The 144,179-nt window shown below is 43.3% G+C and overlaps 1 protein-coding gene, 1 non-coding gene and 1 pseudogene across 6 annotated transcripts; all 3 read left to right on the top strand.

The window, feature by feature from the left end:
• The first annotated feature begins 40,875 nt into the window (after positions 1-40,875).
• BEND7 (BEN domain containing 7) lies at positions 40,876-130,534 on the top strand. 5 transcript variants are annotated; one of them, XM_055543855.1, is made up of 9 exons: positions 40,876-41,071; positions 43,482-43,565; positions 72,620-72,919; positions 75,964-76,086; positions 79,637-79,902; positions 91,590-91,815; positions 114,248-114,367; positions 123,070-123,120; positions 127,853-130,534. In XM_055543855.1, exons 1-9 carry the CDS (start codon positions 41,011-41,013, stop codon positions 127,948-127,950), a joined length of 1,329 nt encoding a protein of 442 aa, XP_055399830.1. In that variant the 5' UTR covers positions 40,876-41,010; the 3' UTR covers positions 127,951-130,534. The 5 variants fall into 5 exon arrangements, with proteins under 5 accessions (XP_055399830.1, XP_055399832.1, XP_055399829.1 ...); XM_055543857.1 differs by having other exon boundaries at positions 124,853-130,534; XM_055543854.1 differs by having other exon boundaries at positions 123,067-123,120.
• On the top strand, positions 60,040-60,146 carry LOC129626307 (U6 spliceosomal RNA). Its single transcript, XR_008701914.1, has one exon. It is a non-coding gene; the product is annotated as a U6 spliceosomal RNA (small nuclear RNA).
• A 2,648-nt stretch (positions 130,535-133,182) lies between the features above and the next one.
• On the top strand, positions 133,183-135,496 carry LOC129626168 (mitotic checkpoint serine/threonine-protein kinase BUB1-like; annotated as a pseudogene).
• Positions 135,497-144,179: the final 8,683 nt, after the last annotated feature.

Below are 144,179 nucleotides of genomic sequence, written 5' to 3'. Positions count from 1 at the left end.
GAACCATTCAACTTCAGCTTCTTCAGCATTACTGTTCAGCGTATAGACTTGGATTACTGTGATATTGAATGGTTTGCCTTGGAAATGAACAGATCATTCGGTCGTTTTTGAGATTGCATCCAAGTACTGCATTTCAGACTCTTTTGTTGACTATGATGGCTACTCCATTGCTTCTAAGGGATTCTTGCCCACAGCAGTAGATATAATGGTCATCTGAGTTAAATTCACTCATTCCAGTCCATTTTAGTTCACTGATTCCTAAAATGTCAATGTTTACTCTTGCCATCTCCTGTTTGACCACCTCCAATTTGCCTTGATTCATGGACCTAACATTCCAGGTTCCTATGCAACATTGCTCTTTACAGCATCAGACTTTACTTCCATCACCAATCACATCCACAGCTGGGTGTTGTTCTTGCTTTGGCTCCATCTTTTCATTCTTCCTGGAGTTATTTGTCCACTGATCTCCAGTAGCATATTGGGCACCTACCAACCTGGGGAGTTCATCTTTCAGTGTCCTATCTTTCTGCCTTTCTGTACTGTTCATGGGGTTCTCAAGGCAAGAATGCTGAAGTGGTTTGCCATTCCCTTCTCCAGTGGACCACATTTTGTCAGAACTCTTCACCATGACCTGTCCATCTTGGGTGGCCCTAGATAGCATGGCTCATAGTTTCATTGATTTAGACAAGGCTGTGATCCTGGTGGTCCGATTTTAAAAGACACCAGGTTCAGATGTTTTCACTGCAGAGATCCACATAATATTTAAAGAATAGTAATTCAAACTTTCTGGGCTCAGAAACTCTTTCTATTTGTGATAATTCTTAGAGATTTCAGGAAGGCTTTGTTGAGGTGAATCATATCTATCAATATTTATCATACCAAAAATCAAAATAAAAATCTTAAATTATTAATTCATTTAAAAATAACAACAAACACACTATATCTAAAAACAGATACATTTTTTGTGGGAAAATAATGGTTTTTAGGGAAAAAAATTTAGGGAGAAGAGTGATATTTACTGGCTGTGTGTGCTCAGTCACTCAGTTGTGCCTGACTCTTTGTGACCCAATGGACTGTAACCCACCAGGCTTCTCTGTTCATGGAATTTTCCAGGCAAGAATACTGGAGTGGGTTGCCATTTCCTGGTCCAGGGGATCTTCCTGATCTGGGGATCCGACTCGCATCTCCTGCTTTACAGGTAGATTCTTTACCACTGAGCCACCTGGGAAGCCCAGTATTCATTTACATTATTTCACATCTATTTAGTATCTAGCATAAACAAAAAGAAATCCAGGTTCTCACATTCACTCCTAACATTCAGTCTGTTGTAATACGTTATTTTGTTTAAAGTATGTGAAAAAGGGACTTCCCTGGTGGTCCAGTGATTAGGGCCCCCCCCCCCCTCGCTTCACTGCGGGGGGCATGAGTTCAGTCATGGAACTAGAAAGAAAATCTCGCTTCACACAGCTATGCAGTTGGGAAAGGGCAGTATCTTAATCAGACTAGTGTAGATTCTTTGATACTGTACCCAACATGACAAATGGTAGTTTTCTAAAAATTAGTTGCAGTGTGGAATCTAAAACCATATGAATAAACTTTTCCTACTCTGTTTCATTAATGTCCATCAGTCTTTCTTAAACTTTATTTGTTATTATTTTTTAATTTTTATTGGAGTAGAGTAGATTTACAATGTTGAGTTAGTTTCAGGTGTATCTTGAACTTTAAATGTATCATTTACTTATGCATGATTTTCTAACATCATGCACTGGTCATTTGGAAAATATTAGTTCGCTGATTTATGCAGGTCTTCCAAAGGCTAACACACTATATTGTTGTTGTTGTTTAGTTACTAAGTCGTGTCCAGCTCTTTTGTGACTCCATGGACTGTAGCCTGCTAGGCTCCTTCTGTCCATGGGATTTCCCAGGCAAGAGTATTGAAATGGATTGCCATATCCTTCTCTAGGATCTTTCCAACCTAGGGACCAAACCCATGTCTCTTACACTGGCAGATGGGTTCTTTATCATTGAGCCACCTGGGAAGCCCAACACACTATATTACATATTTTAAAAGTCACATTTATTAATATCGCCCCCTCTATCTCCTCAGAAAAACCTTTTGTTGGTGGTGGGAATGTAAATTTGTACAGCACTAGAGAACCATATGCTGCTGCTGCTGCTGCTGCTAAGTCACTTCAGTCGCGTCCGATTCTGTGCGATCCCATAGACGGAAGCCCACCAGGCTCTCCCGTCCCTGGGATTCTCCAGGCAAGAACACTAGAGTGGGTTGCCATTTCCTTCTCCAATGCATGAAAGTGAAAAGTGAAAGTGAAGTCGCTCAGTCATGTCCAACTCTTAGCGACCCCATGGACTGCAGCCTACCAGGCTCCTCCATCCATGGGATTTTCCAGGCAAGAGTACTGGAGTGGGATGCCATCGCCTTCTCCGAGGGAACAGTATGAGGTTCCTCCAAAAACTAAAAATAGAGTTGATATATGATTCAGCAATTCCACTCCTGGGCACATACCCAGACAAAATTATAATTTGAAAAGATACATGCACCCATATGTACATAGCAGCACTATTCACAATAGCCAAGACATGTAAACAATCTAAATGTCCACTGACAGATAAATGCATAAAGTAGATGTGAGATACATAGATATAGATATATAATGGAATACTACTCAGCTATTAAAAAGATTGAAATAATGCCATTTGCAGCCCCACGGATAGACCTAGAGATTACCATACTAAGTGAAGTAAGTCAGAAAGGGAATGACAAATACAATATGATATCACTTACATGTGGAATCCAAAATACAGCACAAATGAACACCTTCATAAAACAGAAACAGACTCACAGACACAGAGAGCAGACTTGTGGTTGGCCAAGGTGGAGGGCAGGTGGAGGAGGGAAGGATTGGAAGCTTGGGATTAGCAGATGCAAACTATTATAAATGGGATGCATTAAAAAAAAAAAAGGTCCTACTATATAGCATAGGGAGCCATATTCAGTATCCTATGATAAACCACAATGGAAAAGAATATGAAAAAGAATATATATATATATACACATATATGTATAACTGAGTCATTTTGCTGTACAGCAGAAACTAACACAACACTGTAAATCAACTAGACTTTAATAAAAATTTTTTAAGCCTTTTAATTACAGGGGAGAGATTAAGCTCATGGTGGCAGATACAATTTACTAATTGTAAAATGCTAGTTTTTACTGAAATATCGTGTTTTATCACTAGCAACAGATAGTGTCAGTTGTTTAAGTGACAAGCTCACTTTGTGCGTTTACAAGAAGATGTCTCCCAATAACCAAGTCTGAATACCATATTTTGTCTCTTGCTTATTCTTTTAAGTAAAAGTAGTAGCCCACACACAGAAAGAAAGAAGAGCTGGCTCAGCTTGCAATTCAGACAACACACACGCTTTTCCTAAAGCCAACCATTGGAATTCAGTATGCAACAGAAGTGCCTCATGTGTACTTCCGGTTTCATCACACGGAATATTAAAAAGATGCCTAGCCATGTGGCAAGAGTTGATAAAATTAATCATTTTTACTGCTTTATTAAGAACTTTTTAAGTGAAGCCGGCTTTCGTGTGTGTGAGGGCATGAATATGAAGAATCTGACTAGTGGTACAGTTAGAGCCACAGTTTTGATTCATGCTAATGCATCAGTGAAATCACTATTGCTTTTGTACCTTCAATGTAAATGTCAGCTTTCTAAAACGTAATATATAAATTCTTGTTCCACTTATTTCTTTTTATGGAGTGGGGTTTTGTCAGAGGAGAAAATTATCTTAAAGATCACATGGAAGTAAATATTTCCAATAATAGCCACAAAAAATAGTGAAAAGATGAATGAATTGTTACTTCTTTTTTTTTTTTTTTTTTACCAGAGGATAATTGCTTCATAATATTGTGCTGGCTTCTGAATTGTTACTTCTAACCTAAAGGACTAACTGCTAAGGAACTGCTGTCCCATGCTATTATTGTTTAGTCACTCAGTCGTGTCTGACTCTGCGAACCTATGAGCTGTAGCCCACCAAGCTCCTCTGTTCATGGGATTTCCCAGGCAAGAGTACTGGAATGGGTAGCCATTTCCTTCTTCAGGGCATCTTTCCAACTCAGAGATTGAACTCATGTCTCTTCCATCGGCAGGTGGATTTTTACCACTGAACAACCAGGGAAGCCCACTGTCCCATCATAAACAATTATAAAAATAGGAGAAATATATGAAACCAACTATTTTTTCAGATATTGGACAACAGGCAGCACAGGCCTGTGACGCTATGACCAGGGAAACCAATGAGGCGAGCGCTTGCTCTGGACTGCTACCTGGATACAAGTTTCCAGGATACAAGACACAGGCAGAACCCAGTTGTCTCACTTAGTTGAGGAAAGGAGTTCTGGGACACTAATAAAGCTACATTTGTGGGACAGAATCCTGGGGAGGAGAGAGGCACTGAAGGAGAAATCTCAAGAGATCTGCAGAGGAGTCCCTTCAGATTAATGACTGAATCCTGATCTTCGTGTTTAGATGAAACTCCCAAGACCAAGTAAAGAATCACCCTGAAGCAGAGACCACACAATACACAGAACTCAAACAGGGATAGGCCTACACCAGGCATAGAATAGAGTCTTCAGAAGGAAATCACCCACACAGCGGTGATCTAATTGATTTTAGACTGAAGGCTGCTCTGACGTACCTTAAAAAAGCAGAAAAGCAATCCTCAAAAGGGTCAATCTGATTCCAACTAACTTAACTGTGTGTCAGGTCAAAGGTCAATATTTTTGAAGGGATACAACAATATCTAGCACCCAACAATATAAAAATCCAGTGTCCTGAAATCCAAACAAAACTACCGGCATACAGAAAATATAATTCATAACCAAGAGGACAGTCCATCAACAGAAATATACTTAGAAATGACAGAGATGATGAAATAGGAAAGCTTCTAAATCAGCTACTATAAATATGCCCCAGAGGCTCAAAAATGCAGGGGAAAACAGGCATGCTGGAGAGAGAAATGGAAGAAAAAGGAACAAAGAAAAGATTGACTATAGACTTCCTATCAGAAATTATATAAGCCAGGAGACAAAGGAGTGACATTTTTAAATACTAAAAGAAAAATCTATCTAGAATTCTACACTCAACAAATTGATCTATTAAAAATGAAGGCGAACCAAAGATTTCTTTCATACAAAAGAAATTGAGAGGATAATTCAGCAAACTACAATGCAAAAAATATTAAAGTTCTTGAATCCAACAATGTATAAAAAGAATAAAGTAGAATGCAAGGGTACATCAACATCCAAAAATCAGTCAAGGTAATCCAGTGTATTAATAGGAGAAAGAAGAAAAAGCATGTGTCTACATTATTGACAGAGAGAAAGGAAGTTGACAAAATCCAGCACTTGCAGCAAGATGGAGAACTAGGAAAGAGTATTTACAGAAAACCTACAGCTAGTATCATTCTGAATGGTGAAATAATGAATGGTTCCCCATTGGTTTGAGGAAAAAACCCAAACGTATGTCAACTAATAAATGGATAGAAACAAATGGTAGTATGATCTTTTCAAAGAATAATTATTCCGCAATAAAAAAGAATGAACAGCTGAGACATTCAACAACATGAAAAAGTCTCAAAACATTATGCTAAGTGAAATATTGCAGACACAAAATACCTTATACTTCGTGATTCCGTGTATATGATTTCTTTAAAAATGAAAACTACAATGATCAATAGCACATTAGTGATTACTAGGAGCAGGAAAGTGAAAGTGAAGTCACTCAGTTGTGTCCAATTCTTTGTGACTCCATGGACTGTAGCCTACCATGCTCCTCCATCCATAGGATTTTCCAGGCAAGAGTACTGGAGTGGGTTGCCATTTCCTTCTCCAACTAGGAGCAGGACTTGCTGGCAATTGACTACAAAGGGGCAGGAAGGAGCTTTTTTGTGGGGGCATGGAACTATTTCTATATCATAAAGTTAAAAAAAAAACACAAAACACTTCTAGGCACACCCTAACGGAGAAGGCGTTGGTGCTCCGGTACTTTTGCCTGGAAAATCCCATGGACGGAGGAGCCTGATAGGCTGCAGTCCATGGGGTCGCTAAGAGTCGGACACGACTGAGCAACTTCACTTTCACTTTTCACTTTCCTGCATTGGAGAAGGAAATGGCAACCCACTCCAGTGTTCTTGCCTGGAGAATCCCAGGGACAGGGGAGCCTGGTGGGCTGCCGTCTATGGGGTCGATCAGAGTCAGACACGACTGAAGTGACTTAGCAGCAGCAGCAGCAGCAGCAGCAGGCACACCCTAAACTTCCTATCACCTGGATTTTCTGTAGTCCTCCAACTGCATCCATACCTTAGTACCCGCTACCATTCTCTTGTCCTGTTTTAACCCAAAATATACACACTTCCCTGTTTGGCTGTTGGGGAGGACATTATTTGTGACCACAGTCACTACACTTCATAAGGAGAGACAAAGCATTGCAAGTTGGCAAAAGCAATGGTGATGAGAAAAGCCAGCTATGAACAGGCCCTGAGTGTTAGAAAAATCTTTCAAGCACAATTATATGCTGCTGCTGCTGCTAAGCTGCTTCAGTCGTGTCTGCCTCTGTGCGACCCCATAGAGGGCCTCCTACCAGGCTCCCCTGTCCTTGGGATTCTCCAGGCAAGAACACTGGAGTGGGTTGCCATTTCCTTCTCCAATGCATGAAAGTGAAAAGTGAAAGTGAAGTCGCTCAGTCATGTCCGACTCTTAGCTACTCCATGGACTGCAGCCTACCAGGCTCCTCCGTCCATGGGATTTTCCAGGCAACATTACAGTGCCATTGCCTTCTTCGAATTATATGCTATATTTCATCAACTCTAAGATGCTTTTTTTTTTCATATTTTAACTTCTCTGAAACAGGGATGCATCTTCAGTTGATGACATCATGCAATTATAACTGGCTGTGTTTCTTTTTCTTAGCAATACCTTTTTTCAAACAGTGCACCTTAGAACTAATGGTAAACCCCAGAGTCAATACACTGCAAGATGGCTGGTCAGAGGATGCGCAGGATGTGGCTGTGGCTGTGGCTTCTGGGGTAAGAAAGCAGAGATGAGAGCAAAGTTTGAATCCAGAGGACTGGAACCATGCCCTGGGCTGGAGTCTTCATGTTACATTTGAAATGAACAGCCCTGTCCCCACTTATTCCTGTCCCTTGTTAAAGCTGAGGAGGTACCCTGGCAAATGGTTGCCAACAGACTCAGGAACAAGCTGGAAGAAATAATGCTAGGGAAAGGTAACAAGTGCATGTCCCATCTCCAGCAGGTGGCACCACAGAGAAGACAAATAGATGGATTTGGGCCTAGCTTGGAGAAGGCAATGACAACCCACTCCAGTATTCTTGCCTGGAAAATCCCATGGACAGAGGGGCCTGGTGGGCTGCAGTCCATGGGGTCGCTAGGAGTCGGACACGACTGAGCGACTTCACTTTATTTTTTCACTTTCATGCATTGGAGAAGGAAATGGCAACCCACTCCAGTGTTCTTGCCTGGAGAATCCCAGGGACAGGGGAGCCTGGTAGGCTGCCGTCTCTGGGGTCACACAGAGTCGGACCCAACTGAAGCGACTTAGCAGCAGCAGCAGGTGAGGGAGCACTCCAGTACTCTTGCCTGGAAAATCCCATGGACGGAGGAGCCTGGTAGGCTGCAGTCCATGGGGTTGCTAAGAGTTGGACACGACTGAATGACTTCACTTTCACTTTTCACTTTCATACATTGGAGAAGGAAATGGCAACCCACTCCAGTGTTCTTGCCTGGAGAATCCCAGGGACCGGGGAGCCTGGTGGGCTGCCGTCTATGGGGTTGCACAGAGTTGGACACGACTGAAGCGACTTAGCAGCAGCAGCAGCAGCAGCAGGTAAGGAAGAGTATGGTTGGCCAACCGCATTATGAAATTAGGTAACTAAGCAGCTTGCCACAGTGCTACTAGGGGATGAGAGGACAGGGCTTCTTCACCGTAATTACTTATCTTTCTGAACTTCAGTTTCTTCATTTGTAAAATAAGGGATAATGATCATACCAACCTAACAGAATGAGTACATGGACTAAAACATAAACATGTGAGGGCTAAAAACAAACCTGACATATGGTAATACTCAATAATTTTATGTATCATTATAGTCATTTCTGTAAATACTCAGAACTACATTCATTCATCCACTCATTCTTTCAACAAGCATGTTTAGCAGTTATGATGCTAGGAGCTGGATAGTTTATTGTATTTTGTCACGTTCTTTATGTCTGTTTAATATGCTTAGAAATAGCCAGTAACAAATACCAGTTCCTCATACTCTCCTCAACTACTTGCCATCCTCAATGTATTTTATTTGTTCCAGTATCTTGCTAATTAAGCAATTAGTTGAAAATAGAGCCAAGGTTTTATTCTTTATATTAAAACCAATACCATTAATTCATCATGGAATATCCCAGCTGTTTGCATGCCAATAATGATCTAGAAAAATACACAAGGCTGAAAAAAGAGAAATAGAAAGTGGCTTTGTTACTGAAGGAGGTGTTATTGTAAGGCAGTCATTTGCAAAATAAAGATAATACTACACTGGCACAGATTTTGAGAGAAATAAATGAAATTGTGTGTCAAGATGCATAAATTTATTATTATAAGTAGACTCATTATTATAGATTTTGTAATAAAGAATAACATGGTACCCCAAAACTAATATATGTCAATTACACTTTAATTTTTTTAATTTAAAAATTATTTCCTTTTGATTGATGAATATTTTTAGTAAAATTCCTAAGAGAGCTAGAGACAAATATTACTCTGAATTTAGATATGATTTTTTATTGTATTGAAGAAAGGAAATTATCTAAAATTTATTAATGCACACTAGTGCTACATCTGTCATCTATACTTCCTATTTCTCAAATTTGTATTTCTTCCTTTGATTCCAAGCCCCTTAGCCTTTCAAAAGGAAAAACATGCTTTTAGACCAGAGGTTGCTCAACCCTGGCTGCTCAGTAGAATCATCTAGGGGCTTTTGAAAAACACTGATGCCCAGGCCTTATCCCAGAATAACTAAGGCAGAATCTGGACATTAGTCATTCTAAAAGCTTTCCAGGTGATCCAATACTGAGAATCACTAGTAGCAAATTAAACACCACCTATGCTAATTAAAAATCACATGCTTGCAACAATACACTTTCTGATGTCAACTTCTCTCCTGACGTCATTTTGTTGAGCATGACCTGCACTCAGGACACAGCACTGAATGTCAACTGTCATGGCATCCCTTTTTTGTATCCCCATCACCCTTTAATTATACTTTTCTTGTTGTGGCTAATAGTCCACCTTATTGTGTAATTATTTTTGTATTTAAATTATCTTTTAGAATATACCTTTCCTGAAGATAAGAACAATGACAGTGCTTTTTAATGGCAGATCTTTGCTGTTTCAGTTGTCCGCCTTACGATTTCACTGTGAAATGACCCTGCATCCCATCTCCCCCACCTTCACTCCTGCCTTACACGTCCCTTCTGACTAATATAACTTTTTTTTTTAATTTACTTATCTTATTTTGGCTGTGTCAGGTCTTAGTTGCAACATGAGGAATTCCTGTTGCCTCATGCAGGGTCTTTCGCAGCACTGCACGGACTCTCTAGTTGTGGCACAGCTTCCAGAGCACATGGACCAAGTAGTTGTCCTGCGCGGGCTTAGTTTCTCCACCACATGTGGAATCTTAGTTCCCCAACCAGGGATTGAACCCGTGTCCCCTGCATTTCAAGGTGGATTCTTAAGCACAGGACCACCAGGGAAGTCCCTAATACACCTATTTTCTTTCCTAATTCAGGTGTCACCTCCACACACTTAATTTTGCTCTCATGGAATTCCATTCACCATTCATACTTCTTCCAAGTGTTTTCCCCCTCAAATTATCACTAGAACAGCTTTATAATTCTTCCTCTCCCTTGGTTCTTCCCTACGGCTTCACTCTTTTCCACTTCCTAATAACTCTTTGCCTCATTCCCTCCCCTATCACTCAACCACCTTTGCTCTAAGTCCCCCACAGGGGATATTAGCCTCATTCAAAGGAATAAGTTGCCCAAAGGACAGAGCTGGGGTGTTCGGGGGCATCAATTCTCGCCAGTGTTGGTGAGGTGCTCCATGAGAGCTAGACCTTGAGACAAAAGACAGGTTAGTGGGGAAGACCAGATGGTCCATACTGGTTAGGTGGGGTGGGGGACAAGCCGTGGGGGAGGATATGGGCCATTGTCACAATGTCAAGAGGAAGAGATAAGACAAGAAGAATAACCAGCAAGTTCATGATCTGCCAAGAGGAAATAGGTTAGACTCAGGAACAGATGGAGAGGAAAAATAGGTAACAAAGTGCAGAGATCAGAGTTCACAAGGCATACAGTTAATGAATGAAAGATTTACAGGTTCTGGTTTGATCAGCACTCCACACCTCTTTATGCTATCCTGTCAGTCTTAAAGTGCTCATACTTAGATACCTTCTTGCTCTGCTCCTTATTAAAGACCTTTCTCCTGATAGCTCTCCTAGAGCTATGAAATGAGGACTTTGTGGTGTAAGAGGTGAAAATTGCTTATAGTCCTTAGCATAGATGGTAGACAGACATGTTAGCTTCTTAGATGTAGTTCCTGTTAGCAGAGCTGAGGGAATGAGGAGATCATGTCAGGCGTTACGGGGGCTGGACTGGACCAGACAGAAGTACTGACTCAGAGAGGTGGACGCACAGGCAATCTTAGGGGTAAATGCAAGTTACTGCTGTGAAGAGAAATCGGAAGTTCATGCTAAAAGAACAGCATCAAGCATGGGATCAGAGAGACATGTATAAGGCCATAAATAGGAGGAGGGGCAAGTGATCAAAGCCAGAATATTTCTAATATTTTCATGAAGCAGAGTGCAATCATGAAATAAACACTAGGCATGCACAGCATGTCAGAGCAGGCATTCCCGAGACCTGGCCTCGTGTGCTAGGATAGCTAACCAATTTAAGGACACAGAAGCTGATGAATCTCGTCCAAGAGATCCCGCCTATCAGACAGGATAGACCCAGAGTTGCCCATCTGAGTTTTCCTGATGGAGGACGGAGCTGCTCTCTTGGGTGTGTATGAGTATCCAAGGGCACACTTCAGGGGGACCCTCCCACTGGACCAGAGTGGGAAGAGGTCTTGGAGGTTGTGGCTACATCAACCTCACTAAGCATTTACCTGGGGCCTCATGTAAGACTGCTGGAGTCAGTCTTCAGGGTGTATAATAGAAGCCAGGTGCTGAAATGTGTAGAACAGCACATACCAGGGGAAGTGCATGGGGAAGGCAATCAGAGCTGTGAACACTGTAATTCTGAACTTTGTAATAGACCCTCTGGTAAAGACAGATGGGGTGGGTGGTGGAAGGAGAGTCAGCAGCTCTCCCATCTGAATCCCTCCCCTTGCTATCTGGTACTTACTGATCAGAGCCTTAGATTGTAATGTCCCTTGTCATGCTAATGGAGGCCTGTAGGTGTTTCTGAGCAACCTGAGTGCCTACAGGGATCTGACCAGGAGCTGGGCTAACAGAGGTTTAGGATGATACCAGGAAGTTCAGTTCAGTTCAGTTCAGTCGCTCAGTCGTATCCGACTCTTTGCGACCCCATGAATCGCAGCACGCCATGGCCTCCCTGTCCATCACCAGCCCCCGGAGTTCACTCAGACTCACGTCCATTGAGTCAGTGATGCCATCCAGCCATCTCATCCTCTGTCGTCCCCTTCTCCTCTTGCCCCCAATCCCTCCCAGCATCAGTCTTTTCCAATGAGTCAACTCTTCGCATGAGGTGGCCGAAGTACTGGAGTTTCAGCTTTAGCATCACTCCTTCCAAAGAAATCCCAGGGCTGATCTCCTTCAGAATGGACTGGTTGGATCTCGTTGCAGTCCAAGGGACTCTCAAGAGTCTTCTCCAATACCACAGTTCAAAAGCATCAATTCTTCAGCACTCAGCTTTCTTCACAGTCCAACTCTCACATCCATACATGACCACTGGAAAAACCACAGCCTTGACTAGACGGACCTTTGTTGGCAAAGTAATGTCTCTGCTTTTGAATATGCTATCTAGATTGGTCATAACTTTCCTTCCAAGGAGTAAGTGTCTTTTTATTTCATGGCTGCAATCACCATCTGCAGTGATGTTGGAGCCAAAAAAAATAAAGTCTGACACTGTTTCCACTGTTTCCCCCTCTATTTGCCATGAAGTGATGGGATCAGATGCCATCATCTACGTTTTCTGAATGTTGACCTTTAAGCCAACGTTTTCACTCTCCACTACCAGGAGAGGAACTGAAGAGCCTCTTGATGAAAGTGAAAGAGGAGGTAAACTGTAAATACCATAAAAGGGAGTACCCAGGGGAGATGAGTTCCAGGAGCTGTTATTTCTGGATAACTCACTTACCTGTTCATCTTTGCTGGCATTAAATACAAAGAGTGCCACCGTCTCAACCTCCTCTGAAAAGTGTCATCCTCAATAAATTGCATAGCTGCATAAGAATATCTGGGCACTGATGATGGTGACTTCCAAACTGTCCCAGGAGAGTCATTAATGCAGACAACATTTCAGAGCCCGCTAAGTCACAAGCCTTAGGGTCCTTGAGCACAGCCCTGCCCTGACCTCCCCAGAATGGGGGACAGAGGATCCACCTGGGGGTCACCCCTTCCCCCTCAGCACAGTGACAGCTCTATCAATACTCTTCCTTGACCTTGTTGCAATCACCCTCCAATCCCATGAAACAAATAATAACACCCCCTGGGCAAAGATACACGGTGTGATCAAGTGACTTGCCCAGTCACATAGCACTGAGCAGATGACCTTGAACCCAGGTTGGCATTGTTTCAAAGTCCATGATCTTACCAACTAAATTAGTACTGCCTCAAGGTAGAGAACAGTCTTGGGAGACAAAAAGCACAGCTGAAGGACACATCAGTCAGACACTGGTCAGGGCTTGCTGATTTCAACATTAATTCCAATCACAGCCAAAAGGGAAGAGAAAGTGAGGATAAATGATGGGCACCTGGTGGCCTAGAAGGACCTAGCTATTCTAGAATCCATCTAAATCCAGTATGGGGATTTTCCATAAACCTTTGTTGAGGGGCCTGGAAAAAGAAGTTTTTTTTGTTGTTGCTGCTTGTTTTTACTTTTTAAATCAAGAGCCAACCTTGATTTTGGTGGTTAAATGAGTTTCTCAAAATGACTAGGTGGAAAAGATCTAATGCTGGGAAAGACTGAAGGCAAGAGAAGAAGGGGATGACAGAGGATGAGATGGTTGGATGGCATCACCAACTCAATGGACATGAGTTTGAGTAAACTCCAGGAGATAGCAAAGGACAGGGAAACCTGGGGTGCTGTGGTCCATGGGGTCACAAAGAGTTGGACATGACCTAGCAACTGAACAACAACAACAGTACTCACGGAAGGCACATTCCAGGACCCAAGAAACACCAGGACAGCAATAAGTTTATGAAAAGAATTACTTAGGGACTTCCCTGATGGTCCAGTGGTCAAGAAATCTGCCTGCCAATGCAGGGCACACAGATTCAATCCCTGTTCTGGGAGGATCCCACATGCCGTGGAGAAATAAGCCCAGGCCCCACAGCTATTGAACCTGTGTTCTAGAGCCCAGGATCCACAACTACTGAGCCCACAAGCTGCAACTACCGAAACCCTCGCGTTTTAGAGCCCATGCTCTGCAACAAGAGAAGCCACTGCAATGAGAAGCCCAAGAACCACAACTAGAGAAAGCCCACACACAGCAACAAAGAGCCAGTACACTGCAGAGAAGACCCAGTGGAGCAAAAAAAAAAAATTATTTAAATCAAAGAAAGCATTTGTCTAAACAGGAAGTAAGGATTATAGAATCTTTCAAATGAATACAACTATATCATAGAAATTTGGAAATAGAACAAAATAAAATCAGGTACAATTTGAATTCTATCAGATAATCAGTTATTTGATAACATTTATATACATATTTTATGAGCATATTTATAGACTTTGCAATAATTCTATGCATATTATTTCATATCCTGCCTTCTTAACAATATTATATCATATGCAGTTTTCCATTTTGAGTAATAGTCTTCATAAGTTTATTTAGTTATATAATATTTCATTAAGTGAGCTATAACCAAAATTAATTTAAATCATTCTGCTCCTCTTGAATATTTAGATCACTGCAAGTTTTTGCTATTATAAATTATTCTGCAGTGAACATCTTTATGCAAATGGAATTTTATTTGCATAAAGTATTTTAGATTCATTACTTCTTATATTTACTACCACTCTAGGCCAGATCTTAAGCATCACATAGCTCCATGAATGAAGTCACATGCTAGTCAGTCTCCCTAGCTTCTGATCTATCCTGCATAACACTAAGAGATTAATTATCCAAAAATGCCAGTTTCGTCATGTCAATTTCTTTACCTAAGATATCCTTCTCTGTCTGCCTTCCATCACCTGGTATAATTTGACTAATCTATTATAACCTTTATAGACCAAGTGGAAGTGTGTTGGGGTCCCAAAGGCTAATCAGCAAGACCCAGGAAAACAGATGGTAGAGGTAACTTACTTAGTAGGCTGCTGCTAAGATCTGGCCTAGAGTGGTAGTGCTGCTACTGCTACTAAGTCGCTTCAGTCATGTCCAACTCTGTGCGACCCCACAGACAGCAGCCCACCAGGCTCCCCCGTCCCTGGGATTCTCCAGGCAAGAACACTGGAGTGGGTTACTTAGTAGGCAGGAGAAACTAAAAATCAGCCAGACTTATTGGTAATAGGATATCAATAAGAAACAAGCTATTCACCTCAAAGAAACGTGGGAAGCCCTGGAAATTAGAGGCACTAAATAAGACAGAGGGAGGCATGAACTGAAACTAGAAATAGATGGACCAAGACTTCCCAGGAGGTCCAGTGGATAAGACTCTGCACTCCCAATGCAGGGGGCCCAGGTTCAATCCCTGGTCAGGGAACTAGATTCCACATGCCACAACTAAGAATTTGAATGCTACAACTTAAAAAAAGACCTTACATTGCACAACCAAATAAATTTAAAAAATTTTAATAGATGGATTAGTTGAAAGTGGCTGTAAAAAGTCTCTTCCATATTCCATGAAGTTGGTGCTCCTCACCAACTCAGAGAAAGAGTGGGAGGTTTACTTTTGGAGAAATTTAACCCTACAATCTGCACATGGACACCAGACACAGTACAGGAAGGGAGTGAAGAAATGTCCCTAAGATTTCTTTGCATGAAAGTTTGTATAGTGAATGGTATAGTCCAAGGTCCCCTACCCCATTGTCATCTCCCAAGCTTAGACCACCTACCACCAACCTGTCTCACCACTGTTCCCCATCCCTGCCTCTAACTTCCTGGAGATTAAGTGCACATACATTTGCATTTGAAGGTCAACCAATAAAACAGCTATATGCCTGCCTATTACCCTACAGTGAAGCAAGCACTGGAGAAGGCACTGGCAACCCACTCCAGTACTTTTGCCTGGAAAATCCCATGGATCGAGGAGCCTGGTAGGCTGCAGTCCAGGGGGTTTCTAAGGGTTGAACACGACTGAGTGACTTCACTTCCACTTTTCACTTTCATGTATTGGAGAAGGAAATGGCAACCCACTCAAGTGTTCTTGCCTGGAGAATCCCAGGGACGGGGGAGCCTGGTGGGCTGCCTGGTGGGCTGCCACCTGGTGGGTCCCTCAGAGTTGGACACGACTTACGCGACTTAGCAGCAGCAGCAGAAGCAAGCACACCAGACAACAAGCCTTGTTCATACTCATTGGGTTGCCAAGTAGGACTTCTAAAATATCTGACTTTTAACTGTAAAAGGACAGCCCATGATCACTGAGCAATTGAGGAACACCATCAATGTTGTTCTTTTCTAAGACTGTTTTGGATATTTTAGGTCCTTTACCCTTCCGCATAATTGTTCTGATTTTTTTCCACCATAGATTAACTTTGTCTTTTCTAAAACCTAATATGTGTGCATGCTAAGTTGCTTCAGTCATGTCCGACTCTTTGTGACTCTATGGACTGTAGCCCACCTGGGTCCTCTGTCCATGGGATTCTCCAGGCAAGATACTGAATAGAATCAAATAGTATGTATTCCAGCTTTGTTCACTCAGCATGCCTGTGACATTCAGGCATGTATAAGTAGTACATTCCTTTTGATTACTAACTAGTATTACACTGTATGATTATATCAAAATTTTTAACCTACTTTCCTGCTGATAGATATTTTATCTCCAGATCTGGGCTAGTATGAAGAGAGCTGCTGCAAATGTTCATGTTCATATGTTTGAATGGATATACAACTTTGTTTCTTTTGGGTAAATAACTAGAAGTGGAATTGCTGGGTCAAAGAAAGGGATAACATCACAAGAAATTACCAAACCTTTTCCAAGGTGATATTATAATTTAACATCCCACCAGTTGCTTCACATCCTCCTCTCAACATTTTCCACCCTATTTTTTAAAATATATTTTAGCCATTAGAATGGTATCTCATGGGTTTTATTTTGTTTTGTTGTTGGAAATGGGTATTTATTTTAGAAACAATTTCAAACCTAAGAAAAGTTGCAGAAAAAGTAAAGAACAGTCCCCCTTGAACCAGTTGAGAGTAGTTACCAAAATCATGTTCTTCACTCTCAAATAGTATTTCCTACAGAAAAGGATTTTATCCTGCATGATCACAACACTGTCATCAAAATTGGTATATTCTCATGATTACATTACTAGTATTTAAGAACTATTTGCCAGAATGGCCATCATAAAAAAATCTACAAACAATAAATGCTGGAGAGGGTGTGGAGAAAAGGAAGTCCTCTTACACTGTTGGTGGGAATGTAAATTGGTACAGCCACTGTGGAGAACAGTATGGAGGTTCCTTAAGAAACTAAATATAGAACTACCATATGATACAGCAATCCCACTACTGGGAGTATACCCTAAGAAAACCATAATTAAAAAAGATACAGAGACTCTAATCTTTATTGCAGCACTATTTACAATAGCCAGGATGTGGAAGCAACCTAGACGTCCATCGATAGATGAATGGATAAAGAAGATGTGGTACATATATACAATGGGATATAACTCAGTCATAAAAAGGAACAAAATTGAGTCAGTTGAAGTGATGTAGATGAATCTAGAGGCTGTCATACAGAGTAAGTCAGAAAGAGAAAAACAAATATATATCAATGTATACATATGAAATCTAGAAAAGTGGTATTGATGAATCTATTTGGAGGGCAAGAATAGAGGTGCAGACAAAGAGAACAAAGTGTGGACACAGGAGGGGAAGGAGAGGGTGGGACTAATTGAGAGAGCAGCATTAACATATATACACTACCCTGTGTAAAATAGATAAATACCTAGTAGGAAGCAGCTGTATAATACAGGTTGCTCAACTTGGTGCTCTGTGATGACCTAAACGGGTGGGATGGGAGGGAGGGAGGGAGGCCCTAGAGGGAGGGAATGTATGTATACATGAATTTTATTAAAATGTCCATTCTCAGGACTTTCCGGTGGCTGACTCTGCACTCCCAATGCAGGGGGCCTGGGTTCGATCCCTGGTCAGGGAACTAGATCCTGCATGCCACAACTAAGAGTTTGCCTGCTGCAACTAAAGATCCCACAGGCCGCAACAAAGACCAAAGATCTTGAATGCCACAGCTAAGAACAAATGTAGCCAAATGTATAAATATTTTTTAAATGTCCTTTCTCCTCCCACATATCTCTGGGGGTAAACCGTGACTCATTTAGATCAGTGTTGTAATTCATCTCCCCTGCTTCAGTGATATGTTTAGGAAGGGTCATCTATCAGTCAGGAAACTAGAAGCTATGTTTTGCAGGCTAGGTATAAAGGGTTCTAATATAGGAAACTGGTGGATTACTCAGAAGAGAAAAAAGGCCTAACAGAGCAATGGTCAGATAAATCACTGCTCATCTTCTCAACCTGAAGCATTCAAGCAGATGGCTCTCAAAATTCACCTTGAAGTTTCTCTGAGTATCACATCCACTCACAATTCTGGCTGAAACAGACTGGAGAATAAGGATCTTTCCATCACTCTGGCTCAAGGGTTCCTCCTGTACACATGCTCTAATATGGAACCATATGATAAAGGGGATTCTGGCAAATGTAGCTCCTGGCTTCTCCTCTTCAAAGCAAAGGAGAACTTAGCAGGGGTGATGATGATGCCAAATCAAGAAGGGATAATCCAACCCAGAGCATTGACCCAAGTCAGCCAAAGGCACAGGAGGGGAAGAAAGCTGGAGAGCTTCTGAAAAATATTTGCTGATAAACTAAATAAAACAAATACTTGCAGTAAGGATAGTCCTCCTTTGCTTTCCACTGGAGTTTTTTTTTTTTTTTTTCTATGTGACTCTTGGAACCAAAGGATTGATTTTATGATCATGAGAGGAGCTAGTTGAGATGGAGGCAGACACAGGGTCTGAAACTTGTCCAATCTGAATTTCTTGTTATGTGAGAATATATGTTCTTATTTAAGTTATTTTCAATTGTTTTTTTTCCTGCCATTTATAACAGATGGAGCACATTACTTAGGTCATGCAGGTAAATCCCAGAAGAAACCATTTACAGGAGTGAAAATGGGCGACTTAATGAAACAAGACTGGGATAATGAGATGTGGTACAGAGCACATTGGTTTTTATTCTGTGCTTTGTGCTATTTCACGTTGTAAAGATGATATATGCACTACTTGGATAAAAAATTGAATTAGAAAAGGAACAGTCTGGGGACTTCCCTTGTGGTCCAGTGGCTTAAAACTCTGTACTCCCAATGCAGGGGGCCCGGGTTCAATCCATGGTCACAGAAATAGATCCCACATGCCACAGCTGAAAGTTCACTTGTGGAAACCAGCATAAATAAATAAACAAATAAAATTGGATTAAAAAAAAAAAGGGACAGTCTGACAACTCATGTCCATCTCCACAGTGAGCTTTTCTTGATTGACTCTGATCTATAGAATAAAAAGAAATGGCAGCTAAATGCCACAGCTTGTCCTTTTATCTTGGCATTCTCAAAGCCAACATCTAAGATTGTGTAGGTCCTCAAGATATATCTATTGAAAAATGGGTAAATAAACAAAGGAATAAACACAATTCCAAACACATGGCTTTTAAAAAATAATTTTGTAGGAGACTATACTTTCATTCAAGTTGGACTGTGAAGAAAGCTGAGCACCAAAGAACTGATGCTTTTGAACTGTGGTGTTGGAGAAGACTCTTTTTTTTTAAATATAAATTTATTTATTTTAATTGGAGGCTAATTACTTTACAATATTGTATTGGTTTTGCCATACATCAACATGAATCCGCCACGGGTGTACACATGTTCTCCACCCTGAACCCCTCTCCCACCTCCCTCCCCATCCCATCCCTCTGGGTCATCCCAGTGCATCAGCCCCGAGCATCCTGTATCCTGCATTGAACCTGGACTGGCAATTCGTTATACATGTTTCAATGCCATTCTCCCAAATCATCCCACCCTCTCCCTCTCCCAGAGTCCAAAAGACTGTTCTATATATCTGTGTCTCTTTTGCTGTCTCGCATACAGGGTTATCATTACCATCTTTCTAAATTCCATATATATGCATTAGTATACTATATTGGTGTTTTTCTTTCTGGCTTACTTCACTCTGTATAATCAGCTCCAGTTTCATCCACCTCATTAGAACTGATTCAAATGTATTCTTTTTAATGGCTGAGTAATACTCCACTGTGTATATGTACCACAGCTTTCTTATCCATTCATCTGTTGATGGACATCTAGGTTGCTTCTACGTCCTGGCTATTATAAACAGTGCTGCGATGAACATTGGGGTACATGTGTCTCTTTCAATTCTGGTTTCCTTGGTGTGTATGCCCAGTAGTGGGACTCCTAGGTCATAAGGCAGTTCTACTTCCAGTTTTTTAAGGAATCTCCACACTGTTCTCCATAGTGGTTGTACTAGTTTGCATTCCCACCAACAGTGTAAGAGGGTTCCCTTTTCTCCACACCCTCTCCAGCTGCTTATAGACTTCTGGATAGCAGCCATTCTGACTGGCATGAAATGGTACTTCATTGTGGTTTTGATTTGCATTTCTCTGATAATGAGTGATGTTGAGCATCTTTTCATGCGTTTGTTAGCCATCTGTATGTCTTCTTTGGAGAAATATCTGTTTGGTTCTTTGGCCCATTTTTTGATTGGGTCGTTTATTTTTCTGGAATTGAGCTACAGGAGTTGCTTGTATATTTTTGAGATTAGTTCTTTGTCAGTTGCTTCATTTGCTATTATTTTCTCCCATTCTGAAGGCTGTCTTTTCACCTTGCTTATAGTTTCCTTTGTTGTGCAGAAGCTTTTAAGTTTAATTAGGTCCCATTTGTTTATTTTTGCTTTTATTTCCAATATTCTGGGAGGTGGGTCATAGAGGATCCTGCTGTGATTTATGTCGGAGAGTGTTTTGCCTATGTTCTCCTCAAGGAGTTTTATAATTTCTGGTCTTATGTTTAGATCTTTAATCCATTTTGAGTTTATTTTTGTGTATGGTGTTATAAAGTGTTCTAGTTTCATTCTTTTACGAGTGGTTGACCAGTTTTCCCAGCACCACTTGTTAAAGAGATTGTCTTTTCTCCATTGTATATTCTTGCCTCCTTTGTCAAAGATAAGGTGTCCATAGGTGCATGGATTTATCTCTGGGCTTTCTATTTTGCTCCATTGATCTATATTTCTGTCTTTGTGCCAGTACCATACTGTCTTGATGACTGTGGCTTTGTAGTAGAGCCTGAAGTCAGGCAGGTTGATTCCTCCAGTTCCATTCTTCTTTCTCAAGATTGCTTTGGCTATTCGAGGTTTTTTGTATTTCCATACAAATTGTGAAATTATTTGTTCTAGCTCTGTGAAAAATACCATTGGTAGCTTGATAGGGATTGCATTGAATCTATAGATTGCTTTGGGTAGTATACTCATTTTCACTATATTGATTCTTCCGATCCATGAATATGGTATATTTCTCCATCTATTGAAGTGTCCTCTTTGATTTCTTTCACCAGTGTTTTATAGTTTTCTATATATAGATCTTTAGTTTCTTTAGATATATTTCTAAGTATTTTATTCTTTTTTTTGCAATGGTGAATGGAACTGTTTCCTTAATTTCTCTATTTTCTCATTATTAGTGTATAACAATGCAAGGGATTTCTGTGTGTTGACTTTATATCCTGCAACTTTACTACATTCATTGATTAGCTCTAGTAATTTTCTGGTGGAGTCTTTAGGGTTTTCTATGTAGAGGATCATGTCATCTGCAAACAGTGAGAGTTTTACTTCTTCTTTTCCAATTTGGATTCCTTTTATTTCTTTTTCTGCTCTGATTGCTGTGGCCAAAACTTCCAAAACTATGTTGAATAGTAGTGGTGAAAATGGGCACCTTTGTCTTGTTCTTGACTTTAGGGGAAATGCTTTCAATTTTTCACCATTGAGGATAATGTTTGCTGTTGGAGAAGACTCTTGAGAGTCCCTTGGACTGCAAGGAGATCCAACCAATCCATTCTAAAGGAGATCAGTCCCGGGTGTTCTTTGGAAGGACTGATACTAAAGCTGAAACTCCAATACTTCGGCCACCTCATGCGAAGTGTTGACTCATTGGAAAAGACTCTGATGCTGGGGAGGGATTGGGGGCAGGAGGAGAAGGGGACAACAGAGAATGAGATTGCTGGATGGCATCACCGACTCGATGGACATGAGTCTGAGTGAACTCCGGGAGTCGGTGATGGACAGGGAGGCCTGGTGTGCTGCAATTCATGGGGTCGCAAAGAGTCGGACATGACTGAGCAACTGAACTGATACTTTCATTCAACTCAATCCATTGCTCAAAAAATAATTTAGAATGACATTTTTATTTCAGCTTTATTTCAGTTGAGGAGCGATACAGAAAGTTTAATTAATTTTGCTATCTTGTCTTTATCCAAAAGTGTAACCTATTATGATTATATACTTCAACCACCAAAGTATGTTCCAAATTGTCCTTGACTGTTTCCAAAAGTCCAATGCATCTTTAAGGATGAAAATTTTTCGTTGCTGAAAACTGAAATAATTTGACATAAATTCTGAAGGTAATTCCAAACAGAGACCTGCATGTTTTTGAACAATGCAATGTTCAAATGCAATACAAAGCAATGACGTATGGATACATGTTGACAACATTGAAAACTCCATTTGGAGTATTAGTGCTACTTGGCATGACAAAAATGTGTTTATATCATGGTTACACATCATGTAACATATATATTTATCTATATGAGGATAATGGGAAGACAGTAAAGAGGAAATCCATAATGTCATGAAGATGTGAATAGATAATGTCAATTTAATTTCTAATATTCCTGTTGAGAATCATTGTTTTAGTGCTCCCAGGGAATCTTATAAAGATGGAATAAATGAGGCACTAGTGCTACAGTTTTGCTGCCCAATGTTTGTTTGATCAGAATTTAATGGACCCTTATGACCCTGCTTTCTTCCTTTCTCTTCACTTTGTCTAAACAGCATATGCTAGGTTGTAGGTAGGGATACCTGAGGACACTTTACATTCAGAGGAAGCATTGTTGTGATGGCAAAAAGTCACTGGATAAATATAAATAGTAACCACAGTGTTTCAAAAATTGCCAAAAGGGGGATAGATCTTACAACCCACAGCAAAACTTCTTAAAAGTCTTCGCTTGCTTTCTCCCCTCTGGTATGTAACTGGGCCTGGCAGGAACACTGTTCTGGTCTTTCTCTACATTTCCTTGCACCTCCCCCTCCCCTCCCCCCACTGCCATCTTCCTTCTCCACTTCTATCTCATATCCCCCTTCCATACATACATCGACTTCTTCCTTTGCTGCACTACCGCTCTCATCTTCTGAATCTGCTCCATTCTTGTTTTGTCACTTCCTGAGATAAATGTAATTGTTTTGGACTGTTTTTAATTCCCCATCTCTCCCATTAACCTGGTCCAGTACAATCCTGGGACCAGGGACACAGCGTTGGTGAAGACAGAATTTGCCTTGCCAAAGTGAGAAGCAAGGAGATCCAACCAGTCCATCCTAAAGGAAATCAGTCTGGAATATTCATTGGAAGGACTGATGCTGAAGCTGAAACTCCAATACTTTGGCCACCTGATGTGAAGAACTGACTCATTTGAAAAGACCCTGATGCTGGGAAAGATTGAGGGCAGGAGGAGAAGGATGAGATGGTTGGATGGCATCACTGTCTCAATGGACATGAGTTTGAGTAAACTCCGGGAATCGGTGATAGGACAGGGATACCTGGGGTGCTGCAGTCCATGGAGTTGCAAAGAATCTGACACAACTAAGCGACTGAACTGACTTAAGGTAACAAGGGGGTGAGACTCTGAATCCTCAAATATTATTATTGTTTCTTGTCATACCAACATCTGACAGGCAGAATTACATTTCACTACAAACTATGATGGATAACCTTAACCAGATATACTCTTAGGACATCATCAGGTACAAGGCCTGGCTACAGAGTCGAGGTGAACAATTCAGGGACCACTTATTCACTGAGAAATATGGCTGCAGCCCTGCTGGGAGCTGATTAGATTGGCATTGATTTACATGGATGGGTTTACATGCATTTACATAAAATATGGCTCAGTGGTAAAGAGTCTGCCTACTAATGCAGGAGATGTGGGTTCAATCACTGGGTTGGGAAGATCCCCTGGAGGAGGAAATGACAACCCACTCCAGTATTCTTGCCTAGAGAACTCCATGGGCAGAGGAGACTTGTGCTACAGTCCATGGAGTTGCAAAGAGTGAGACACGACTGAGCGGCTAACACTACTACCACTACATACAAGGAGCTATCTCATGCCTGGGACTACCTCATTCCTCAGGACCCCTTCTTTTTATTTGATACCTCAGCAACACTTTTCTAGGCCTGAAAGGGTGTCTAAAGCTCCAGAAAGTGCCAAGAACCCTCCTACATCCCCACACCCTTCTGCTCTCTCTGGACTCTGAACCTTGGGTGAAGTTCTGAGGACTGAAGTGTAGGGAAGCTGCAGGAGCAGAAATTCCTATTTATTACAGGGTTGCCAAATAATATACAGGGCAGTCAGTTAAACCTAAATTTCACATAAAGAATGAACAATTTCTTAGTATGTCCCCAATATTGATGAGATAAGCTTATTTTTAAAAGCACTCATTCTTTATGTGAAATTCAAATTTAACTGGATGCTCCTGTTTGATTATCTGTTCTTACCTAGGTCTAGTAACCCTAATCTATGAGAATCAACCAAGAGTGAAAAAACCTTAACTGCCTCTTGAGTTGCCCACAAGAAAATGTATCTGAAACATCAAAATATCAAGAAAGCAGTCTCTGAAAGACAAATACTATATCACTCTCAGGTGGGATGTAAACTAGGGCACAGATGAACCTTTCTACAAAACAGAAACAGACTTGTGGTCGCCAAGGGGGAGGGAAGGACTGGGAGTTTGGGATTAGCAGATGAAATCTACTATGCATAGGATGGATAACAACAAGGTCCTACTGCACAGCCCAGAGCACTACATTCACCATCCTGGGGTAAACCATAAGGGGAAAGAATGCTTTTTAAAATGTCTGTATGCATATAACTGAGTCACTTTGCTATACAGCTGACTGGCACAACATTGTGAATCAACTATACATCAATTGAAAAAAAAAAAGAAAAGCAGTCCCTGAAAATACCAAGATCAGACAGAGGGAGTCTGCAGCACTAAGATGTTTAAGTAGCTAGACATATTTTATTGGTCTCCTACAGATAGAGACCAAGTCAGCTTATCCTACAAGACTATACGGTGTTGTAGGTACATGAAAATTTACTTGTCAATAAGTATAGATGAGCTAGATCTGATGGACTAGATCTGAGAGATAGAGTGCCTGATGAACTATGGACTGAGGTTTGTGACATTGTACAGGAGACAGGGATCAAGACCATCCCCATGGAAAAGAAAGGCGAAAAAGCAAAATGGCTGCCTAGGTAGGCCTTACAAATAGCTGTGAAAAGAAGAGAAGTGAAAAGCAAAGGAGAAAAGGAAAGATATAAGCATCTGAATGCAGAGTTCCAAAGAATAGCAAGAAGAGATAAGGAAGCCTTCCTCAGCGATCAATGCAAAGAAATAGAGGAAAACAACAGAATGGCAAAGACTAGAGATCTCTTCAAGAAAATTAGAGATACCAAGGGAACATTTCATGCAAAGATGGGCTCGATAAAGGACAGAAATGGTATGGACCTAACAGAAGCAGAAGATGTTAAGAAGAGGTGGCAAGAATACACAGAAGAACTGTACAAAAAAGATCTTCACGACCCAGATAATCACGATGGTGTGATCATTGGCCTAGAGCCAGATATACTGGAATGTGAAGTCAAGTGGGCCTTAGAAAGCATCACTACTAACAAAGATAGTGGAGGTGATAGAATTCCAGTTGAGCTATTTCAAATCCTGAAAGTTGATGCTGTGAAAGTACTGCACTCAATATGCCAGCAAATTTGGAAAACTCAGCAGTAGCCACAGGACTGGAAAAGGTCAGTTTTCATTCCAATCCCAAAGAAAGGCAATGTCAAAGAATGCTCAAAGTACCACACAATTGCACTCATCTCACACGCTAGTAAAGTAATGCTTAAAATTCTCCAAGCCAGGCTTCAGCAATATGTGAACCGTGAACTTCCAGATGTTCAAGCTGGTTTTAGAAAAGGCAGACGAACCAGAGACCAAATTGCCAACATCCGCTGGATCATCAAAAAAGCAAGGGAGTTTCAGAAAAACATCTATTTCTGCTTTGTTGACTATGCCAAAGCCTTTGACTGTGTGGATCACAATAAACAGTGGAAAATTCTGAAAGAAATGGGAATACCAGACCACCTGACCTGCCTCTTGAGAAATTTGTATGCAGGTCAGGAAGCAACAGTTAGAACTGGACATGGAACAAGAGACTGGTTCCAAATAGGAAAAGGAGTACGTCAAGGCTGTATATTGTCACCCTGCTTATTTAACTTCTATGCAGAGTAGTCATGTATGTATGTGAGAGTTGGACTATAAAGAAAGCTGAGCACTGAAGAATTGATGCTTTTAAACTGTGGTGTTGGAGAAGACTCTTGAGAGTCCCTTGGACTGCAAGGAGATCCAACCAGTCCATCCTAAAGGATATCAGTCCTGGGTGTTCATTGGAAGGACTGATGCTAAAGCTGAAGCTCCAATACTTTGGCCACCTGATGCAAAGAGTTGACTCATTTGAAAAGACCCTGATGCTGGGAGGGATTGGGGGCAGGATGAGATGGCATCAATTCTTCGGTGCTCAGCTTTCTTTATAGTCCAACTCTCACATCCATACATGACCACAGGAAAAACCATAGCCTTGACTAAATGTACCTTTGTTGGCACAGTAATATCTCTGCTTTTCAATATGCTATCTAGGTTGGTCATAACTTTCCTTCCAAGGAGTAAGCGTCTTTTAATTTTATGGCTGCAGTCACCATCTGCAGTGATGTTGGAGCCCCCAAAAATAGTCTGACACTGTTTCCACTGTTTCCCCATCTATTTCCCATGAAGTGATGGGACCAGATGCCATGATCTTCGTTTTCTGAATGTTGAGCTTTAAGCCAACTTATTCACTCTTCTCTTTCATCAAGAGGCTCTTTAGTTCTTCTTCAATTTCTGCAATAAGGGTGGTGTCATCTGCATATCTGAGGTTATTGATATTTCTCCTGGCAATCTTGATTCCAGCTTGTGCTTCTTCCAGCCCAGTGTTTCTCATGATGTACTCTGCATAGAAGTTAAATAAGCAGGATGACAATATACGGCCTTGATGTACTCCTTTTCCTATTTGGAACCAGTCTCTTGTTCCATGTCCAGTTCTAACTGTTGCTTCCTGACCTGCATATAGGTTTCTCAAGAGGCAGGTCAGGTGGTCTGGTATTCCCATCTCTTTCAGAATTTTCCACAGTTGATTGTGATCCACACAGTCAAAGGCTTTGGCATAGTCAATAAAGCAGAAATAGATGCTTTTCTGGAACTCTCTTGCTTTTTCCACGATCCAGCGGATGTTGGCAATTTGATCTCTGGTTCCTCTGCCTTTTCTAAAACCAGCTTGAACATCTGGAAGTTCACAGTTCACGTATTGCTGAAGCCTGGCTTGGAGAATTTTAAGCATTACTTTACTAGCGTGTGAGATGAGTGCAATTGTGTAGTAGTTTGAGCATTCTTTGGCATTGCCTTTCTTTGGGATTGGAATGAAAACTGACCTTTTCCAGTCCTGTGGCTACTGCTGAGTTTTCCAAATTTGCTGGCATATTGAGTGCAGTACTTTCACAGCATCAACTTTCAGGATTTGAAATAGCTCAACTGGAATTCTATCACCTCCACTATCTTTGTTAGTAGTGATGCTTTCTAAGGCCCACTTGACTTCACATTCCAGTATATCTGGCTCTAGGCCAATGATCACACCATCGTGATTATCTGGGTCGTGAAGATCTTTTTTGTACAGTTCTTCTGTGTATTCTTGCCACCTCTTCTTAATATCTTCTGCTTCTGTTAGGTCCATACCATTTCTGTCCTTTATCGAGCCCATCTTTGCATGAAATGTTCCCTTGGTATCTCTAATTTTCTTGAAGAGATCTCTAGTCTTTGCCATTCTGTTGTTTTCTTTGCACTGATTGCTGAGGAAGGCTTTCTTATCTCTCCTTGCTATTCTTTGGAACTCTGCATTCAGATGCTTTTATCTTTCCTTTTCTCCTTTGCTTTTCACAGCTATTTTGTAAGGCCTCCTCAGACAGCCATTTTGCTTTTTTGCATTTCTTTTTCTTGGGAATGGTCTTGATCCCTGTCTTCTGTACAATGTCACAAACCTCCGTCCATAGTTCATCAGGCACTCTGTCTATTAGATCTAGTCCGTTAAATCTATTTCTCACTTCCACTGTATAATCATTGGTTGGGTTGTAACAATCTGATTGGCTGAGCTGTTGCCAGGCAGAGAGAAAATTTTTTTGCTTTTGCTGTGAGTATTAAAGTAGTGTCGCTTCCTGCTGGGGATGCAAAAAAGGTCTCTTATTGTTGGTATCTGCACTGACCTCAAGTGGCATGTGTGTGAGTACTCTTCTGCCTCCCAACTCCATTTCAGTGAAGTTTCCCTTCATTCATTTGCATAGTATCTATATATCTATAGCAATATCTCTCCTAAAAGGTCCATATAGTTAAAGCTATGGTTTTTCCAGTAGTTGTGTATGGAAGTGAGAGTTGGACTATAAAGAAAGCTGAGCACCAAAGACTTGATGCTTTTGAACTGTGGAGTTGGAGAAGACTCTTGAGAGTCCCTTGGACTGCAAGGAGATCCAACAAGTCCATCCTAAAGGAGATCAGTCCTGGGTGTTCATTGGAAGGACTGATGCTGAAGCTGAAACTCCAATACTTTGGCCACCTGATGAGAAGAACTGACTCCTTGGAAAAGACTCTGATGCTGGGAAAGATTGAAGGCAGAAGGAGAAGGGGATGACAGAGAATGAGACAGCTGGATGGCATCACCAACTCGATGGACATTAGTTTGAGCAAGCTCCGGGAGTTGGTGATGGACAAGGAAGCCTGGTATGCTGCAGTCCATGGGGCCACAAAGAGTTGGACATGACGAGTGACCAAACTGAGCTGAACTGATTGGTTCTATTTCTCTGGGAAAACCCTAATAGGAGAGCAAAAAGAAGTCCAAGAAGCACCACAGAGGGAAATGAACCCATATTTGCCAACCTGGAGGCCTCCTCTGGCACATCCTTTTTTGCCCAGCCCCAACTGCTCACCATCTAAATTCCATTTCCTATTTTTCATTCAGTTTTAGAAGTGACAGTCCATGTGAAAAACAGCAGCTTTTTCTCACTTTGGCAGCTAACCAAAGTGTATACTCATTGATGCAGGAGAAGTCTCTCAGATGTGTATTTCCTAGGCTTCTAAAACCTAGAAGTACTTTGCACATAGATAGGAGTTTCAGTGAATTAATGAATGCACTCTCCAAATGGTTAACATTTACAAACACTAACTAGCAGTATATTATTAATCTCCAAAAACAAACCAGACTGAATCACAGAGACCACCCTGCTGGGGATGCAAAATAGGTCTTTATATTCTTGGGATCTGTCCTGACCTCTGTATTCACAATTCTCACCCAGACTCCTTCAGAATGAGACTGAAGTATGAGGTCAGGGGAGAGGAAAACACACTGCAGACACCGAAGGTACGGCTACGGCTTTACCAAACTTTGACCAGCATGAAATCAGCGGACACAAAATGAATAAAGTTCCTGTTAGCATGTCACACACACTGGGGAAAGAACAAATGAAATCACATTGATAAAATTCATCTCTTTGTATAAAATTTGTTCATTGGATCTTTCTCCCAAACCTTCTTTGACATGATTAACCAAAGTTTGAAAACCGATAGGAAACAAACAAAAGCCCATTGGATTATCTAGTCCACATTTTTTGGCCCTGTGTGCAAATTGTATATTCCCTAGAGAAATATTTTCTACTTTTTTTTAAAGAATTTTTTTAATGTGGACCATTTTTTTAAACCCTTTATTGGATTTTGTTGAAATATTGATTCTGTTTTAAAATTTTGCTTTTGGCCAGGAGGTGTGTGGGATCTTAGTTCCCTGACCACGGGTTGAACCCACACTCCCTGTAATGGAAGGCAAAGTCTTAACCACTGGACTGCCACAGAAGTCCCTAGAAATATTTTCTAGAACTTTGTCTAATCCATTTCTGGTAGATTTGCTCTTGTTTCAGTCTTTTTCTGAAGAATTTATTCCAGTTGTTGTTGTTTAATCACTCAGTAGTGTCCAGCTCTTTGCGTCCCCATGGACTGTAGCCCACCAGGCTCCTCCATCCATGAGATTTCCCAGGCAAGAATACTGGAGTGGGTTGCCATTTCCTATTCCAGGGCACATTCCTGAACCAGGAATCAAACCTGCATCTCCTGCTTTGGCAGGCAGATTCTTTACCACTGAACCATCAGGGAAAGATCCCTTATTCCAGTTAGGCACAACTTTGACACCTGAGAGTTATTCTGAGATTTCCCTTTCAGTTTGCCTTATTTCAATTTTGCCCCATTACTCCTACTTAGACCCGTCCCCTGTCACCATACTGTGGATCATTTTCACATTCCTTTTTAGGCATAATTTAACCATGCTTCACACATTAACTTGAGTAGACAGTATACGGTATAAATTACAGAAAACAGCGATGTGTGAAGACATTCTGTAGTGAATAAATTAAAGCATTAATTTCAGACATATCAAACTAACACTTTTTAAATTTGTGGTTCATATAATTTTCAGGCCTGTTTTCTAAGGTCTTTGGAATGGAGGAATTAAATGGAAGATTAGTCTAAAATTTCTACTTTTATTTCATGGGATAGAGATCAGCCATTCCCATGAATATTTAAAAGAGGAAGAATTTTAAAAAGAGAATTTAACACAGAGGACCTACTCAGATTTACGGAGATGTTGACATTCAGACATACATGTGAGAAAAACTGGGTTTAGCGACTCACCAGACATCATCACCACCAATCTGGCAGTAAAGAGAATTAAGACTATTGACAAGCAGGAGAGGACTTTTTCCCCCACTGAGTATTTGTGCAACTTGGTACAATGAGTCTGAGTTCACTGAGAAGCAAATGTGTTTATATTGGAAAGGAAAGATTTTAAAAAGGAGAATCTAACTCAAATTTACCAAAATTGCTAGGTGGAAAGGAAACTATTCTCAGCATAGGCTCACCAGGGATCCTGGAGTTTCTGGTTTTCACAGCTGATACAGAACCACAGCATGTACATGGAACCGGCACCAAAATGCATGTGTGTGTGCACACACACATCTTTTTAGGTAGTGACACTTAAGGAAAATGATCAAGTTCATTTTTGCTCCTACTTTTATTATACTTCATAGTATTTACCACTTACTTACTCTACATCTTTATTTTTATTGACTCTTTCCCCCAACCCCTTCTAGAATTCAAACTCCATGTGGACAGAAATTTTGTTCTGTCTTGCTCACTTCTATAACCAGGGGACCTAGATATGGCCTGACACAGAATAGACAGCTAATGAATACAGCTTGAAGATACAGCTTGGCAGTGATTCTCTAGTTAAGGAACAAAACAGAAAGATACCATGCATACTTTTCTGTTAAAAAAAAGCTAACTCTCCCCCCAAAACCAATACAGGATGGGGAAAAGCTCTTTAATTTCCTAAAGGTAGGCTTTAAGATAGTGTTAGTCCTTAAAGATAACTGGGAAGCATCTAAGATCTGTCCATCTAATAACGGTCTTGAAGATAAGGCTCATGAAGGCAGAGACAGTGTCTCATTTTTCTCTTGATACCAGCTCATGATGTGGACCTGGGATAAGGTAATAAATAAGAACCAGTTGAAATAGCTGGCCTGGACTGTGTTAGTCCCTGATCTGGGCATTTCTATGTGTTAATTCAATTACTGTTTTTTACAATAATTCTATGTGGGGGGTTACAAGTCTTACCCCCCAGTTTCCAGCTCATAACATTTAAGGCTTTAAGAGTATTATTGAAAAATTGGCAGTTACCAATGTATTGTGTCTCCCAGCTCCAAACTCGCCCTTCTCTGAGCTGGAGGCTGGTGGAATGCGAGGCTGTCAACAGAGGGCGCCAGAGGGACACACCTCTGCCCCAGAAAGACATCCTGCTCACCTTCTGGCCCTGCATAGCTGGTATTTGATGTTGGAGGCTGGTGGCCAGCTTGGAGGAGTCAGCTGCACTTCCGGCCACTCTGTCCTCACTGGGAACAGTTTCTGCAGTCCAGCTCTGGCTCCACCTTCTGGAATGTCTTCCCCCACATGAGGTTGTTGTTGTCATTGTTTGGTCGCTAAGTCGTGTCTGACTCTGCGACCCCATGGACTGCAGCACAGAGGTAGCCTCTGAAGGAGGCGGACTCTTAGCCTTGGGTTTAGGGGTAGGATTGGGGTGGCCCCTGCCCTGGTCCTCTGTCCCTTTATTGTCCCCTCTCCTTCAGCCAAGACATCATGGCTGCAGCCTTTGTAGCCCTCGGATGCTTTTTACCCTGTTTAGTAGCTCAGCTCCTTCTACTAATTACCAAGCCTTTATATTAAATTGTCCTCAGATAAGAGTGCTGGGAAGATGCTATATTATATCAAACAATGCAGCCCAAGATGTTGCTTGTGGGAAGCAATCAAGCTGGGCTTCAAAGCCAGGAGATCTGGAACCAGAGGACACACTCCAAACTTCCATGCTACGTTGTCTCAAACATTTGGGAGAAAATTCAGGTTAGCTTCCCCTATGGCCTGGACACCACTCATGCCACAGGAAGTACTTACTTACCTAGAATCTCACTCAATGGCAAAAAATAATAGTGTTAGAGGAAGGTACTCAAATGCACCTCAAGTGTGGTTCCCAGGTGGCACTAGGGGTAAAGAAACTGCCTGCCGGTGCGGGAGACAGAAGAGACAAAAGTTTGATCCCTGGGTGGGGAAAATCCGCTGGAGGAGGGCAGAACAACCCACTCCAGTATTCTTGCCTGGAGAACCCCCATGGACAGAGGAGCCTAGAAGCTACAGTCCATAGGGTCGTAAAAAGTTTGTCATGACTGAAGCCACTCAGCATGCACAAAACCACACACCACCATAGATTTTAATATTTTAGATCACTTTCACACACACGATTTGACCCAAACAACTCTGTAGAGGTGATAAGGCATATGTTATTATTCCTACAGATACAGAAACTGAGGCCCAGAGACACTAAAATTTTACATGCACAGTTGTACTCAAGTCTCCCAACTCCCAGCTGGGACTTTGTAATACGACTGTCTTGTCTTGAAGCTTAGTTACTCTGGAGTCCATATGACCAAGAGACTGAAAACTGGATCTCGGAAAGACCCCCGTCCTAGTCCTTGGAGCCTGTGTGGCCCAACTACAGAGTCTGGGTGCCACAGTGAAAGGTCCTGCATGATGCAACCAAGACCTGACACAGCCAATTAAACAAATAAAAGAGATAGGCAGAGTGGGACTTCACACACACAGAGGAGAAGGTGTCGTGAAGACAGAGGCAGAGATCAGAATGACATGGCCACAAGTGAAGGAATGCCTGCAGTCTCCAGAAGCTAGTAGAGGCGAGTCCCAGAAAGAGGCCAAAAACAGATCCCCTCTAGAGCCTCAGGAGGGCACACAGTCCCCTGCTGCCACCTGAACTGTGATGCCAGGTCAGGTCCATTCAAGGGACTCATTTCCGACTTCTGACCCCCAGAACTAGGAGAGAATAAATTACCATTATTTTAAGCCACAGAGTTTGTGGTAATTTCATCGGCCTCAAGAAACTAATACACTGACAAATTCAAGTTTCTTATGTGACTGGAAAAGATCTACATGATTGATCCTTTAACAACACTGATTTGAGCTGTGCGTGTCCACTTATACTTGGAGTGTTTTCGGACTTATACTTGGAGTGCTTTCAGTGGTAAGTCTTACAGTAATGCATGACCCACATTTGGTTAAATCCTCACATGTGGAACCTTGGATACAGAGGAATTGTGGATACAGAGGAACTGCATAGGTGGAAAGTGGACTTTAAGTTATATTCAGATTTTTTACCATGCCAAGAGTCAGTGTCCGTAACTGTGGAGTTGTTCACAGGTCAACTGTAAAGCTACCTTCATTAAAATTCAGAATTTTAAGAACATTCAGGATGAAAACACGAGCTACAGATTAGAAGACATTTGCAAAATAATATTCTACAAAGGACTTATATCCAAATATAGAAAGAACTCTTTCAAATGAAAGAAAAAAGACCAACAACTGGTAAATGAGCCATTAAAAAGAATGAAATAATGCCATTTGCAGCAACAGGGTTAGATCTGGAGATCATCATATTAAGTGAAGTCAGAAGAAAAAGACAAATATCATATGATATTGCTTATAAGCAGAATCTTAAAAAAATACAAATGAACTTATTTACAAAACAGAAACAGACTCACAGACTTAGAGAATGAATTTATGGTTACCAGATGGGGAAGGGTAGGAAGGAGGGATAGACTGGGAGACTGGGATTGATGTATGCTGCTGCTGCTGCTAAGTCACTTCAGTTGTGTCCGACTCTGTGTGACCCCCGTGGACTGCAGCCTACCAGGCTTCTCCATCTACGGGATTCTCCAGGCAAGAACACTGGCATGGGTTGCCATTTCCTTCTCCAATGCATGAAAGTGGAAAGTGAAAGTGAAGTCGCTCAGTCGTGTCCAACTCTTAGTGACCCCATGGACTGCAGCCTACCAGGCTCCTCCATCCATGGAATTTTATGGGCAACAGTACTGGAGTAGGGTGCCATTGCCTTCTCCCTGGATTGATGTATACACACGGCTATATTTAAAACAGATAACCAACAAGGTGTATAGCACAGGTAACTCTCCTCAATATTCTCTAATAACCTAAATAGAAAAAGAACTTGAAAAGGAATAGATACATGTATATGTATAACTGAATCACTTTGCTGTACACCTAAAACTGACACGTTGTTAATTAACCATGTGCTGCATGTGCTCAGTGTGTTGGATTCTTTGCAACCCCCTGGACTGTAGCCTGCCAGCCTCCTCCGTCCATGGGATTTCCCAGGCAAGAATACGGGAGCGGGTTGCCATTCCCTGCTCCAGGGGGCATTTTCACAATCCAGGGATTGAAGTCGTGTCTCTTGTATCTCCTGCATTGGCAGGTGGGTACTTTACCACTAGCACCATCTGGGAAGCCCATTGATAGTTAATTAACTATACTCCAATATAAAATTAAAATTTTTAATGGCCAAAAGACTTGAACAGGCTTGTGAAAGAAAAGGATGTCCAAATGACCAATAAGCACATGAAAATGTGCCTAGTGTCATTGGACAATTGGGGAATGCAAATTAAAATCCCAATGAGGCAAAAATGTACCACTATGTTCCAATTAACACCAAGCGTTGGTGAAGATATGGGATAGCTAGCACTCTCATATACTTCAGGTGAGAGTGTGTGAGTGTGTGCTCAGTCATGTCTCTTTTGCAACCCCATTGACTGTAGCCAGGCTCCTCTGTTCATGGGATTTCCCCCACACAAGAATACTGGAGTGGGTTGCCATTTCCTTCTCCAGGAGGTCTTCCCAACCCAGCGATACAGCCCAACTTTCCCAAGTCTCCTGAACTGCAGGCAGATTCTTTACCACTGTACAACCTTTGATACAACTACTCAGGAAAACTATTTGATAATACTTACTAAAGCCAAACATACTAATACACACACACACTCTAATCCAGAAATTCCACTCATGAACAGAATATATACACAAGATACAGTGTGCTTATGTCTGTAAAGACATAAACTAAAATGTACAAGAATACCCATCAACTGTAGAATGGATAAAAAATTGCAGTATATTTATATAATGAAATAATATAGAGCAAAGAAAATGAATGAACTCTTGTACCCAACAAGAGGAATGAATCTCACATACATAATGCTGAGCAAAAGCTTGATATAAAATGGTACACACTGTATGATTCCATTTATATGAAGTTCAGGAACACAGGAAACCAAGCTCTGGTGATAGTGGTTAGTTAGACTTATGGTGTCCTTGGGAGATTCTCTGCTGGGAGGGACCTCAGGGGAGCTGAAATGTCCTACATCTTAAGCTGGCAGAGGGTGGTTTTATACGGATGTAGACATAAGTAAAAGAAACTCATTGAGGTGAACACTTAAGATTCATGCTCTTTTCTATATATGTTAGATCTTCATTTAAAGAACATTAAATCTTTATTTTAAAGAAATGGCAGAAAGTAAGTAAGGTTAATGCATCACACTTAAGAGTCAGGAAACCTGTATGGCATTTGTGCTTCACTAAAAAAAACCTCATTAAAATTGATTTCCCTCATTTGCAAATTTGGAACATTAATACCTATCAACTTCCTATAGCAATTAAGAGCATTAGATAATGTATAAGTATTCTTGAGTTCCTATATGAGAAGCCTCATATAAATATACGGTAATGTTCTTGGTGGCACATTTCAAGATCTCATTTTCACTTAAGTAATCTCTTATAGATATTACCTCCTCTAAGTTACAATTGCTAAAATCCATGAAGTAAATGAAAATGGAAACTTGAGTTATGCCAGCAACAAAGTGATAAACTGAGTCTTGAGTAGGGCTTACTTCTATTCTTTCCATGACCCTTCTGATGGGTGATCATCACAAAATGAAAAGTTAATATTTATACTTATTAATCTTCCTGAAGGATTCCAGAATCAACTGACACGATTTTCAATTCCAGAGACTCCAATCAAAGATTATAAACAGCCTCAAGCCATGATACCATCCCACTTATCTCCTTTTTGAGGGTTATTACATAAATAACAGCCAGGTTATAGTCATATCTATGCACATAGTATGGTTGAAATCATATAGTTCCTGGAAATCTGAGCTGTCTAATGTGGTAGCACTAGCCACATGTGGCTATTAAACATGTGAACTTGGCTAATCTGAATTGGTTTGTCCTCTAAGTGTAAAATACACACCATTTTCAAAACAGTGTACAAAGAAAAAGAAATGTAAATTGTATCACTAAGTATTTTTATATTGATTGTATATCAAAATGATATTTTTAATATACTGGGTTAAATAAGATGTATTATTCAAATAAATTTAACTTGTTTATTTTTACTTCTTAAAAATGTAGCTAATAGAAAACTTGAAATTCCGTTTATGGCTTGCATTATATTTCTATTGGACAGCAGGGCTCTAAATAAAGATGGAGATCTTCTTAATGCTGTTCTTCTCAGGACAGAGTTTTCAGAAAAGGATTTTTAAAAATCAGGGTTAAGGTTGCTTAAATATTCTCTGGCCAAATTACCTGCCTTTATCAGAGATTAAAACCTAATCTTTATCTATAATCAACTGAATTTTAGAATGGCCATATGATAAAAATATTTGACCAGTTTTGCCAGAGCTTTAATAATATGTGAACCTGTGGTTCTAAAATCTTTGGGGAAACCTGAACTATTGAGACAGAGAAATGACCTTAATACATCTCCTGCAGGATTATGCAGAACAGCCCTACATAAAAACTCAAAACCAACACACTGCTGTAGTGCAGCTGTTACGACTCTGCGCTTCCACTGCAGGGCGCACAAGTTCCCTGGTCAGTGAACTAAGATCCGCATGCTGCGTGGCAGCCAAAAAAACCAAACCAAACCAAATACCAAACAAAATACTGCTACAAACGGAATTGTGTTCCCTGCCCCCAAACTCCTATGTTGAAGTTATAACCCCAAAACGTACCGGTACTGAGAGGTAGGGCCTTTGGGAGGTAATCAGGTTTTGGATGAGGCCAAGAGAGTGGGGCAGTGATGATGGGATTATAAGAAGAGATCAGAACTCTCTTTCCACCACTGTGAGAAGGCAGCTGTCTACAAGCCAACAAGAGAGCCCTCACCAGGAACTGATTCTACCAGACCTGAATCCAGGGCTTCTAGTCTTCAGAACCATGAGAAAGTCAATTTCAATTGTTGAAACCACTTCATCTATTGCATTTTGTATGGCAGCTCAAGCAACTAATATCTACCACTTAAAGCAATCTCTAATTAAACATCATTATTAATCTTTTGTTCTAGTTTAGTCGCTTAAGTCATGTCCGACTCTTTGGGACCCCATGGGCTGTATCCCGTCAGGCTCCTCTGTTCATGGGATTTTTCAGACAAGAATACTGGAGTATGTTGCCATTTCCTTCTCTAGGGGATCTTCCTGGCCCAGGGATTGAACCAGCATCTCCTGCATTGGCAGGCGGATTCTTTACCACTGAGCCACCAGGGAAGCCCTCTTATTTAGATCTTTTATTAATGGTAATTTTGAATATATTACCTTTTTTGTTATATAAAGGCATGGTGATTCGCACAATGTGGAGAATAAACAAATATTTGTTGATTTTCTCTACCTGTTAATAGGACAGGCCTGATCTATGGCCTCTGTAGACCAACTTGCTCACAGACCATTTCTGTTGAGCCAGGAAGAAGGGTCAAGAAGAACAATCATTATTTTAAAACATTATCACAATGAAATATCTTTTCTTAACTGTATAAAAAATATTTTTTTCAGCAAACGGAATTCATATTCCCACTTGAACTGAAAATGCTAAGTTGTTAATATCCCCCTAGGGATCTGCTTCTTGGTATGGTACCTTCAATGATTTTATCATAGCAAGCATAATAAAGTCTCATTTTATGCTCCAAGGCATGAACAATCCTAAACGTTCTTCAATCAGTACAGTCCTCAGCCTGTGGCTTCTGGAATAACATTTTTAAAGGCACTAAAAAAAAAGAAAGAAGGGGTCCCTGCCCAGGGGACAGAATCAGGTGCTCTGTTTCTTTAGAAATCTTCAAAACACCTTCAGGTATTTTAAAGAAAGAGAGGCAAAAATACCCAGTAGAAAACCAAATAGAGTAGTTGACCAACCCTTGTTATCACTTTAATCCTTTCTGCTACCTTTTAGAACTCCGAAAAATGTATACAATTTTGTTTGTCCTACACATATTTTCTAGGAAAAGACCCTGAACTCTGAATATAATCTCCAAGGAGACAGTGAGAAAAAAATTTAAAACCTCTTATTTAAGGGTTCATTTTATCAAACAGAACGAACACTCCTCTTGTTTTTTTGGCCCCCGCTGCACTGGCATGCAGGATCATAGTTCCTTGACCAGGGATGGAACCTGAGCCCCCTGCATTAAGTGCAGAGTCCTAACCACCCGACCACCAGGGAAGTCCCCTGAACGGTCCTTTTTCTCACTTTGAAACAAGCCTCCCCACTTATCACATATATACCGCCTAACGTAAGACCTCAGAAGGTATACCAGGCTCTGCTTCTGCTATTTGACGAGTTACCTGGTTCCTTGATTTCCTGGTGTGTATATGCTTATGCAGGTTGCCTCCAGCTTATCTTTTTCTCTTTCCTGGGGCTTCCTTGGTTATCTCCATGGTAAAGAATCAGCCTGCTAATACAGGAGACACGGGTTCGATCCCTAATACCGGAGGATCCCACATGCTGCGGAGCAACTAAGTTTCACAACTACTGAGCCTGTGCTCTAAAGCCTGGGAACTGAAACTAAGGAGTCCTTGAGCCCTAGAGCCGGTGCTCCAGAACAAGAGAAGCCATTGCAAAGAGAAGCCTGAGCACCAAAACTAGAGAAAAACCTGCCCAGCAAGGAAGACCCAGTACTGCCAAAAATAAATAATACATAAAATTATAAAAAAGAAAAAGAGTGAGTCCTGAGCCTCCTCATTTGAGTGAGACTGGCAGTGTTACCGCATTTATCAACATACCCTCCCCCCTTCTTTCCTCTCCACTCTTTTGAGGTCACTTGAACTTGTCACAGTGCTGGTTCCGACGTCCATCTCTTTACTCTCTTTGTATTTGCGTCTAGAGATGCCCAGTTTGGTGGCGGTACTTTTCAGCTTATCAGATCACATTTCTGACCTGCCAGTCCCCGCTAGTATAGAATTCTCTTCCATCCCCACAATAAAGTTGTTGTGAAAAAGCAATGGAGTGTACTCTTAACTCCCTAGAAAAGAATACAATATAAAACTAACACAAGCTTTCCATTCCTGCCGATTATTCTGGCTTTAGTACACCCAATGGCAGAGAACTCTGCACCTGCCTTGGCTATGTCTTCCCTAAGAGTCAGAAGAGAGGTGGGGCACCCACTGACGTCGCATTGCTCACCCCATCCACCCTCTCCAAGCCCCACATTCGAAGTTCTCTCCTTGAACTTAACTCCCAATCTTCCTACATCCCTCCTCGCATTGGAGTAAAGAACTAAAGCTCACTCTTTTCCATACTCGGCTGATCAGAAAATTCTAAAATCTCTTTCCCTTGCAGAGCTCAGATGGGTAAGTTTTTGGGTTTTGGTTGATTTTTTTTTTCCCCTAAAACTTGCCTGAAACCAGTGTCTGGCCCTCCGACACCCTGAATCTTACGGCGAGAGGAGTGGGCTGGCCAGAAGGGTCGCCGACACCCAGAGCCGTTGAGAACAAGATCGGCCCCGGGAAGATACAGGCGAGCTCGGAGCCGGGAGCCAGGCCCCCCCTAGGCAGCCGCACCCTGACTCGCCGGCCCCCGAGACACCGGCGTCGGGATCCCAGCGCCTGGCAGGGACGGCGGTCCCCGGGGGCGGGTGGGCCGGCCCGGCCGAGGGCGCTGCGCCGCGGCCTCTGGCTCCTCCTCCGGGCGCTGCGCGGCCAGGCCGGTGGGTGGCGGCTGCCCGGGCCCCGGGGGATGGCGGCGGCCGCGCTCCGCCAGCAGGTGGCCCCGGGGTCCCGGCGGCGCCGCCTCCTCCCGGCGCCCCTCCTCCCGCGGGGGCGGTCAGCGCCCCGACCCGGCTCGCACCCTGCCGCCGCCGCCGCCGCTCGGCCCTCCCGCCGCGTCCCCGGGGCCGCGCTCGCCGCCGCCGCCGCGTCCGGAGCTGTACCCAGGCCGGCCCGCGGCGAGCGCCCAGGGCGCCGGCAGCCCCGGCCCGCCCTCCCCGCCCCCAACTCGCTCCCCAACGGAAAGTTCGGCTCCGGCGGCGTCTAGCCCGGCAGCCGGGGATGAGCCGGGGTCGGGGGGCGAGCTGAGCGGCGGCCAGGAGGGGGCAACTTCGCCCGGGAGAGCGCCTCCCGCCCGGCCCCGCCGGCCGCAGCCCCCGGGCGGGCTCGAGTGGTTTTTCCCTTGCTTGTGCCTCCCCCCTGCGGATCCAAGAGACGGACCTTGGTCCCCGCGCTCCCGCTGCCGGGTGACAAGACCCAGCGCCGCCGCCGCCGCCTCAGCCGCCGCTCCCTCTGTCCCTCCGCCCGGCCGCAGCCCCTGCCCTGCCCGCCCGCCGCACCATGGAGTTCTCGGAGAGGAAGCGGAGCAGGAAATCCCAGAGCTTCAAACTGGTGAACCGAGGTAAGCGGGGCCGGGCCGGGCCGGGCGGGGGGCGTGCGGGCGGCCGAGGAAGGACTTGGCCGCCGCGTAAACAGCCCCCAGCCCCCGGTGCGGCCAACTCCGAGGGTCGGGGCTCCTGGTACCCCCTTCCCCACGCCCCGGGTCCCCTCCCCGAGTCGGGCTTCGGCCGCACACACGCCGGGCGGCGAGGAAAGTTGTGCGGCTGGGGGTGAGGGGGGAGGCAGGATGTGATTCCGCGTAAACAAGTCGGAGGGCACATCAGGAAATTAGCAAACAATGACACTTGGAGAGCGGGGAGCCTTCTTTGGTATTCCTCTCCTGTGGTTTGGCGGCCGTGTGGGGGAGGACGCGTCTCCATCAGGCCGTGCGGACACCCACCCGGACCAATGGTCGTGGTGGTTTGGGGTTGGTTTGCCTTTTTCTTCCCCTCGTGCAAAAAGAAGGAGAAAAGGTGGTGGTGGCTGTTGTAAGACCGAGAAAGAAGCTCATTAGGTGTCCAAGCCCAGAGAAGAATTGTTGACATGCAGCATCTTTCCCGAATATGTTATTTGGGCAGGAAAGATGTTTTCGAATAGATCACGTAACAGTCAGATAAATATCATTAAAAAGAAAAAAACAAAAAACAACAAAAAAACCCCCCAAAAATCCAGCCGGTCCCTGACGATTTAACAGGTGTACAACCGCGGTCTCTGGGCTTGGATTTATTTTATCAGGGGAGAGGAAAGTTGAATAGTCTTGCCTGTGTTCCGTGACTTGTTAAAGAGTCTTTATTTTTCCTGATTTGACTTTTCAAAAAACGATAAGAATGTAAGGGCAGACAAAAAATTATGTCTATCAAAATGCATTGTGTCACCTTAAATTAGAGGCAGGTGACTTTTTCTCCCCGTCATGTCACAAGTCCCAATATTGAGTTTAGAATAATCCTGTTTAAGTGTCGTCTTTAAATCAGCTTGAAGTCAAAACCAAAGCAGAGAACCTGTCCACTTTGTTCCTCTGTTGTAGTATCTAGCATTGGCATCAGACTAGAGAGCAAGGCGATTGTTTTAACAACCTGGAGAAGTCACATGTAAGCTGATGAAAATTAGAGGGCGATTGCAGTTTCCAGCTAAGCTAACTATGGTGTAGATTCAATAAAGCCTGCTTTTGGTTAGTCTGAAACTGATTTTTATTATAGACATTTTGAAGATCTACTCCTATCTGTTAACTCTGATTTAGTTTGGGTACTGTTTGATGAAAAAAGCCTGGCGTAGTTGTACATATTCAAAATATTTGGCTTTGCTTTTTACCCTGTACAGTATTTTTTTTCCCCAGCAGGGTTGATTTTTTCAGTCATTTGTACTTTAAAAGCACCTCCATTTATGACTGGCCTGTTGGTCTGTCTGATTCATTTTGGAATCTAGGTGGCTTTCTTATTTATGACCTCAGGGAACTTACTTTGTTGTTCAGTTGCTCAGTTGCGTCCAACTCTGCGACCCCATGGACTGCAGCATGCCAGACTTCCCTGTCCTTCCCTATCTCCCGGTGTTTGCTCAAACTCATGGAACTTACTACTTTATGTTAAAAGTTAGATAAGTTTTGTAGACCTTGTTCTGGGAGGGCTAAGGCCCCCAAAAGGGAATCACTGTTAAGAAGGATTGTCTAGTTTCTTACTTAAGCAATCCTACTTTTTGGAAACAGTTGCCAAAGTGCAGTAGCCTCTTTAGAGAAGCTTGTAAAATACTGTATTTTAAAGTCTGACTGACATAGCAAGTCTGTCTTTTTCCTTTTTTTAAAAAAAAAAAATTACGGGTCTGATTTTTCTCTCTGCTCTGCAGGTGCATTTTTAGAACTTAAACGATTGTATGTTGAAGTGTGGTAGCCGAATGCAAGACTCGCTTACTTATTCCAAATTATACTATATTTGAAATAACAAATCAGTATTTTTCATGTGTGCTTGCCTGCAAGCTGCTCAAAGGCTAGGATTTCTCTGGATAAACTAAGAGTACCAGGTAACTCTGAAGCGTACTATCATCTACTCATGCAAATGGGTTGTGGAGATAAATTTGGAATCTTCTCCTGGCCTATGATTGGGCAAGGTTTTTTCTTTTCCTTATAAAAATACTTGTCATTTGGAAGAAAAGAAGCCTGGTATGTAATTGGCATTTGTGGGCCAAATTTCCTGTGAAAACTGTATGATCAAGCAGAGCTGTTTTCTAAAGTCAAAATAATAATTTCAAGTTTGTGTACTTCTCCAGAGTAAGCAGAGTGGTAGGGATTACCAGTGGCTGCAAATTCTGTGATGAACTGAGATCTCAAAAAATTATGAAGTGTAGCTTACACATAATGTATATAATGAGATTCTCGCCTTTCTTGCTTATTCATATCTTGCAGGTCATTAGAATTCTAATTTTTGGCTGTTTTCTCACCCCAGATTATCACCATGAGGTCTATAAGATCTCAGACTTCAGCAGCGATGTTAATGGGGAGGCCAAAGAGACACAACCCATTTTTTTAGGTAGGTTCTTATGTCAATTAATTTCTCAGCAAAACAGTGTGGCCATTTGCAATTAGGGGGAAGGGGGGAAAAGAAAAGATTGTGCCAGAATGGGAAATGTCTGCCACCGCTTAATGTATGACATTCTTTTCAAGACCTTTTATTTTACAGATTGCCAATAGATCCCTTATTAACATGGCTAAAAGTTGTAATTTCAGACATAAATGTTTATTAGTGTCTACACACAGTGCTAATTATCACTCACTCCCAGAGCCAGAAGCTGACCGTGCAGTTTTGTGGCTCTGTGTTCACCCCATTTACATCGCATATTCGCTGGCATGCTTCATTGGCAATAGTTTGTGTAATTGGGGTATTACATCTTTGACATCTGGATAACAGAAATTCAATTTCCAGAAAGCTGCTATTTGTTTGGTTTTTGCTTCCTCCTTGGGTGGGGTAGAGGATTAATATGCTGTCTGATGATAATGTCCCTTCACCACTGTGGCCTGGTTGCTAATCCTGCCATGACAAAATTAAATTAACTCTCCAGCCAAAAAGCAGAAGGAAAAGGAAAGTGTGATGGTCCGTTGAACCACCTCTAGGTAGGACTGGTGATCACGGAGCCACTTCTCCTTCGTCCACCCAGCTCTATGCTCACTTCACACCATGTCAGAGAGGGGAGGCCAGTCTCTGCTCTCACCACCCTCCTTCCTGACCCACCCCAGGGCCAAGTGGAGCAAAGCAGCACCTTGAGGCCATCCGACAAGAGTAACTTCGTGATGGATGAGTAGGTTCCCTAAAATGATGCCGCTCTGTCCACGTGTGGTTTTTAGTACAGAAACTGTACCCAAGGGGCCTTGCCCATCCATGCAGTTTGTTACTTGTGGACCATAAGCCAAAAAGGCTTCCCCAATAGCTCAGCGGGTAAAGAATCCATCTTCAATGCAGGAGACACAAGAGGCACAGGTTTGATCCCTGGGTCGGGAAGATCCCCTGGAGAAAGAAATGGCAACCCACTCCAGTATTTTTGCCTGAGAATTCCCATGGACAGAGGAACCAAAAATGAAACAAATTAGGATTTTGCCACTAAGGATGAAGTACCTGTGAGGTCGGAGTGGAGGACAAATCATGGCCCTGGGCCTCCACTGTACCCTTCCCCAACACCTCCTAGAGCCTGGGTGGCAGTGTGAGAGCTGGGTGCCCCATGAGGAAGCAGAAGTGGGAGATAGTCCTGGCAAGAGCCATTGAAAGCAAGGGCCAGAAATGGCCATGTCTCTGGGGAGAGTTGATAGGTCATTTAAAAAAAAATTTTTTTTTAATTGGAAGATAATTGCTTTATAGTATTTTATTAATTTCTGCTGTGAAAAGTGAAAAAGTGAGTGTTAGCTCAGTTGTATCTGACTCTTTGTGACCCCAGGGGCTGTAGCTCGCCAGGCTCCTCTGGCCACGGGATTCTCCAGGCAAGAATACTGGAGTGGGTTGCCATTCCCTACTCCAGGGGATCTTCCCAACACAGGGATCGAACCTGGGTCTCTTGCATAGCAGGCAGATTCTTTACTATCTGAGCCACCAGGGAAGTGCAACTACGTAAATCAGCTATAATGTATACATATATTCCCTCCCTCTTGGACCTCCTCCTCCATCTAGGTCATCACAGAGCAGTGATCTGAGCTCCCGGTGCTGTACAGTAGCTTCCCACTAGCTATCTATTTTACACATAGTAGGTCTTTTGGAAGCAAGATGGGTGCTCAGATTAGGGATACTGCCAGTTTAAACAACAAGGAAGCCAGGCAGTTGAGGGTTCTCTTGATCTTGCTTGAAGGAAGAGAAAGGGCGGGTGGCAAAGGACTGAGAAGTCAAATGGGTACTAAATAGAGCAGGGGTCCCCAACTTCTGGGATCTGAAATGCCTGATGATTTGAGGTAGAGCTGATGTAATAATAATAGAAATAAAGTACCCAACAAATGGAATGTGTTTGAATCATCCTGAAACCATCTCCCCGCCCCAGTCCATGGAAAAATTGTCTTCCATGAAACCAGTCCCTGGTGCCAAAAAGGTGGGGGACCACTGGAACAGAGGTCAAACAGGAGGGGAATAATGACATTTCTTCCACCAGCAAGCACTGAAGGTGTGTGGATCTTTGCATCCAGGCAGAGACTGTGGCTGGGGCCAGCACTGCTCTCAGCACCTGTTTTCTGTTCTGAGGGTCTAGAACCCAAAAGGTTCATAGTCAAGAGAGGTGCTGAGACCCAGGAGGAGAATATTCCTGGACTGTACTCTGTTCAGTTCCTTCCACTTATTCAGAATCCTGTATTTTCAGTTCCCTTAACTCGATCAGTCGGAATTCTATATCAAAGCACCACTCAGTCTAACCATTTGAAAGAAGAACTTGCCAATTAGTAGAAAGAGGTACATTTATCATAAAAAAGGAACATCATATCCTTGGTTTAGTTCATCTCCGACACAGCAGGCTGTTCCCCCTGTCTGCTGGGTACTTGGAGAAGGGTGAGGATGCAATACAGTGGGTGGACTCCGGGTACGAGAGAGTGAAGGATGTAGAGCAAGCAGGTGCCAATGCTTGGGACTTGGTAAGAGGTAAACTCTCCAAGGGGGAGGCCTCTTGGCTTCATCTTTCCTAGCTCGAGCCCAGGAAGATAAGAGAACATCAGTGCAAGGCCAGGCTTGCGATAAGTTTCTGAGTCGCTGTTGGTCACAGAGGCCTTAGACATCAAGAGACAAAAGATGGAACATTGTGAAAGTGCCTGGGTTATTCTCAGGCTTTTGCTCATTCTGGGGAAAGTGGGATATGGCTTCCATAGAACATTTCTATTTTGTGATCTTCAGGTCAATTTGGAAAAAAACAAAACTGAAAGAGCAAACGATTATGCAAACCTGATTTCTAGAGTAATTGAGAATAGTTACTGATAACGTATGAAACACAGTTCTGTTGTTGATGGTGTTATAAAGTGGACTTTTTTAGGTTATGGTTCTTTTTTGCAAATGTCAGTCACGTTTGCTTTGTAAATGGCTTGAATCCACCTGTGATACTACTCATCGTGGTGTAGAATTCTGCATGAGGTTGTGACACCCAAGGGAGATTGTTAGCAAAACAGCAGAACTGTTTGACCTGTAACACATTCCTCAAACAGGGCCTTTGGCATGCTGCATGGGATTTTCTGTGTTCAAATGTCCATATGTGTCATATCTGATACTCTCTGCACCTGTAAGATTACAGTTCATGTCTCAGGGAAAGAGAGCGCTCCAGAATTTGGCAGAGGTTCCCACCTCAAATCAATTTCCCTGGGATATTTTTAGGCTGTTGATTAAGGCAGCATATTCAGCAGGGTAGGATGGTTCAGTGGTGTGAACAACTTGATTGCGAGCTTTTTGCGTGTCCCTCCCACATGTTTAACTTGCTGACAGGGTCAGGAGAGATTACCCTGTGGACATGCGCTTTGTCTGGCTGGCCGTGATGGGCTGTTATGAAGATTTGAGTACTATTTTGGAGAAAAACAATTTAATTCCTTTTGATCAATGTAACAGATTTCTCTCTTTTTTTTGAGAATATATGACAAAGTCAGCACTTTTTTGAAATGGGAGTGGGACTGGGGGCAACCAAAGAAGTGGATAGGACAGGGATCCTGCTCTCAATGATTAAAATCCAGCTGGACAGGGACTTCCCCTGGTGGTCCAGTGGTTAAGACTCTGTGCTTCCAATGCAGGAGGCCCGGGTTTGATCCCTGGTCAGAGAACTACATCCCACATGCCTCAGTGAAGATCGCGTATGCTGCAACTAACAACTGGTGCAGCCAAAAATATAAAAAATCCAGTTGAACAAATTCAGGACACAGTGAAGGAGCAAAATTCAGTCATCTGAACAACTGCAGGAGTCTGAGCACTTCCTGTGTGCCCAGCATTGAGTCAAGTCATTGACAAGAAGGATCTCATTTACCCCTCAGAGCAAATCTCTAAGAGTCCTCAGTATCCGAGCTTGTAGACAAGACTAGAGGTGTTGGGCTTCCCTTGTGGCTCAGCTGGTAAAGAATCTGCCTGCAATGCGGGAGACTTGGGTTCAATCCCTAGGTTGGGAAGATCCCCTGGAGAAGGGAAAGTCTACGCACTCCAGTATTGTGGCCTGGAGAATTCCATGGACTCTATAGTCCATGGGGTCGCAAAGAGTCAGACACGACTGAGCGACTTTCACTAGAGGTGTCAGGGAGGCTGCTACAGGTCTCCCAAGGGGCAGGTGCCATCACTGGGACCTCACCAGTCTGTGTGAGCTGGGAACACCCCGCAGCACAGCATGTGTGTGTGTGTTAAATGACAGACATGAGCCTTTAGGGCAAAAGCTGAGCTAGAAGGAAAGGATCACATTGTGGGTGGGTTGGAGAGTGCTGAAGGCGACTCTGTGACCTTGGGGAGGGTTTGAATAGGCAGGGGAGCTGGAGAAGATTCCAAGTGGGAGAGGTGATGGGAGCCTCAGAAGAGAGCTGAGGATCACTATAATCAGACTTTAAGTGAGGGTTGCGCTCTGTAGTTTGGACAGTACTGGCCCAGCTGTCATGATTTTTTTTTTTTGGCTGCACTAGGTCTTAGTTGTGGCACCTGAGGTCTTCGATCTTTGTTGCAACATGCGGGATGCAAACTCTTAGTTTCAGCATGTGGGATCTTAGTCCCTGACTGGGGATCAAACCCAGCCCCCCTGCATTGGGAGCACAGAGTGTTAATCACTGGACCACCAGGGAGGTCCACATCCCCTGATTGTTTTTTGGGGGGGGGGCTGCCGTGGGTGTGGGCTTTCTCTAGTTTTGGCAGGCGGGGATTACTCTGTAGTTGTGGTGCATGGGGTTCTCACTGTGGTGCTTCTCTTGATACAGAGCATAGGCTCTACAGTCCTGGCTCAGTAGTTGTGGCTTGTGGGCTCAGTTGCCCCATGGCATGTGGGATCTTCTTGGACCAGGGATCAAACCCAAGTCCCCTGCATTGGCAGGTGAATTCTTAACCACTGAACCACCAGGGAAGTTCCATCTCATGACTTTTACAACGGACCTGTGTGTAGCCTAGGTGGATGTCATCATTCCCATTGCCCAGAGGAAGAAACTGAAGCTCAGAGTTAAGTGACTTGCTCATAAGTAGCAGATCCTGGACTAAACCCAGGACTCCTGTCCCAAGGTCTTTGCCTCTGCCTGGTTGAGCCGGGCAAATCCAGGGATCATTGGAGAGACCTCAGCCAGCATAAGGGCACTTTTAGGAAGTATTTTAATGCAAGAATGAATTTATTATCCATAACAGTAGCAAACATTTTGGAAAATCTTTTTATATCTAGATTTTGTCCTAGGTTTAGTATTATAGTAGATGTGAAACATGTCTTTTTAGGTGTCTGGTCCCATTCATTTGTTTAGTCAGATCCGGTTATGTGCTGTGCTGGCTGTTCTCTTTAATGTTGAGTCTGTGAAACAGCTTTCAGAAGACGAACCTCAAGGTGCAGTAGCCGAGCTGAGCAAGCAGAGTCGAGATCTCTGATGTTTTGAATCTTTCAATGACTTTCTTGACGACAGCCAGCCCTTTCAGGGTCCCCCGAATCTCGAAGAGTCTCCTGAAGTTAGGAATCCAGCCAACCAGAGTAGTGTCATTCATCAAGTTGTCTGGGTGCCAGGTACCATGCTAAGAACTTTGCTTTGGGAGGTTTTTTTTTGGGGGGGGGTATGGGGGAGGGAGTCACACCTTGAGGCTTGTGGGATCTTAGTTCCCCAACCAGGAATTGAACCCAGGGCCACAGCAGTGAAAGTCCTGAGTCCTAACCAATGGACCACCATGGAAGTCCCCATGTGGAGAACTTTTCATGTTATCCCATTAATTGTCCCCCAAAAGTATTATTATTCCCACTTTGAGAAATTTGAGGTTTTCATGGAGTAACTCAGTGACAGAACCAGGATCCAAACCAGGGTCTGTTGTCTCCAAAACTCTCTTTCCCACGTGGGAAGCTTGTTGAAATGAACTCCCATGGGTACAAAGTTCGGAGGGGAGCAGAGCAGCCAGGAGCAGGTGGAGGAGGTCCTGAGCACCTGTCCCATGTCCCACCTCCTCTGCTGGCCTCTGCAGAGTGGTCAGGGTGCCCTCAGCACCGTGGAAAAGCCTCTGGTCCAGATGGTTTTGGAGAATTCCTACAGCACTGATGCCATGTCTGGTTCTACTGTGGGTCCAGAAATGGTTTCAAAAACAAGAGCAAGCAAAGTCCAATCTGAGAGCCTCTTGAGGAGCCTTAAGGACTGGTGGCTTCTTTGAACATAAGTGCTCATAAGTACCTGCGCTTATGTGGCTGTGGGCGCAGGCTTAGTCGTCCTTGGAGAGGACTCACTTTATTGCCTGAAGTTTGAGAGCTTTTCCTGCTAGGCTGTCTCATACTTCCACTAATCACTGAGTTAATACTACAACCCCTCCAGAAGGTAGGTGTTACATCCCTTAGATGAATACAAATGGGAAGCTGACCTCAGAGATGACAGCGACTTGCCCAAAGTCACACTGGAATTAGTAGCTGACCAGGCTTTAAAATCGGATCCTTTGACATCTCATTCTGTCCCCTTTTTCCTGAGCTGCCTCCCCATCCCCGCCTTCCTCTCACAAAAGCTGATCTTAACATGTAATTCATCATCTTACCCCATGCTCAGACACTTAACTGTCTTCTCATGGATTCTAGGGTCAAGTTGAAACCCCTTAACTTAGTGTTTATCCAGTATCTCCAGTGTATCCAGTCTGCCCCTAATCTCCATCTCCATCTTCAACTTCGATGTAACTCACCTCCCTGGGCCCCACTACCCCCCCACCCCTAGCAAAGTAGGATTTCAGGTGAGAAAGGGGACCCCACCGGAGGTAGAAGGAACGGCGTGGCCAAAAGCTTGGTAGAGGGGAAGCCCGGGACCCATTTGGGAAGAAAGAGACTCAGGTTTGTTTAATGTCTACTGTGGTCAGTGAAGCCTTGGTTTGAATCTCAGGTTAACAGTTCAGCACACCTTGGACAGACTCGTGCGGGTTTTCTCTTCTCTAATGAAATGCTGATGGAGATCCTAATCTCTCATCCAGTGCCCCTGCAGCACACAACACATCCTTTGGGGTGAAACACATTTTCAAACTAGAAAACACTGCATTTGTTTGTGTCCCCCTTTTCTCCGAATTAGAGGTTATCTTTTCTTCTGGGCACCTCAGCACTAAATAGGAATACCGCTCTCCTGTAGCATTTACCGCAGACTGCCTATAATAGTTCCTTGTTTTGTACGTGCCTTTTCTGTGCTTCATGTCACCCTGAACACATCCCATGTTGAACTATGGTTGTTTTTAACCCACCTCTGCTCCTGTACATTGGAGGATCACAGAGAAAGTGGGACCTGAACTCTTTTTTGAATCCTTTAGAGCAGGGGTCCCCAACCTCTGGGCCATGCACTGGCACCTCTTGCTGGACCAGCGGTGGCATTAGATTACAAAGAAAGTGCACAGTAAACTTAATACCCTTGAGTCATCCCAAAGCCCATGCCCTGCCCCCTCCCCGGTCCATGGAAAAGTCATCTTCCACCAAAAAGGTTCCTGGTGCCAAGCAGGTTGGAGACCGCTGCTTTAGAAACAAATCACTTAGCACAGTGATTTGTTTGAATGCAATAAGTACCCCACATGATGGGTACTCAAATCCATGTTATCTCCATGCGTTGAGTATACTGGACACTGATACAGTTGTGTAGGACTCTGAAATGTGCTTTAAAATACAACACCATCCTCATATTTTAGAGATGGTTAGTGAACCCACTCCAGTACTCTTGCATGGAAAATCCCATGGACGGAGGAGCCTGGTGGGCTGCCATCTACGGGGTCGCATAGAATCGGACACGACTGAAGCAACTTAGCAGCCGCAGCAGCAGTGAGCCAAAGACATGTCTCATTTAACCAAAGAAGCTTTGGTCGTATACTAAACTAGCATAGAAATTGGGGGTTTCTGATGTTGATGGGTGAGAGACAACTTGAAACCTAATTTTTTATTTTTCAAATCTAGTAAAGACAAAAAAAGGAGAGGCACTCACATACGAAAGCAACGACATGTTGAAAACCCAAATTGAAAAATAACATGTTTTGCGGGCTCTGTAATTCACCGCGATCTTGGCAAAACTTTATAAAGGGGCTGAAGATGGTCCTGCCCTGTTCATAAGCCCATGTTTAGAACCAACTGGTTCTCGGGCTCCACTTGCAGCAGGTTTTCCTACCTGCATTTAAGAAAATCCATGCATCAGATGGCAACAGACCCTGGAACTGTCCCATTTGGATCCCCTGTCCCCACCCCCGATGTGTGCATCTACACACACCTCTTTTTGTTTCTCCTAAAAGCTCGGGGTGGTTCAGCGACCGCCCTGTGAGTGAAACTTGTGGTGGGGTTATAAGAGTTGGCTTTCCCCCCACCGATCACCACCACATCGCTAAAACAAATCTTCACAAGGGACAGACTCTAAGGAGGTGTCTTAACAGTTTAGCCTCCCTGGTTCCCATGGGAATATGGATTTTTTTCCTTTTGGAAGAAAAGAGTATGGTCATTCATAAGGGGAAAAAAGACTGGGGAACAGTGTGTTTCGCATATCAAAGTTAAAAATAGACCTAGGACATTTACGCAGCACGTCTGTTATTCTTAACAGTATTGGAGAGAATGCTACCTGCGAAGGAAGGTTACTCAGTAGCAGGACGCTTGCAGGGACCCATGGTAATTGATGCAGGGGCTCCTGGAGGGCCCTTGGAGGATCGCACTCTCCCCGGCCCCCAGCTGAACCTCCTATTGTCTCTGGCTCAAAGATCAGGACTCAGAAGACAGATTAAGACCCCACAGGAACTGCCACCTGCCTGCCTCAGGCTGATTCCTGAGACTGCTCTTCCCACTTCTTATGCTTCAGCCACTCCAAACCACTTTCCACTCCTGCAGCCGCCTCGCTTCCCCTCTTTACTGCCTGCACTGACCACCTCCTCTGCTTGCAACCCTGCACCTGTACCATGCTCCCTCTTCTGTGCTTGGCTCTCTCTTATCCCTGAAGACTCCAAGTTGATGTTGCTTCTTCCAGGCAGTCTTCTTTGATTCCCTCCTCCCATCTCCTTCCACACCATTTCTACCAAAGTGAAGGCACTGCCAGTTTAATTCTCTCTCTCTCTCTTCCTGTGTTCCCACTTCCCAGCACCATGCTGGGCACATTACAAACATCCAAGGATCAGTGAATGAGCGAGGAGCTCCACTTCAAATTAAAAATAGATCAGCTACTCTGAAGCTTTATCATTCACCTCTTTTACCTCCAAGCTCCCATCTTGGCTTCACAAGGGGAAAATCTATGTGTCCATCTCAGGAGTTACATGGACCTCACATGTCAGGAGTAAAATACCCAACGGAAGAGTTACTTTTCTTTTTTTGAAAATAATCATTTTTAAAGTAATTAATTCCATTTATTTTAAAATTTCTGATTGTGCTGGGTCTTCATTGCTGTGTGCATGCCTTCTCTAGTTGCAGAGAGCTGGGCTACTCTTTGTTGGGTTGGTGCATGGGCTTCCCTTGTTGTGGAGCTCCAGGCACGAGGGCTCAGTAGCTGTGGTTCACAGGCACTAGAGTGCTGACTCCGTAGTTGCTGTGCACAGGCTTAGCTGCTCTGAGGCACGTGGAATATTCCAGGACAGGGAATCGAACCTGTGTTCTGTGCATTGGCAGGTGGATTCTTACCCACTGTACTACCAGGGAAGTCCACGGTTACTTTTCATTACACGTTGTTTTCTTTCCTGTTAAGTCAATAGCTGGCCCCCTTTTAAAGTTGAACTCAAGACTAGGATGCCCTTGTGTGTGTTCCTGCCCCTGCCCCAGGGTCTTGCAGACTTAGACCCCACCGTGTGAAGGTATCCCTGAAATATTGCAGTACTGTGGCTCTGGCCCCTGCCTGCCATCACATCTACTTAACTGCCTTGTCTGTGAGATCTCTGTTGACCCTCGAGTCTCAGCTTGAATTCCTGCAGGGCAAGACTTTGAGCTTCCTGTTCCTAGGGCACAGTACCTGGCGACAAGTAGACTCTGGGTTGCTAATTTTGGATAAATGAGTACCATGTTAAAACATGTTGAAATGTACTTTGCCTCCAGTTATCAGCTGATCCGAGAGGGATGGTTTGTTAAGCCGATCAGGTTTTCTTGGGCAGGACTGCCTTACACATTGAAGGAGGTTAGGATCACACCCTCTGAATGTTGGCATCATAAATACACATGCAGGTCGAGAGCTTCCCACTCGGTCACTGTGACGATCAGCCTCCAGCACACGTGAGCCAGGGTGGTCCTTAGCATGCCAGGGTTGTGGGGTTCTTTAGCTTTTTAAAAAATGGTTTTTGGCTGTGCTGGGCTTAGGTTCCTGTACATGGGTTTTCTCTAGTTGTGGCGAGCGGGGGCTACACTCTTCTTACGGTGTGTGGTCTTCTCATTGCGGGGAATTCTTTTGTTGTGGAGCCCGGTGCTCATGTGCATGGGCTTCAGTAGTTGCGGCTCATGGGCTTCGGTGCCCTGGAGCATGTGGAATCTTCCCAGACACAGGGATTGAACCTGTGTCCCCTGCATTGGTGGGCCAATTCTTAACCACTGGACCATCAGTGAAGTCCAGGTCCTTTAGCTTTGAGTGGGGAAAAAGCCTGGATGCTCTTCCTTCACCATTCTCTCTCAGATGCCCTGAGTGAAGGGGAACAACAAAGACAGAGGCTGTGATGGACCGACTCAGCTGCATCACCATTCTGAGAAGGGAGAGATCAAAGGGCACATTCCGTTCATGGTCAGGTTTCTGCACCTCCTTTCCACACAATGGACGGCTTACTGCATGCATATCTGAGCATATATTTTAAAACCAGGAAGAAGTTTAGACAGGTTTTCTTTCAAGATTCCAGACAGTATCCTGGTAAATAAGAATTCATAAAATTGTTTTCTTAGTATTGCAATTTTTTCCCCCAGCATGTACAAATATATAGTGTGTTCTCTGAATTCTAAGGGTTTACAATGTTTTGTGTGTTTTTTTTTTAACTTGGAAATCAAATTTTACATCTGAAAGGTTAATGGAGAAAACTAATTATGCTATCTGGTAACCAAATGTGTGATGGGACATTTGTCTCTGTAATTAACAGCAAGGAGCCTTTATAGTTTCATAAAATCGAATGCTACATCGAGTATTCCATGAGCATTTGTTTGGATGAGGTGTCCAAAACAGAGATGTTTATGGACGATATAAAGTTGAACTGAGATGGAATGCAGGTGTCTGCTGTGCATCTCGAAGAATTTCTCATTGTTGAAATGGAAGCCAGAAGATTAATAACTTGACTTTGTCATGATAAAATAAGTAATGTGTTCTTGGAACAGTGGTGCGGCACATAAGTTACTCGGTAATTCCAAGAATTTATTCTGTTCCAGGAATAATATCCTGAACAATTTATTTTTTACAGAAAAAGTTGATGCAACATAATAGCCTCTGAAGTTGCTTGTGTGGCTAATGGAATTATATCTCAAATGTGACTTTACGCCCACATATAAGATGTAAAGAACCCCACAAAAATGCAAGGTTAAGGCACACCTTGAAAGTAAAGAGTCAGGAGGTGCACGAGTAAAGGTTCTTCTGTGAACATTAACTCATTCTCCTCACACATATATAATTTTTTCAATTACTAGCAAGACTTTAATGGGTACCTTAATAAGCGCCGTGTGAAATATAGCGGTGCCGTCGTTGCTGCGGGAGTGGGAGCTTGAGGTGTCCCTGTGAACTGTTTAACTCCTCCTGTGAGAGGCAGGGACATGGACCCAGACCTAATCCATCTTCCTCTGATTTCCTTTGGTCATTTTGGGCAACTCAAATCTTTGACGTAGACCATTTTTAAAGTCTTTATTCACTTTGTTGCAACATTGCTTTTGTTTCATGTTCTGGTTTTTTGGCTGTGAGGCATGTAGGATCTTAGCTCCCCATCCAGGGATGGAACCATCACCCCCCCACCCTACCCCACCACCACCTCCTGCATTGGAAGGTCCCCCAGGGAAGCCCCTATCTTGTTTGTTTGTTTTGGTGGGGGCTGGGGTGCGGATTTCTTGTCTGTCGTCCTGGGTGAACTGGGAAGAGGCAGAGAATGAGACATGTTCCCCTGAGAAGCTTTTGTAGGAAGACACTGTCAACTGTAGGGCTTCCCTGATAGCTCAGTTGGTAAAGAATCTGCCTGCAATGCAGGAGGCCCTGGTCCCATTCCTGGGTCGGGAAGATCCCCTGGAGAAGGGATAGGCTACCCACTCCAGTATTCTTGGGCTTCCCTGCTGGCTCAGCTGGTAAAGAATCTGCCTGCAATGCGGAAGACCTGGGTTCGATCCCTGGGTTGGGAAGATTCCCTGGAGAAGGGAAAGGCAACCCACTCCAGTATTCTGGCCTGGAGAATTCCATGGACATAGAGTCCATGGGGTTGCAAAGAGTCGGACATGACGGAGCGACTTTCACTTTCAGGCACCAAGTAGCCTCATCTGGCCAAACCCACGCACCCCACGGAAATGAGGAGAACTTCTGTTACAGATGTCAGTTTATGCCTTGTACATCAGTGGTGTTTGGGGGTTGTTTTTTTTCCCCTCCCAGCTTTCCTCAACAATAGCTTTAGCGTATCTGATTCTAGAATTAACCATTTGTATACCCATTGGTAGGTCTTTATTGAGCAGCCCTTGGTGCCAGGCTGGGAGATTTGACAGCCCATAGATTGTGATGAAAGACAGAGCCAGGGGACCTCACCTGGAGGGTGAAGGGAGGTGACCCTTGAGAAGAGGACATTTAAGCAAAGAAGAACCTAAAGAATAAGTATAAGGTAGGGCTGAGGCTGTGAGACAGTAAGGAAGTGAGACCCTGTCCCAGGAGCCAAAGACCCTCCTTAGAGGAATTCTTTTTTTCTTTTATTAAAAAACATTTTTTTTTGGCCATGAAAATGGCATGTGGGATCTTAGTTCCCTGACCAGGGTTTGAGCCTGCCGCCCTCTGCACTGGAAGAACGAAGTGTTAACCACTGGACTGCCAGGAAAGTCCCTGAAGACCTTCCATAGAGCTGAAATGGGGAGCCCTCTGGCCATCCAGTATAGTCACTGATGGGGTTTGGATTCAACTGTCCTGAAGTTAGGCCTGGTTTTTTTAAAGCTATCCATGTGATTCTAATGTGTATCAGACACAAGAGCCACCGCCTAGAACAGGGGGAGACGTGGCCAGAGCCAAGGCTGGAGAAGCCCCCAGTGCGAGAGCCGGGGCGCATCACCTCCCACCGAGGCAGGTCACTTGACAAGGTCTGCATTTCCGAAAGATCACCCTGGCTTCAGCATGGACTGTGGTGGGGTGGAGCAGTGCTGCAGGCTTTTGGCCGTCGCCCCATCAAGTGATGATGAGAGAGGAGTGGAAGGACTCCTGAGTAATCTAGAAGTTACAATAAGCAGGACTCAGTGTTTAAGTGGCTGTGGGAGGGAAGAGATGGAAGATGAGGCCCAGTTTTCTGGCTTGGATAGCCAAGCTGGTGCTGTTTATCAAGGCTTGGTGACAGTCATCATAAAATACATTCTTGGACGTAGTTTTAAGGTTGCTTTTGAAATGTCCAAGTGGAACTGTCCAGTGGGCATTTAGATGTATAGGTCTGGAGCCCTGAAGTGGAATCAGGGCCGAAGTCCTCACAGACAGATGGTCACTGGAGCCAGAAGAGAGGTGGGGTGGGTGGGGTGAATCCAGGATGTGTGTGGAGAGGGAGAGGCCCACGTGGGACAGGGTCCAAGAAAACTATAGCATTTAAGGCAGTGGCCATATAAGTGGGTCATGAAGTTAGTTTAGCAGACTGTCACTCACACAAACTATCAATACAATAATAATAAGAGAAATAGATTAGAAAATATCAGAGTGTCTTGCATGCAGGAAGGATAAATTTGTGAAACTTAGATTTTCTTGCTGTGATTCACAGTCCAGAAAGTTTGGAAGCTGCTGCTTACAGCCGCAGTCACCTCATCCCTGGCCTCGCTCAGGGAAGGCGGCCACTGCCAGTCTCCAGGTGCCTTCGGCCCCACAGTTATCAGTTTCTTGAGATTTGTGGAAGAGAAAGATGCTGTGAACGTCATATATTTCTCATCCTCATTAACATTATTTATACTGAAGCTGTTGGAGAAGACTCTTGAGAGTCCCTTGGACTGCAAGGAGATCCATCCTAAAGGAAATCAGTCCTGGGTGTTCATTGGACGGACTGATGCTGAAGCTGAAACTCCAATACTTTGGCCACCTGATGCGAAGAGCTGACTCATTTGAAAAGACCCTGATGTTGGGAAAGATTGAAGACAGGAGGAAAAGGGGATGACAGAGGATGAGATGGTTAGATGGCATCACCGACTCAATGGACATGAGTTTGGGTAAACTCTGGGAGTTGGTGATAAACAGGGAGGCCTGGTGGGCTGCGGTTCATGGGGTCGCAAAGAGTCGGACATGACTGAGCAAGTGAACTGAACTGGATACTGAAGATGAAACTGTACAACAGCATGTGTACTTTAAGTTGGAATATTTTTAAAAATTTAAATGACCAAAGAAACAGTACTGCTAGTACTTACTCTTCTCTTGTTCATCTTTAATTGACGTTGCTGCTGCTGCTAAGTCGCTTCAGTCGTGTCCAACTCTGTGCAACCCCATAGACAGCAGCCCACCAGGCTCCCCCGTCCCTGGGATTCTCCAGGCAAGAACACTGGAGTGGGTTGCCATTTCCTTCTCCAATGCACGAAAGTGAAAAGTGAAAATGAAGTCGCTCAGTCACGTCCGACTCTTAGCGACCCCATGGACTGCAGCCTACCAGGCTCCTCCCTCCGTGGGATTTTCCAGGCAAGAGTACTGGAGTGGGGTGCCATTGCCTTCTCCGTAATTGACCTTATATGATATGTAAGTTAATATTTAAGTCAGTAGGGGCAATGTGCAGTTCTGTACTAGCGTTCTTTAAGAGTTTTCTGTGCAGCAGAGCAGAGGGTCAAGATTTCAGGTTATATGGAAACAGATTGTCTCTTTCCAGACAGTCAATTATGAACATTTTATTTCTGATTAAACGAGGGCAAGATTTTGTTTATACTTCTCTCGGAAAATGAAAGCAGCTCTTGGTCTGCAGTCTTGTTATATTTTTCCTGTGTGTGTTGTCAGCCTTTGAAGACTTTTGCCTTTTGTCTCAGAGAACCATGAGCACAAATAAATTCTCATCGTTTGTAGGACTAACAGGACTCACATGAGCCCTGTTTTGAATTTAAAGGACATGTCTAAGCTGCCTTCTTAGTTTGAAACCGCACAACTAAGTTGGACTCCATAGAGATAGTGTGGCTCAAAGATTTCATTGTTTCCACCGTGTGTATTAAGATAAGTGGGTGGTTAAGGTGCTGACGACTTCATGCAGCGCCCAGTGCAGGTCTCTGCAGCTTCCTGGATGCAGTGCAGTGGGCTTCATGGATGGAGCCCTTCCTGCCGGCCAGCTGGTTAGTTCCCTGCCCATGCTGGTAGAACAGTGAGGCTCATGGACCTTGGAGCGTGATGGGTCTCAAATGTCTAAACTCAAAGTCTCTGTTTTCTCCTGGGGAAGATGTATTCATCAACCTCTGAACCTCTTAGTTTGTGATCAAGATTAAGGGTAGGCAGTGTGCTTGCCCGAGGGCCCCTTACATAGCAAGTGGTGGTCCATAAATGGTGACTCTAACCCTTTTCCTCCTAAGCACGTTCAAATTCCTTTAAAAAACACATAGCTTGGGACTTCCCTGGTGATCTGATGGTTAAGAATCTGCCTGGAAATGCAGGGGACGCGAATTAGATCCCTGGTTGGGGAACTAAGATCCCACAGGCTATGGGGCAACTAACCTCACGTACTGAAACTAGAGAAACCGTGTTCTGTAACTAGAAAGTCTGTGCATCAGAACAAGGGCAGTCGTTACATGGTGCAGCAAAGATCCAGCGAGCTGCAACTGAGACCAGACACAGCCAAAATAAATGTTAATTAAAAAAAACAACAACCATGGTTTGTAAGCTTCAAGAGAAAATCATCTTAGGCCTGAACCCCTGGATTTCAAAGTGCACCCTAGGCAGCCTCTTCCTTCCCTGACTTCCTTTTGGCCACCTACTTCCCACTCCTGCCCAGCTTCATCAAAGAAGATTTTTTTAAGTCCAAAACTGTTTCCACCAGTTGCCTTATACCCAACTTTACAATCCAACAGGGAAAAGAATGTACATAATTCTTCCAGATTATTTTTTTCTTACAAAAATTCATACATATTCATTTCAAAATCATTTTTTACAGTTTTCATTTATAAAGTTGAGAACAAGATATAAAATTTAAAAAATCCTGTCCCAGTCACCCTCTCCAGCAATAACCATAGAGTATTTGTAAAAAATACAGGCATGTGTGTTACAAAAAGGAGAATGGGGCTTTCCCTGGTGGCACAGTGGATAAGAATCCACCTGCCGTGCTCGCTTCGGCAGCACATATACTAAAATTGGAACGATACAGAGAAGATTAGCATGGCCCCTGCGCAAGGATGACACGCAAATTCGTGAAGCGTTCCATATTTGAAAAAAAAAAAAGAATCCACCTGCCAACTCAGGGGACATAGGTTCGATAATCCCTGGTCCAGGAGGATTCCACATTCTATGGAGCAACTAAGCCCATATACCACAACTACTGAACCCTCGCTGTAGAGCCCATGAGCTGCAGCTACTGAAGCCCGTGCACCCTAGAGTCCATGCTCCACAGCTAGAGAAGGCACTGCAGTGAGAAACCTGAGCACCGCAACTGGAGAGTGGCCCCCGCTCTCTGCAACTAGAGAAAGCCTGCACACAATAACTAAGACCCAGCACAGCCAAAAATGAATGGAAAATAAACTAACCATTAAAAAAAGGAAAATAGAATTATCCTGTATAATGTTTTGTAATTTTTTTTTTTTTTTTTTTTTGCTTAACCAAATCTCCATCTGTTCCACACAGGTTGAGTGCCTAGTTTAAGCCAGGCAGGCTCTGACTATCCAGTATTGAAGGAAATAATCATGGTCTCAGCCTTCATGGAGTTTATAGGATAATCCTGCACTTATTTCCAAATGACTGTAAAAAGGTCCCCTTCATCCTTTTCAGACATGTAAAGATACACTGTAATCTCAGTCTATAGATATGTCATAATTCACTTATCTAATACTCACTGATTGATGTCTGGGTGGTTTGCGATGTCTCACTAGTGAAAATGATACTACCGTGTATGTTCTTTTAAGTATGTCATAAATACTTGTCTAAATGTTTCTGTAGGATAAATGCCTATGAGTGGAATTGCTGAATTTTCCCAAAAAGGACCCATACCTGCAGCCTATGAGAGGGACTGTAACCCTACACCTTCATCAAAAATGGGCTTTTTGAATCTGTTTGTCATTGTTTAGTCACTAAATCATGTCCAGCTCTTGCAACCCCATGGACTGTAGCCTTCTAGGCTCCTCTGTCCATGGGATTTCCCAGGCAAGAATACCAGAGTGGTTGCCATTTCCTTCTCCAGGGGATCTTCCCAACCCAGGGATCAAAATCGAGTCTCTTGCTTGGCAAGTGGATTTTTTACCATTACACCATCTGGGACGCCCTATGAATCTATTGTTAAATCACTTCAGTCGTGTCTGACTCTGTGTTACCCCATGGACGGCAGCCCACCAGGCTCCCCCGTCCCTGGGATCCTCCAAGCAAGAACCCTGGAGTGGGTTGCCATTTCCTTCTCCAATGCATGAAAGTGAAAAGTGAATATGAAGTCGCTCACTTGTGTCCGACTCTTAGTGACCCCATGGACTGCAGCCTACCAGGCTCCTCTGCCAATGGGATTTTCCAGGCAAGAGTACTGGAGTGGGGTGCCATTGCCTTCTCCGTATGAATCTATAGTCTTTGCCAAATTAATAGACAAAGAATTTCACATTATGTAATTTTTGTTACATCAATCATTAGGGACATTAAGAGATTTGAACTATTTATTTCCCTTGTGAATTGCATGTTCCTGTCTTATGCCCATTTCCCATTGTTAGTAGGTATGTGTTGTCATCTTCTTCACTGATGTATAAGACCTCTCCTGTACATTTGGGATCTGAACTCTTTGGTTTGATTATTCCTTAACATTATTTGAAGTGGTGGCTTCTGACCTACCCACTTAATGTGGCTGGAGTTACAGTCCATGTCTGATGAAGGAACATTCGATTGGGAGGCCATGCTGTATTTGTTATAAAATCAAATTTTTCCTTGTTATAAGTACATTTGGGGAAGAGAAAAGTAGATAAACTCTCTGAATTGGTTGGATAGTTCTAGTGGTATCCTATTGCTTTCTTCATTGATGTCCTGTCATTTTCAGGATAAAGTGAAAACATCAAGGTCCCTGTGTTCTCTGTTTTGCGCATTCAGTGATCATTCAGTCCAGCTAATCAGCTTCTCACCATGGCCTGCCTGGTTTTTCCTCTGCCTCCAGTGCTCTTCCCTCTTCTCTCCCTCAGAGCGCCCACGGACTTGCTGGCCACATATTCTTCACCAACTCAGGTCTTTCTGTCTTCATGGAGTCAGCTGTAATCCTCACAAAGTGATCTCGTCAATTCCCAAAAACGCTCATAATTTAGGCATCATCCAAGGCATTTATCCTGTGTTCTCTCAGTTTAATCGGTCTGATCATGCTATAAATGTATTCCTAGAGCACGTAGCTGGGGACAGTCATACGCAACAGCCCTTTGCCTTCTGCAATGGTTCTGAGTTGGGACCCTGGGGCCCTGGGTTGTTCCATGGAGATAGGGATCTGCATATTTCGGTGGGCTCAAAGCAGAGGATACTTGCATTTGTTTTTTTCGATAAAGCATGAAGCCATCAAAGAAAATTGTTCCTTCATCCCCTTTTAGGGCTTTGCCCCTAAACTTCTCATGGATGTTTTTTCTACTCTGTCTGTAGATGTTCTTTGAGGGACATACTTTTTAAAATTTATTTTTAATTGGAGGATAATTGTTTTACAATGTTGTGTTAGTTTCTGGTATACAGTGAAGTCAGCCATATGTATGCATATATCCCCTCCCTCCTGGACCTCTCTCCCACCCCACCCTGATCCCACCTCTCTACCTCTCTAGGTCATCACAGCACTGAGCTGAGCTCCCCGTGCTGTACAGCAGCTTCCCACCAGCTATCAGCTTTACACGCGGTAATGTGCATGTCAGTGTTACTCTCTCAATTCGTCCCACTGAGGGACACATTTGAGAAGCAGCATGACAGCCCATGTTGATTCATGTCCTGGTATTTCTTTGCTCCCCTGGCCCTTCTTACCCGTCTCAAGCCCTTCTTCCCCTTTCTGCTTTGCAGGCCCATTTTCCCAGCCTGGACCCATGGCATTCTGTCTTGGGACCTGTCTTGGCATCACTTCCTCAGCCTCAGTTAAAAAAAGCTCCTGCCTCCCATGCTGGCTATGGGTGTCCCAGGCTGGGTGAGCTTGCCCACGTGTCAGGAGAGAGGCCCTGGGTCCTCGGAATCCTTGTGCATTCATCTGGGTTCCAAGCGAGGCTGTAAACTCCTGGAGGGGAGAGATGGTATCTTGTCTTTCTTGTCTTTTTCTTTATTTGGTCCTACAGAAATCTCATATTTAGTAGTGGTAGTACAGTAAATATTTATTGAATAGATGAATGAACCTGATGTTATCTAAACAGATTTGTAAGGAACCTCGTCTTTTCAATGAAAACACCATCTATGCCCTGGGCTTCTTAATTATATTCCACCTAACACTTCAGTTGAACAGGAGGGTCCCCCAGCACATGGCAGCAAGCATGCGGGTTAACTCCCCCGATCAACACATTTGATTCCACCAGTTCACCGATCCTGCAGCCGAGGTTTGCGTCCTTCCTTCTCAGTGGCATTTAGACTACACAGTGTTCTCAGCTGGACTCCAAGGACTGTTTTGGGAATGCAGGTTCTGACACATTCTCTTCAGTAGATCTTGGCTCCTCTTTATTTGGGGGATTCCACTTCAGATTGCTTCGGAACAAAGGGTTCACTTTGGCAGCCATCACTCTATTCTCTGTGCTTTTCAGACCCTTCTTGCCATTAGCACCCCCAGGCCTGCGTGTCCCTGGTAAATGTGGCTGCCACCCCCAGGGACAGCCAGTCAGGTCCTTGATAGTGTCTGCAAGTCAGCTCAGGTTTGGGGCAATGATGCCAACCCGGGTCTTCTGAGAGTGCAGAGTCCACTGCAGGTGCCTGGCTATTCAACTCATGTGTTGAGCATTGTGGTGGAGAGAGCTGCTGTGTGGTCTTGATGGGCCCTGCTTCCTTTTTTCCTGCTCTTTTTCTCACTGCTGTCATTTGACAGGTCGGAGTTCAGCCTTTTCTACAATACGGCTCCATGCCAGCTTCTGCTAGTGTTTGAGAAGGAGGTACTTGCATTGTTCAGTATAAATCATGGTTATCTCAGTATTTCTCACTGATAAACTCAACTTTTTTCTGTTTAACTACCATTACCTGCAAAATGCAAGGAGTTTTTTTGTTTGTTTGTTTGCAGTGAATTTTAAACCTTTTTTGGGGGCTGCACTCTGTGGCTTTTGGAGTCTTAGTTCCTCAACTGGGGATCGAACCCTGGGCCCACAGCAGTGAAAGTCCTGAGTCTTAACCACTGGACCGCCAGGAAGTTCCCTTAAAAGGCCTTTTCCAAAAAGGATGTTCACAGTGGTATGCAGCCATCGCCACTGTTTCCAGCACTTCTTCAACATCCCAGACAGGAGGCATCCTTAATGCCACTCCTTCGGCACATCTTCTCAGAGGTTCCTCCTCTGTTTCTAGAACTGGAGGGGTCAGCTCTTTAGACCATAACATTGCCCAGCCTCCTGCCTAGAAGCTACAGTTTGAGGCCACTTTTTCCTATGGATAATGAACAGTGTTCGTGATAACCCGTCAAGTGTTTGAAGAGGAGTCACTCAGTAGCTATTTGTCTCTCAGAGAAACAACCCAACTTCTTTAACCTTTCTTTGATCCTTTCATCTTTTTTGTTGACTTTTGCATGATCTCAAGTTTCTCGACAGCCTCTTTCAGATCAGATCAGATCAGTCGCTCAGTCATGTCCGACTCTTTGCGACCCCATGAATCGCAGCACGCCAGGCCTCCCTGTCCATCACCAACTCCCGGAGTTCACTGAGACTCACGTCCATCGAGTCAGTGATGCCATCCAGCCATCTCATCCTCTGTCATCCCCTTCTCCTCTTGCCCCCAATCCCTCCCAGCATCAGAGTCTTTTCCAGTGAGTCAACTCTTCGCATGAGGTGGCCAAAGTACTGGAGTTTCAGCTTTAGCATCATTCCTTCCAAAGAAATCCCAGGGCTGATCTTCAGAATGGACTGGTTGGATCTCCTTGCAGTCCAAGGGACTCTCAAGAGTCTTCTCCAACACCACAGTTCAAAAGCATCAATTCTTCATGCTCAGCTTTCTTCATAGTCCAACTCTCATATCCATACATGACCACTAGAAAAACCATAGCCTTGACTAGATGAATCTTTGTTGGCAAAGTAATGTCTCTGCTTTTGAATATGCTATCTAGGTTGGTCATAACTTTTCTTCCAAGGAGTAAGTGTCTTTTAATTTCATGGCTGCAATCACCATCTGCAGTGATTTTGGAGCCCAGAAAAATAAAGTCTGACACTGTTTCCACTGTTTCCCCATCTATTTCCCATGAAGTGATGGGACCCGATGCCATAATCTTCGTTTTCTGAATGTTGAGCTTTAAGCCAACTTTTTCACTCTCCACTTTCACTTTCATCAAGAGGCTTTTGAGTTCCTCCTCACTTTCTGCCATAAGGGTGGTGTCATCTGCATATCTGAGGTTATTGATATTTCTCCCAGCAATCTTGATTCCAGCTTGTGTTTCTTCCAGCCCAGTGTTTCTCATGATGTACTCTGCATATAAGTAAATAAACAGGGTGACAATATACAGCCTTGATGAACTCCTTTTCCTGTTTGGAACCAGGCTGTTCCATGTCCATTTCTAACTGTTGCTTCCTGACCTGCATGCAAATTTCTCAAGAGGCAGGTCAGGTGGTCTGGTATTCCCATCTCTTTCAGAATTTTCCACAGTTTCTTGTGATCCACACAGTCAAAGGCTTTGGCATAGTCAATAAAGCAGAAATAGATGCTTTTCTGGAACTCTCTTGCTTTTTCCATGGTCCAGCGGATGTTGGCAATTTGATCTCTGGTCCCTCTGCCTTTTCTAAAACCAGCTTGAACATCAGGAAGTTTATGGTTCACATATTGCTGAAGCCTGGCTTGGAGAATTTTGAGCATTACTTTACTAGCGTGTGAGATGAATGCAATTGTGTGGTACTTTGAGCATTCTTTGGCATTGCCTTTCTTTGGGATTGGGATGAAAACTGACCTTTTCCAGTCCTGTGGCCACTGCTGAGTTTTCCAAATTTGCTGGCATATTGAGTGGAGCACTTTCACAGCCTCTTTAAAAGAGTGCAAAACTGGACGTGACGGGAGGTCCCTGGCGGCTGTGGTTAGAACCCTGTGCTTTTGCTGCCGTGGCCCATGTTCAATCCCTGGTCGGGGAACTAAGATACCCCAAGTTGTGTGGTTCGGCCAAAAACAAACAAAAAGGCTGGACATGATACCACAGTAAGAGCCAAAGCATACTGGATGTAGTGGTGACTGTCCCTCAGTACTCTCAGTGTCCGTCAGTCCTTCTGTAGACGTGAGTTAGGGAGTGGCACCCTGGAGATGGACTGGACGGTGGTCAGGGCGTGCAAGGAGCTAGAGATGACACAGTTGTGACCACGGTGACTGCTGCCTGCCCCGGGGACTCAGTCCAGGAGGAGCAGGTGAACTCACTTGGCCAGCCGAGACACACATGAGCTCATAGCTTTTAATGTTGAAATGAGGGTACTGAGCTCTCTACGTGTTAGATTAACAGGAAACCTAGTATCTCTATATAAGATGTCCTGCCACCCCCTGAGTTGTTTGTGAGCCCAAGGGGTTGTCTCAGTGCAAAGGGGCCAGGTACCACTGGTGGCAACAGTAGCTACCGCTGCCACCAGTATTCCCACTTCATCACCATCAGCTTCTTGTATATTCCCAACTGCCTGCCGACTATATGAATTTCCTTTGTCAGAACTAGCCTCAGGGTGGTGGTCCAATGGCTAAAAATCCGTGCTCCTAATACAGGGGACCTGGGTTCGATCCCTTGTCGGGGGACTAGATCCCACATGCCACAACTAAAGATCCCACATGCTTCAGCTAAGACTCGACACAGCCAAATAAATAATAAAATAATAGATTTTTTAAAAAAAAACTAGCCTCATTGTATTCCCACTCCCCTGCAACCTTCTAATTCTCTGACCGATGTTAGATAGCATCCATTCAGTTACCCCAGCTAGAAACCTCGGATTTATCTTTCACTGATTCTCCTTCACGTCCTCACCCCCATCCCCACATCCAGTGAATCAGCAAGTCTATTTGGTGAACCTTCTTCAGTGTCTCCCTCTCCATTCCCATCCCCCTATCCTGGCCCAGACTGTCATGGCCATTCACAAAGCCTTTAGCAATAACCTTCTGGCTGGTTTCCTCTCCCCTCGCTACTTTTACCATAGTTTTGCCAGATTTGTTTTTCTAAGGGAAAGATCTGATTGTTTACCATCCTTATGTTAAAGAGAGAGTGAATTTGAAATTACCCAGAGCAGGGACTTCCATGGTGGTCCAGTGGCTAAGACTCCATGCTCCCAATGCAGGGGGCCTGGGTTCAGTCCCTGGTCAGGGAACTAGATCCCATATACCTCAACCTAGAGTTCACATGCCGTAACTAAAGATCCTGCCTGCCACTGCTAAGATTTGGTACAGCCAGATAAATAAATAAAAATATTGAAATAAATAACCCAGAGCAATAACCCAATATCTCCAGTGCAAAATTATTCTTCCTTAACCTGGCACCTTAATGGGATGACCTCACTGTATGTGTTGACTTCATCACCTGCCACTTTTCTTTATGAACCTTAAACTCCTGGCACACAGACCGCTGTTCAGGAAGAAGAGGGGGAAGTGGTACAGCTGTGCCATCTACCCAGTGAGCTTCTGCCAGCAAGAGTGATGCTCAGGGGCCACCCTCCCCAGCCCCAAGGGAATGGGAGGTGAATAACTTTCACACAGGGGACTTCAGGGAGGCAGGGTCCTCAGAGAAGGTCCACCGTTTAGCTCTAGCAAGAAATCAGAGGTGTCTACAGATAGCAGGGTAGTCTGCTAGCTGGAGTTCTGGGGGCACATACTTAAAAGAGGTGCAGGTCAGCAGGCTGGGGAAAATCAGGACCATTTTTCAGAATAACCAACCCATACAAAAGGATGTGAGTAAAAGATGTTCAAAGATTTGGAAGGGGAGTACCTTTAAATTTGAACAGGATGATCTTTCTATCTCTGGGGCCCAGGAGATGCTGATAAATTACTGAATAAGAGGGGGAAGAGGGGGAAGTGGTACAGCTGTGCCATCTACCCAGACAGTGAGCTTCTGCCTGCAAGAGTGATGCTCAGGGGCCACCCTCCACAGCCCCAAGGGAATGGGATCTGAATAACTTGATTCCTCTTATTCTAAACTTTATTCATCTTATTCAGTAACTTATTCTTCTTACTGTATTTCTGGTACTTTTTCACTCCATCCTATTAACATTGGGTTGGCCAAAAGGTTCATTCGGATTCATTTTTATATTTGGCAAAACTAATACAGTTATGTAAAGTTTAAAAATAAAATAAAATTTAAATAAAGATTAAAAAAAAAAAACAAAAGGTTCATTCGGATTTTTCTCTGTATATGGATTGTTTATAAACCTTAGTATCACATTTAATTCTTTTTTTTCTTTTTTAAATTAATTAATTTTTTAATATAAATTTATTTATTTTAATTGGAGGCTAATTACTTTACAATATTGTATTGGTTTTGCCATAGATCAACATGAATCCACCATGGGTATACACGTGTTCCCAGTCCTGAACCCCCCTCCCACCTCCCTCCCCATACCATCCCTCTGGGTCATCCCAGTTCACCAGCCCCAAGCATCCTGTATCATTTAATTCTACTAGACCTCATTCTGGTTGTGATACAACATTTCTTTCATTTACATAAAGAAGGTGTATGAAATGACTGTTACAGCTCAACACTAGTTAATTTTCGATGCAAAGATATGGTGACTATTTTGAGTCTTTGTGAAAAGAAGGCATATAGAAATGGATATATAATGTTAAGGCACATCATCTCACTCTATCTTTGAGCATTACTGCCTTTTTTCTTTCATTACCCCAAACAATGAATAATCGTGTTCTGTGTAATGTTGTTCTCTCCTGACCAAGTCATCCTGTATGATGATTTCTGTGTTTCAAGACTCTCTGTTCTGTATTATGCAAATTATTTACGTAAAGGAAAGTAATCTATGTAAAGGAAAGTGAGTCTTGAAATTTAGCAAAGGGTAAAATCCAACCTGTAATCTTTTTTCAGTCTTGTCCAAGGAGTCCAGTTACTAAACATATAAACCATTTTTCATTTAAGATTGTTTTACTATAATTCATGGATCCATATTTGTAAGATTCCTGTTCATTTTCTCTAAAAAGATCCAGCCCTTTGTGGTTAAACATGAAAAAAGGCGTGGTTAGGTTTGGAAAGTGAACAGGTTTCCTTATGGAATTGTTGCTTCTTTTTGTTATTGTTGTTCTTTGTTTTTGTTTTTTGCCCATATTGCACAGCTTGCGGGACCTTAGTTCCCCAACCAGGAATTGAAACATTTTTGGCAGTGAAAGTGCGGAGTCCTAACCACTGGGCAACCAGGGAATTCCCTGGAATCATGCTTCTTTGGAGCTTCTTTGCATTTACACATGGGGAGGACATCAACTTATTAGAATTGGAAAGACAAAGAGGTCAACTAGTGCTTCAAATCTCAACATCTTAATTTATCCCTTTTTTTTTTTTTTTTTTGAGTCAGAGAACTTGGCTTCACTGTAGCAATCAGAATAAGCCCACTCTTTCTGAGAAGGACATACGTGACTTTTAGAGCTGTTTGGTGCCCTGTGAACATCTTGGTAATGGGAAAAACGTACCTCCCTCCTTGACTGCTCCCCCTGGGTTATGCCAGGCATGGTCTGGTTCAGAATTCGCTTTTACAGTTCAGGAAGCTGAAGCCTGAGAATAGCAGGTGGCTCGTCTCGTATCAAGTAGCAAGTCAGTACAATTGGGAAGTGAGTCCAGGTCTGGGAGCCCCGGCCCCAGCCTGTCCCCGACCCACCCCCCAGCATCCGTGGTCCAAGCCTGCAAGCTTCACCCTCTCCATCCCAGTGTGTGCAGGCTGCTCAGCTTTCTCTGTCGTCCCCACTTTTAGTCTTTAGGTCTCCCTCCTGATCCTCTGCTGCATCCCTCCTGAATATGTGAGGACTCAATTCCCCTCTCTCTGCAGAGTGCATCATCCCCACCCCACCCCCGCCCCATGTGTGTGTGTGAGAGAGAGAGACAGAGACAGAGCTCAAGAGAGAGAGATGCGGTTCTAGGGCCTCCTCCCCAGGTGGTGTGGTCAGGGCTGCTCCTGACTTCTATGGCTAAAGGAAGGACAGCTCATCCCACTGCACTCTGGGGACACCCAGCCTGTCACCGCTAAGAGGCCGCCCGGCAACCAGCCCGTTTCCAGCCTTCCCCACGTCTCTCAGCTTTCCTTGACTCCAGCAGTTCTTACACTTAGCTGTTTTCTGTCCTTTCAGCTGTCCCACAGTTGGATAGACTGTGAGCTCTCTTCTCAGAAAGTCAGCCAGCTCTGCTACCTGCCTTCACAGCCCCCTGTTTTTCTTCCTCTTCAGTCCCAGGTCCTAATCTGTTGTCATGGTTTGCCTCTTGTTTTGATTTTGTAAGAAATGTTTCTAAGTGTCAGCCCACAGCCAGGATGTCCCTCTCTTCCACAATCCTGGTTGTCCTCTTGAAAGTATCAAGTGTGCAGAATTCACACTGTACTTTCAGTCTTGTAAGTTTCAGAGCTGTAGGTTCTGGGACTGTGAAACTAAGCTCATGACAAAGCAACTTTGATCTTAGAAAGTTTCAGGATCCTCATGACCTTTTTTCCCTCCTTCTGAAGACAGCACTTTATCATAGGATTCAGTCACTGGAGCAGAAGTGGAACCTTTGAAAAGAGAGTGGCCCTTTGGCTGTGATGCGTCAGGGTTCATGTGGGGAGTAAGCTGGCACTGATCCAGGCCCCAGGCAGCATGCCCGCCTCTGCCTGGCTTGGCTGGTGTGGTTCTTGCCAGGGCCCTGGGAGGGAGGGGAGTGGCAGCCACCAGCCAGTGTCAACTGAGATCAGCACGCTGCAGCCTGGATGCGTGTGTGACATCCCTGGTCCAGAATAAAAGCCCTGCAGGAAAGAAGCTCCTTCCTGCCCAAGCTGTGCTGTTAGTCACGCCGGGAAAGGGCGGGTTTGGATGCTGAAGGTAACAGCAGCCACACTGGCTTATAGATTTATCTCTCAGAATTCCTCTGGGACCTCTTCCAGACACACCCTGTTCCCCAGACATCCTGAGAAAGTTGTAAATGCTGGCTCCGCATTTCTTCAGTTGTGCTCGGTCATTCGTTCTCATAAAAATCTGGAACATGATTTATTGTTTCTGTATTGTCATTTTCACAGGTGTTTGAAATGAAAAGAGTTTTATGACAAAGTAAAATATTTCTCCTCTCAAGCATATGCCAACACAGAGCAGTATTGTAAATTTGGAAATCTGTATTAATTCTGCATGTGTTCATGTTAGATATTAAAGACAATTAATACTTTTGTTACCATTTTAAAAATTGAAGATACTAACTTCACAGCATAAAAATAGAAAAGTTTCCTTACGTTCAGTTTTGTTACTGTTGTTGTTAAGTTTGCTGAGTCGTGTCCGACTCTTTGTGACCCCGTGGACTTTTTCAAGCAAGAATAATGGAATGGGTTGCCATTTCCTTCTCTATTACATTCAGTCATGTATTTGTGTATTAATAAGCTAAATAACTAGTCAATGCAAAATACCTGTATTCATTGTGCAGTTACCAGTCTGATAGAGAAATCTGGCTAATATGATGCTGAGGGTATTACAACATAATTATATTAAATGTACTCAGGACTTCCCTGGTGGTCCGGTAGTTAAGATTCCGAGTTCCCAATGTAGGGTGCGTGGGTTTGATCCCTGGTCAGGAACTAAGATCCCACATGCTGCACAGATGCGGCCAAAAATTAAAAATAAATAAATAAATGTGCTAGATTTATTTGTAGGAGCTGTTTTTTGTAATAGATGCTTTCTGCGGGGCTTTTCCTTTCTTCATAGTTGAAATTTCAAGCATTTAGTAGAGTGACTGTATGAGTGTGTACCGTGGCATTAGACTTTTATTTTAAAACTCAGATTAGAGAAAAAAAAGAAAAGACTACTTCCCTTAATCTTTGTAAAGTTACTGGCTGATGACAATTTAAGAAGATAGTATGTTTGCGGTGGGCTTCCTTTGTGGCTCAGCAGTACAGAACCTAGCTGCCAGTGCAGGAGATAAGGGTTCAATCCTTGTTTTGGGAAGATCCCCTGGAGACAGGAATGGGAACCCACTCCAGTATTCTTGCCTGGAGAATTCCATGGACAGAGGAGCCTGGTGGGCTACAGTCCATGAGGTCACAAAGAGTTGGACACGACTGAGAGGCTGAGCAAGCATGCACACGTGTGTGAAATAGCCCGTAATAGATCTAGATCTAATAGATCCTTTGATGATATTATTTATAGAAAATATTTTATATCTGTATAATTTCAGAGTCATCTTTAAGTAATATTTATTAAGTAATATTTATTCAGTGCAATACAGATACTTTGGTTCAAAAAAAAAAAAATCCTCTGAGGAAAGAAGATTCTTAAAAGAGAAGCTTGCATCTGGAGTCAGTAATCCTCCCCCGATTCCAAAGAAGGAAGGGGGGGTGTCTCGTTTTGCTTTTTTTCTGGTAGTGGATTATTTTTTCTTTCACTAATTTACAGTGCTATCTCTGGCCCTGTTTCCATTAGGAGATGAAAGCATGGAAATTAAAAAACAAATTACAGGAATGAGAAGATTACTGAATGACAGCGCTGGGAGGATATATCAGCGTGTGGGCAAGGATGGGGAGAAACTTAAAGAGGAACCCCAGGATTTGGATGCGATTTGGCCTCAGCGTTTGAACTCTGCAGAGGCCCCCCCGAGCCTCCACCCGTCTTCCCGGGGCACGTGGAACGAGCTGCCACCCCAGAGCGGGCAGTTCTCAGGGCAGTATGGCACCCGCTCCAGAACCTTCCAGAGCCAGCCCCACACCTCTGGGAGCTCCAATGGTATGGCCCTCATCAGATGCTCACAGTCGTCCCAATATGTTTTCTGTCTATAAACATTTAGTATGTTCTTTGAGTTCTATATAGTAAACCCTCCTTTAATCATGTACCTTAATTGAATTATTTTAAAAGATAGGGAAGACATAAAGGAAAAAGAGTATAAAAAAATCTAGACTTGAGATGCAGGAAAAACTGGGGGTTCTCTATTAGAAGGGATAGTTTCTTGATAGACACTTTAGCTCTTTAAAAAGTCAAAGCCATCACTGGCTGAGATACGGATATTATTGTCACAAACAACTGAACATTAGGGCAGAAAGAGCTCCACTGTGGCATTAAAAGAAGCTTCCTGGTCACATGGTGTATTCTTAACACATCCCCTTGCTAAGTCCTGGGCTTTCTTCATTATAGGACGAGTCATTTAAAGGGAGGACTGATGACCCCGCCAGTCAAGTGACACCTTGACTTTAACCTCCCATTCAAGCTCCTGAACCAGACGATCCATATTTTATAACTTGCTTCATTCAGGTTGAAAATTATTCCTTTAAAGTAAAATTTCCTTAATTTAAATTCCTAATGGGTTTTTAAAAATTAATTGGAGTATAGTTGATTTATAGTGTTGTGTTAGTTTCAGGTGTACAGCAAAGTGAATCAGTGATACACTTAAATATATCCACTCTTTCTTAGATTCTTTTCCCATGTAGGTCACCATAGAATATTGAGTAGAGTTCCCTGTGCTATTCAGTAGGTTCTTATTAGTTATCTATTTTAAATTCCTAATTGTTAGGGGAAAAAAAACTCAAATGGCAATTTTTTTTCCCCAAAACATAAGGAAAAACTTGATTTCTCCATTCATGTTAATTTTCCCTCCAGTGACACTGTTATTTGTGTTATAAATTACATACAGATGTGCAGATCTGTAGTTTTAACAAAGGGAATGAGAAGAAAGGAAGAACGCATTTCTAGTTTCTTTAAAAAGTTAGGGATTTTCCCCCCTGTTCATCATCCTTCAAGGAAAAGACAATTATTGTGAATTTTTTTTTTTTTAAACTGTGATAACCAGTTCAAAGGTATAAAAAGCCATCATTAGCCACTGCTGAAGAGACAGGGAGGGACCCCAAGAGATGTATGGGTGTCTTCTGTCTCTCTTAATATTACATAAGCCAATATCAGATTCTCATGCTGGCGTGCTTCCAGGTTAGAAAGAGATGGCTCTTTAAAAAGTCCTCCATAAAAATAAAAAGGTAGTTCTCTTTAAAATTAGAAAATGATTTATAACAAGATGAAAAGGATTGGTTTTGTCCTCTAAAATGCTACAGACTTGGAATAGTGACTAGGAATATTCACAAAGTCCTCCTAACTCTACTGCCATGGGAGAAATGACTAGAGAAATAAAATGGCCTCAGGTATCTATGAAGCTAATAAGCGCCCCCATCAGGAAGTATTGGGTGAATAGTGTTCTATTTTCCAGGCCCCAACAAGGATGGTGGATTTACTTTGAAAAATATTAGTAATGGTCAGAGTTACAAACCTAAATTCCCCCATATTTGTTTTAAAATACTTCTGTGTTAATGGCGTATTGTTGATCGGAATACATTTGGTATCTCATTGGAGTTTTAATTTAATCATTTGTAGTTTTAAAGTTGTAACATCTCATTTTGCTACAACTCTGAATGTAAATAATTGTGCTGCTCCACACATTAAGTATTCCATGGTTTTGCTGTGGTGAAACTTTCAATAATTAATATTCGCAAAGAATACATATTGCAAGTTTTGCTGTGGTGAAACTTTCAATAATTAATATTCGCAAAGAATGCATATTGCAGGATGTAAATTACATTTAACATATAGTAAAGAATATAGCTGGACCAAAACTGTAGAACTTCCCTCTTCCACCTATGAAAAAACCCAAGTGAGAGCCGTATCTTATCCTGATCGCCTTTAAGGGAACTTGGATACTGAGGCCAGGGGTACTGTACTGAAAGCATGGTTTTACAAATGTCCCATTTTATTCCAGCAATAATAGGAAGATATTTGTTTACATGTAAGGAAAACAGAATAGGACAATTTTATGACATATTCAACAGTGAAAAGGGCGTCCCTGATAGCTCAGTTGGTAAAGAATCCGCCTGCAATGCAGGAGACCCCGGTTTGATTCCTGGGTCGGGAAGATCCACTGGAAAAGGGATAGGCTACCCACTCCAGTATTCTTGAGCTTCCCTTGTGGCTCAGCTGGTAAAAGAATCCGCCTGCAATGCAGGAGACCTGCGTTCTATTCCTGGGTTGGGAAGACCCCCTGGAGAAGGGAAAGGCTACCGACTCCAGTATTCTGGCCTGGAGAATTCCATGGACTGTATAGTTCCTGGGGTCGCAAAGAGTTGGACACAACTGAGCGACTTTCACTTTCAAACAGTGAAAATGAGACTAAATTGAAACTGAAGAACGGGGAATGGACTATGTAGAAGGGCACTCTTTTATGAAGCTGGAGAAGAGCCAACGCACCAGCAGCCTCTGACCCCTTAAGTTCACATGGACCCTCCCAGACCCTGCTGCCCCCGCTTCCCCCCACCCAGACATACCACACCCAGCACAAAAGCAATGTGTTGACAGTTCTTAATTTTTGGAATCACATGGTTAATGCTAAAACTGTCTTTTAAATAGTTAGATACATTTAACTCTTAGTATGAACTCTCAGGACATGTGCAGCTACCCAGTTTGTTTGGATTTAGATAAAGGCTGTTCACAGAGCTAGTTTTTTGTGCAAAATAGCACAAGTGTGTTCTTAGACAATGTTTTCTGTATCGTTATCTGAGATGAACTGGGGTGACAGTGGTGGGGGGGGGCACTGTGACAGCAAACCGTGTGTGTCCATTCACACGGGCTGCGCCACCCTGTGACACGACACACGCCTGACAGTAGAGAAACCTGGACAGTTAGCTAAAGCCAGACCCCAGCATTCAGGCTGTGAAAAGCACCGGGTACCTTTTTTATTTTCCTCTTTATATTCTTGCTGTTGCTTGGCGGCCATCATTCTCTCTTTTCGTGCTCAGGAGAACTTCCAGTGGTGAATTCATCAGCTGGATCCAACTGCTGCACTTGTAACTGCCAGTCGACGTTGCAGGCCATCCTCCAAGAGCTCAAGACCATGCGGAAACTGATGCAGATTCAGGCAGGTACGCAGATCCGGCCTCAGAGGGAGGATCTTCAGTGGGGATGTTCATTATGCTTTGGTTACGCTGTGTCTCCCACCTTGCTGTCTCACCAGCGAGGTTTCCTTTATATATAATTTATTTAAAAAAATTTTTATGGAAGTATAGTTGATGGTGCACTTCTTCAAGCATCCATTTTTCTCTGCTTTTTCCAGAACCCACCTTCCTGTTAGCCAGTCTCACAGATGCTTTCTGGCTGATACTGCTCACTCCTTCTGTACATGTGCTTCGGGTACTTCACAAATGTCAGCTAATTAAACTTTGAGACAATTACACCCGAAGGTGGGCAGAGCCCTTCGGCTCATCTCCCTAATGTAAATTGACAAGGAGGTTCCTGATGGGGAAGGAGGTGAGAATGGCTCATCTTCCCTCCTGAGAGGCTCGGTTTGGGGGGCTGTGTGCATCTTACAACCCTCGCTTCTGCACAAGCCCACCCTGCCTCCCACACTGGGCTCCCTGTGACAGGTGAGGAGCCAAGCAGCTCTGTACATGCAGAGGAGCCCTTAGGAAGCCTGGGCTCTGCTGGTAAAGATTCCAGAGTATCAGCTGACAAGAAACATTGGCCCTCAGGCTCTGCTTGTGGCTTTTCTCCCTAACATTCAGGTCAGAGAGGCTCTGAGACACCTCCGGTTTTGTCTTTTTATTTACACGGTGCTTTTTTTGTTGTTGTTGTTCTCGCTCCTGTTAGACAAGTTGAGGAACAGAAGAGCAGTGAACTTGCATTTTAGGGTCAGAGTCCCAGTCTGAACCTCAGATTTCTCATCTGTAACTAGAGTATTAATATCTAACTCACAGGGTTGTTTTGAAAATAGAAGAGATAGTAAATGCAGCTGAACTCGGTAAAGCATGATCTGAGCCTCAGCTATTTTGTGAGTGTTGTTACAAAGACCTGGAGCATTTCTTAGAAGTCTGGAAGTCTAGGTCCTTATTATAGTGGCTGTGATTTCTAGTCTCCCAAATTAGTAAAGAAAAAGCTTTTTTTTTTTGTCATAGGGGAGCCTCACGTGCTGCAGTCCATGGGGTCCCAAAGGGTCAGACACAACTTAGCGACTGAACAACAGCAACAGAAAATAATAAATCATTTCATTAAGCCTTCCACTTCATCAGGGAAAACTGCTCCTTAAGCTGGAAAATGGCCCAGTCATATATAACTAACTTCCCCCCTTTCCACTGTAAAGGTATTCAGACAGCTCAGAAATCGTCCTTGGTGCCATTTAGTTAATTCTAGTAAAATTTTAATATTCAGTGATGTGGTTTGATACTTAAAAAACTTAATACTTAAACATATCAGTCACCCAAGATCACGTGCAAGTGAAATGAGCAAAAGGCTTTCTGAGGAGCAACATCTAATTTTATGCACTGGATTTAGTCTTATCCCAAGGGAAAAAATAAAAGCATTTTGGTCAGGTCAGTAAGCATTTAACTCACCTTGTTCCACAAGGATAATCTGTGTTCTTATTAACCCAGCAGAGGCTAACATCTCCTAAATAAGGAGCTCAGAAAGAAAGGTTACTTCATTCTGTACAGATTTCTTTCCTCAGAGGAAGAATTTGTTAGCACTTAAGAAAATATGCGTATGAAATGGTAATGATTTATTTTGTTACTTAAGCTCCTTACTCCCCAAATGGCAAACTACAAATTGCAACCATTTAAATCCTTGACTGAAGCCTTCTGAGAATCTATTAAGTAAATGCCACTGTGTCTCCCTGTTTCCTTTTATGAACCTTTGCAGATTAGGGCAGTAAATGACCCCAGAGCTGTCAGGGATCCCAGAGGATAAACTGAATAAATTAGTCTCCTTTAATTTTCTTAAACTGAAGAATATGTGTTGAGTAAGTAGATTGACTTTAAGGTTTATTACCTATAAAATGTAGATTTACCTTCTACTTAGAAAGTTTCACCTTTACTTCAGGGAGAAGGCAAGGAATAAGATCAAGCAATTAAGATCTGATTCGAAAGAACACAGCTTTGTCCAGACTTGCAGAAGGAGAAGAAAACCTCAGACCCTGTGTTCTTTAAACTCAAAACATTTTCGCTTTTAATTTTGGAAAGTGAGACTTGGTGAGGCTGGAGTCCTAGATCATTGATAACTGCTTCAGTTGTCTAACTTTGCAAATGGAGACCTAGCCTCAGCTGAAAATTCAGATCTAACAGAAAAGTTCCAGTCCAGCTTATATATTGGGGATCATTGGTGGAGCTTTTAAAAAATCCCGATACCCAGGCATCTCCCTGGGAAATTCCAGTCCCAATTAGTCTGGATTGAGGCTGAGGCACTGGCTTTCTTCTTCTTTTTTTTTTTTTAGGTGAATCCAGTGAAACTAATGTGTAGCTGAGGTTGAGAACCAGTGAGCTAGACTGCTTACTGCATGGGTGATTAAAAAACTTTGCAGTGCTCATTTGCAGTGCAAATAGTGTTTCTAATAGTTATTATAAATTTCTGTCCAGCCTAGAGATGCAGATATCAAGTTCAGAGTACAAATATTCCCCATTTACAACCTGATAAGAAATGATCCATATTATGTGCATGTCAAGAGTTTTAGGTTTTCATCTTATTTTTAGAGCTGTATTTCTGTGAAAAAGCAGCTGTGGTTATAGTTTTAAAAACCATATTAACACATGCAGATTTAAGTAATAATGCCATATTTCCCTACCAAACTTTAAATCAGACTATTTTTAAATGGTTAACAAACACTACGTCTTGAAGGGCACCTCTGAGAACTGTAATTACCATCCTTGATTCCCTTAAGTATATATTCAACATCAGCACTCAGCTCTCAATCAGCGCTTCTCGTCTTTGGAACTCAGACCATTCCTGGACCTTACTGATTTGTTCTTCTTGTACTGAACTATATTTTTCCTATTTTTCAGCTACATAAAGCTGGGTTATGGAGAAACAGCCTGGTCAGAACCCAGTAGCATAGTGTGTGGAGATGGCTGATGTGTGGACAGTATTGGTTTGTGAGGCAGGAATAACTGGACCTGAAATTGACCAACAGACCTAGCCCACATGCTTACTGGTCATTCTCAAGTGATGCTTTTGATCAGACTTGCCCAAATGAGCATTGTTACCCGACTTTTGTTGATTTCGGCACCTGTAGGTTGCTGGCTACCAATCAGTTTAATCTCAAATGGAGTATTCCCAAGATTGGCTTTCCAAAAAACATAGATGTCTACACCTCAATTTAAGTTCTGGGGTTCTTGGGTATACAAAAATGTCATGTGATGCGTAAAATCATGCTTCAATGTTTTCTTATAGCTCATCATCCTTTCCTCCTATCGATTACCCACCAGGTAATCAATTAGCCACCAGGATTTAGAGGAGAGTTTTCTCTTGGGTTTTTTCTGCCTGTAGACCTTTTGAGGCAGCATTTGGTCATGCTCAGGTCCAGCGTGAGGTTGATCTCGATGTGCCCCATCCTCCAGTGAACCCATTTCAGCCTCAGCTGATGGAGCAAGAGTACTCTCCTAGGTTAGACACACGTGCCTGTACCATGTTTTTGTTTGTTGTTCACAGTTGGAACCCAAAACAGACAACAACCCCCAATTTCCCTTATCTGCTCCCAGCGAACTGCCGTCTCGCGCAAGAGAAATAAAAAGAAAAAAGTGCCCCCAAAGACTGTGGAACCTCTCACTGTGAAACAGAAGCCCAGTGCGTTGGAAGCTGAGAAGAAGGCTGCAGGGGCGCCCGAGAATTCCAGCCTCCCCGTGGCCGAGCACGCCTCCCCTGGGGAGAGCCACATTCTAGGATTTGGCATCGTGCTTGAATCACCAGCCTCCGATGTAAGTTGATGTTTTCTAGCTGCTCGTGCTAATATGTAACTTTCAGACACTGTGCCATATTTATACACTTTGCCCTTCACTAGTTCTGCCCAAGAAAACCAGAGAAGCTTGCAGAATACACGTGGGAAAGAGGAAAGGAGAACTCTTAATGCTCTCCTTGCCCAGAATTTTCTCTTCTGAAAATCTTAGGCCTTATTTACCTCAGCTTGTTTCCATTCTCTCCGAAAGGAGAGGGTGATGGAGTAAATATTCTGTTCACTAATTTTGTTAACATTTGTAATTTTGAAGCGGCCGTTTTCAATTTCCTCAGCATAGAGAGCTAAAAGAATGTAATTAAATCCTTTGTAGATGGACATAAATGAGCAGAACCCTACAGATAAGGTCACACCTTTCTAGAAACACAAACTAATAATAAAAAAAAGAGCAGTGCTCACGCTAATTCTATTTTATAGATGCAAGGATGCAAGCCACACTGCTAATTAGGTTGCAGTGCCGTGCCATTGAGTCTGTAATGATAGGTTAACACTCTGCAAAGGTTTTTCTATTTTAATATCATAGCTCGAAGGTTGTCACAGCCCAAGATACTAAATGACATCTAAGACAACCGTCTGACTTACCATTTTAGAGTCACACGGCCATAAACGAACTTAGCAACATGTTTTGTCGGCCACAGCGAACTCGCCTTAGTGTCTGAGTACACTGATGCTGTGAACCCCAACTTGTTGGGAGAGTTCCTAAAATAAACCAGAACGAGTGGGCTATTATTACCAGATGGCATAGGATGAGAACCCTGCTGAGAACTCCCACAGGCCTATATAGGATGCAAGTGTGGTCCTACTCTTCAACTTTAAATAAGAAATACATTGCTATTTTAAAACAGCATTCCTTTCACATTGGAAAAAGACAGGCTGCTAGCTTGGGTCTTATTTAATAAAGGGAGGCAACGAAAATGATCATCTCGTGACTTTATTAGACTAGAAAATCACTTGAACTTTTATCTCCTCCTTGATGAGAAGAGTTCATGTTTGTTTTTTATCCATGAACACACGCACGATTGTTAAGAAGTTCTTCCAGACTAAAAACTTAGCCTTAGAAAATCATTAATGGTGACAGCCTTCCATCCTGGACTAGCTGGTTCATTTCCTCCTATCCGGTTGTTATTGTAGCTGAGGCCCTAGGTTCAAAACCCATGTCAATCACACATTTGGAAGCAGAGGCAGGTGATACCCTGGCACAAAGTACATTCAGCCTGAAGCAGCTTTCACAATACTTTTATATTTTTCTTGAATTATTTAGAGCCTTCTTTCCTGTGATAGGCATTAGTGTATCAGGAGCAATCACTGGAGTTGTGAAAATCATCTTCTAAATGAGTCAATCTCATGCTAATCACTGAACTTCCTCTTTTTTTAATTTTTAAGCTCTAAACATACTTCAGAGATAAATTGAGAAAGATCTGATAAAGGCTATATGTACATTAGTGAAATAGAACTTTCCTTTATCAATATCAGAATGCCAAAAAAATAATTTGCTTTTTATTCATGATGAGTTTTGCTAACAAGAACTATTAAATTTAATAAAGCACATTTAGAATTGTTCATGAAGACTTAGGGGCTGACTATCTTTGATAGAAGAATAACATGCTTCTTAAAAAAAAGCAAAAACTGTATATAGATGTTATCTTTACGTTATCCAGCTGCTTTGCCCTTTGATTCATCTGTTGAATGGAAACTAACTGCCCTTAGAGAACCACACAGTGAGTCCCATCACTGGAAACTGTCCTCAGAGGGTCTTGCTGGCATGGATGAGGCTGGCCCCTTAGGTGGTGGGTCCATCAGTGCTAAAGGTGTCTAAATTTAGACGCCCTTCTCGTCTTTTATTATTCCTTAGCCATGAACCTTTTACACTTTGGTGGAAGTCCAGAGGAGAAAATAGAAAATAGATAATAATCTTACAGGAATTCTTCTATAAAACTGATTGGAGAAAAAGTAATAAAGCAGGATTATATGTAAGTAGATGGGCGTTATGTATCTGAAGACAGGCTCTGAAAATACCCAGTGTTGGGGAGATTAGGTCCAGAGTTGTAGGAGTGGGCATGTGGGCCAGTGTGGCTGCGTTGGTAGCACATGATCACATGAACATGGGCTCAGCAGTGTATCAGACAGTGAAAGCCCCGACGTGTTATCCGAGGCCCTTGGCTTTTTTATCTTCTGGGCACTAGGGAGCCACTGCAGGTTTCAAGTAGAGGAATAGTCATATCCATGTTTAGACTGGAATCTGGAAGCGCCTTGTGGATGACTGATCAACACAGAGAAGAGACCAGAGAGCAGGAGACAGATAATTCCAGGCAGCCAGGTAAGAGATGGGCAGAGTCCAGCCATGAGCAGTGAAGGGACAGAGAAGTGAGAAGCGCCCAGGAGGTACCCCCACGGGGACTTGGTGCCTTGAGAGAAGCAAGCCCCACAATGTCTATCCTGGAAAATGAGGTTAGTCAGTACTGACTTCCTTAACCGAGACAGGGAAGGCAGGAGCAGGCCTTCATTTCTGGATGGGAAGTAACAGGAGGTTGAGTATCCTCAAAAAGTCCAGTAGATGTTTGAAGCACAGGAAGAATATTAGAGCTAGAAGCAATGAAAAAAAGGACACATAAAACCTGTGACTTTATTGCTTTAAAAAAAAATTTTTTTTTATCAGAATTTAAAAAAAAATCATTTATTTATTTATTTTTGGCCACACCTTGCAGAGTGTGGGATCTTAGTTCCCTGACCAGGATTGGAACCTGTGCTCCCTGCAGTGGAAGCGCAGAGTCTTAACCACTGAACTGCCAGGGATGCTCCTTTATTGCTTTTTAAATGTAAAAAAAAAAAAAAAAATTAACCGTAAATTGTTTAAAGTTCACAATGTATGAAGTTATCTCTTTTATGCTGTGGCTTTTAGCATTGCCCCAATACAAATTTGTATGTCTGGGCACAAGCAGGAACATGAGGGGCTGTGGATCATTGCAAGGGGACCACCGAGCCCCTGACACCTGATGGGCAGCCCTGCTCAGTGCGGAAAAGCAGGGCATCCGAGTCAGCACTACCCGCAGTAAAGAGCCTCAGGCACACAGGGAACGCTGCCCCAGTGCCTGGCCCAGAAAAGGTGCTCAGTAAACAGCCATGCATCGCAGCTGCATCAAATACAATATACGAAATCACCTTAGAGAACTTTGGTTCTAGGACTTGGCTTTAATTAGAACCCTCTCCTCAATTTAATGTGATTTTCCCTCCTTCCCCCTTAGCTTCTCAAGGGCAGGGATTAAATTAAAAAATAATAACAATAATAGTAGTTGTAGTCGTGTTTGTGTGCTATCCTTTGCCAAGTAATTTTTCAAATTTCATCCTTACTCTTTGAGGTATTATTATTATCCTCAATTTATAGATAAGGAAGGACTTGCCCGATGGTTCAGTGGCTAAGACCCCATGCTCCCAATGCCAGGGGCCTAGGTTCTATCCCTGGTCAGGGAACTAGATCCCACATGCCACAGCTAAGACCTGGCACAGCCACATAAATACATTTTTTAAAAAATTGATAGATGAAAAGACTGACATAAAGGGTTAAGTAGGCTGCTCGAGCCCATGCAGTCAGTCTGGAGCTGGTTCTCAGACCAGGGCTGCGTGCACCCTGTCCACCAGTGCTCCACTCAGTGCCTGCGCTGGCCCAGCTCTGGTGTGTGACCACCGCTCACCGTTCATGAGATGATGGTACACAAAGGAGAAGAGAAAGGTTAGACCATGGCTCTGTATGCTGGCCGGTTGGTTGGTTTGGGTTATTTATTTATTTGGCCACACCCTACAGTTTGTAGGATCCTAATTCCCCAACCAGAGATTGAACCCGTGCCCCCTGCAGAGGAAGCACAGAGTCCTGACCACTGGGCTGCCAGGGAAGTCCCCGTGTGTGCTGTTTACTTGGAAGTTTCCAGGGGAGACCTTCCTGGTCAAGGGTATAGCTCTGAAATGTGCAGGATGTCTAGTCAGGATGCCCAGGCTAGAAGCCCTGCGTGTAACCCTGACAAAGGTACCCACCCTCACCTCCCTCAGTTTTCCCTGAGTAAAAGGGGAGTAATGATAGAGCTGACCTCACGGTGTGGGCCAGCTGGAAGAAGTAAATGACATTATCTATGTAAAGCACTTAGAATAGTACCTGGTACCTTTTTAAGCACTCAGTAAATACTGGTTCCTTTTTAAACCTTAGCAGTCCTAGCTAAGTACCTTTATAGGGATAAATATAACTTTGTTAAGTAAACTTACAGGTATATACACTTGAGCAAATACACACAAACTAATCATATTTTTAAAAAGAGAGTGGCCAGAAATGGTTCTCTCTGGGGGCAAGATTACTTGACCCATTTTAAGTTAGTGCATTAAATAAAACTGAAATCTGAACTGCACAGAAGCAAAAACAGAAACCCCAAACCAAATTTCAGATATAAATACAATATTCAGTTCTTTCTTTAGGAGTTCCCAACCCAGTACTCTCTCAGGACTCAGAGAAGACAGGTGTAAATGTTTGACAGTTTTCCCTACCTAGTTGGATTTATTGATTTTTTTTTTTCAGGGTAGATACACATGGCTTAGGTTTACTTCCTTGTTGTTGCTTCCTGTTTGGCTTATTGCTTGGCCTTGATGAAACACTAAGATCAGTTTTTTTATATATTTTAAATATTTTTTAAAATATTTTTTAAAAACATAGAAAATGTTTTTCTATTTTCTGTAGTTACTGTGAATATTTTCCAGTAATCCCAGATCACACAGAAGTTGTCAGAAGATAAAGCTACATATCCATCAACTTAAGATAATTTTGTTAATGTTTTTGTCATTCTTAAATAATTTAAAATGCATTGGTGCTTTCAACATAAATAGCTACTGAATTCAGAATCTGTTTTCTTAATTTCTTCATAGCCCAATAAGTAAAGTAACCCACTGGGAGCTAGTAAAGCAGATCTATCAAGCAAGCAAATTTTTAATTTATTCATTGACACGTTGAAATTTAAGGCAGTGTATGCTTGAGAGTTAAAGTTCTAGTGCAGACTGCCTGGGTTCACAGCACTGCTTCACCACTTATTAGATGGATAATCTTAACAAGTTACCTAATCTCTCTAAACCTTAATTTTTGCATCTGCAAATTGGGGATCATGAAAGTGATTGCTTCATAAGATGATGAGAATTGAATTAGGAAACCCATGTAATGCGGGATGGACATGCTAATTATTACACCATTGTCGAGGGCTACTGAAATGAATGAAATAGTCCTCGCCCTTCAAGGACCATATGAGGAAAACACATAAGCAGTAATCACAGTGTAATAGGATGTGAGCGGAGCTGTCCTCTGCCCGGGGTGTTAAGGACAGGCTCTCCGAGGTGGCCATTTTCTCCAAAGAGCAGTTTCCATGGAGTTGTGATGGGAGAAATTAGACCACAGTGGTTGAAATCTTATGAAACATTTTGGCTCAAATAGCATGAGCATCAATCAAGCCCAAGTCCTCAGAGTCATTAATTTGCCACCTGAGAAAGGAAGCTGAAATATCTCATTCTGCAGGTGCGTGGGGTCATTTTCAAACTGTACCGCCTTTCCCTTATTTTTTTTTTTAAAGTTAGTTAGCCACACCTTGCAGCTTGCAGGATCATAGTTTCCCGACCAGGGATTGAACTCTGGGTTGAATCCTGGGTCCTAGGCAGTGAAAGCACCGGCTGGGGCCTAACCACTGGACCGCCAGTGAGTGCCCCTCTCTGTTTTCTTTTCTCACTTTAAATTCTACCAACATTTTGTTGAATAAAAATCGATCAAGGATTGGCTCTTTAATGACTTCCTGGTAATTATCACCCTATTCAACATTCAGTGTACACTAGTCTAAGAGATTATTGTATACTTTTTGATACAGCTGCTGCCTGAGCATTTTTTACTCATTACGGAACATCCTTTTTACACAGTGGGTCCACCCACTCTGCCCCATCAAAGCAGTGGTTCAGGGCTCTGCCACGTCCGCAGGTCACACTGTTTTGGGCTGTGACAGCTGAACCAATAATATAAGGTCTGCCTTTGAATCCAGTGGGTTCTTGAGTCTACCCAGCTCGCTGGCCATGATCTTGGCATGGCTTAATAAATAGTGACAGTAACACTTGCTAAATCTACCTGGAGCAGACCTGAGTTAGAGGGAACATTTTCAGTATTTCTCAAAGAGAGGCAGATCACATTTGTGAGCAAAACAAAATCAGTTATGAAAGGGTTTTGTGGGTGTTTTTTTTTTTTAATTTCATAAACTACAGCTTATTTTCCTAGAAGTACATCTAGTGCACTGCTAAATAAACTCTCAAATGAGAATAAAGGATCATTGTATATAATAATGTTATGAACAGAGGGTTGAATTCACTGTTCTTATAAGTTTTGTTATACGTTTTCCATTCAAAAGCAGTTAGTCTTACTTGAAAGACTCCTTAACTTTTCAACCATAGTTTTCTAATAGATTTGAATCTAGAGCCAGTCTGAAACTTGACTAGGTAGCAAGTCGAGTTTACAAACTATTGTGTATAATTGAGATTGAAAATCTGGGACTCATGCCCAATATGAATATTCCTCTGCTTCTGTTTACTTTAACCTGATGACTATATGTCACTTTTTATATGTCTTCCTATAATTTGCAGCCAACAATGCCTTACATAAAACAGCCAATATCAGAAATATTGCCTGTGTGATTAATTTGTATGATCTCAAAATTGTTTTATGTATTTTTCTTTAGATTATACAGGGGAGTCATATACTTAGAGAGACTTAGGGGAAAAATGTTTTTTGTTTTTTGGCCACACCTTGCGTCATGTGGGATCTTAGTTCCCCAACCAGGGATCGACCCCAGACCCCTGCAGTGGCCCCTGCAGAGTCCAGACTCGCAACCACTGGACCACCTGGAAAGTCCCTGGGGAAATCTGTTAATTTACCAGGTGTTATGGAATCCCTCAACCAAACTAGATCTTGATCCCACCTGCTGCTGCTGCTGCTAAGTCGCTTAAGTCGTGTCTAACTCTGTGCGACCCCATAGACGGCAGCCCATCAGGCTCTGCCATCCCTGGGATTCTCCAGGCAAGAACACTGGAGTGGGTTGCCATTTCCTCCTCCAATGCATGAAAGTGAAAGTGAAGTCGCTCAGTCGTGTCCGACTCTTAGTGACCCCACAGACTGCAGCCTGCCAGGCTCCTCTGACCCCACCTACTTCTAATCAAAGGGGGACCACAGTTGAAATGCAACTGTGAAGAGAAACAAGATAGTTAATGTCTACAGGCCTGGGTCCAGGAACATTTTTAAGCATCATCATGACTACATGCAGTTTTTGCCTCCCAAACTTCACTGGGTATAAGATACAATACCATTGGATAGGAAAATTCAACATTTGATACATTACTGTGCTAAGTGGCTGAGGTACTGAAAATAGGCAAGCCATCCATGAGAATCCAAATTTATAGTGGGCATTCAGACTCTTGACTCTAAAAAAGATGACTCCAAGAGCCATAAATCCTGTCCCATACTTTGAATGTCATCATTTAAAAATCATATTACTTCAGTAATCAATAGAATCTGTAAATCAGTGTATTAGCTGTCTGTCCTCGCTGGAGTATCAGACAGTAATTCTGTCAAAGGAAGTCTAGCTTTTAGAATGATATTCATTTGGAATAGTGGCGGTTTCTATCATAGGCATCATCAGTAAGCAGAGGGGTCTCCCTTAGACAAGACGGTAAACAAAAAGAAGAGATTCAAGCATACAATTACAGAGTTTTAACCTGTTTTTAAATGTAAGTACAAAGCTGTGGGTCACTACCAGGGCCACTGTGATTATATTTATAAAATGGAGGCGATAAAAAGGTTTCATTGTAAAACATTGAGATTAATCAACCATCAAATTCTTCATGCCTTAGGAAGTAAGGCTCCCCAATCCTTTTTTTTTTTTAAGGAATTGGTTTGTAGTTTTGTGACACCTTAGTGCTCACTGACAACCAGCTAAGAAGTCTGCTTGAAAGAAAAGACTTGAGGAGCAGGGAGGGCCAGAGACCAGTCACCTTGGCCTCTGCTGCTGCCCCTGGCTGTTGCCTCCACTAATAAAACTGACTCCTTTGTAAAGGAGGCATAACTGGGCGAGTTCGTGTTCCTTGATCTGGAGGGAAGTCTTCAAAATAACAACAGTTGTCTGGCAGTAGAAAGTAGAGCACAAAGTATTGACGGCTCATGCATCGGGATAGCATCTCAGAAATCAGAACACTGCTCTGATCCCATAGGGAGTCTCAGCTCCACAGAAACCTCCAGATGCTTAGTTTTAGGAGTCGGAGCAGATGCCCCAAACAGCAACTGCATCTCTCCGAAATCCTAAAACCTCCAAGGTCCTAATAAAATGCTATCCTGCCCCCTCTACCCAAATCCCTTCTCCCCTCACCAGCCAACTCTGCCTAGTGGTCCTTACCCTTCTTGCAGCATTGGTCATTCTCCACTCTGTATGATCGGGGTTTATGTACATGTTTCATCTGGTGAGCCTGACCTTAAACTCCTTCCACACGGAGGATGCAAGTAAATATTGATTGAGTCAGGGCCGTGTTCTCTCGGTAGCTTGCTCCCCCCAGTCAGCACGGGCCCTGCTAGGAGAAAGCTGGCGGGCTGGACTGGGGCACAGCTGACTTCCACAGCCACTTCCTTTATGTGGGGATAAAAGACCTCGAAATCAATACTAGTCATTTTGAATGAATTCTTCCATAGTGTTTTGTTCATTCTGAGAAAAATCTATCAGGCGCTGCTAGCCAGGCGTTTGGCACTCTGAATGCCAAAGACAGTACACATTCTGATGAGAAACACAAACTCCCGACTAAACAAATGCATCATGAAAATTGCCAGAAATGTAGTTCATAGAAAACACTGCACCTGTGAAGAAAGGAGTGGCCAGTCCTGCCTGGTGGGCTAGTCTAGGTCAGTCTCTCAAACCAGGTTCAAGTCCTACACGATGAATCCAAGGGGAGGTACTAGGAGTCTCAGAGGTCGGGTGGCTGCTCTAAACCCCTGCTTGGTGGTTATCGGTCCAGCAGACATACATGAATGAGAGACCATGGTTCATCTTTCCCTTTTCTCTCTTGCAAATTTAAGAGCTTCTGTACCACCCTCCTAAACCCCCGGATCTTCAAATAGCTGTGAGTTGCTATTTCTATAAAGTAGACAGGGACTCTTTTTAAATGGTTTTCAAATGGTATAGGAGCATTCAGCAAAAATCTGGTCAGTTCATTTAGCATAAAAGGTCTAAATTAGGCAACCATAGGATGTGCAAAATAAAATTGTGACTATGGATACAACTTTATCTTAGATTTTGATGTAGAATTCCTTTAATCCTAACATTTCTACATTGAGTCACTCAACAGATGTGCCTTGAGTTGCCCAAGTGTACAGCTTCTGTCCCAGGAGTTGGGGGCCCAGACCCTGGCTCCCGTCAGCTTCCTCTGCAGACCATCACCAGCATCGAGGGGCAAAAAGTCAGGGACCCACCCGGCAACACTGTTTTTAGAGTGATATTCACTGTGCATTCAGAGACCAAAAGCCAAATGGGAGAGCAAAGCAGAGAAGTGAGATGATTTTCTGGAAAATCCAGTTTAGAATTCCACTTGGGAGGAGGAGCAGGGCCCTAGATGGTCCCCACACAGTCTGAGTCATTTAAGCCTTTCCCCAAGCCTAGGTGACACGAGTGGTAAAGAATCCGCCTGCCAATGCAGGAGATGCAGGAGACTGGAGTTTGATCCCTGGGTCAGGAAGATCCTCTCCAGGGAAGACCCAGAGGGATGGAATGGGGAGGGAGGAGGGAGGAGGGTTCAGGATGGGGAACACATGTATACCTGTGGCGGATTCATTTTGATATTTGGCAAAACTAATACAATTATGTAAAGTTTAAAAATAAAATAAAATTTAAAAAAAAAAAAAAAAAAAGGAAACGGCAACCCACTCTAGTATTCTTGCTTAGAAAATTCCATGGATAGGTGCAGTCCGTGGAGTCGCAAAAGGCTGGACATGACTCAGTGACTGACCATGAGCCCTGAACCCTTTGCTCTGACCACAGGGCATAGTAAGTGCACAGAGCTATGCATTTTGAGAAGCAATAGGACAAACAATAATTTCTCTTCTCCAGGAGAAAAACAAGACCCAAATCCTCACATGTCTCATATGATTTAGAAAATCTAAAGTGGCATCAGGTTAGCCAAGTTTGCGATAAGATATCTAAGAATTAGCTTTTATGATATATCTTAAGTGAGATTTCCTGCTGACTTTTTTCAAAGGAAAATTTACCAACTGCATTTCTTCACCCTAAAGTTACTATTTTAAAGTCATCATGTTCTAATCAGTAGTAAATGACTTAGTAGTTTATGTAATGACTAATGAACTTTTATCCATTTAACAAGAATTTATTTAGTGCCTACTGTGTTCCAGGCCCTGGAGACATAAAGCCTGAGTTCTAGACATCAGGAAGGGCCACAATCTAATCAATAATTATAATATAGTATAATAAATAAAATCAGATAAATATGAACATCCTTGATAGTCCAGTGGCTAAAACTCCACACTCCCAATGCAGGGGGCCCAGGTTCGATCCCTGGTGAGGGAACTAGATCCCACATGCCGCAACTAAAAAAATGATTGTGAATACTGCAATGAAGATTGAAGATCCTGAGTGCCACAGCTAAGACCTGGCGCAGCCAAATGAATGAATGAATAAATAAATAAATTTTTTTCCCCCAAACCTCTTTGGGAAGAAGGAGCTAAGAAAAGCTGTGAAAAGGAAATGGTATGAGTGGGTTGAATGATGAAAGGATAGGTTGTAAACATCCATGACATATACAGAGAATGTATTATCAGTGTCTGAGCTTATATGGTAGAGTTCAGGTTGAAAGGCCCCTTATCAGTCCTCTGACCCAGTTTCCCCCAGCCAGGAAATCCCCAGCAGGGAAGCACTGGTCTCCCAATGGTGCTCTGGAATAGAGCTTCAGATTTCCTTCCCCAAAGCAGGGGTCAGGGCACCTGCTCAGGATTTTTGTTTATTTTATACATTAGTTGACATAAGTTTTCCTTGGGGGGAAAAAATAACAGTTGCACAGCTAAAAACCACTGGCCTAGTACAAAGAGCATGAGACCTTTGGGGTAGCCCCATGTCCATAGGCAAATGAGATCAAATTATTTAATGCAGGAGAAAGTGATCTGTAAACTGTAATGCAATTGAATACCTCTAAATTATTTTTTCAAGTTATTTTTGTGATGATCTCTTTAGGCCTGAGTTCCTTCCTTTACAAAATGAAGACGTTTCACCCAGAAGTCTCAAGTCCCCTGGGTAGCTCTAGACTTAAATGCTTTGGAAATTATCCAGCTTTCCCTTAACTCTTTCTGAGGACGAGAATGCTTTTTCGGTATACTCCTTTGCACTGTTTTTGACGAGACTTAATACTGGAATTAGAGCATTTTGTTGGTGAATTACAACTAGTCACTGGGTTTGTAAATCGCAAACACTGGCACACAAAGCTGAGGCTGTGTGGTTTTCACGATATATGGCCATTGCAAGAGCTGGTGATGTTTTTTTGTTGCACATATGCCCAACGTTGGTAACTTCAAATCTTGCTTTTAATGACATATTTATGTTCTTTTGGTAGCCAGAAGTGCAACTTGCTGAAGGCTTCGATGTGTTTATGCCTAAATCTCAGCTGGACTCTATATTGTCAAACTACACTCGCTCAGGAAGCCTTCTGTTTAGAAAACTGGTGTGTGCATTTTTTGATGACAAGACTTTGGCTAACTCCTTACCCAATGGGAAGAGGAAAAGAGGACTCAATGACAACCGGAAAGGACTAGACCAAAATATTGTGGGTGCAATAAAAGGTTGGTCTGCCTCATTTCATTTTAACGGGGTCTTTGTTAAGCTTTGCCTTCATTCCATAAAGATGCAGCTGAAACTGTAGTCAGTGAACTTAGAGGTGAACTTAACTTACCGTTGGACATCTGCCCACCGGCATGGCTTTTGGGTATGAGCTCCTTAACCCTCCGCCCCAGATACCACTAGAACTTGCTGTTTCAAGGTGATATTTAAAAGCCAGTCTGATCTGCTGCAGAACCAAAACAAAGTCATTCCTTAATTAACTTTGAAAATGAAAGTACGTTTTCCTCTTAGTCATTTCACACTAAGAACTTCCTCAACATAGGATTTCTGCTTAGATTTTTAGTTGTCAGAAGGAATACAGCTGTGATGCTCTTTTGAAAGAAGGTAAAACAGTTCACTCCAAAGTTGAGAAGTTGCTTTACCAGGTCACTGCTTCTAAAGACACCCTAAGTGGAAGTGAACCCACTGTGAAGCCAGACCCTACTCTGCTCCCTGGGGTTTTGTGACATGAGTCGTGCCAGTTACATGTAGACAAGACCCCGTGTCTCCCCATTCACATTTGTGAAGCTGTGTCTGAATCTCACTGCATTAGGATAGCCAGGTGCATGCATACGTGGATCTTCATTTAATTCCAGTTCCACATCCTGGATCTATTTTTTAATTTAATTTTTCCTATTCCTTAATTTTAACATGTCTTTATTTAGGATTCTGATAAATGTAATTTTAGGTAATAGAAGTATTTCAGTGTGACTTTCAGGAAGAATGTCAATGAATTGGCAAATATAAAACACAGCCACCATGAACATGAAATTTGGGGTCAAGCCTTAGTCCCTCTATCATCACTGACTGGAATGTTCCTTCCTGGCTGTGGACTGAGACTGGCACCCAGAAAGCACCCCCAGCCCTCTACCTCTTGGTCCCCGCAAAATGAGTCAATGAACGTAATAGCACTTAGAGTATACTTGGAAACCCACGACTGACTTTTGAAAATAATACAATTTTTAAATGGAGCTAGCAAGTACCAGGCAGCCTTTGTTCATGGCCAGAAGCACATGAGCCTTCATTAGCAGAAAATTTCTTTTTCTCCAACAGAGTTTTTTCACTTAAAGTGACAGTTGAGTTGTAGTAAATAAGCTACAGAGATTATCACAATCGGTGCTACTTCTGAAAAGAATGATTCAGCCTGAAGTGACACTGAAAACAAGATTACAGAATTTGAAAAATAGTCAGTGATGTAACTAGGACTTGCTGAAGTGAAGAAGGGTCCCGTTTGGATTTAATATGGCTGGGGCTTGTGGAAACATGAAGGTCAAGGCTGATGATGCTTTTCATGCTGAAGCTCTTAAACATGCTGCAATGTAGCCAAGAATTGTTTTAATTTTCTTTTTTTTTTCCAGGGCAGTATATTAATAGTATGAAAGTGTTTGGAAATTAGGGAATCATAAAAGACCACGTTTCATTTTAATGACAGTAGAAGAGTTACCCTAATCATAGATAATAATGAAATATATCATTACATATATCAAACCGATACGGGTTTTATTCTACCATTTTCCATTTAGAACGGACATGATACCATAGCCTGAGAAAGTATATTACAAACAGAAGTAGAAAACACACCATAATCTTCTTCACATCTCTCCTCTTTAGCTAGAAATAAAAATGGCAATGAGCCCTCTTCAGACCTAGTTCATTGTAGAGCAGATTATCAAACAAAAGAACTTTAATTTTCCATACTCTTTTTTTGTTGAATTAAACCTGGCATTAAAAATTCTTTTAGGACAACAAGCAAACACAGTAACTTTAAGACAGACGGAAATCCACCCATAAGGCACCAACAGCCTAAGTCAACAGATACCATATATTCACTTGTTTGCTTCCAGTGTTGATTCATAGAAACATTTTTATTTTGATTTCTTTTCCTTCTTACAAAAATAACACATGCTTGTTAAAAAAAGAAATCCAAACCATGAAAAAACACAGAAAGCTGAAAGGCTTCCATCATCCCGCTCTTCAGAGGGTCTGTGTGCATTCCTATAATCTTCGTTCAAACTATGAATGAGGTGTCGGCTTTGTCTCTCTAACGAGAACATTCTGTTCATACTGATCAGCCAGCATTTTTACATGATTTTTCTGACAATTTCTTACAAGCACCTTGAGGACGAGCTTTGTCATCCTGTTTTTTTATTACCTGTTGCACCTCACTGAGAGCTCTACACCCAGTCGGGTTTCCATAAATACATGCAGGGTGAATGGACATAAGTTTTTGTTTCTCCTGCTGCTGCTGCTGCTGCTAAGTCGCTTCAGTCGTGTCCGGCTCTGTGCGACCCCATAGATGGCAGCCCACTAGGCTCCTCTGTCCCTGGGATTCTTTGCCTTAATTTATTGACATAGTGGGCCTAGTACTAAACATCCATCCTCAGGGCTTCTCACACCTAATTTGGAACAGCTCACATCAGATGTTGCTGTAAATTGTTACTTGTTAATAAAGTGCCAATGAAACCAAAAATATGGAAACAAAAATTGAATGTAAATTTGAATGCACCTCTCTTAATGCCCTAATTTTCTTCTTTTCATATCATACCTTGACTCACTAAAAATTTATTGATGTACATACTACAATATAAAGTGATTTTTGGAAGGAGTCATTAACTACAGTTCTTTTTTTGTTTTGTCTTGTTTTGGTTATCACTGCACTGTGTGACTTGCAGCACCTTAGTTCCCTGACCAGGGATTAAACCCTGATCCCCGGCTCTGTAAGCACAGTCCTAACCACTGGACCACCAGGGGATTCCCAAAGTTCTTTAAAAAAGAGAGAGAGAGAGAGAAAATAACAAAATAACATGCATACATGAAAGAGACCCAAGAAATCTAAGCAACTCTTAATTTAAGGTCTTACAGAATAATTATACCCAGTTTTTCTTGCTGTTTATTACAGCTAAAAAGAAATTTATTTCCCCAACCAAGTCTTTTGAATCTCAGTAATCTGGCAAAGTAATACAATGGTTTCTTTCTTCATAATTATGGCAAGACTACTCATGTACCCCCTGCTGTCTACCACATACTTTGAAAAGATTTTGCAAATATTAAGTGTTCTGTCTTTCTTCCTCTGTCCTTTATGGGACAGTGCACCAATACTATATTAATATGCAAAGTTTTACAACTTAGGGATATACAAAGACCAGTCAATTTTATAAAACCTTCAAAGTAAAAACAATAGTGGGGCTGGATTTTGTTTCGAAGTGATGAGGTTGGTTAAGAATGGGAACAAAGATGAAGGAAAACCTGTAAAATGCTTATAGATAGGAACAGAAATGTGCTGAAAAACCAAGAGTTTATTGTAGGATTGTTAACATAGCTCTTTGTAGTGATAATTAATATTCCCCATAGTATAGTATCTGGAAAATAAAATATAAACCTCTTTATAGAGATCATGCTTTCAACGTAGTCTCATCTGTCTTATGGTAGCTAACACTTATTGGTAATTCATTGAAAATTCATTTATAGGTTATGACCTAAGGTGTTGATGATGGAAGGATCCTTAATTAGAAACATCCACCTGAGCACTTTGCATTTAACTCTGGGAAGAAGCAACTTAGGATCTTATTAAGTGGAGTCTTGGGTTTTGGTGCTGAGGAGAGTTTAGTATCCTAGATTTAATTTGGAAATGATCTTACAGCCAGGATGCAGCATTGAGGTCAGGACCTAGGCAGGCCTTCCTCCCTTCATGCTTTACCTGCCAGAGACCACCTAGTTCTTGATGTCTTATGCCAGGAGACCATGCAGGGTGACTTAGTGAGAGTTTTGTTAGATATTGACATAATCATTCATGTCTGAAGGCTCTTCAGAAAGTATAGTTGCAGTAAAGCTGTTTTTAGAGCCTAGGTTATGGTTTTTAATTCAGCTTCATAGTAATTAGTTGAGAGAGTTTTATTATTGAGTTGGCCCAAAAGTTCGTTAGGGTTTTTCATGGTCTTAAGTAAAAATCTGAACGAACTTTTGGGCCAACCTGGTACTATCCAACAAACAAGATTCTTGAATCCTCTTGCATTCAAAGCAAATTATGTCTGCTTGTCAATTGCAGGAACCACTGTACTGCCCTTCGCTCACTCCATGCAATACACGATGCAGCACAAACTTCGATGCTACTCTTGGGGGCATCTAGGCTGCTGACCTGCTGGGATGGTCCACAGGGATCGTCTCATCCCCAGGAGGGCGCTCTCCTTGGGTGGTGGTGTTTCTGACACTTCATGAGACCCACCCTTTCATAGGCTCTGCTGAACAGACCACCAAAACCGCTCCTTTTATTCCAGATGGGTCAAGAGACATCCAGGGTCTCTTTGTCATTTTATTTTTTGAACTTTTTGGCTGTGCCTCTTGGCAAGTGGAATCTTGGTTCCCCGACCAGGGATCAAACCTGCACCCTCTGCAGTGGAAGCACAGAGTCTTAACCGCCGGACTGCCGGGGAAGTCCCTGCCATTTTAGAACTCCTTTATTCTCCACTTTTTTATCAACACTTATTTCCTTGGATTTATTCCCCAAAAGTGTATAGCTGTTTTCTATCTGGTCTCTAATAGACTTTAATGTGTTTGGGGGTGGAATCTACATCTGACTTCTTAGTCATTTCTTTCTTTTTTTAAGAAAATAATTTTATTTATTTATTTATTTTCGGCTGTACTGGGTCTTTGTTACTGCAAGGACTTTCTCAAGTTGCTGCTAGCGAGGGATACTCTTCATTGCAGTGCACGGGCTTCTCATTGTAATGGTGTCTCTTGTTGCAGAGCATTGGCTCTAGAGCACATGGGCTCGGTAGTTGCAGCTCTTGGGCTGTAGAGCACAGGCTCAGTTGTGGTACATGGGCTTAGTTGCTCCACAGGATGTGGGATCTTCCTGGAACAGGGATCAAACCTGTGTCTCCTGCATTGGCAGGCAGATTCCTCACCACTGAGCCACCAGGGAAGCCGTTACTTATTTCTTGATAGTAACTTCTTTGAGCTCTGAGAGCTCTCTTTAAGAACAAGGCTGAAACATCAGCTTGCATTCAGATACCCCTGTGATGCTGATGATTTTCGTTCCATTTATGGGAAAGGAAGCTGAGACTGTGAGAAGTTAAGTAAACTTAAAGGAAACAGCTGCTGCTGCTAAGTCGCTTCAGTCATGTCCGACTCTGTGCAACCCCATAGATGGCAGCGCACTAGGCTCCTCTGTTCCTGGGATTCTCCAGGCAAGAGTACTGGAGTGGGTTGCCATTGCCTTCTCCAAGGAAACAGCTAGTAAGTGGGAAAACCAAGATTGAACCCCAGGCCTCTCTCCAAGCCATTACTTCGTTTCTTCTATGAGGACTATTGAAAGAAAGGTATCGGTACTTTAAATTTTTATCTTAAATTTTAGCATTTTGGATTCTTTATAAATTCCACTGGGAAGGTGGCCATGCTAATGATTTGAAATGACTGGTGAGTTGTGTGGTATTCAGAATGAATTTCTAGATAAGCTTAGCTCTCCTTCTGTTTATTTCCTAGTTTCAAGGGCAGGTCTTCCTTTGAAGACAGTGAGAATCAATCCCATTGACAATAGGGAGGAAAATAGAAGCATGATCCTTTTCCTAGGGAAAGAGACACTTTCAGTACATAAAACCACAGAGAAAGAGCATGCAGGTCCCACTGCACGTGCGACTTCCAACACTGTATGTAAATTCAGTTCTAGGTGAAGCGTTTGCCCATTGGAGCCAATCGATGAATGCTTTCATTCAAGAATCCTTTTAGTTTCCATGTTACAATGTTGGAAGTCACAGTACAACTTTCATGCTCTTTCTCTGTGGTTCTTGTGGTTCTGTATACTGGAAGCGTTCATGTTAACGTTTGGCAGAAACCAACATAATTCTGTAAAGGATAAACATAATTTATCCTTGAATTAAAAAGTAAATTACTGTAAAAAAGAATCCTTTTAGAAGATGACTAACCATTGTGGACAGGGAAGCCTGGCATGCTGCAGTCCATGGGGTTGCAAAGAGTCGGACATAACTGAGTGACTGAACTGAACTGAACCATTTGTGAATTTATCTGTTCATCGGTTTATGCATCAGGTCAGCTTAAAACAGGACAGGCCTGAATACTATATGACGACAGACTCTAAGAGATTATTTAATGATGTCACATTCGTAACTTGTCTGTGACTACTACCTAGTTGTCGTTATTGGCACTCTCCCTCTTTTTATGGAGGCCCAGCAACACGTGGGTGATGTTGAACCTTGATCATTCTGCACCTGGAACCCTATATGTTCAACCCCTGCCATAGCTGGTCTCGTAATTCAAGGTGCATCAGAATTACCACAGGTATTGGTTCAAAATTCCAATTTCTGGGTCCCCTCCTGGAGATTGATTCAGTAGGTATAGGGTAGTCCAGGAATCTGGATTTTGAACAAGCAGCTGCCGATGACTGATGGCAGCTGTTTCCAGACAACCCCCTTGGCAGGGCTTCCCTGATGACTCAGACGGAAAAGCGTCTCTGCTTGCAATGTAGGAGACCTGGGTTCCATCCCTGGGTTGGGAAGATCCCCTGGAGAAGAAAATGGCAACCCATTCCAGTATTCTTGCCTGGAAAATCCAGTGGACGGAGGAGCCTGGCGGGCTACAGTCCATGGGGTCGCAGAGACTCAGGTTGTAATGACTGGTTCCAATGAGACACCATCTGTCTGGGCTGCCTGGCCCTCTTGCACATGTCCATCCCCCTCTGTTGCTAAGAGTGCGTCTTTTCTGAAGCCTGCCCTGCATCTCTCCAGGAGCAAAGGACAAGATAACCTATGTCCACAGCTCTCACCGTTAGACTGTCTGGGGCTTAACCTGATTTTTTCCTGTCGTCTGACACAAGGGTTCTGGTTTCAGACACACCCTCAGTGGCTCCCCAGGACTTGAGGGATGAACTGCCTCGTTTCCCAAAGTGGAAAAAGGGCATAGCCAGACTCAGCCGGAGACTAGTATGTGGATCAATAAACACATGTGTAGTATGCTGGGAGGCTCTACTGTCGCTACACAGAGAGTCGTCTCTGTTCTTGGCAAGCATTTGCCCAGACTCCTCCTCAATGGCATATCTGGAGCACTTTGCACCAACTTCCACACCAAACAGTGTCACACAGAAGACGTGGTCTTGGCCGCTTTTCTGATTCCAGTTAAGTCACAAGACCACCCAAACATTTGCAGTATTTGCATTGACCTCACAAACTTAGAAATCATCAGCAGGCAAGACATTTCTGTTAACAACACTCAGGCTTATTACCAGCCCATTGAGAGCTGAGAAAAGGTGCCCTGACCTTCAGGGTGTGCAGTCCCGCAGAGCGACAGAGCTGTAAACAGTGAGCTGAACCTAGCACCATCTCTAAGACAGGACAGAATGAACATCAGATCAGATCAGATCAGTCACTCAGTCGTGTCCGACTCTTTGCGACCCCATGAATCGCAGCACGCCAGGCCTCCCTGTCCATCACCAACTCCCAGAGTTCACTGAGACTCATGTCCATCGAGTCAGTGATGCCATCCAGCCATCTCATCCTCTGTCGTCCCCTTCTCCTCTTGCCCCCAGTCCCTCCCAGCATCAGAGTCTTTTCCAATGAGTCAACTTTTCGCATGAGGTGGCCAAAGTACATCAGGTGCCCATTACTGATGGAGTGATTGCAAATCCCGGTTAAGAGAAGGGCTCACGGAACAGGTGACGTTGGAACTCAACCTTGAAGGATGAGCAGTGTCCTAGATGCAAAGAGAATGGAAAAGGTTAACTTACAGAGTAAGATTAATAAATCTTCAACACAGTAAGACATTGGAGCCTTTCGCCTCCAGAACAGTTTAAAGTCTGTTCTAAGCGTAGGGCCTGAGTCCTCGCCAAGCTGTTTACCTTCGAGTGTTTAACTTCATGAATATAAATGCCAATTGTCATGGATGCAAACATAGTTTACCCTCAGGAGTTTTCAACCTGAGCTGTGCTTTTTTATTTTTTTAAAGTATTAAGTCTTTATTGAACTTGTTACCATGTTGCTTGTGTTTTTTATGTTTTGGTTTTTTTGGCCTGGAGGCATGTGGAATCTTGGCTCCCCAGCTAAGTGGGAGGGATCGAACCTGCACCCCTTGCATTGGGAGGCGGAGTCTTAATCACTGAACTGCCAGAGAAGTAAGTCCCTGGGGCTGTGCTTCTTAAAGCTGCTTCTTAAAGCTGCCTCAGCCCCATCCCAGACTTAATGAACCAGGAAACGTGGGATTGGGGCCATAGGGAGTAGCCAGATTGTCCCTCATTTGTCACTGATCATCTGTAAGCTCAGAAAAGGAACCTCCTCCCCTTCCTCAAAGTGACAAGTCCATCTACATAAGGAGCAAAGGGACACATGGAGATGTTTGTTGAGAAGGACGCTGTGGCTTTTGTTGATGTTGTCTTCACCCCATTTCATCACAGACGGGAGCCCGCCATGGATTAACTCACAGGGACTCACTTCTAAGTCCCGGGTGCTGAATTCTCACCCAGCCTGCCTTTCAACACCATAGCCAGGGCTGAAGAAAACAGCCTCCTGTCAAAAGAGATGGGTTTCTGTCGCACAGGCAGGGCCACCACAATATGACTGTGCACTTTGTGATGTTACAGGCACCCTTCCCGGGGTGGACATTGTCGATTTGTTTTATGACAGTTTTCTGGCAGATGCTAGTCATATGTCCCAAGGGAGAGGTACCTTTCTAATTTCTAGCCACGGCACAGTATGACGTGGACTAGCCACAGCCCTGGACAGAAGAAGCAGTATTTTCTGCTTAGCCTACCTCACCATTCTTTAAATCCCTGAATTGCGCGGCTAATCTGAAATGCTCGTCAGCATCTTCAGGTAATGCCTCGTCTCTGTTTTGCTTCCCATTGCCAGGAAGCAGAATTGGATAATAAGTCCCAAGCTAGTCAAATTACATCCCTCGTTGCTTTTCTCCTGGACCTATCGTTGGTGCTAGTGATCTGGCAATTATTTTAATTCATTTCCATGAACAGTTATTGACTGTCTCCTACAAGAGACTCAGCAGACTTCTGAGACTCGGGAATTGACATTCGCTTGGACAGCTGCCCCACAGATGTCTATGCAGTGATCGTGGGATATTTGCTGTCACTGTGGTACCAGGGACTGGTGGTCAGCTCACAAAAAACCTAGGATACATGTCCGTTTCCATTAAGAAAATGCCTCAAAATCCATGGGCCTTTATTTCAAATTGAACTGAAAGCTGTCATGGATTGTGGATGCCTAGAAGACATCTCCATATAACAGCAAGCCTGGCTGCAGCTGTCTTAGAAAAGAGAGACGCTGCCTCTTGGAATTAGTCTGGTTTTCTCCCTATAGTCAAGTCTGTCTTACGCTGACTGTGTTTCCAGGATCTTCTTTCTTCCTTCTGGCACTTGGTTTGATTGTGATGCTTCTCCATCATCAGCTCCTGGTATTTCTCAGAATCATATCGTCCCCTTGTCAACCCTTTGCTTTTGATCACAGAGCCCATCCAGCAGCCCTTATGTTATGTACAGGAGTCCCCACACCTCTCCATCACCACCCATCCCACATGGAAGCAGCTTAGCCACCTACAACTAAGTAGGGGAAAATCTTAATTAGAAATGTGAATGGAAACCAGGTGCAAGGGAGACAGGTGACAGCAGGAACCAAGACAGGCAGGCCATCCAACCTGACCACTAGAAGATGAGGGGACCTGTCCTGGCCTCTTTCTAGAGTCAGGGCTGGCTGGTCCTTCTTACCCAAGCGTGCAACACCTGAAAGGTGGCTTGGGCCTTCTTACACTAACATTCCCTGGCAGGAATGTTTTTTTTTTTTTTTTTTTGGCTGTACCACTTGGCATGCAGGATCTTAGTTGCCCGACCAGGCATCAAACCCACAATCCCTGCAGTGGAAGCATAGAGTCTTAACCACTGGACCACCAGACACATCATTTTTGACAGCAGCATCAGCATTCTCCTGCTTCAGCTTCTCTGACACCATCCTAGTCCAGCTGTCTATCACTTTGACCCTGAAGTTCTGCAGAAACACTTTTTAAATATACTTCCTACCCCTTAGTTCTTCATCTAGGTTGTACTAACGGTATACTAACAGCCACTTGTAAGATAAGAGTCCATGGCATTTTTCCTACCCCTTCTTTGCCTGTTAAATCAAGTGCAATCTCTGGCCTTTCCCCAGATTCCCCAGAGCTTGACCACATTTCCCCCAGGCTCCTACGTGGTGAACCAGCCCAGCACTGACACGGTTCCTTAAGCATCACTTGCTTGTCTTGGACTTTGAGTCTCGCTGTGTTCCCCAGGCTACAATGCTCTTCTCTCTTTGTAGACAAATCCTGCCCATTCTTCTTGGTCTCATTACCTTGATGGTGAGACTCTCTCCTGGTGCCTGAGCCTCCATCGATTTTTCCTTTCTTTAAATTCTTATAGCACACGTTACCTTTATACAGCTTAGCAGTACATCCTAACCCTTAGCTTTGCTACTCATGGTTTAGGTGGAGGATGGCTCTATCATTTATTGTCCAAACTGGAACCCTTTGAGAGTGAAAATGGTGCTGTTAATCGCTTCACAGGGAAAACAGGCATTTTGAACTCTCCAGTGAAAATCAGGATCTTTGGTCATCCTACTTGTGCTTGGACATCTTATCTTTCCAAGACTATGGGCGCCTAGAGGGCAAATCTTACATGGGGGATATTTGCTTTGCATGTTCCTTGGCATGTGAAATGCAGTTAATGATCAATAAATGCAGGAAGGAAGGAAAGATAGATGGAATTAGGCAGTCAGTTCATCCTCACTGAAAAAGCTGGTGTCTTAAAAATCAAAACAACTCTACCCCACAGGACATGAAACCAGGGTAAGCACACAACTTCTCCATGACCAGTTGGAAGAGAGCCACTGAAATTAGAGAAGGCAGAATTATAAGTTTGAAGATAGAAGAAACAACAGTAACAGACAAATCAGGTGGTATAGAGCAGTTGAGGATGGTATAAATCTTATCAGTCAAAACCATCAAAGCGATCCTGAATGTAAAACCTAATTTGTATTCTGTGGCGCCTCTGAAAGCATGAATTATCATTATGTATCAAAGAGCAGCCACCACAGTATGCAATATAGGAAGTGTAGTTTTTCCCACTTTCATTCACACCAGAAAGTAATCATCTCCAAAAGGTAAAGTGTAATAATTTCCTCATGGGATTTAGATTTTAAATAAACTCCCAAATTGAATCCCAAGGCAAGCTAAATGTGCCATTTTCTGTCTTTACCATCTCAAGGCTTCTTGATAATGTCAGCATACTTATCCATCCCTGTGTTTTCTTAGCATCCATCATCACGGCACCTCGGTGGCTCAAAAAGACAGTACTGAAAGATTGAGAACTTCCTCTTGTCAGTCTCAACATAACTCCCAAATTTCCTTAAGCCGATCTCAATTAGAAGGGAGTTGTTCACCGTTAAGAAAGAAGAGGAAATAGAACCCCAGCTCTGAGGCATCAGCCCTGTCCTAACGCCCAGCATCTTCACTGCCATGCTCACTTGCAACATCAGCCACGGGCGGATGGAGGCAGGGATGGGGTGAGTGTGTTGCTCTGCTGACCTGATCCCCATGGGCGAGACCTCAGCACCCCTACTGCTCGCACAGCTCGTCATTCTTGTCCTTCCCATCTCAGCCATCTGTGAATTTAGGTGGTGGTGAGGGACAGAATGGTCCCTGAGCTTCCCAAATATGTCATCACTCATTCTGGTCCTGTGACTATTAACTGGCCAGCAAGTACACTCAGGACCTCATGGAATGACTTCAAAAGTTCACAAGCCAAGAATCCTAGCTTTAAAAACCAAGAGAAAAACTCAGCACTTTCCCCTCATTTGTTTCCATAAAGAACAGATACACAGAGAAGCGTCCTGGCAAGCAATGCTTAGCCACTCAGCGGACGTGTGATTTATGCCACTGCCCAACTATTTGAGCTGATGATTCCTGAGCCTTTAAATTTCGTTTCACCCGAGCCTCTTGGTTCCTGATCTCTGAAGTAAAGGAGTTATATTATTTCCAGGATGCCTTCCAAGCAGAATTTCATCTATGATCTTGAAACATTTCTCTTTGCCAAAAAAGGGGGTACATAGTGAAATACCATTAGGTCAAAGTTTGTTGTTAACCAGACCTTAATATTTAGCAGGTATAATTCATCCCCTTGAAACACACCCAGCACAGGAAGTGAACATGTTGCCACGTGCTGCACCACAAGCCACAGGAAAGTGTTACACTTCTCACTAGTTGTGTTACAGATGAGCCCTACTGAGGGGTTCCTCGTGTGTGTGTGTGTGTGTGTGTGTGTGTGTGTGTGTGCTCACTCTCAGTCATGTCCAACTCTTTAGGACCCCAAGGACTGTAGCCCACCAGGCTCCTTTGTCCATGGCATTTTCCAGGCAAGAATACTGGAGTGGGTGGCCATTTCCTCCTCCAGAGGATCTTCCTGACCCAGGATGGAAACCATGTTTCTGACATCTCCTGCATTGCAGGAGGGTTCTTTACTGCTGAGTGACCAGGGAAGCCCTTGAGGGCTTCCTTAGATAAAAGTAAATTAAAATTAAATTTGTTTAATGTAAGACACCATTACAGGCACTTCCTCTTAGACACAGACACCGCTGTAGTCAAAACCAGACAAGGGATCTAGTTCTTTTCCTCTAGACTCTTCTGTGGCCTCTGATCTTTGAGAATCGCTGTGATTCCCCAAGACTGTTCAAACCTCCAAGTCCTACCAGTTTGGAGACAATGAAAGGAGCATCGTAGACTTACTCCCAACTGCCATGTAAGGTCTTGAGACATTACCCTTTCCTGGGGGAAAAAAACAAAGTGTGACTTGGCTAATTTTTCAACTTGCTTCCAGTTCAGAAATTCTATGGTTCAGTGCTGCTAAGTTGCTTCAGCCGTGTCCAACTCTGCCACCCCATGGACTGTGGCCCATCAGGCTCCTTTGCCCATGGCATTCTCCAGGCAAGAATACCGGAGTGAGTTGCCATTCCTCCTCCAGGGGATCTTCTTGACCCAGGAATCGAACCCGTGTCTCTTGGCAGGCGGGTTCTTTACCACTCATGCCACCTTCAGTAAATTTGTCCAAATTCTCATAATTAAAAAATATGTCCAGAAGTCAGTTTTATGGCGATCCAAAGTCTTCTTCATTACAACCACCACCTAGAAGTTCACGCCCCGTGGAAGGCTCAGCACCAAGGACAAAGCATTCCATGGTCGTTGAGGCCAGCTATGACTCTCCTGGGCCAGCTGACTGCCCTGCAGGCTCCTATGTATGCAGTTCAGTATGATATTCTGATCTCATCAGTAAACACATTATTGTTTGCACGACTGCTTCACCTTAACTTTCCTTCTAATCTGAAGACCTCATATTTAGGTGTATTTGTTGATACACTTAAGCTCAGTCTTGTTAAATCAAACCCAAAATGAACTCCAGGACTCAGTGTCTTTCAAGATTAATGACTATTTACTGAAGAATTCTTCCTTCAGTTCTTTTGAGTTAAGTCACAGACCTGAGAAAAAGAGTTTCTCTGATTTATTCTTCCACCAACCATGCACTTACGCTGCCTGTCATGTGCCAGCCACAAACAAGAGAGCTGTGATCTCTGCGCTTGTTGAGTTGATAGTTCAGACGATCACTAAATGGTTTGATTTAAAAACCACTGGTTAACCAACTCAGGGAGGCCCTTCCTGAGAAGGTCACACTTCAGCTGAGACCAGCAGGATGATGGATTCTCACCTTCACCTGTTGTTTCTAGCAGGCAGATCACCCAGACTTCTCCTGGGTCTCTTTTATTCCTATTTTGGCCGTGCTGCATAGCGTGCAGGATCTTAGTTCCCCGACCAGGGATCGAACTCGTGTCCCCTGCGGTGGAAGCTCAAAGTCTTAATCACTGAACCACCAGAGAAGTCCCTGCTGGCTGTCTTTTACAGAAAGCTGCTGATGCTCATTCCAAGAGAGAGTGTGTGTAAGGCATGATCTTGAGACCCGTCAGTGCTGGTATGTCCACAGCCTCATCCTAGGAGATGTTGTCTGATCTGTTCATAGACTGATCTACAAACAGTGTTTGTCTGAATTAGCAGTAAGTAGTCTTGAGGTCAGAAGTGGAAATAATACATTCCTCTTCATCTTGAGTGTGTTGGAGATATTTTCCAAGATTCCTTTTCTCTCCGTCTTAACACCGAGATCGAAAACAGATGTCTAGACTTACTTCCTACCCCAGCCTCTCTTTTTAATTTTTTAAGAATCACAATGTTCCTCCACCAGACTCTCTTACTCTTTCTCCTTCCTGTTCCAGAGTATCAGTGAAGTTGGTGTGAGTCTTCCCCGTTCATTTTTTCCATCTTTACTGCTCAAGTATGTATCCGTTCATCACATTTACTATTTTGCGAATTTGTGAGTGTACATGCATGGCCTCATGCTGTACTTTTTTGCAAATTTGTGTCCTTTTTTCTCAAGTTGATCCATATCAGTGCATCATAAATCTAGTTTATTCCTTTTAACCGCTCACCCCTGTATAAACAAAGCACTTTCGTTCCCGTCTTCTGTTAAGAGACAGTTATGTTGGTCCTCCTTGCTCTTGATTCTCTGCAGAAAGCGGTGCAGCAGGCAGTGGAGCTCAGTCTCAGGGTAGAGGTGTCGTCACCACTAAGACTGGTCCAACAGCTCTCTCATGCCAACGGTATCGCTTAGACACCCCCCAGCAATGGATCCAAAATCCTGTTTCTCCTTATTTTCACTGACATCTGGTGTTAACAAATTTGACTTTTGTCAGTCTGATGGGCCTCAAGTAGCACCTCAGGGGTGGGTTCCCTGATAAGTAGTGAGGTTGAGCATCATTTCATATTTATTACCATTTGGTTATCTGCCTGTGAACATCCATCCTTTTCCTGTGTTTCCCATCAGGTTGTTGGTTCCTTATTGACTTACATAAATTCTTTATTCTGTTTTCAGGTGTTAAAAATATTTTTTTCTTATTTTCCAACTTGTAGAAACTTCTGACCTTTATCATACCAGAGTTTAGAATAGCAGTCAGATGGGTTACTTTATGCCTAGTGCATTTCTTGTGCCCTTTTAAAGAAGTCCTCCCTGCCCTGATTATGTAATGATATATTTTTTTTTCCCAACAAAGTTTTCAAGTTTTCTCTTTCATATTCAAGTCTTTTATCCATCTGGAATTTACCTTTGCTATAAAATTTGAGGGAGGGATTGAATGTGTTTTTTTCCTATGGGTCGTCACTTATTTAACACCATCCTTTTTTTCTTTTTTTTAATGTGAATTGTGATCCAGCTCTGTCATAGACGAATCGCCGCTTTTCCGTGTCTACTTTTGGTCTTCTGTCTGCCTCTGAGCCAGTACTACTCAGTCTCCATCAGTTTGGCATTGCTGTGATTCTTACTATCCCGCAGGTCATGTCCGCTTTTCCCCCTCCCGCTTCCTGTTCTTCCCTCCCTCCTTCAGTTTCTTGTCTTCAGGTACAGCCTTAGGCCATTCTTTGAATGCGGGTCTGTGTGGCTTCGTCTTTCCGTCTTTGTTGTGCATATGTCTCATTTCATCCTTGCTGTACACCCAAGCTGCCTGAGGCTGTGTCCCGCCCCGTTCCCTACCAAGGCCACCTGGGGCCCCTTGATCTGGAGGGGGAGGCGTGATCCCACAGACCCGGGGAGGGGTCTCCCACCCATGACTGCCATCCTTCTGTGTTGTGTGGGTGAAAAGCACCACCAGCGCTCACAGCTGTCACACGTAAGCATTACCCCAGTCAGCTATAGATTTATTCCTATGGAGAATTCAACCACTGTTCTTTTCCAGAATCTGTGTTCTCATTGTTGTTCAATCGCTAAGTCGTGTCCAACTCTTTGCAACCCTATGGACTGCAGCACGCCAGACTTCCCTTTCCTTCACTATTTCCCAGAGCTTGCTGCTGAAACTCATGTCCATTGATTCAGTGATACCATCCAACCATGTCATCCTCGATCACATCAGATGGCCAAAGTACTGGAGCTTCAGTTTTAACGTCAGTCCTTCCAATGAATATTCAGGATTGTTTTCCTTTAGGATTGACTGGTTTGATCTCCTTGCTGTCCAAGAGACTCTCAAGAGTCTTCTCCAGCTCCACATTTTGAAAGCATCAATTCTTCGGTGCTCAGCCTTCTTTATGGTCCAAGTCTCACATTCATACATGACTACCAGAAAAACCATAGCTTTGACTAGATGGACCTTTGTCAGCAAAGAGATGTTTCTGCTTTTTAATACATTGTCTAGGTTTGTCACAGCTTTTCTTCGAAGGAACAAGCGTCTTTTAATTTCATGACTGCCTTAAAAATTAAATAACTTATATGGAAAATAATCCCTATTAGCTGTGCCACCTTGCGCCAGTTATTTAACCTGCCCGAACTTTCAGCTTGTCATCACAAAAGAAATAGGATCATAATACCTGTGCCACCAGGCTCCTGCCAAGCTTAAATGAGATAGACCGTGCTCAGCACATGGGGAGTTTCAAATTATAGCTTGGAAAGAGGCAAAGGAAAGAGGGAATGGTTGGTTGTGGGCTGGGGTGCTGGCTGTCTTATACTCACTTAGGTGGGTGGATGTGGGCGCAAGCAGCCTGCAGGGAAACCTAGTCGGCTTGTCCACCTCTCCTCTGGGGCTGGTCCCAAGCTTCCTCCCCACTTTGCACATCCCCAGGACCCTGCTGCGGACAGTTGTCTTTCTCACCCTTAGTCCCCAGCCCCTCACGAGGTCCAGGAGTTTGGCAGATCTAAGGAGGACTCCACTTTCAGTTCTGTTTGATGTAAACCTTGATTTCTGCTCGTTTTTCTGATCAGAAGTTTACACCAAGTCTGCCAATGAGAAGTAGGCTCTCAGGGCTGCCTGGAGTTATTCATGGTGAATTTCATGGTGAAATGAAAGCTCCCCAAGCCTTCCCCTGCTTCTTACATTGTCTGTGTAATGCAGGGACTTTCTTTCAACATCTGTACAGTGCCCTGCTTTTCCCAGTGCAGAGAGCCAGAAAACCCCACATGGAGAGCCTTCTAGAACAAGGGTCCCCAACCTCTGGGATCTAATGCCTGATGATCTGAGCTGATGTAATAATAGAAAGAACATGCCCCAAAATGTAAAGTACTTGAATCATCCCAAAGCCATCCCCCCACCCCCCACTGGGTCCATGGAAAAATTGTCTTCCAAGAAACTGGTCCCTGGTGCCAAAAAGGTTGGGGACCACTGCTCTAGAAACTATTACGTGGACAGACAGCTGTTTGGGGAACATGGCCGATCCGACCTGTTCTCCTGCCACATCCAGACATGTGCCGCACCACTGTGTTCACTGATGATGACATCAGATCCCGGGTTCCCAGGGAAGGATCCGCTCAGCTACCACTAGCTTATTGATTATTGATGCCCAGTTAAAGGGCAGGGTTTGAATGCAGGCATCTGAGAAAAGTCCTTATTTGTGTACAGATCAAACTGCACCTTTGTCAGTTTTTTCCCCGGTGACTTCACGTATCTTTGTGCCTTGGGACCTCAGATGATGTTAAGCAGAGTAGATGCTTCCACAGTTGTATTCAGTTTAATGGTTGGCCTTAATCCACTTGTTCAGATGATTTGGACTTATGTAAAATCATCCCTCGCTTCCCCTTAATATATTAAACTAGGAGAGAAGGGAAATTTCTTTTCAGGACCTATCGCATTCTAAGGATAAATGCAAATTGTTCTCCTCTGATTTTTAATGACCCACTATTAACATAGTAGGAGGCCCAACGCATTACTGCAATACCTCTTTTCACATCATTACTCCTAATGAAACTGTTAGCAGGGTAATAGCTTGACCTTTAGCTATGGATTCAGATAGCAAAAATATGTCCTGCTTACCCAATACCTATCCACATAGCATATGGAATGTTTTCAGATCAATCCAACCACAAACCTTTGGCCCCTCTCTCAGGCCTCATCTACCCATATCACAAGGAATAGGATTTTGTCCTCTGTAGGTAGATTCTAGTTAAAAGTTTCTTTTAAGTTTGGGTGTAAACCAGAAACGAGAATGTCAGTAATATGCTCAGTGGAAATAATTGTTTGTAGATGTATTTTTTTTTCCTGAAAGCCTAATGCTTTGCCTTCAAAGGTCTCAGATGCAGACCCAGGAGGCAGAGAGTTCCCTGGTCTCTTGTGATTGAAAGCAGATAAGCTTTTGCTGAAAGGAGAAAAAAATAGCCAGCAATTGTTGCCTTTTGAACACGCAGCAGAATACTTGAGCTCAGGATGAGATTAGAAAGATCCCCTTGGATGCCGCCCACACGTTAGGGGACCTTCCCTCTACTCCTGAACATGCGTCTGCTGGGAATCACTTCGATGTCGGCATAATCCAAATCTATTTGGTTTATTTCAAATCTTTACTTCCTAATCTGGGCTAATTTGGATGCATGCATTTCCCAGTCTAGGAAGAGAGGGGTTGCTATGGAAATTAATTACATAAATAATATTACGAGGAAGGAGGGAGATGTTTATCTGTAATATGGTACACTCAATCATTTTGTGGTACAATTTTCTTAGAAACTAATAGGGTGCCAAATACAGGTACTTTTTTCTAGTCATTCAAACAGAACTTCATTTCTGCAACTCTGATTAAGAAGTGTCACAATAAGAAATGTCACTGTGGGTATTTGACTATAATAAAATCTTGTTACTTTAAATATATGCATTAAAACTTTCTATTAATTCAGATAGGCCTTGGTCCTCCAATTGGCCTAAATGTCTGGGCTGTTGTATTTACTTCTGTCAGAAACAAAGCAGAAAGTACATTTGTTTATTCTTCAGACGTTTATGGGGCTCTTAGTTGGGGGCACTGCAGTAGGTGCTTTTAGGGAGACAAGACGCAGGCCCCTGAAGTTGTCTACAATCTGGTAGAGGAGGCTCACAGGCAGCCCCACCCCCAGGACGTTGTCCCCTCTGCCTCTCTCCCAGGTGGAGGCTGCTTACTTGCATGGCCCATGTGCCCTTTGATGGGCAGCCTGTCGATGTTTTCCCTGGACCGTAATTCTGCCTCCTCCTCCTCTCAGTTGGGAGTTAGGATACAGCCTTTCCATCAGCACCACTCCGCATTGTCCTCTCTCCCCCAGGTCCTGCTGGCATCTGGGAAAACCTCACCATCCACGTGACTGTCTAGAGCTAGAGTGTCCCAACCTCATCCACACTGGCTCTCAGCCTCCGCTTCAGCCCTACACCACTGACCACATGTCCTGCTGCCCTTTCTCCCTGGCACTTCCTTGCCAACCCCACTGAGATTTCCATTCCCTGGTCTCTTAGATCGTCCCAAGTCTGAGCCATTTTCTGGCTTCACTTGCTTCCTAGATTTGGGTGGAAAGGAAAATGGCTAAAGGAAGCAGTAATTAATTCTGGGGAGGGGAACAGGCATCTTCACCAACATCTTCAATGCTGTCCTTTATATTCTGTACCTTTGCCAAAACCAGCCAGCAAATGCCTAACCCTAGACCAGCCCTCCCATCGCTATCTCCACTCCAGACAAGGAGTTGCCCTGGAGAAAACGCCTGCCCTGCGGTTGCCACAACAAGCACACGGCCCTCCTGCTCAGCACCCTGCATCCTCACTGCCTTACAATCCCAGATGTCCCCGCACTCTCCAGGTTCAGTGAGGCATCAGGGGCAGTGATGACCACCTCTGGCCACTTCTAAGTCCACCCTTGTCTTCCCCTTCTCTGGGTCCAGAGGAGGAAGTTTTCCTCCTGATTCTGGTCGAGGGTCACCCCTCTCTCTCCAGGATCCCAACCTCCAGTTCCTCTGGTGTATGGTTCCTCTGATTGTTCCCTCCTTCTCTCTGGATCCTACCCCCTCCAACTATGCTGCCTGCCTTCCCCTGCCCCAGCCTTCCTCCTCCTCTTCTTCCCTGCTCCCACAAACCTGGTGTTTGGAGAGTGCTATCTCTGGTCACCCTCCCCACATCCTTGCTGGCTGCCAAGGACCCTCTCCACACCTCCTTCCTGGCTCTTCTGCAGCGGGGACTGTGGGTCTCTCCCACAGTCTTTAGTGTATTCACACACTCCCACCTGCACCAGACCATGCTTCCCAGCTGCTTCCCGACTCTGTGCCTTAGCCTCCCTCAGTCCCCAGGGGTTCTTGCTGTTCTGTGCTTGCCCAGCGCTCTGTTGAAACCTCCCTGCCCACTGTGTTTTCTCTTGTCATTTTAACAGCCACACACATTTGTGCCCCTGAAGTCTACGTCTTCGGCAGAGACCCCTTCCCTGAACTATAGGCATCTGTGTTGAAACAGCTGCCAGCCGTCCCCCGTGGGGGCTCCACAGATGCCCCAAACTCAGAGTGTCCCAAACCATGCCTAATGCATCTGGCCCATCCCCTTACAATCCCTCCTCCTGCATTTACAAGTCATGTGAGTCTCCAAAAACGCCAGTTCTCCATCTGTTCCATCATCCCTTCTGTCTTCACTAGCACCACCCCGACTCTATGACTATGCACATTCCTCAAAGGCATCCGTGCTCCCCCCAACACATAGCTACCCGCCCAGGCCACCCTGCATCTCTTCCTGCACAACTGGATTGTTGATGTTTATACACTCCCCCCCCACCCTACCCCACCCCCGCATCCACGGACTTTGCACCTGCAGGTTCAACCAGCTGCCAATCGAAATATTTGGGGGGAAATTCCAGAAAGTTCCAAATAAAACAAACTTGCCAAGTGCAGGCATCTATTTACATAGCATTTGCATTGTATTAGGTATTCTAAATCATCCCTGAGATGATTTAAAGTATATGGGAAGGTATGCATGGGTGGTATGCATATAATACACATTGTACATATGAGACTTAAGCATCCATGGATTTTGGCACCCATGGGGTCCTGAAACCCATCCCCCACAGATTCCAGACTGTTTATGACTTTTCCCCCTTCTTTCACTTTACTGTTTACTTAGGATAAGTTTATAGACATAGGATTACCAATCCAGAGGAATAACAGTTTTATATCCCTCGTCATATACAGCCATCTTATTTCCCAAAAGGGTTCTGCCAGTTTATGCCAACAGTCAAACTTGCATGTGCCAGGTCCACACAATTTTATCGATATTAGTATTATCTTAATCGCTTATCTAATTTAGTAGGTATAAAGTATGTTTTGCAACTTATGGGCTTACATGTTACTTGAAATGTTTTCCATATTGTTTTTTGCTAAGTCTACTTTGTCCATTTATCCATGGAGGCTTGAAGTTACACTTTTATTTGGGACGAGCTCTTCCTTTGGTGGTGGATTTAGTGCCACTAGCTGTGCTCATTCAAATGAAAATTTTATTTTTTATTCAATAGAAATTGTTTACAGTTAGTTGAATCTGACGTTTTCCTCTGTCCTTTCTTTTTAAAAGAAACCTTTGAAACATTAAAACGATCACTATTTTAAACATCAAAGAGGCAGCGTGGCAGGCCTTGGCCTCGAGGGGAGCAGGCTGAAAAGTGCTCGGGAGCTCAGTGCGAAGCGGAAGTGCCAGCCCCAGCGCCGCTAGTGCGAAGCGGAAGTGCCTGCCGGAGCTCCGCGTGGACCGCTGCACGCTGTGCGGCTTTGCTTAGATAATTGTCCTGCTCCCTTGTGTCCTGGCACACAACTCCCAGAGCTTCCTTTGTGCTTCTAGGGAGCTCTTCTCTAGGAGCTGCTAGCTCGGGATGCAAGAAGTTGACTCAAAGTAGGATTGGAGCTTTCACTAAGACCCAACTGCATTGATCCAGTGAGCGCTGATGCAGTTAGCTGGAATCACCATGAGAACATCATCTCTCTGTGTAATTTTCCATTTGATTTTTTTAAAGATTTTTTTTTTTTAATGTGGACCGTTTCTAAAGTCTTTATTGAATCTGTTACAATATTGCTTCTGTTTTGTGTTTTGGTTTTTTGGTCTCGAGGCGTGTGAGGTCTTAGCTCCCTGACCAGGGATCGAACCCACACTTCCTGCATTGGAAGTCTTAACCACTGAACCGCCAGGGAAGTCCCCTCCATTTGATTTTGAGTTAACAACAGAAAAGTGAAATACATTAATACACTTGCAGAATTCTGTCAGGGGGCCAATGGACCCCCTAGGAAGCATTTTCTCTGCCCATAAGACACATTCACATGGACATGGAGCAATCAGAAAAAGCAGTTTCAGAACTACTAGCATTGATAGCCAGTTTCATTTGGAAGCACAGGATATGGTGTGCAGGATGGGCCCTGCCAAGCTCCATCTTCACCAAAAGAATGTCATATGGATTTGGAGAATAGCCACTGCAGAACTGACATCTTTTAGAAATACACTCTTTTTTGTCCCCCACTTCTTGGGGTTATGTTCCTATTTCAAATATGCATTCTCTTTTTTCAAATGTTTAACAGTATTTCACATTTTCTTTCAGTCTTCACAGAAAAATATTGCACTGCTAATCACGTGGATAAACTTCCTGGCCCAAGAGACTGGGTTCAGATTCTGCAGGATCAAATCAAACTGGCGAGAAGAAGGTTAAAAAGAGGCTCAGGTATGAATAAGCTGCAAGAAAATAATTGCAGAAGCCCTCAACTGAATTCTTAGATGTTGCAAAATACAGTTCTTTACTCTCGGATATTTCATTGTCTTTTGTCTTTTGAAGGAGAAGCTTTATATAATGTGCCTTGGTTTTGTGTTTTAAAATCTTATTCAAATGATTTTGAAATTCACCCTAAGATTAAACAGTGAAAATTACTTCAGGCCATTTAAATAGCACAAATGAAAAAGATTGCTAATCTCATTGGTAGTTTTATGTTTGAAACAAGGTCTGTCTTTTGTGATTTGCTTCTGTTACCTATTGGTTTTTTATTTGGATCTGCATGACTTTATAAAAAGTACTAGTTGCTTAAGGTTAAAAAAACGAAATAACAATAATCATCCTACCAGAAATACCATGTGAAGTATTAAGGGCTTTTTAAGTAAAATATTAACTTACCTTTTTTTTTTTCAATCTGGGCTTGGCAATTCTGGGATAATTCTTCCAGGAAAAGTGAATACCGGTTGCATTTGCCCACTATCTGAATTCGCAGTCTCCCCAAAGTAGCAATGGGACAGTTTACCAATGAAGAACCCCTTTGGAGTCAGTTTTCTGCCATTATATGGTTATTATTAAAAAAAAAAAAAATTCCTAATCAAACCTCAGGACCCCTGGCCTTCTAAGAGCCTTCCATGCTTCTGTGGCTGTGATGTGAGAGTTTGGCGGACAGATTTTATTTATTTTTTTTGAAATATAGCTGATTTGCAATGTTGTGCCAATCTCTGCTGTACAGAGTGACTCAGCTCTAACTCATACAGACATTGTTTTCTTGTATTCTTTTCCATTATTGTTTACCTCAGGATATTGAATATAGTTTCTGGTGCCGTACAGTAGGAGCTTGTTGTGTATCCATTCTAAACATGATAATTTGCATCTACCAACCCCAAACTCCCAGTCCATCCCTCCCCCTCCCCCTTTCACTCTGGCAACCAGAAGCTTGTTCGCTAAGTCTGTTTCTGTCTCGTGGGTGGGCTCGTTTGTGCCATATTTTCGATTCCACAAATGAGTGACATCATGTGGCATCTCTCCCTCTGACTTACTTCACTTGGTATGATCATCTCTAGTTGCATTCATGTTGCTGCAAGTGGCATTATTTCATTTTTTATGGCTGAATAATATTCCATTGCATATATGTACCATATCTTTTCCCATCACCTGGGGAGACAGATTTTAGATGCTAGAATGTCACACTTTGGGATTTAACAGAGGTCTGGAGGTTCTCTGAGAACAGCAGTACAAACTCAGGAGACTATCTGTAACACAGCCTCTTGGAATTCTCACCATGAGTAGAAGTAACAGTGACCAAGCCTGCTGAGGAGCCCAGTTACCAGCCCCTGGAAGGAAAGCTCTGGGCTCAGGCTCAGAGTGCCCTTGACAGGACACAGAGCACTGAGGGACCACGTGGTTTTTCAGTGTGAAAAACCTTACAGTCGGGCTTCGCTGGTGGCACAGTGAATAAGAATCCACCTGCCAATGGAAGGGACACGAGTTCAATCCCTGGTCTGGGAAGATTCCACATGCCACAGAGCAGCTAAGCCTGCGCACCACAACTACTGAAGTCCTTACACCTAGAGCCTGTGCTCTGCAACAAAAAACCAGCACAATGAGAAGCCCTCGCACCGAAACAAAGAATAGCCCCTGCTGTCCACAACTAGAGAAAGCCCATTAGCAGCATAGCACAGCCAAAAATAAATAATAAATAAATTAAAAAAAAACCAAAAAACCCTTACAGGTCTATAAAAGTAGCCAGCAGGACTCAACTCCTGGATGAGTTTTCTATTAAAAATCTTCCCTTCCTCCTTCTTTACCCTTCTGGCTTCTTTTTACACTTAACTGATTCTCCTTTTAAAAAGAGCAGTGGACTACTAATTTAACTGGTAAACAAATGGATTATCGCTTTAGGTAACACGTCACAGAGAAGTCAGTAGATCCATTTCCCAGGAGGCATGTCTGCTCTTCACCAGCTCTGGCCCTCAGACAAGTCACTAGGTCCTTGTCATCCTTGGGTCTCCATCACTAAGGAGACAAGTACAGCCAGTTTCAGCGCTGTCCTAAGGCTCCTGACGTGTGCTGTACAGGAATGTCTATCAGCGAAGTTAGCGTACCTCTCAGAAGAGGTCTGTCTTTGGGCACCGCCGTGCTTGGCAGTGTGCAGCCACAGTTGCGTCTTCAGTCAGGAGACCCACCGGCCTGCTATGCCACGGCAGCCGCTTTGCTCTTATGGTCCAGGCGTGATTATCAGGGATGCTCCTTTTGCTCTCAAAGGTTTTCAGGCTTGGACAGTAAGTCATGCCCTCACCCTCCTCTTTGTCTCCCGGTTTTCACTGCCTCCTGCATCTCCAAATCATCTGCAATAAACACAGCATAGTGCAGTGCAGAGGACACGCTGCCCTGCTAGCTCTGGTCTGCCATTTACAATCTCCTGGCAACCTGGACCAATGTCTCAACCTCTCTGAGCCTCGGGTTCTCCATTTATATAACGAGGCTGATGCCTTCCACAGGGTGTTTTGAGAATTAAAATTAGATACAGTATTGCCACTGATGGAGAGCAGATATATAATAACGCTCAAAAAAATGCCCATGACCTTATTCTCCTTCCCTTTGCCAACTCAAAACAAAACAAAGTGACTCCTTTTTCCTTGCACGTCTTAAAAGCACTTCTGTGTCTTTCTCCTGGCATTGTTGGTCAGATTTCTTCCCAAAGGGTCTCTGTTCCCAGAGTTCTTGTCCCCATCCCAGTTCACTTTATTTATTTCTTACTGGAGGATAATTGCTTTACAATGTTGTGTTAATTTCTGCAATGTCATGAATCGGTTATATGTACATATATACATTATCCCCTCCTTCCCATCTGACCCCGCTAGGTCATCACAGATCACTGGCTGAGCTCCCCATGCTATACAGCAGCTTAGAATCCATTGCATTTTGCCCTCTGACTTAACTCCTCTACAAGAGCGTTTGCCACATTTGCATCAGATCATCAGATTTCACTTGTTTATATTAACAGTTGAACTTGACCACCATACTGATTTTTACCCTGCCGAATCTCCTTCTTGACATGCTCTTCCCCCAGGTTCTGTGATTTCATTCTGTTTCTCTTCCAGATTCCCCCTCAGTGTCTGGGGTCTCCTTCCCTGCCTCTTTCACGTCTGCCTGTCTCCTCTGTTCTGCATCCTCCCTGGTGACGTGCACTGACCCATCATCCCCAGCATGCAGCTCCAGGCTTGGCCATATCCTGAGACCCGAGTCTTCAGTCCCTGTGCCTCTGCTAATGGGGTCTGTTCATGCCCCACCCCAGACTTCCTTTTGGCTCCCAAATAAAATCCCTGCTAAACACCCCTCTCAGCATGGCATGCATGGTTCTTCGCCATCTAGCGCCAGCCTGATCTCTTGCCATCAGCTTCTGCCCTCTGAAGCCACATCAGCCCCCTCCCTGGTCTGAAATTGGCTGCCACCCCCACACCCACTTTCTCTCTGCCTGGGTTACTTCCTCCTGGAGGCCTCACAGGTAGCCCAGACACTTTGATCTTCCGCCACCAGCATAGTGGCAGGGACACACCTGTCTCCTCCACGAGATCCTTGGGAGCAGAGGCTGTGTGTCCCTAAATGTTTAGAACAGTGTGTGCCACAGCGTGGACACATGGGAATATTTGTTGAATGAACCAACAAACCAATGAATAGAAACAAAGGGACAGCAGTCCACAGCAAACAGCTCCTAGCTCATCACGGTCACGTGAAATCCTGGAGAATAACCCAACAGTCCCTTACTTGAGGTTCAAGTGCTTCCCCATACCCCCCAGAGCCTGGGGGTGGCTGTGTCCTGGGCACCCCTGCAGCCACTCTCCAGATGCCTGGCCTCCCTCCTCGGGTCCTTTCTCTCACTTCTCTGCCCCCATCTCCTCAGTCCTCTTTCTTCCCTCCCGATTGCCGCTTCTCCCCCAAAGCTTCAGAGTCGTGGGTCAGGACGCCTGGACCTCACGCTGTGTGGATTAACTGAGTAACACCTGGGAAGATCAACCTTCTGCCGGCGGGTTTCATCTCTTCTCAGACTGAAGGTCCCCTGTCTCTGCCTGACTTACAAAGGCCTTACAAAGGCCTCCTTGTGACTCTTGACCCCTTAGATCTCAGGCTCCAAGGAAAGAGCTCTTTGCAGCTGACTGACAGGTGTTAGGAAGGACAGCACCGTGAGTCACCCCTTGTTAAGTGAGCACTGGTGTCATGTTGGGTGCATGTCTCAGATGATCCCTAATCAGATTTCAAGAATAAGCCTGAACACTGTCCCTCTTAATATTAAGTCTTATGTTGCCTGAATTCTGCATTAACCCATCCTAACTGTTTTGAGTATGTGAGCACTTGTATCTACCTGTTGCTTTTCAGAGCAATTCTCGAACCCCCAGAACAAAAGACACTAAGTCTATTATCAGAGAGAACTGCGATTTATCACTGTGAAGAGACTGAAATGTAATACAAGGTTAGTCCCAAGGAGACACAAAGAGCCACAGCCGCCCCATCCAGCCACCTGCTGCCCTGTGGTCCCTGCACCCTGGTCCCAGTCATGCCATCAGCTTCCAGCAAATCTGTACAGGCTCCTTCCACCAAAACTGCTCTCTGTGTCACAAGGGGTGATGGCAGCACACGGGAGGGTGTAGGGAGTGCTCGGAGCTCCTAGGGAGCTTGCGGGGAAAGGATGGGATAAATTCTCATCCCGACGCTGCTGCCTGAGGAGCTGCAGAGACCACCCGGAGGAAGCGGGCTCAGTGTCCCAGAGCCTGGGCCTGACTGACAGCGAGTGACTCACCGATCCCTAAAGGACTGGCAAGTTCTAGTCTGAAGAGTCACCTTCGAAGGCAGAAGACGTGCATCGGGTGTAGCGCACTGGGCCTGCGCTAAGTACACTGGAGAGCACTGTTCTCAGAGATGCTGGACTAGAAGAACAAGCTCCGTTTTGATGTTGTTCCCCGCTCCTGTGTATATTTTATACATAAACACACCTCTTTTTTTGTTGTTGTTTTTTTCTGTTGTCAGAGGCTGAGACCAATTACTCTCAGCTCTGGCCTCCATTCCCTTCCCTGTAACACACACAGTGGGGACCTTCCTCCACATCCCCCAGATAGATTGGCCAAGGAACACACTTCTTAACCATCTCAGGGTTTGGGTTAGTCATTCCCATGCCTGTTGGTACAGAATGGGGTGCAGACTCCGCCCCCCTCCCCCATCTCACCTGCCCAGATAACTACCTACCCTGCTCTGGGGTCGTTGTCTTATCTGCTTTAGGACGTTTTCACTTCTGGCCCTGGCTTTAGATTCTCTGCTCAGAGAGCTGTGATTGGCACCTTGGCAGTTCTCTCCTGCCCTTCTAGCAGGTTCTATCAGTGTCTGAGAAGTGGAAGGTGACATAGAGACTACACAGAGACCACAGGAGAGCGGAAATGGCAGCGCTTCTGCAGTGACCTATCAAGTAGGCTCTGTCTCCCAGTTTTGTCAAATCTTCCCCACTTCGTTGTATCCGAGCGGCACGGAAGTGGGGCCCCAGCAAGCTGGAACTGGAGCCACGTGTGTTGCTGTCGTCTCGTGATGGGGGCTAAGGGGCCAGGGCTCAATACTATTGCTTGCTCTTTTTGTGTTTCCTTCTCGGTCTAAGTGACAATACAGTGTCTCAAAGGTATTCCACAGCTTCGACCTGATTTATCGTATTTGGCCCAGTTCCTGGAATTAGGTACACACTCTACCTGGGCAAACAATCAACTCACCGCTAAAGCCAGCCCTCACAGCCTCCAGAAAAAAAGGAGTGCCCCCCACAGACTTGAAGGGTTGTTCTGCAAATCCAAATAGAAACTCATTCGGGGCTCTCATCACATGTAATAATTTTTCTTTGATAACTGGAATGATTCCTTTCCTGGTGTAGATTTTTTTTTAATAATTTTCATTAGATTATTTCCTCAGCACGGAAATCGCAGTTTTTTTTGTGTTGGATCTAAGAGTAAAGCTGTCCCTGCTATTACATTTTTCTTGGACTTGTTCAATCTTCCTCAAATCTCACAACTTGCCTGTCACCAGAGAAGAAAGACTGTGAGCTTGTTGTTACAGACAGATGTTATAATTAAATTTAAGTAACAGTCGTGTTCTTCATCCGAGACACTTGGCCCTGTTCGTGCAGCGGGCAGCTGCTAATTTATACATAATCCTTTACAGATGTGGGGGTTGTGTATGTTTGGTTCTTACAGAGCACATATTTGCACAGGCCTGTTTTTTAAAAGTGAGGATAGCTGAATTACAAAGTGATCAACTTCATCCCTGGAACTGATTTTTGTCATCACTAAGTGAAATGCAGTATTACATAGAAAGTAGAGAAAATTACTAAAGTGTAAAATGAACTAAAACTTGAAGTTTTATAGACTCATATACCTAGAGAGCAGACCTGTAGTTGCCAAGGGGAAGTGGGGTGAGGGAGGGAAGGCCTGGGATTAGTAGATGCAAACTTTTATACATAGGACAGATAAACAATAAGGCTCTACTGTACAGCACAGAAGTTATAGTCAATATCCTGGGATAAACCATAATGGAAAAGAATATAAAAAAAGAATGTCTATATGTATATAACTGAGTTATTTTGCTAAATAGCAGAGATTGGCACGACATTGTAAAATCAGCTATACTGCAATTTAAAAAATTAATTTAAAAAACCTGAAGTTTTCAAAATGTAGCTTATAGTGATGCATGTTATATATGTTTGGACTATTAATAGCAAACAGATTAAGTCAAGGCATTACCTGAGTCAATTCCTTCGCAGAGTCACTTACTAGCTGTTTTATTACCTTAGGTAAATTTCTTAATATCTGAATCCATTGCCTCATTTGTTAAAATGGGCATAAGTTAGACCTACCTTGTAGGGGTTGCTAAGGATTAGATGACACGGTGCATATAGTAAGTGCTCAGTAGGTGGTAAGCGTTTAGTAAATGGTGATGCCTATCAGAGCTATTATTATTACTGAAGAAAATTATAAATCCCAGACAATGAAAGATCATCTTCCTATTCAAGTTCACTGAAACCAATCAGAAGAGAATAATGTCAGGACGTCCCTAGTGGTCCGGTAGCTAAGACTCCAAACTCCCAATACAAGGGGCCTGAGTTCAATCCCTGGTGAGGGGACTAGATCCCACATGCTGAAACTAAGACCCAGCACAGCCAAATAAATAAATAATTTTTAAGAGAATAATGTCTTCTAAATATGAAAATAACATGCTTGTTATTTTTTAAGTATGAAATAAAATTTTAATATTTGTTAAACTTGAACAAAATTTTAAATAGCCATAAACTTTTCATGCAGAGAAAAACACTTAACATTTTGTGTGAGCTGTATTTTGCCCATAAATCTATTGACAGAATTCTAATCTTACCATTTGTCCCATCTGGATATGTTTTTCATTATTAAGCATTCACCTACATCATCATCTTCTCCAATCAAAATTGGTCTTGATTACTCTGTCTCGGTGTTTTCTCTTTGTGGTGGGTTTAGCACACCACAGGGGTGATGGGTTTTTCACTGGCCAGCGTGTGGCAATCTGGAGACAGGATGGTAGAGAGGTAAACGAGGGGAAATCTCTGAATGTCTCCATCCATCTCTGAACCCTGATTGTGTCTAAAATCACAATGATCAGGAACTTCCCTGGCAGTCAGTGGTTAAGACTCTGCACTTCCTCTGCAGAGGGCATGGGTTCCATCCCTGGTGGGGGAGATGTCAAGCAGCCAAAAAAGCAAAACCACAACAAGCAGAACAAGAACAAAGCACTAGTTTGCGTACCACCAACTCAGCATTACGATGTGTTGCACACAGCAGCCCTCACCAACTGCCCTCTTGGGCACACGTGCAGGAAATTCCAACAGGCCCACAGCCTTCAGACAGAGGGAGCAGGCCAGAGTGATCCCAGAAGCCATGGAATGTTCTGGCCCGTCCACGGCACGTCCGGGAAACCGACAAGCTCATCACTTACCAGGAAACAAATAGGCACCTTCTTTTTTTTGTACTGGGTGGAAGGTTCTCTGTGATAAAAGGATCTACCTTTGGAAAACTCTTAAGGGCGATTGAAATAGATGAGCAGCATTTTGCATTTTAAAGCATAGAAGTGACAAATCTTTTGAAGAAATGCTTATTATTCTTTCTGATTTTATCCATGACTTTATGTCAATTTTAGATTGAGTTTCCAGCCATCAAAAAAGGTTTCATTCCCAAGCTGTCATAAGCCTGCCCCACTGGAATGTTTCTGGGGATGACCAGTAAAATTCTGCCATAGGAATTCACTGACCTCCATGCTTTCAACAATCATGTTTAAACAATTCACCCCAGATTCTGGGTAGATACTGAAGCCTATGTAAATAAGCGAAAATGAACTGAAATCATCAATGAGTGATAGAATAAGGATCATAAGATATAAAAAAAAATGTAATACACAAAAATAGATTTTATATCATTTAAAATTTTTTTCATTTAAATATTGCTCCTAAAATCTCTAATGTGATCCAGCCTAAACTGAGAAGGGAAAAGAAAGGTGAAAACTATTATGTATGCTGGAGTTTTTAAATTGTATTACCGTATTAGGCAGAATGAATGAATGCCTTGAAACTAAAGAGACTTGTGTTTTACATTTGTAACCAGCAGAGGCAGTTGACGGTGATGAACGGCTGGACAATGTTTCTCTAACCCCAACAGGTAAAACACATTTCCATTTTCATCACCTGCTGGAAAATATGGCATGTGAAAATATTTGCGTTGAAAATGTTTTTAACATCAGAGATGCTGATGCTTGAGCAAACTACTTCCATTAAGAGACCCAGCCCTTAGTCCTCAGAGGAGCTCAGTGACCTGCATTCAGGGAGATTTTGAAAATTGAATATGAAAAGCTACAGTTTTCTCACATTCTGTTTCATCTTCTTGTAAACCTCAGAACAGCAAGTCCTAAGAATTTAGTGTCACATTTTGCCTCCCCAAACCTTGGGACATTAAAAAGATATCTATTTTAACATAAAATGATATTTCTGTTTAGATTAGGGATCATCTGTTTTATGATGGGACTCCTGTCTGTTCTGGCTTCTCCCTCCTTCCCCCAAAAGGCTTTGAGGGGCAGTATCACCACTCTCCCTATAATGGGCACCCTTTGAATACTGTGCTTTGAGTGAGTGAATAAGCTGATCCATCTAGCCGGGTGGCTAACACTGTAACCAGATCAGCTGAATATAGCATCTCACTGTTGCATCTGCGGCAGGGATAAGCTGCAGATTTCCTTCAAACTTCATTATTTAACTCTCCAGTAATCCTTCCAACCTTGGACTCTGCCTGTGCCTCAGTTCTCACCTGAGAGCCCGAGGGACAGGTGTCCAATCAGTGAGCCACGTGACAGAGTTTATCCCTCAGTTGGCCTCAAGATTGTATTGACTGCTCTCGAAATACCTGAAGAGCCTCTAACAACCAAACCCAGACACCCCCTACCCTGTACCTCCCCCGACAAAAACCCTGTCAGTGAACAAGCTTAGCTCAGTGTTCTCTCTCCCTTTGACATGGTAAAGCCAGCAACTATGAAAGGCATGTGTAGGAACTCTGCGAGGCCACGTGTACACAGGCAGCACTCACCCTGACTTCAAGGTGCACAGACACACATTAGTGAACTCAGAGTAGGCTCAGCCACACAAGTGAGAAGGTGCTTTCTCTGTCACCGAGTAACTAAGCAACAGACAGATGGATAGATAAATGAAATAAACTGCGGAGGCCAACAGCAACCTGCTTCTATCAAGGTCTCACTGGATATAGTCATTACAGAAATGCCAGAAAAGTGGTTTCTCTTCTAGTTTGGCTATGTGTCCATATTTATGAAGGAAGAGAACTGAAATGCATGATCTCTATTGTTCCTGTCCTTCTCTGAGTATCAGGACAATTCCCATTATCCTTGTTCTGACCTCCCCCTCCCAGTAGAGGCATGAAGTGCTGCTACTAATGATGAAATTGTCCCCTTTCAGGAGGCCCTCAGGAGGAACCCTTGGCTGTTCTACTTGTATCTGTTGGCCAAAAAGTTCATTGGAAACTTTTGTTTCCAATGTCTTACGGAAAACCCCCAGTGAACTCTTTGGCTAACCCAATACTTTGCAGGGTTCCTCCCCAACCAGCCCCATTGTCCCCAGGGCATTTGCACTGCCCATCCTGGCTACATTCTGCCACAGTGGGCTTTTAAGAAGTATATTATTTGAAAACCATTCCCCTTGAAATAATACCTTTGCATTTTCCCATCTGAATATGGAGGCAGAGAGATGTTTCAGATGAAAAAATTGAACCCGGGATGGTAGAACCGCCCCATGGAACTGAAAACACTTTCAAGGACTCTGAGAAAAAAGGAACGTTAGAGATCATCTAGTCCTGTCCCTCGTTTTTATCCAGTCCTTTTATTTTACAGGTAAAAAAGCCTGAGGCCCAGAAACACTAAATGACTTTCTCAAGGTCTCACAGCTGGTTGGTGGCCTGGCCGGAGCCCAGGCCTCTCGACTCCCAGCCGGTCCACTGCGTAGCTTTCTTAAACCTTCTCTGCATGTTTCCTAGAGATCCTAAGAATTGATGGATGTACTAATCCCTGTAGGATTCCATTTCAGTGTCGCCCTGTCATAAGCCAGCCTGAAGTCTGCTGTAGTTCAGCTCTCGGGTTTGTCCTCAGATTCCGAGGCTGTGAGGTCCCAGTGAGAGCAGTTGTAGGACACCCCCAGCAGGTCTTTTCACTAGACTTCTGCTAGAGATTTGATACAAATCACTAGACAGCATGAGAAATAATACCACTTAATCATCTCGAAAAAGGGAAAAGAAGTCACGGATTGGTGCCCGAATCTTGCAGTTGTGGAATTAAATGATCTTGATTAGACTAGCATGTCTCCCCAGAGCCTCTAACCTAAACTCATATCCTGGGGCTTCTCTGAACACAGCGCCACCACCGCATGCTCTCTTCTTACGAGTCTCCTAATGAGACCGTCTGAGACTGTCCCATACGTGCAGCTTCCTTCCTAGATCTGAGACTCACTGGCCAGATCGTCCTCATCTGGTCATCTGGTCTATCTGAGCCAGCCACAGTTGGTCTTTTTGAAAAGATTTAACAATGCCTTTATTATCTGGTTAAGATCTTTTTGCTCCTTCCAAATTCATGTGTGTTGAGGAGGGCTGGGGCAGGGGTATAACTCCCCAAGTGTTTCTATGAACCAGAACCAACCAGGCCAAGTTTACAGTCAAGCGTCAGATGACATTAATCTCAATCCATCACACTTAAGCAACCTTCTGTTTGTCTAGTTTTAACAAAATGGATATAGATTTTATAGTGGAAAAACATTTTCTTAATTTCTCTTCCCTCAACCCTTTCAGTAAGCATTTTTGAGCAAGGCCAGGAATCAGCACTGAGTTGGGAGACTTCTGAATTTGAAATAGGTTAGTGCAGAGTGCACCTAGGCTTAGATTTTGGGGTCATCATTTGGCATCCACGTACATACTTTTAGAAATTAATACAGAAAAGTGTAACGAAGAAAATGTTCATTATTTTTGCCACCCAGACACAAGTCATTATTATTGGGTGTTTTTTCCCCAGCCTTTTCTCTGTATTTTTTTTTAATTTATATGCTGGAGGTCAAATCCATCCAGTTGGTTCCCTAAGGTTTTATTCTGTTTTGGTTGACCACCTAACAAGAATTTTCCATTTTATTACAAATCTCCATACACATTCTTTTAATAGCTGCACAATATTCTGTTTTACAGGTAAATCATATTTTATTTAGCCATTTTCTATTGCTGGATAATAGATGTGAACATCCTCTAGAAGTAACACACATTCATGGATTTTCCTGTAAAAAATCATTATTGCAGATTTTTAATGGCCTAAAATTGCTCATCTGGCACACCTAAAGCCTTGGTTAAGAAAAGTGATTTAGAGATAAGACACAGATGCCTCCCCAAGAGGTCCTACATCTGGCTGTGTCATGGAAGAGCATACGAGCCCTCCCTAGAGAAGGGACCCCCTTCACACTCTTGTCTCTGTTGTAGATCATATACTTGACACCAGGAGAGAAAAACTGGAAGATACAGGGACAGCTTTCACTGCCTAGATTTTCCTTTAGTGACCCTGCTCCTTAGTACACACAGCTCTTCCACTTGAATCTCCTCAAAGATCCACTAGCATTTCAGGTCACTGCAGGGCGTGGGCATTCTGTGGAGCTGACCCGTCATGTTTGAATAGTTTTCATATTCTTTCTTTGTCATATGCAATAATCAAGCCTCCAGTTTGGTCTAAGATTTTTAAAAAATCATCTTTAGAGTTGAACTGTCAGCATTTTGACATCCAACATATCATTCCGTTGGTTCGTGGTCCATCAAAAAGGAGCAGTTTTCTTTTTTTTTTTCAATGTGAATATGGTAGAGAGTTTGGAAGCACACATTTTAACATAAATTGCTTCAATGCATTTTATAAAGGAGCGTGGCCCTTTCAGGACTGAAGGAGCATTGGTGAAAGCCAAGATTAATTAAAACTGTCATCAGCCTCGAAGATGGAAAACTTGTTTTGGGAGACAGGGTGACTCTAACCTATTAGATGAAATCATTTGTGACATCATTTCCCCCCAAAATATCATGTCCCTGATAAGTGCAAATGATACATGAATTGTCAGGAAAGAAAAACCTTTCACGTAAGTTGTGTCAACACAGTGACAAAATACCTAACTGAAAGGTGAGAAACTTAGAGTAAGCAGCCCTCCACATGATACCCAACAACTGTTTTAACAGATGGCTCTAACTGAGTGGTCCAGGGCTGTGGCATCATGTGGCAACTGGCCACAAATGTACTTACCCTTCACACTTCATTTGGTTCTAGTACACGTGCTCTCCACTTGACATAAAACCAACAAATGAAAATGTGGGTTCATTTCCAAGAAGTATTTTGGCATGTGGGTATTTGTTTTACAGAGATATTTATCTCCAGATTCCTTTCTCTAGTTGAGATGGTGAATTTAAAATAACCTGTTTAGAAGCATTACTTTTACACCTCATTTACTGTAGAAAGCAAATTACCGTGAATCTTTGACACTTGACCCAAAGGCCAAAAGTTGGCTTGAAAGGAACTTGGACGGTAGAAACACCAAACCTTGGGGAGGAGGTATGCTACACTGTCATTTAACACATGTCCCTAACACTTATTTGATCAAAGCAGAGAATGTTAGGGCTCAGAGTTGTAGCTCAGGCCCTCAGTCCCACCCCCTCGTTTTGCGGTAAGGCGGCTGAGGAGTGAGGGCTAGGGCCATCCTTGGCTGGGCAACAACACGTCAATGGGCTAGTGAAACCAGGAGCCTCAATTCCTTCCTACCCCATCCAAGGTACTTGTGCCGTACGTGTGACATACGTGTGACATACGTGTGCCGTACATGTGACACAGGGCAGTTGACCTTGAGCCAGGAGGAGAGCTCCAGGAGGATTCTGGAATCCACTGAAGACCAGCTAGGTAACCCAAGGCCATGGGAGGCGTCCCTGTGAAGTGACAAAGCTGGTCTAGGTGTGCTGCATCTCATACATGTGTGTCTTTGTCTTCTTTTTGGAGCCTCCAGGACGGTTCAGAGAAATGGTTTCCATCATGTTTAGTCAGCCTTTTCGATTTCAGGCCAGTTAGTAACCCCTTCCCTGAAACCCACCCCTCTGTTCATCAGAGTCTAATGAAGTACTGTGAACCCAAGCTTTTGTTTTTCTGCAAAGCGTGTTTTAAAATTTGTCTTCTGCCTCTCAGAAGGAAGTCTTAAGGGAATTGAAAAGATTAATTAGTGACATTTCACCTCTGTTACAATACTATGAATACGATGAATAGGTTGGGAATAAAGGTAGAAACATTTACCTTACGGCTGTGGAATCTGTTAAATATACACCATGAAACTTCAAAGCACTTCCTGCCAAGACTGGGCGAGAGCTTGAATTTTTCACTACTTGAGAGGGGGGTGGGGATTGTTCAGCTCACAGATATGTGCAATGGATTCACAAATTGGAAATACGTGTTGTAAAACTGCAACAGCAAATCATTTTTGTAAATTAAAACTGTATTTGTGTTTACTTAACTGTGACTACTGTTCAGACTGTACTCAGAAATCCTTTTTATAGGCTTTCTTAGCAAAAAAAAAAAAAAAAATTATTATTCCATACCTATGGATCATGTCTCAATCTTCTGTATATATGTTTTATTAATATGTAAATATTTAGATTTTTTTAAGATTACTATGTTCTTTTAAAAAAAAATTCCACGCAAGGCTAGTTGTGAAAATGGTGTATAACATGTGTTGTGCTATCAAGTCCCAAGACGCCCTTTATGTCTGTTCTGGAAGAAAACAATAAATTACTTTAATTGAACTCGCCTGTCTCGTGCCTGTGCGCCAGCCCTCCCGCGTTTATGAAGAGGAGCCAATGCAAGCCATTAATTAAAAGGTATTTATTAATACTCTGGTGATCTTATGTGAAAGTTTTATCATCTCTTTACTAAGTTAATTTTTAAAAATAAACGTACAGACCAGATTGCCACCAGAAAGAGCGTCTTGGAGCATCTCAAGTCACAGGCTCTGCCTGGCGATCAGATCAATGGCAAGGCCCACAGTAACACTTGAGCAGTAAGTACTGATATGCTTGAAGCCTAATTTTAAATGAATTAGGTGCCTTCATAATCTTCACTTAAAAGGTTAAGCCCCGCTTCTATGGAAACAACACATCAGAAGGACAAGTCAATCTCCTCTAATGCAAAGTGGCTGTTCAAACCTAATTGCTTTTATTCTCCTCTCTGAACACAGAAGGGCGCTACTGTTCATTGGCACTTGCCCCCTCCTGCCTCCAAAGGCCCCCCTCGGGAGGGTCTGTCAGCTCTGTCCAGGCTTTGGTTCAGGATCCAGTTCTTGGGCCCTCGTTTGGGGGGATGGGGGTGGTGGGCTAGTCTACACTGGGAGGAGGGTAAGAAAGCCGTTGGATTGCAGGAATGAAGGTGACGAGGGTGAACTGTTTGGAAAGAAAGGAAATAGAAACTCCTGCCAACTGATTCTTCATGAACCCTCGATGTACCCTTGGAAGCTGAGGGTCTGGCCCCAACCTGCCCCTCATGCTATAACCGCACCCCTGCCCCCCACACACATGGCCCTTTTGCCAGGGAATTACTTGTATTTTTTTTTTTTTTTTAATTATTGCTATGTCATGTGATTTGGCCCCGGGACACCTTTGTTCTCACCTACTGGTGAAGATCTGTGCTCTCTAGTTCTCCTGGTTAACACCCTGAAGAGCTTTCTCATCCAGTGAGGGGAGGGGGTCGAGTTTCACCACTAGAAGGGACACCGCTTGCATTTTTGTAGAATAAGAGCTCACACACCTGCCTCATTTGTCTCCCTTCTACAGGCCCGCCCTTAAAACTAAGTATAGGTGGATGGCGGCTGACTCATTTCCCAGTCTGGTCCTCCAAGTCCTACCCAAGCACTTACTGAACACTCGTTGTCGGTAGATGCTGTGTTGGTTTAGCACAGCCAGGGTTGGGAAGCAAGGGGTGAGGGCTGGACCTGGGGCAGCCTGTCAGCCTGGGACCATCCCACAAAATGGGGCGGCTGTGGGGGCCACTGAAGGATTCTGAATAAGAGGTCTGATCAGAGTTACAGGCACCCTTGAGGGGTCGGGCTAAAGTCTGGAGTGTTGAGGGGAGGAGAGGGGCACGTCAGGAGCAGGGAGTCCCATTAAGAAACGGTGGGAACAACCAAGGATGGATAGGGGACCCCAGAGGACCAAGCCCCACATGCTAAAGCACAGGAGGACCAAGAGGACTCAGTGATGCACTAGCTCGGCTGGAGGAGGGAGTGCAGCCTGCGGGAGGAGGGAAGAGGTGTGGAAGATGACACCCAGGTCTCTGGCTGGAGAATCGTGAGATTGGAAACGTGGGGGGAGGGGCAGTTTGGGAAAAGATGACAGACAAGTTCAGGTGCACGTGGTACCCCGTTTCTTCTTTCAGTGAGTGGTCGCTGAACACTTAGGGTCTGCCTGGTACAGTGCTGGGGGCTGGGAGCACAGCCGTGAGCCCCAGGGAACACCAGCGCGTAAACTCTGTTGAGTTCCTGAGTTCCAGAACAAGAAGAGGGAACTTAAACTGAGCAGCTTTGTCCCAAGCTAGAGTTGATCAAGATTTGAAGCCCCATTCATTCCACATAACTCAAGTCTGAACTAAACTACATCATAACAGAGGGGTCTGTCAGCTCACGAGAAGCCCCCAGTCCCCATCAAGTCACAGTCTTTCGGTCCCTTTGGGTAACTTACCATGCTCTGAGATTGTCTTGTTTATTTATGTTTATTATCTGTTTTCCCTCTGGAATCTAAGCATCATGATGTCACAGGGATGTTTAAGGCCACATAGATTTCAGTCCTTGGGGAAAAAATGTTTTCAGGACCCCCACTTCCCATCCTCTCCAGATGAGGTGGACTAGGACACACACTTCCCTCTCCCTCTTCTGTGTCCCACAGCCTTCAGTCATGTGGACTTTCTGTCCCTATGTTGACACTTCATAAGTGTCCATAACTCTGCTGGAGTTGTGGGTGCTGCCCAGGAGAATCTGGTAACTAATGAATCAGAACAAAGCTTTGAATTTTCACAAACCAACTCCATTTGCATTTTTGTAACCTCTGAAGGTATGATATTAATCATCCCTCCCAAAATACATATTATATGCATGCATGTATTATTTATTTCTATTTTGTTACCGGTGAAATTAAAAGAATGTAAAATGAGTCATAATGGGAAAGCTGAAGAACAATAAAGAAATGGAGCCCTTGTGGGATAATCCACAGCATTCTGTGCTTTCATACCGATGTTCCAAATAGACTCAATACTTATGGGCCTTTTAATTGTTTTACTTTTTTTTTTTTTTTTTTTTGCCATTTTTATCTGTTAATGCTGAGAAACTGAAGGACATTTTAAACTTAAACTTTGAAACTAAGCTACTTCAGCTAATTCCTTTAAAACCCATTTCAAAAATGAAGCTGAGCAGTTGAAACTGCTGCTGGCCTGGGTCCTCTCACCATGCATAACCTGGATAATGTTTTTCAAATGTTTGAAGCCCATATACAGAGCTACAAGGGCGATGACCCACTTGGTTAACAGGAAAGTTACATGCGATGGGTAGAAGAGAATTTTCCTGAGAATAAAGAATACTTCAGTTCAGTTGCTCAGTCGTGTCTGACTCTTTCCGACCCTATGGACTGCAGCATGCCAAGCCTCCCTGTCCATCACCAATTCCTGTAGTTTACTCAAACTCATGTCCATTGAGTCAGTGATGCCATCCAACCATCTTATCCAACCATTCTCCTCCCGCCTTCAATCTTTCCCAGCATCAGGGTCTTTTCAAATGAGTCAATTCTTTGCATCAAGTGGCCAAAGTATTGGAGCTTCAGCTTCAGTCCTTCCGATGAATATTCAGGACCGATTTCCTTTAGGATTGACTGGTTGGATCTCCTTGCAGTCCAAGGGACTCTCAAGAGTCTTCTCCAATACCACAGTTCGAAAGCATCAATTCTTCAGTGCTCAGCTTTCTTTATAGTCCAACTCTTGCATCCACACGACTACTGGAAAAACCATAGCCTTGACTAGACGGACCTTTGTTAGCAAAGTAATGTCTCTGCTTTTTAATATGCTGTCAGTTCAGTTCAGTTCAGTTGCTCAGTCGTGTCTGACTCTTTGCAACCCCATAAACCACAGCACACCAGTCTTCCCTGTCCATCACCAACTCCCGGAGTTCACCCAAACCCATGTCCATTGTGTTGGTGATGCCATCCAATCATCTAATCCTCTGTCATCTCCTTCTCCTCCTGCCCTCAATCTTTCCCAGCATCAGGGTTTTTTCCAATGAGTCAGCTCTTCGCATGAGGTAGCCAAAGTATTGGAGTTTCAGCTTCAACATCGGTCCTTCCAATGAACACCCAGGACTGATCTCCTTTAGGATGGACTGGTTGGATCCCCTTGCAGTCCAAGGGACTCTCAAGAGTCTTCTCCAACACCATAGTTCAAAAGCATCGATTCTTCGGCGCTCAGCTTTCTTTATAGTCCAACTCTGACATCCATACAAGACTACTGGAAAAACCATAGCCTTGACTAGACGGACCTTTGTTGGCAAAGTAATGTCTCTGCTTTTTAGTATGCTGTCTAGATTGGTCATAACTTTCCTTCCAAGGAGTAAGTGTCCTTTAATTTCATAGCTGCAATCACCAACTGCAGTGATTTTGGAACCTCAAAATAATAAAGTCTGTCACTGTTTCCACTGTTTCCCCATCTATTTGCTATGAAGTGATGGGACCAGATGCCATGGTCTTAGTTTTCCGAATGTTGAGTTTTAAGCCAACTTTTTCACTCTCCTCTTTCACCTTCATCAAGAGGCTCTTTAGTTCTCCTTCACTTTCTGCCATAAGTGTGGTGTTATCTGCATATCTGAGGTACTGATATTTTTCCCAGCAATCTTGATTCCAGCTTGTGCTTCATCCAGTCCAGCGTTTCTCATGATGTACTCTGCATATAAGTTAAATAAGCAGGGTGACAATATACAGCCTGACATACTCCTTTCCCAATTTGGAACCCATCTGTTGTTCCATGTCCAGTTCTAACTGTTGCTTCTTGACCTGCATACAGATTTCTCAGGAGGCAGGTCAGGTGCTCTGGTATTCCCATCTCTTGAAGAATTTTCCAGTTTGTTGTGAACAATTTCATCAGAGCATCTAATGAAGGAATTTTTAGATAAGAAGTGATATCACAGTGACCCAAGGTTCATCAATTATTGTTTAAAATTTGTCAAGTGCAACAGTGACCATCACCAGTTTTTTGAGTTTCTGTACAACCAGGGGATCAGAACCTGGTCAGCTCCTCTGTCAAACCTAGGGAGCTACCGCAGCAACAGTACAGGATGTTTCAGACACACCTCACTGAAACCATTTGCCAACTCCAGCAAGAACCTCAGAACCTCTGCTTGATGCTCAGATTTTAAATCAAAGGTAACTCAAAATCAAATCCAGGAAGTAGCCTGCATTTCTAAGAATCAGAGTCCACAACTTTCTGGAGAAACACCTGCAGCTGGTGATAAAGGGTCGAACATGGAACAAAGGGTGATTATGATTTCTAAATCAGGATATTCTGCACACCCATCTATGGCAGACAAAGCTTATGTTCAGCAGTTTGTCATGTATTGCAAGGAGAAGCTTATTCGCTGAGAATTGGAGTTTTCTTTCAAAGAGCTGAGAGCCCAGAAATACAATCTACGGAGACAGCATGAACAATGGGTAAATGAAGAGAGGCATTATATGAAAAGGAAAGAAGCAAATGCTTTTGATGAACAACTATTAAAACAGAAAATGGATGAGCTTCATAAGAAGTTGCACCAAGTAGCAGAGATGTCTCATGAGAACCTGCCCTCTTCCCAGGGGATGTCTGAAGTCAGTCCAGCACGTTTGGGGCCACACACAGACTCCCAGCAGGAACTAAGAGCTCTGAGTCTTCCAGCCATCCCTCAGCAGACCTCGAAGAATGCGGACAAGAAACCCAGAGAGGCAACTTCTGTTCCTCTTATGGCAAATGCTGTCACCACTGCTTTGGTGTTCCCAGCCGTCAACCAGAGTGTAGCTTGCCCGGTTCCTTTGGCAGGCCAGCCAGTGATGGATGCCATGTTTTCAGAGGTCAGCAAAGATGCCAGGTGTGTGAACAAAAGTACTCGTAAATTCAGGCCACAGAGTGGAGCAGAGATCAAAGGAGGGTGTGAAACACAGAGGTTATTAACACAAGTTCCTTTCACACAACTCCAAACACATCACTGGCACTGGTTCAGGCAACACCATCCAAAGTGCAGCCATCACCCACCGTGCACACAAAGTAAGCTCTTGGTTTCATCGTGAATATGTTTCAGGCTCCTACAGTTCCTGATATTTCTGATGACAAAGAGGAATGGCCATCTCTAGGTCAAAATGAAGATGCGTTTGAAGCCAAGTTTCAAAAAAATGTAACATCTTCTGGGGCTTTGGGGAGTCAGTAAGATCATCTCTTCTTTGTCATCTGCTTTTCCTGTCTTTGAAGATGGAAACAAAGAAAATTATGGATTACCACAGCCAAAAACTAAACCTGCAGGAGCCAGGACCTTTGGAGAACATTCCATGAGCTGGTTTCCTACAAAACCAAATGAAATGCCTCACACTGATGAGTTTCTGGATGATTCAGCCGTGGGGGGTGTCCGCTGCAACAAAAGCCTGGCGCCCAGCCCCAAGAGCCCAGGAGACTTGAGGTTCGCCGTGCAGCTCACGTCTATGCCCTTCCACAGGCTTCCCATGGACTCCGTGCACCCACTGGAAGAGAAAGAAAATATGGTAGCACACCAGCACACCCATGTGGCTTTGGATTCTTTCAAAAGAAACAAGGTGGAACCCTTGAAAGAAAGTTCAGTCCAATTGAAGAGATAAGCTGAGACTTAGTGTGCCCCGCAGATGTCCCTTCTGCATCCTTGCTCTGTCTGGGCCAGCCTGCTGCAGCCATGCTGACCAGCAAGGCAGAGTGGGACCCCCTGACTTTGCCATTGCAGAGGATCCGTCAGAAGCCAGCGCTGGGCTCCAGGCTGAATCGATGCAGGCTGGCTTGTTTGGGAACGTAGATGCTCCAAACTTCACTGTTGAGAGTTCCTGAGATGAGGAGTTGATTCTCAAACTTTTATCCGAGCTTTCTAAACCAGTGAGTTTCTATCCAAATACTTACGAATGGACATGTAAGCTTCCAGCCATCAAGCCCAAGACTGAATTCCAATTAGGCTCTTTGCTGGTCTACATTGATCAGCTTCTTGGAGAAGGGGCTTTTGCCCAAGTCTATGAAGTTACCCATGGAGATGTGAACAATAGCAAAAATAAGGAGAAATTTGTTTTGAAGGTAAACAATCTGTACAATATGGAAGTGAATTTTAGAAAAAAAGTTAAGCTGCAAGTATGTTAAACGGAGAACACTCCTGAACTTCAAGTGTGCATGCTCTCCAAAACGATGCCATCCAGATTCCAAATGTCGAGGGCCCTCGATGTGAATAGGGAGCAAAAAAAAAAAAAAATCCATCTTACAAAGGAAGTTGAGCATCCTAAATTGGTTCAGTGAAGTGGTGGACCAACTGCACATTCCAGTAGGAGAATTGCTTTCTGCTGTCCTCGAGCAGTGGAGGGAGGAAGAATACATTACAATAGATGGCACTTACTCTGTATATGACTGAATTAAGAATTCTGTACATTGATGTATTCCTAACCACTGAATAGGGGGAAATCAGACTCAGTTAACAGTCCCCTTCCTCTCTTGTTATCAACATTGCAGCACTGCACTGTCTTTAGGAGAAATATCTCACTGGTGTGAAGCAATGCCACCTTCCTCCACTGCGACCTCACAGACGCCCCCTGTAACACAGACCCAGAGCTGTGAGCATCTTGGACTCAGTACAATTTTGCTTGTTTCTGTGGTTTGTGTCATGGACAGTTCAAGTGTGTGTGTCCTCCCTGCCTCCCTGGAAGCCATGACCACAGCTGGTCTTTCCCTCTCTCTAGGTGGATGGGCTCAACGGTCATGGAGGACTGGGTATATTTTAAATGTCCAGCTGACTCCTGGATGTTGGCTGGTGGTCATATTAAGAGAGAGGAGCCCAAATACACCTTGAAAATGCCGAGGCTAGCATTTTGACACACAGCTTTAGAAAATGAGCCAACTCTCAGAGACCAAAAAATGACTTTTGATTGGAAAGTACCCAATGACTTTGGAGGTGGAAAAAAGGAGGTGGTGGAAGCTGACAAAATGAGTCTGAATTCATTTGAAAGACTGAATGCAAGAGAGAAGTCAAAAAGTGCTCTAGAAATTATGAGAGAGACATAGGCCCCTCCCATCCTTCTCCCATTTAAACATAAAATTATTGAAATTGAAGCTGTGGTTTTGGTACAAGAATAGACCGATCCATGAAACAGAGTGGAGATTTAAGGGAAAATTTGTCTCTGTACAGCATATATTAAAAGTATTGTTTTAATCAGCATAACATATGTTTAGCTGCTATAACAAAGAGCGCCCCCCTGCCCACCCCGCCAAACAAGGCACTCAAATGCAAAACAGATTTTTTTCCCTCCAAATGATAATAGCCTAGAAGTGGGTGTGGGGGTCCAGGGTGGTCATAGGCAGCTCTGCTTCATGTGGTCATCCAGAAACCCAGTTATATCCATCTTATTGTGCCATCACCCCTGGGAAACATCCTCACCCAAGTGGTCAAAGCTGACTCACCAGCGCAAGTCTATATTTAAGACTCTGGGAAGGGGGAGTAAGAGTAGAGGGGAAATGGGGCTTCCCTGGTGGCTTAGTGGTAAAAATAAATCCACCTGCCAATGCAGGAGAGATTCAATCCGTGATCCAAGAAGATCCCACAAAACAATTCAAAAGAAAAGAGTGGAGGGGAAGGTCAAAGAATTGAAAAGCTCCTGAGCACACAGAGATTTGTACACAAATGTTCAGAGCAGCATTATTCATAGTAGCCAAAAATCAGAAACTTGAATTTTCGGACTCAAGTTTTTGGACATCAGTCCATCAACTGATGAATGGATAAAGTGTGGTATACCCATACAATGAAATTTATTCAGCAATTAAAATGAAATACTGATACATGCTGATATGGATGAATCTTGAAAACATGCTAAGTGAAGGAAACTAGACACAAAGGTCACATATACTATGATTCCATTTATATGAAATGTCTACATTAGGCAAATCTGAAGAGACTGAGAGTATTGTAATTAGTAGTTGCTTAGGGCCAGGACGGGGAGCAGTAATAGGAAGTCACTGCTAAGGGATGCAGAGTTTCCCTTTGGAATTATGAATATGTTCTAAAATTAGATAGTGGTGATGGTTCACAACCCTGAATACATTAAAAACCACTGAACTGTACACTTAACTTTTTCTAAACTTTTATTTTTTGGCAGCATGTGGGATCTTAGCTCCCCAACCAGGGATCAAACCTGTGGTCCTGCCATGGGAGCACAGAGTCTTAACCACTGGACCACCAGGAAAATTGCCTATACACTTTAAAAGGGCAAGTCTTATGGTATGTGAATTATACCTCAAATCAAGCTGTTAAAAAATTACAGTACAGTTGGACCCTCTTATCCTACTCTATGTGTGACAATTCCAGATATTTCAAGGATTTAAATTAAAAACTAGAAAATTTGAAATAAATATTTATACAAGCTTGAGGAGAGAAAGGATTTCTTAAATATGATGCCATAGGAAGAAATAATCAACTAAGAATTATTTAATTAAAATTTTTTAAGTGTACTTCAAAAAGTTTACAAAGAAAAAGAGCAAGTGACAAGATGAGAAAAATATATGCAGAATAAATGATTTTGAAGAAAGAATATACTTATCACATATCCAACTGTCATAAATCAAATGGCCAATAAACATTAAAATGCTAAAAATTAAACCAAGAAATGCAAATTAAATAGTGGAAAGAAAATTATGGTTATTCAGTTGGCAAATATTGAAAGATAGCACCAGTGTTTCTCTCTGTGCTGAAGGGAACTCATTGCTACAATATTTCTGATGGCAGTTTGGAAATAAATATCAAATTTGTTTAAAACTTTTGACCCAGCAATTTTACCTGAAGGAATTCATCTGTAAGAAAGAAAGATTTGCCCCAAAATCAAGGTACAGGGTATTAACCACAATATTGTTTAAATATTTTTAAAAATTAAAATAATTTACATGTTATAATGTAAATTTATATTTAAATTATAATACATCCTTAAATTAAAATACTATAAGGCATTTTGTGTCTTAAAGGCTTAAATATTTAAGACATAACACCATAAGACTCCTAGAAAAAAACATAAATAGGCAAAACATTCTTCGAGACATAAATTGTACCAGTGTTTTCTTAGGTCAATCTGCCAAAGCAATAGAAATAAAAACAAATATAAACAGATGGGACCTAATCAAACTTACAAGCTTTTGTACAGCAAAGGAAACCATAAACAAAACAAAAAGGCATCCTATGGACCAGGAGAAAATATTTGCAAATAGTGTGACCAACAAGGGCTTAATTTCCAAAATATATGAACAGTTCATACAACTCAACAACAACAACAACAAAAATCCAAATGAAATAATGCCATTTGCAGCAACATGGATGGACTTAGAGATGATCATACTAAGTGAAGTAAATCAGAAAGAGAAAGACAAGTATCATATGATAACATTTATATGTGGAATTTAAAGGACAAAGGAATATATCTATGCAACAAACAGACTCTCAGAGAACAGACTTGTGGTTGTCAAGTCGGGGAGGTAGGAGAGGGGTGGATTGGGAGTTTGCAATTAGCAGATGCGAACTATTATTTGTAGAATGAATGGACAACAAAGTCCTATTATAGTGCAGGGAACTATATTCAATATCATGTGATAAACTATAATGGAAAAGAATATGCAAAAGAATGCATATATGTATGTATAACTGAGTCCCTTTGCTCTACAGCAGAAATTAACACAACACTAAATCAACTAAACTTCAATAAGTTTTTAGAAAAGAATACTATACATCCATTTTCAGTGGTATACACAGATCAACAGTCAAGAGACAAAGAAAAGCAGATGAACAAAAAGAACAATACTAAATTTTTTTTTTTAATACACAAACTCAAAACAAAGTCTAAGGGGACATACGCCCAACTACTGATAGCTACCTCTGAATGGTTAGATTATGGGAACTTAAAAATTTTCTTCTTGTTATTTACCTAAATTAACTTTCCTATAATGAACAGGGAATGAAAAGGGAGGTTATTCTTAAGACTTTTTAATAGTGCAGAAAAATATTTATAGCATGAAGAAATGCCATATAGTTAAAGCTATGGTTTTTCCACTAGTCATGTATGGATGTGAAAGTTGGACCATAAAGAAGGCTGAGCGCTGAAGAATTAATGCTTTTGAACTGTAGTGCTAGAGAAGACTGTTGAGAATCCCTTGGACAGCAACGAGCTCAAACCAGTCAATCTTGAAGGAAACCAACCCCGAATATACATTGGAAGGGCTGAAGCTGAAACTCCAGTACTTTGAGCACCTGATGCAAAGAGCTGACTCACTGGGAAAGACCCTGATTCTGGGAAAGATTGAAGGCAAAAGGAGAAGGGGGTGACAGTGCATGCGATGGTTGGGTGGCATCCAATGGACATGAGTTTGAGTGGACTCCAGGAAATGGTGAAGGACCAAGAAGCCTGGTGTGCTGCAGTCCACAGGGTCGCAAAGAGTCGAACACGACTGAGCAACTAAATGACAACAAAATATTAAATGGTATGTTCAGCCTGATCATACTTTTTATTTCAGAAACTCCTCTATTTTTATAAAGTTAGATTAATGGTCATTGTGTGCAACTATAGCCAAATTGCAGCATGTTCAAAAACATACCTACATCAACAACCTCCTACAGCTTTAAAAAGGTACAGACGTTGTGTTACCCATTGGCCTGATCACATTCTGTAAAAGAAATATTTACACACACACACAGAAAAAAAGTTGTTAACAGTGGTTAGCTCTGGGTGGTAAAATTATATGTGACTGAAAAAATTATTTGTGTAAGTTTTCTAAAATGACACTTTTTGTTGTTGTTGTTCAGTCGCTTAGTTGTGTCTGATTTTTTACAATTGAATGGACTGCAGCACACCAGGGTTCACTTATCATTTTCTAAAATGAAAACGTGAACACAACATTGTAAATCAACTATATTCCAATAAAAATTTAAATATTTGAAGGTAAAGGAAGAAAAGGCTCACAGAGCTATATTATGTGTATATATGTCATGCTTACTGCTTAGACACTGTTAGGAATACCTGAAATATCAATGTAAAGTCTTATAACACAGAGTTCCAAAGAATCATATAAGCTCCAGTGAAAACTTCACCTTGCTGCTCCAATAATAAGTATGTTGAACCTATTTACAGAGCTCGGGAAGTCAGTGCTTCACTCTGAATGAGGGGAAAAGTCATTCTGCAGCTTAACACAAAAAGCATATCGTCTCTCTAGCTTGAAAGGACACTGGAGCTGATGATTTATAAAAAATGTATCAGCTGCAAGATAAGAAGAAACCCATCTGACGTCTAAATGCATCTGACATATCAGTTCAGAAGACAATTCCACCAGGGCCCTTCGGATTTGGGGAGAATGGCTACCTAAGAAAAATAAAACTGATGGGTTCTTGTAATAAATGAAATGAAGACGTAAGCAGTCAGGCCACGACAGTCTTCACTCACATGCTTATCCCTCTGTGCAAAGTGACAGGGACCTAACAGATGGGATTGATGGCTGTCAGGACCACAGGTAACACCCACTCTCTGGCTACCAACCAACACGGATTGGACATATAGCACAGGCCAGGCACTGTCCTAATGCTTTAAAGAAGTGAAGTCACTCAGTCGTGTCCGACTCTTTGCAACCCCGTGGGCTGTAGCCCACCAGGCTCCTCTGTCTATGGGATTCTCCAGGCAAGAATACTGGAGTGGGTTGCCATTTCCTTCTCCAGGGGATCTTCCTGACCCAGGGATCGAACCCAGGTCTCCCACATTGCAGGCAGACGCTTTAACCTCTGAGCCACCAGGGAAGCAATGCTTTAAAGTCCAGTGTAACTCACCTAATCCACAAAACGATCCTGTGAAGTAACTGCTACGTTTATCCCCATTTAACAGATGAAAAAAGTGAGGCAATTTATTCCAGTTCACTAAGGAGTCGTTTTTAGCCAAGATTTGAATCCAAGAAGTGTGACACCAGCTCCCATTCATCCAGACTTTTGGTAAAATGTTCAGAAAAACCCCTCTGAGGGCCAGGCCTATAGGAGTTGCCTTTACTAAGCCCTTTATTCTTGACCTCAAGGCTGGTCAGGGTGCCTTGACCAGCACTCCACTTTCCAGGGTGACCCTGAGCCCCACAGACACAATACCCAGGACGTTGGGCAGTATCAGCTGGAGAAGAAACCAAACTCACAAATCCCAAAAGACATTTAGCAAACCGACAACTATTTACCAGGCCACTACAGTAGGGGGTCCTGCCCCAGGAAAGGGGACTAAGAGTACCTAACATGCGGTCCCTGCTTTCAGGGGTAGATGAGGGCATAGGACATCACCCAGTACAATTACAGAGTCTGGACAAGCTCCAGGAGCTCTGGACCTGCAGGTTCCTCTAACCACCAATAGAAAATATTCAGGAAACAAAATTTCAGGAAGTTCCAAAAAGCAAAACTTGAATTTGCCCCATGCCCAATCTGCTTTTTACATTGCATTTTTATTTACACTGCATTTTTGTTTACACAAAAGCATTGAACCAGGAGCGATAACACTGTCCTAAGTACTTTACAGACAAGAATTCAGTTGATCTCAATTCTAAGCTTGGAAATACTACTAGGATTCTTCCCATTCTACAGATGAGAAGACTGAGTTAGCTTAAGTAACTTGCCCAGAGTGCTAATAAGTGGCAGAGACGGGATTCAAACCCAGGCATTCTGATCTAGAGCCTGTGCTTCTAATCTCTGTGCTATAGGATGTACTTCTAGGTACATGTCTTGAATGTCTGTTCTCTGTCAGACCTTGTTTTAAGTGTTTTAACTTAATCATCTTGTTTGAAATACCCTCAACATACTGTCAGAAAGAGCCGGGGAAATAGCCAGTGTCTTAACCTGAAACAGGTTCTTTGTTAAAAGGATTCCAGATGTACACAGCAGAGTGGTTAGCAGATAGACTTTTGTCATCAGATTGACCACAGTTTAAATATTGACTCAGCTATCTTTTTTTTTTTTTAATATTTATTTACTTGGCTGTATCTTAGCCTGTCTTATTTCCCTGACCAGGAATGGAACCCAAGTCCCCTACATTGGAAGGCAGATTCTTAACCACCAGACCACCAGGGAAGTCCTCTCAGTTAACTTTTTATTCCTAATTTCCTCTGCCTCTTCACTGTCCATCTGTCCACTCAAAGAATTAGAGGAGACACACTGAAATGCAGGTCAGACTATCCCCAGAATGATGAGAGCCACTGAAAACCCTCCATGTCGATGGGGAGACATTTGCTGCAGGTGGCAGGGCTGGGGAAGCCAGAGGGTGTGATGCTCCAAATCAATGACCCTCAGAGTATGATTCTGTAGATGGGTGGCAGCAGCATCACCTGGGAAACTTGTTGGTGATGCAAAACCTCCTGCCCCACCCCAGGTCTCCTGACCCAACAGATCTGGCGGGAAGCTCAGTGTGTTTGGACAAGGCCTGCAGATCACCCAGATGCACGCTGAAGTTCGAGAGCCACAGCCCCAGGAGAGCCGGGCGATATGGGGAGGCCCCAACCTCAGAGCACAACGTGGACAACCAGCAACTAGTGACTAAGGACAACAGTGTGAATTTGCTCCCTTAACAAGTCAGGGTGGATTCAGTGCTTTCCCCCGGCTAGCATCACTGCCCCTGACCTTCTGATCAGAGGAAACCGGAGGTATTAATCACAGAAGCTACTGGAGGTGCCAGTCCCCCAGTGGCTGGTTGGAGGCAGGGCAAGCATGTGAAGAAGTTCACACCTGGGCCCTCTCTATTTTAGCTGCTGGACAGAGGCCCCTAAAGGGCAGGGACTAACCCCAGAACCCTCACTCCCTTGGGCCACATGCTTAGCTGGCCGCTCCCTCCAGTGTGGAGGGAGCAAGTGGGCCACTTGCTCAGTGTGTGTTCCTTCTGGACCTCCCCTCCATCCCTTCTGTGGTTGCCCTGGACAGTCACATAACCCACTCCACGGCCTTGACTAGCACTCTGCCCTCCAAGATGACCCTGAACCCCACAGACACAATGCCCAGGAGGTTGGGCAGCATCAGCTGGAGAAGAAACCAAACCCCAAAAGACATTCAGCAAACTGACAGCTATTTACCAGGCCACCACGGCAGGGGTCCTGCCCCAGGAAAGGGGACTAAGGTACCCAACATGCGATCCCTGCTTTTTAGGGGTAGATGAGGGTGTAGGACATCACACAGCACAATTACAGAAGCTGGACAGGCTCCAGGAGCTCTGGATCCTCGGGTTCCTCTAACTGCCAATAGAAAATATTCAGGGGAAAAAAAAAATCCAGAGAGTTCCCAAAACCAAAACTTGAATTTGCCCCATGCCTGGCCTGCTATTTACATTTCATTTACATTGTGTTAGATATTAATGGTATTAGGTAGGTTATATGCAACCATTCGGAGAAGGCAATGGCACCCTACTCCAGTACTCTTGCCTGGAAAATCCCATGGATGGAGGAGCCTGGTAGGCTGCAGTCCATGGTGTCGCTTAGAGTCGGACACGACTGAGTGAATTCACTTTCAATTTTCACTTTCATGCACTGGAGAAGGAAATGGCAACCCACTCCAGTGTTCTTGCCTGGAGAATCCCAGGGACGGGGGAGCCTGGTGGGCTGCCATCTATGGGGTCGCACAAAGTCGGACACAACTGAAGGGACTTAGCAGCAGCAGCAGCATGCAACCATTAGGCCATTTTATCGGAGAAGGCACTGGCGACCCACTCTAGTACTCTTGCCTGGAAAATCCCATGGGCGGAGGAGCCTGGTAGGCTGCAGTCCATGGGGTCGCTAAGAGTCAGACACAACTGAAGCGACTTAGCAGCAGCAGCAGCAGGAACAGCAGCAGCCCATTTTATATAAGGGACTTGAGCAAGCAAGGATTTTGGTATCT

Source organism: Bubalus kerabau, chromosome 13, assembly GCF_029407905.1.
Source record: "Bubalus kerabau isolate K-KA32 ecotype Philippines breed swamp buffalo chromosome 13, PCC_UOA_SB_1v2, whole genome shotgun sequence".
Classification (NCBI taxonomy): domain Eukaryota; kingdom Metazoa; phylum Chordata; class Mammalia; order Artiodactyla; family Bovidae; genus Bubalus; species Bubalus kerabau.
The sequence above is the reverse complement of the archived record's forward strand: the minus strand, read 5'-3'. Positions and strand labels throughout refer to the sequence as shown.

Coding starts and splice junctions, on each gene's coding strand:
- BEND7 (XM_055543854.1), top strand. CDS start 41,011: ATGGAGTTCTCGGAGAGGAAGCGGAGCAGGAAATCCCAGAGCTTCAAA. Junction 114,368..123,066: donor AAGGTTAAAAAGAGGCTCAG/GTATGAATAAGC, acceptor ATTTGTAACCAG/CAGAGGCAGTTGACGGTGAT. Junction 123,121..127,852: donor TGTTTCTCTAACCCCAACAG/GTAAAACACATT, acceptor CATGTGACACAG/GGCAGTTGACCTTGAGCCAG.